This window comes from Manihot esculenta, chromosome 1, assembly GCF_001659605.2.
Source record: "Manihot esculenta cultivar AM560-2 chromosome 1, M.esculenta_v8, whole genome shotgun sequence".
Taxonomy (NCBI): Eukaryota; Viridiplantae; Streptophyta; class Magnoliopsida; order Malpighiales; family Euphorbiaceae; genus Manihot; species Manihot esculenta.
Genome location: NC_035161.2, coordinates 35,495,565 through 35,602,668, shown reverse-complemented (window position 1 = coordinate 35,602,668; position 107,104 = coordinate 35,495,565). Strand labels below are relative to the sequence as shown.

The window sequence follows — 107,104 nt, the reverse complement described above, 5'->3', positions numbered from 1 at the left end:
CCATCTACAGGTCAACCACAATCTTTTACATTAGCCTATTTAGTTTATAATATTATATCACATTTTATAGGAGACTTAGATCTGTATACAGAACGAAACAGTGAAATATTACAAAACCTTAAATGTAGAAAGTTAGAAAATTTTAGATGGTATAAGGACAATTTTCTAAAACGAGTATATGCACTTGCAGATCCAAACGCTTACCATTGGAAAGAAAAATTTTTAACAGGATTACCTAGGTTATTTTCAACCAAAGTTAAAGAAACAATTGAACAAAAATTTGGACACATATCATATGATGATCTAACCTATGGAGACCTAATAACATGTGTAAACTTAACAGGAATAAGATTATGCAGAGATATGAAATTACAACAGAAATTAAAAATGGAAAATAGACAATCTAAAAAAGAATTAGGCAATTGGTGTGAACAATTTGGTTTTGGAACAATAAAGAAACATAAACAAATGAAATATAAACCTTTTAGAACAGACAAAATATATAGAAAATACAGTTACAGACATAAATATGATAAACAAATAAATAAAAAACCTTTTAAAAGAAAACAATTTAAGAAAAATACTTATCAGAGAAAAAATAGTTTCAAAAAACCAAATAATAAGAATAATATAACATGCTATTTATGTAATAAAAAAGGACATTATGCAAAAGAGTGTCCTGCAATAAGAAAAATACATGAGTTACGACTAGAACTAAAAATAGATAACATAGACCAGTTATTAGATAGAATTGACCAGATTAAGTTATCTTCTTCAGAATTAGACGAAGATTATAGTAGTGACAATTCCTCAGATACATTAAGTAGTACTGATAGTAATCACAATTGTAAGGGAGAGATTTGTAATTGTAACGACAAAATAAATATTTTAACAGAATATAATCAAGTGTTATAACAAATAGAACAAGTACAGGATTCAAATATCAAAAAAAAAATTCTTTAAAAAATTAACAAAATTAATTAATGAATAAATAAAACAAGGAACAGAGGCACCAACAAACTTTGAAGAAATTGAACAAATGTTTAGGCATAAAAAACCAGTAACAACAATTTCTTCTATGGATTTACAATCAGAAATAAGACAATTAAAATTAGAAGTTAGACAACTCAAATTCAGGTGTGACCAGTTAGAACAAAACTAAAATTTAAAGAATAAGGAGAAAATTGTAGAACAAAAAGAAGAAATTATTTCAGAAAACGAAAGCGACAAAGAATTAAAATTCAATGATATTACTAGAATAAAATTTCAAAAATGGTATGTAAAAATCACTTTAACAATTAAAGATTTTAAATTAGAAACTATAACTATGTTAGACTCAGGTGCAGACATGAACTGTATAGACCAAGGAATAATATCTAGTAAATATTTTCATAAAACCAAATAAACTTTGTCAGCGGCAAATTCAACCAAGGTAAAAATAGATTATAAAATACCTAGTGCACACATTTGTAATAATGGTATTTATTTTAAAACAAGTTTCATGTTAATCAAAAACCTTAATACACAAATCATATTAGGAAATCTATTTTTACAAATGTTATACCCTTTTAAAGTAACACAATTGGGTTTAGAAACTAATGTATTAGGACAAGACATTATATTTAAATTTATATCACCAATTAATTACCATGATATAAATTTATTCCAACAAGAAAATATAAGTAAAATAAATAATTTAGAAAATCAAATTAAATTTCTAAAAGAAGATTTACAGTCAGTAAAAATAGAAGAACAATTGGAAAAACCAAATATTCAACAACAAAGAAAAGAAATCCAAGACAAGTTTGAAAAAAATTTATGTTCAGATTTACCAACTGCATTTTGGAATAGGAAATAACATATTGTCACTTTACCATATGAACCAGACTTTAAAGAGCAAGATATTCCTACAAAAGCCAGGCCTATTCAAATGAACCAAGAAATGCTAGAATTTTGTAAAAAAGAAATCCAAGATTTATTAACAAAAAATTTAATTAGACCGAGTAAATCACCATGGTCATGTGCAGCCTTTTATGTTATTAAAAATGCTGAAATAGAAAGAGGCGCACCAAGATTAGTAATTAATTATAAACCATTAAACAAAATTTTGAGATGGATTAGGTATCCAATACCAAATAAACAAGACTTATTAAATAGATTATACAAAGCACAAATTTTTTCAAAATTTGATATGAAATCAGGTTTCTGGCAAGTCCAAATAGATGAAAAAGACAAATATAAAACGGCATTTACTGTACCTTTTGGCCAATATGAATGAAATATTATGCCATTTGGATTAAAAAACGCACAAAGTGAATTTCATAAAATAATGAATGATATATTTACACCATATGATTTTATAATCACTTATATAGATGATGTATTAGTATTTAGTCAAGATATTAGTCAACACATTAGACATTTACAAATTTTCTATAAGACCATAAAAAGAAATGGATTAGTTTTGTCTAAACCAAAAATGAAAATTTTTCAAACAAAAATTAGATTTTTAGGACATGAGATATATCAGAATACAATAGTACCAATACAAAGAAGTATAGAGTTTGCAGACAAGTTTCCCGATGAAATTAAAGATAAAAACCAATTACAAAGATTTTTAGGATCATTAAATTACATCTCCGATTTTTATCCTAACTTAAGAATATTTTGCAAACCATTATATAATAGATTAAAAACAAATCCTAAACCATGGACAGAAGAACATACTAAGATTATTTAGGAAATTAAAAAGTATGTCAAAAGTTTACCATGTTTAAATATTTGTAATCCTAATTTTCCTAAAATAGTGGAAACAGATGCTTCTGATCAAGGATATGGAGGTATTCTTAAACAAAGAACAAATGAAAAAGATTGTATTATTATATATTATTCAGGATTTTGGAATCCTACTCAAGAAAAATATTCTACCATTAAAAAAGAAATTTTATCAATTGTTAAAAAATAATAAATTAATATTATATTTGAAAATTAGAAGAATAATTTAAAAAATATAACTTAAAAAATTAATTTATTATTTTAAATATTTTTAAATTGAATCATATTAAATATTATTTTAAATTATTTTTTAATATTTCATAATTAATATATTTAATAAAATTATTTTCTTAATAGTAATTTTAAAAATAATATTAAATAATAAATTTATTAAATAGATTAAAAAAATAATAAAAATAAAATATAAAAAATTTTAAAATTAATTTTAAATTTAATGTGGTGTGACAATATAAATAATTTTATTAGTTTTTTAACATACAATTAATAATATACAAACAACAATGCTATTTAATTTGATAATAAATATATTTAAATAAATTTAAAATTTAGTGTAATACAATTAAAATAATTTTAAAAATTAAATTTTAATTGATAAAAAATATAAAATATAATTACAATAATTTTTTTCACTTAACTTAAAATATTATTATATTTCTTTTTATTTTCATTAAATTCTATTTACATTACATATAGTAATATAATAAATATTTTTGCTATTTATAGGATAATTAATTGATACTAACATTAGCCTTTTTTTTTTTATTTTTGAATTAAGACTCAAGTACCAAATTGTTATTATTAATTAAAATATTAATTTTAAGCTAACTATGGTACGCCATTTTTTTTTCATTTTAATATATAAAAATAAATAAAATTTTAAATTTAAATATATTAATTAATTTTATAATGCTAAATAAAGTAAATTTATATGTATATGCACATACCTATGACAAGTGAATTTAAATAAATATAAAAAATTTTAATTTTATTTTTAAATTCTTAATTTTTAATTAAAAAAAATTATATTTCTATATATTGACCTGTTGTTTTTAAGGAAGTACACTAGAAATTATAATTTATTTAATCAAAGGGCTCTTTCTTTGTTTATATATATACTAAAAAAAGGCTATATCACCAATGATAACTTTTTTTTTAATCAAGATGCGAATTGGATTGATGCAAATAAATGCACAATAAAATAAAATAATAAAAATTAAAGTGACCCATAAATTTTGGTGTGTTCGTAAATTGACAGCTGGAGAATAAAAACAAATAATCAATTATTTCATAAAATATATTTACTTTTTATTTATATTAAAGTATGCGCGACTTCTTTCAAATTTTTTAGAAAACAGCATATGTGACTTTGATTTTGTCCCCCTACATTCTTAGGCAGATATATTAGTCTGGTAAATTAATATTTAGGCATTCATTAATGAATTTTATTATATTATAAAAATTAAATAATTATTTCTTTAAAAAAATAATATGTGTAATGCTCATAGTAAATGAAATTTTATATTTTATTAATGTTTTTATTTTATTTCTTATAATCTATTTGACAAGTTGATGTTGAGGAAAATAATTTCTAAAAATTATTATTTAAAAAATATTAAAAAATAATTAAAATTATTTTGACATATCAATATAAAAAACTTTTCTCAAACTGTTTTTTTAACAATATTTAAATTAATACTTTCTAAAAATGCATTTCCCCCCAAAATCTACAGCTTAAAATCATAATTCAGTATTTTAATATGTATTTTGCGGTTCTATCGATTAAGCTTTTAATGTAATTATACAGTTGCATAATGAAAATAGTTAAAATAAATATAAAATTTTTAAAAAATTCAGTATATTATTATAAAAAGTTTTATTTATTATTTTTGAAAAAAAATATATTTTTCAGTCTCTCAATAAAAAATATTTTAAAATAATCCGTTCATTTTTATCCTCTTAAATTATGTACTATTTTTCTTTTGTAGGTGATAATCTATTCCTTGGTCTTTCAATATTATACATTTTTTAAAATTTTAACATAATTTTGTAAGTGAAAAAATATGAAAAATATAATATAATATTATTTTATTTTATTTTAATTATATAACTTATATGTTTTTTAATTTATATTAAATGAATTTATTTTCTTTAGATGGACAAGGGTTTTTAAATATGTCTAATCAACGCATTTATAGTATTATTATTATAAATAGTTGTATTCACCTGCTGATCCACGTACCGCCGTTCGCTCGCGCCGCGTTGCCAGCACTTAATTTCCAACAACTAACCTCCGTTGGAGCCTAAACAGAGTGTAAAAACCCATTTTATAAATCGCGAGAAATAGTTGTGAAAAAACCTGATACCCTTGATCTCTGAGTCTGGGTATCAGAGACCCCCTCCCCCCTTCCCCTCCTAAAATCAAGATCCCTTCGACGTTGCTAGGGTTCTGCTGCCATCGCTGAGCCCATTCAACTCGCTGCTGCTTCTCCTTCTCTTACGAACCGAGGATCCCCGAAGCCGTCGCGCGATTGTCCTTCGCGATACCCTTGCCAGTGGACCAAGTGAATATTTTACGTCGTTTTTCACATTAACTCAATTTCCCTTCTCCAATTCTCTCTCTCACACGCACTCACGCCTTCGTATTGCTGCTGCATCTTTCGAGCTCAAGCAACCGACGCGACTGTCGTCAATCTCAATCCAGGTATCTATTCTTTACTCACTTTTCTTTTTTTTTTTCCCCCATTACGTTTTTCTCTCTTTCTTTCACCCTCTCTTGTTGTTATTGCTCATCTTGCTGTGATTTTATGTATATAGAGGTATTCATTTCGTTCTGCAAATTCTGGAAATGTAATTTTCTTGTCAAATTTGACATTTTCAACTGTATTGATGATTATAGCCTCTGGCTTTCTTGTAAATGCATGCCATTAACTGTCTTTACTCGGTGTATATTCTAATGGACAATTCCTTGAATTCTTATTATGTTGTCTTTTAACTTAATACTTTTAATTGATAATTTGTTGAACTTAATTTATGTTAGGTGTTTTAAGATCATAAGTTGCCGACCATTGATTATACCGTATGCGTTGAGAATTGTGAAAGTGGTGATGGAATTTCTCAACCTCTAGTAACCTTCCCAATTTCTGTTGTTTAAGTGGGATGGGTATTGGCCTTTCACAATTTGTGTACTTCTTAATTTTCGCAGACCATTACAGTTTTTCAATTTGTTTCTACGTTGCCTCTTCCCAAATCCTATTTCTGTGGTGAGTTTGATTATTCTATTCTTTGGATAGATTTGAGACACTTCAAAGCAAAGAGGATTCCTGCTACTACCCGGATGATTTAATAGATCGACTGCCCCATCCATTTCTTTCTGGGTGGTCGTAGATCTCATCATTTTCATATTTCTTTCCCTGTTTGTCTGGCCTTTCATTTTCACTTTGGATCTTGTTTTATTTTCTTTTGAATCACTCCTTTTTATTTTGTTTCTTTCTAATAGGTCCATATACCATATTATTATTATGGCTGAATTTACATGATTTAATAATGTTCTGGTTAAGAATAGTTAGAAAGTAGAATCTTCATCAATTTTGAAAAGTAACTTGATTATTACGTATATTTATGAATGATTCTCCTTAACTATTATCTTTCAGTAGTAGTAATAGAAGAAAAAAAAGAGCAAAAGGAATGGCAGAGGACAAAGGCATAGCAGATGAAGGAAAGAATGAACCAAGAGTAATTGACGAAAAGAAGCGCAAGGGTGTTATCTCTCGTATTTGGAATGGCATTTTCAGACTTCATGGAGACAATTTTGAGAAGAGACTGCAAAGCATTTCCAAGAAAGAAGCTGCTGTTTTATCAAGGATGAAAAGGAGATCCCTTACTTGGAGGAAGATGACTAGGCATCTCATTATTTTCTCGGTCATTTTTGAGGTTATGATCTTTTGCCTCATCTACTTTACAATGAATTCTCGGATCCAAGTGGCAATATATCACTAAAAAATGTTTATCTAAGAACAAGAACACCACTATATGTACTTGGTTTTTCTTTCCTTGTTCTCATGTCACTTAAGGATGCAGATTGGTTCTTGTCATTCTTTGTCTGTTAATCCAGTTTCTGTTAGCAGCTTCCAGCTACCTTCTGGGAATTTGCAGTTGCATAAATATGTGTTCCCAAAATCAGATGTTCTTTGATACCTTTTGTTTCTATATCTGCCAATTGCAGATATATAAAAACAACACTGGTAAACATCTGTATATTGATACCAGATGATAATAAATTGACCTTTGGTGTTTTCACCTAAACAATAGGTCTAAGAGCATCATTTGGTATACAGGCACGTGCCAATTCCTAGTTTGAATTCGAGAAAAGTAAAGTGTTGTGAAGTTGACATCTTGCCTTATTCATGGGTTTCCTTTGCAGAGTCTAATATTACCGGTAGTGAATTGCCTTCTTACAATCATTGTTCCATAAATCCAGGTAATTGCAGTAGGCTATGCTATTATGACAACAAGATCAATGGATTTGAATTGGAAGATGAGGGCATTTCGGGTTATGCCTATGTTTCTTTTGCCTGGTATATCATGCCTTGCATATTCAGCATTTGTGAGCTTCAGAACTATGTGTAAGTGTCTAAAACTTGCAACAACTTTGGTTTCTTGGAGATTTTCATGTTTATTCAAGGCTTCGTTTCCTTTTAGATTCTTAGAGTATCGAAACTACTTTTCTAATTGGTCTTAGTCTTTACCTGAAACAGAAGTCTAATTAAAAATAAATCTTTAACTTAATGCTGGAGTTGCTAGGCCCAATAGCATATGAAATGAAACAGAAATCCAGTCCAACAAATCAGAGTACTAAAATGAATTTGGCAGGTGGAAGTTATTTTTATTGGAAGAGAGGGCGCCAGTTCTCAGACTTGAGGCTATATGTCCAGCTGCCATCTTGATTTCCTAAATACAGTTTGACTCTTGTAAATTTATAGGCCATATTAATTATCCTTAATTCTTATGTTCATGAAGGTGATCGAAGGGATCAGAAAACTCTTGAAAGGCTGCGGGCTGAGAGGCAAGCTAAAATTGATGAACTTAAAGAGAAGACAAATTACTACACTACGCAGCAACTTATTCAGGTAATCGTAGTAAGATAGTTATGCTATTTGGTCCAATATTTGTGCTTCTCATAGAATATCTCTTTGGAGATCTTTTTTGTTTTTCCTTCTGTGCATGTTTTTGTCAAAGGTTTGTACTTGGGGCATTAGTCTGAATGCATTAAGCCAACATCATTTTATCTATTCATTGTTTTCGCAATTGGCAAATGATCTGTTAATTTGGGTGTGCGAGTGTGTATGTGTGTTGAATGAGATGAGGAACAATGTTTATGTATTTTTATTTAGACTTAGTTACCAAAGAAATCCTGTGAGCAGTATTTTCAGTGATAGTGCATTCTTTTTCTTTTATCAATTAACCATAAGAATTTTCAAAATTGTTCCTGTGAATCATGTAATGATAATGTAGCCAAATAAAACCAGGATACTTTAATCACTAACGGCAGCCTTGTAATACTCTTAACTTGTTTTATATGTATCATGGTCGAGCCTAACACCACTATCACCATCAACATGGCTCCACCATAGACAAGAACATAGCTATTAGCGCGTTTTTTTGAATCTAGTTGGCAACAGTCACCTATAAAATAAAACTACTGTTAATCGAGTTTGATGCATTAAAATATTTTATCCTATATGATATTTGCGCTACAATTTTTTTCTAGTTTTCTAGTAGAAAATGAAAACTGGGAATGAAAAATTGTATTTTTTGATGGAACCAGAAGTATTTCTGTGCAAGTAATATGTCACATAACCAGATTCTCCATCACAGAATAATAGAAATTAGAGAAGGAATAGAGAAAACAAGGGAGGAGTAGAAGAAAACAGAATTAAGAGAAAGATAATCTTTGATTGCTAATGATCTTGGATATCTTGATCTTTACAAGTTCGTTCCTATTTATACTACTTTGGGTGCCACAACTACTTTCTACAATTACAACTAAATATAGAGACTAATCTAATACTTCTTTATTCCTTACTCATAACATTCCCCACCCCTTGAAATCATTCTTGTCCTCAAGAATGAAAAAAATGCTGAAAATTGAAATGAATTTCTGTGGCTTCTTTCCTCAGACTTGGTCAAAAGGATGTGAAAATCCCACATAGCAGCTTTTGCTGGTCAGTAATCCCCTGAATTTAGAACCCAAATGCATGTTCACTTCCTGCACGTGCTTGAGCTGAAATGACCCATAAGGCTTGGCTGAAGATGCTAAACATTTTTTTATTTTTTCCTTCTCCAAATTTCCTATGCTTGTTCCTTCAAGATCGCAATAGAATTTGATGTCATAACCTTCTTTCTTTCTCTCCTTGCTATTTCCCATTTATCTTCCATAAGAATTCCAAGATGACAACAGCTGAACTCACCATATTGGCTCCCAAAATACTGCTACGTGTTTCCAATACCCACACTTTTTGTAACACATTTATCTTTCTTTTTTTCAAGAACATGTCCAAAAATAAAAAATTCATTTTTGGAAATGATTTGTGCAAACACTTCAGATTCAATGAATAGTGTCCTCATTTCAAACTCTAGTTGCCCGTCATCAGCATCTTTATCGTTCTTTTCCTCGTTAATCTCACTTACATTAGACATATCAACAAAAAGCTCCTGCTCCACCTCAATGGTCCTGTCTTTCTTATGCAAAATTTCACAAGAAACATCTTGTTCTTCACTAGGCTTTTCAAAAATTTGATTTTCATTGATCAAGACTGCAATCTTTTCCTCTGTCACTTGAATTGATTGCTCAAACCTTTCCATTTTCTGATCTAAATTTTCTATTTTTTGATATAAATTTTCTACTTTCTGAATCACTTTTTCGAATCTTTGTTCCAACCACTCCTGTTCTTTTAATCTTCTATCTAGAATCTCTTGAACTTCTTTAAGAAAAATTTGTGCCAAGTATTGCACTTCCATGATCCAAGAATTTTAAGAAAGAAAATCAATAAAGAGTAATTTGATTTTCAGAAGCAAAATGGTAATTCAAGGGAGAAATTTCTAGAAAAATCGATAAAATAGAAAGAAGAAGAATTTCAAGAAAGGGAGAACACGAAAAGAATGTGAATAAAGGAAGGAATGGAAATTTCAAGAATTTCAAGAAATAAGTCCTTGAAATGCTGGAAGTGAGGATTTAAAGAAAGAAAACATAAGAAACTAGAAAATAATAGAACAAGAAAGAATTTGGTTCAAGAATTTAAGAAAGAAAGGGGTTCCAAAGGGAAGAAAGAAGTTCAGAAACAAGGTTTTGCCAAGAAAATGAAGAAACAAAGCAAGAACAGAAGGAAGGAAATGGAAGAAATTTCTGCAAATGAGAGGAAGGAAATTCTGGAAAAGAAAGAAGGAAAGAATAGAGGAAGAAGGAGAAGAATTCTCAGGGACATAAGAAGAAAAATTCTATCAACAAGAAAGAAGAGAAGAAAAAACAGAAAGAAGAAAGAACGGTAAAGAAAGAAATTTTAGGAAGAAGAAAGAAGAATTAGAGGGAAGAAAGCAGAATAGATGAAGAAGAAGGGAGGGAAAGAAGGAAGAAATCTCAGAAAAGGAGGAGGAAGGAAGAAGAAAATCAGAGAGGAGAAGAAGAATAGAGAAATAATATAGGAAAGAACCTGGAATTTAGGCCTCTAAATCGTTGGCTCTGATACCACTTGTCACATAACCAGATTCTTCATCACAGAATAATAGAAATTAGAGAAGAAATAGAGAAAACAAGGGAGGAGTAGAAGAAAACAGAATTAAGAGAAAGATAATCTTTGATTGCTAATGATCTTGGATATCTTTATCTTTACAAGTAAGTTCATATTTATACTACTTTGGGTGCCACAACTACTTTCTACAATTACAACTGAATATAGAAACTAATCTAATACTTCTTTATTCCTTACTCATAACATTATATTATGGACATGATAGGTAAATTTGGCGAGCTGTGTTAGTGTCATGATGTCTACCTGCGCTGCCTTGAATAGAAAGGATTATGACTTGTGTTGGATAGCTTGCATGTGTTTCCAAAATGGGTATTTCTTATCTACTTATGAGTCTCAAAGGAAAAGAAATATAAACAAAGTATTTTATCTAGCAGATGCAACGCAACAATTGGTGCTATCCTTTTATAGGCTTGTAGCTTTATGGACCATGTTTCAAATGCATGATACCATGTTTGAGAATTCTTCAATTTTAGTTTAAGCCTGGGTCTATGCAGAGATATGATCCAGATCCAGCAGCAAAGGCAGCTGCTGCAACAGTCCTCGCATCTAAGTTGGGTGCAGATTCTGGCTTGAAAGTGTATGTGGGAGATGAAGATAAGCTCAATAGCGCAACAAGGATGAGTAATGATGTTGAGTTTGTGCAAGCTAGTGGCCTTAGGAATAGAAAGCCAGGGCACACTAGATCCAGTAGTGCAGGGAGTTCTCCAGTGCTTCATCGTGATGAAGGAATGCTATGTTCTGCACAAAGTGAAAGTCTTCAAACTGCTCAGGAAAAACCGCTTGTTGTTGAGCATCAGAATCCTCAAGGTTCTGCTTTGCAAGAGGGGGGATGGATTGCTCGATTAGCTGCATTACTTGTGGGTGAGGATCCTACGGAATCATATGCACTGATATGTGGAAACTGCCATATGCACAATGGTAAGTGGACACACTTCAATTTATCAACTCGTGTTCGGATGGATACTGTGCCATCCCATTATGATTTACTATTTGCAGCATCACCAGTGCATTTCGGTGAACAAGACATGCACCAATGCATGTATATCCACTTACCGTTGCAATTATTGTGTTCATTAATGAAGTTTATGGCTTGTTGTTTTGCTCAGGACTTGTCAGGAAGGAGGATTTTCCACACATTACTTACTACTGTCCACATTGTCGTGCCTTGAATCAGCCAAAACATTCAGAAGGGCATGTCTCTGGTTTTAATTCCCCCAATTTGGGCAATATGAAAGGTGAAGATAACGTTGATGTTGTGAACAGTGCCAGCAACCTCTTGGGTGAGAGCATTCTTACAGGCAGCAGCCCTACTAGAGATGATTCAGAAAAAGAGCAAGAAAGAGGAGACATAGGATCGGGGGAGTTGGCTAGTTAAGATTGCAGATACAGGTGATTGATTATACAGCGTTGAGCCTATTATCATATCTGTCGGGTGTGTTCCATTGATTGGTGGATTTGGAGTAGTGTCGGTTCACGTGTTTGTTAAACAGATATATACGCGAGTGCGGGTTTCAATCTAATCATCTCATGTCTAGTTTGTTATGGTTGCCAATGAGTGATGGAATTGCACAAGTAGAGGTGATGCAATTTGACAAAGTTCAGCCCATCACCTACTGTAGAGTATGGGTGCTATTGAGTGAGACGGATTTTCATGTAACAAAATATGTTGGGAGACTTGGTGGTGCATACCCTATTATCATATAAATGGATCATTACTCAGTTGCAGAATTTACACTCTTTTTAAGTTATTTTCATATTGCGGAGGTTAAGTTTGTTTATTTTATGATAATAAAATGATTTAGAACGAATTCCGTAATTGAGACTAAATGAGTAATGAGTGGAGCTCTTTTTAACAAGTATCACTAATCGTTATTTAAGTGAATCTTAGAAGATTATGGGGATTGACATGGATACGCTGTCTGGCCATTCCCCCGAAGGGCAACAGGATTAGACTGGAGGCTGAAAAAGAAAAAATATAGGGGGATTAGATTAGAGGAAATTTGTACTCGGGTTAAAGAAAATAAATGGAATTTTGACGTGTAAAATGAAATTCAATTCCGAATAAAAATTTGGGAATAAACTCATTTCAAAGTTCATTCAAAATTTGAAGAAATTTTTTAGTGATTAATTGAATCCCCTACTATATAATAATGATAATTTTCTTTACCATTTGTAAAGAACAAGAGAAAAAAAAAATTACAATCGTAAATTTGTTTTTCCAACGCAATTACAATTACCACAACTATTTCGAAGAGGGAAAACCATAATTACGATGAAAAAATAAAAAAGAAGAAAGAAACGAAAATCGGCTTTTTTACATATTGGAAGCCCGGCCCATAGTCCACCTCAATTCTACCACCAGCGTATCTTTCCTTTCCATCTGTCTTGAGATCGAAGAAAACTTGCGGTTGCGGAGCTCTATTTCTACTGAAGGACCTCACGCTAGTAATCACACAGAAGCGAAGCGAAAGGCTAAAAAGATGAGCAGCATAGGAACAGGTTACGATCTCTCAGTCACCACTTTCTCTCCAGATGGCCGCGTTTTCCAGATCGAGTACGCTGCCAAAGCCGTCGATAACAGCGGGTCTTTTTTCTTTTTCACTCTCTTTTATGTTTATGTTTGTTTTCAGAATAATTACTGTACCTGTCATTTATTTTTATCGTCCACAACTATTGTTTCCTTATTTTAACTTGTATGGTTAGTTTTGAAGTGGGCATGGTGTAAGCCGGGGAAGTGATGAGCTTCATTAGGTTTTTTTTATTTTTTTTTTATTTGCGGTTTTGATGTTGTTTACCGTTTTTGTTTTTGCAGTACTGTTATTGGAATCAAGTGCAAGGACGGGATTGTTATGGTGAATTGCATTTCTTCTTTGATTTCATCCTTTTCCTTCCGTTCATAGTTCAGCGTTCCTAGAAAAATATATGTGACTTTACAATTGGACTTGTATTTTCCCTTGTGGTGTTTAGGGTGTGGAGAAGCTCATTGCATCTAAGATGATGTTGCCGGGTTCCAATAGGAGAATTCACTCTGTTCATCGGCATTCTGGCATGGTACAAACTGTTTTTTTTTTTTTTAATTATTATTATTAATCTAGTGCCCTTTTACTATTTTTTTTATTATTTTTACTTTTATCATGGTGGGTAACAAAATGAAAGAAAAATTCTAACTTTACATTGTACTTCTAGGTCGCTCTTTATTGGGTTCATTGCAAATTTATGTTGTTTAGATTTTGTCTGTTTGTTATTCGGGGATATTTGTTGTTGTGATTTATCTTTTACAGTGAAAGTTGATAAATTGGTGTCTTTACTCTTTCACCGCATATCTTATGCGACTTGGCCACATTTTGTCCAACATATAGACACGGCCCCAGTGGATGTATTTCCATGTGCTTTTCGAGTTTACATGCTGATCAAATGAATGGAATTAGTTTTGCCTCTTTAGTTGGGATTAATTCTGACAGACATTGTGGAATATGTTTTATACTTACATTTGATCTATGTGTCTAATTGTCATTGGTAGGTTTGGAAGCAAAGATTTCATGTTAGCCAAAGGGAAGTATGGCTAACATGTTAGCCATAGTAAATGGTTCTGATCGTACAAAGACATTTTATATAATTAATGTATGTCTTGTGTTGCGTCTCTAATTGTGTTTCTCTATGTCTGTGCCAGACAAATTTGTTGAAGAATTTAAATAATGGCTTCATTGGAGCAACTCTTTAATGATGCCTGTTATGCAAATACTACTTAACACTGTACTTATTTCAATATGTGGCTGCTTGCATTACTTGCTTTTGGACTTGAATACCACTCTGGTTTTCTCCATTGTTCACAAAACAATTTGTGCAACAAAATGTTAAATTTTCTTCAATGCATCTTGGGTTGTAGGAATAGTACAAAATTGCCTTCTCCCTCATAATCTCAGTATAATATTCTCTCACTTATCTTATAATGTAAATGAGGTCAACATGCATTTTTTAATGGTTTTTCTATTCAAATGTGTGAATGTATGCTTCCATTCAAATAAGTGTAAATAAAAGGGTGTAAGTAGATTTTGTGGAACTCATATTTCATGAAAAAAATAAGGTGCTGGACAAAGTGTACAAGGACTTGCCACACACCAGTTGTTAATGTACTTCCACAGAGTATTAAATCTTTAAATATGAGGCTAGCCCATATGATGTTGCTCATCTATTTCTTGAACTTCTAAGTACACCACTTTTGTTATTTCTTCCATTTCAATTGGTGGAATTTGGAAATATGCTTTTTTTTAGTTATCTTATGTTTTTCCGTGTCTGACCATGCTGTTCAATTGGTCCTTATTAATATTTCTGCACTTGGTTTGGTCCTTTAAGTCCAAAAATTGGAGCATTAAAGTTGTATTGGTGTACATTTTTTAATATTCTAACTGTGCATTTGCATGTCTGTCTGTGGACACCATCTATATTCAAATATCAGGCAGTTGCTGGTTTAGCAGCTGATGGAAGACAGATTGTTGCACGAGCGAAGTCTGAGGCAACCAATTATGAAAGGTTGTTGTTTAACAATGCATTGTTTTTCATGCTAGAACCCACTTGAATATTTACAAGGAATCATTATATGGTAGGAAACTTTGACTAGTTTAGCAATTAACATGGATATGGGAGGCTGAAACCCTAATTTTCTTTCCTCAATGTGTTTGATTATCAGAGATTGAGCATGCTTTTTCAATTTTTATTGTGCCTCAAAAGGTCTCTAAGCTTGAGTTTATTTTTTCTGATCATTAGTGTTTATGGTGAACCCATTCCTGTGAAGGAACTTGCTGATCGGGTTGCTAGTTATGTGCATTTATGTACACTGTACTGGTGGCTTAGGTAAGGAAATTATTGATCCTTTCTTTTTTATTTCTGGCAAACAGCTGTCATCCCTTCAGAAAACAGTTAATCAAATTTGTCAATGCTACAGACCATTTGGTTGCGGGATAATTCTTGGTGGTTATGACAGAGATGGACCACAATTATACATGATTGAGCCATCTGGCATATCCTATGTGAGTTGAATTGCCTTTATTTTAGCTATATATTCACTAGCTCTTTTCCATATAATTTTTTCTATTGATTTGTTGATGATTGCCATTACTTGGTTTTTACTTGGTAACTATTTGATGGTTGTATTGTTTGGAGTTTCTTATAAATTAATTTCATGCTTCAAATGAAAACAAAATTTGGTACAGAGATATTTTGGTGCTGCAATTGGAAAGGGAAAGCAAGCTGCTAAAACGTAAGTTCTCACATTTTGCCGCAAATGGCGAATTTATCAAGCAATATATTCATGATATTCATTGCATAAAAACAATAACTCTGTGTTGTGGATATCTTTCTTTCTTTTTTTTTTGTTACACTTTTCTCATTAAATTTTTGAAGATAGCAATGTAACTGTGGTTATCAAATTAAGTAATTTTGGATGAAGTGAATAAATTTTGGTTGAAGGTTTCTATCAAAATAACATAGCAACCTGTTCTGATTGTGGAATTTATCATGCTAAATTATGATTTTATCTTTGATATCCCTTGTTTGTTTTGACTTTAAAGATATTGCGTGGTCATTATATTAACATTACATATATCAAGCTAATGTTTTGCATGCTTGTCCTTTTCATTTCTAATGATTGTATGAATGGTTTGGACAGAGAAATCGAAAAGTTGAAGCTTTCTGAAATGACATGCCGAGAAGGGGTTATTGAAGTAGCAAAAATGTGAGTATTGCCTCTTTCCCTCTGAATAAAATATGTTCTCTCTTTTTTGAATTACGGTGCATTCCATTAACCTTTTTCTTTGCTGATCTGTTAATTGTATCTGTTCTTTCCTCCCCTCCCTGTCTCCTCTCCTGTCCTGTCTCAAATTCCTTTTGCTACCTATGGCAAACCAAATAAAAATTGCCCGTCATAAAATGGGAACACCAAAAAAGTAAAACATAGTTTTAAATGCAAAATAATTTAAAAGATCATTGAAAGATATTGATAGGTCAGCCTTATTAGCTTGTTTATTTGTTAAACCATTCAGGCTGAGAAAATATGTATGATTGAAATATTTGATGAGCATTGTCTCTCACTATTTGGCTTTAGGTACAATTTTAGTAATTTATATTAATCGAAAGCAAGAGGTATGAACTTTAGAGGGGGTGGGATGTACTTGTGGGCTTTGTAGTTAGTAATTTGTGTGATTTATTTATTTATTTTCCATTTTTGTTTTGAGCAGCATTTACAAGGTGCATGACGAAGCAAAGGACAAGGCCTTTGAATTGGAGATGAGTTGGGTTTGTGATGAATCAAATAAACTGCATCAGAAGGTAATTTCTGGCCCTATTTTACTTCGGTGTTCAATTGCAGTAGAGAAGAAGCATTAAAATTGCAGAACTCCACATTTCTTTTTACCACTACCTCTTCCAAATTGAATACATACAAGTAAATAGCTCGGTTGGACATTTGAAAGCAATTTCTGGCAAGCTCTAGGATTTTTAGCCAAGCACTTGGATGCAGCGTGCACATAACTTTGAACAGAAAAAAAAGGGAATTAAGAAAGGTGATGCGTGGACCTGATTTCCTTATTTTTGAACGCATGAACTGTTGGTAATGTTGGTACAAGGATATTCAGGCATGTAGGTTTTGTATGTTTAGGAGCTGGTTGTCCCAATGCAGGCTGGTTTATATTTGAGCGGCTGGGTTATGTATTTATTATGAATTTGTGGGACTTTCAGGTTCCGGATGAACTCCTAGAGGAAGCCAAGGCAGCTGCCAGGACTGCACTTGAAGAAATGGATGCCGATTAAAGCTAATAATCTCATTTTCCCCGGAATTTCCCTAGTCAGAATCGGGTGGAATGGGTTTATTTTTGGTGAATCCCATATACAATTAATGTCCTGCAAATTGTTAACATGTGCTTGATCTGAGTTTTTTTTTTTTTTTTTTTTTTTTTTTTTTTTTTTTCAAGGGACAATCAATGAAATTATTTATTTCAAATAGAAGGGTTAATTAAAACAAAATTAATTGAGTTAATTTTTATCCCTTTTTTTTTAATTTAAAAAATTTTCATTTTAAAATAAGTAAAAATCTTAAAATATTTTACTAGAATTTGTTTGAATTTTTTCTTTTATAAAAGTGGTCGGTCTACGAGTCAAATATGATAAAATGTCTGATATTGAATTATTGATACTCATGTAAACGATTATGCTAGAGTATGAATATGATAAAATGTCATCCTCATGTATATCAATTTCAATCTATTACAATTTACAAATACAACCAATCTCCAGTTAACTAATCAATCATTCAGCTTTAGAAATTCATCTCCATCTCACTCGCTAGAAGTAATAAGTTTGCATTAATTAATTATATAAATAAATTTAAATAATTTAAAATATATTGAATTGATCCAAATTAGTCAGATTATTTATTTTTTAATAATCAATCTATCTCAATTTCAAACTCAATTATATGCTATTAAAAAGTTATTTTAGTATAATTTAATCCGATAGAATACTTAAAAAAATATTTTAATACATTGCTATCTAGTAGAGCAGTCCACGACCATTGATAATGAATTTACATTGATTTTAATTAATTTTATTTATTAGAGTAGATTTTTTTTTATTTTTCAATTAATTTAGTTTGATTTAATTATTTTTTTAAACCAATTCCATTTAATTATTAGTAACGAAGAATTTTAATTCTTATATTATTTTCATTAAGCGTAAAGACCTTCCTCTATTTACCAACCATTGTCCACCTATTCTCATCCCATTACTTCCTGGTCCAGCCCACTGATTCCTAATAAAGATATTTTTTGGCCACCTTAATTGGAGTCCATTGGACCATTTCTTCTTCTCTCGGCTGTTCTTCGCATTAGTTTGTTCTTCACTTTCTATTGTCGACTTCGCCGCAGAGCCATTCAATCTTGAGTTCTTAACGGCTATCTCTCTCTGCTCCACTGTCTGCCTCGATAATCTCGCCTTCATTCTCGACTTCTGGCCGTCATTATTTACAACCTCGTCATGGATTTTGCTGTGACGCGCTTCAATCTATTGGTTCTTCAATTGCTTGAGTTGTGATGCTGTGACGCTGCCTTCTCCATGTTCTCACTGTGACGCTAGTTATTGCTTGCCTCTGGTACGGTAGTATGATTGATTTTTTCACTGTTATGTTTTTGGGCTGCCTCTGGTCTGGTATACTTGGATACAATTTCGTGCCTTATGATATTTTATGATCATAATAAGTTTTCAATTTGCAAAATATTGGATTTTTTTTTGTTCCTAGACAGCTAGACTTGGTTTAGTTAATTAATCGATTAAAGGGTTTTGCTAATGAGTGAATCATTACACCAATTATAATTATACAGTTATTATAGGAGTGCAGAACAGATGAAGCTCACTTCTAGCGGATTAATGCAAACCAAAAAAGTAAAATTTCTCTAGTTTGTACTTATTACTTCGATTGGTCTATAAAAATAAGGAACTCAACTGATTGCACCAAGCCGCTGCCCTGCAACCTTCCCTCCATCTCTCCCCTCGACGATATTGCAGTCTCCTCGTTCTAGTGCTCAAACAATTGTCCTTCCCTTTCTCAATATCTTCTCTCGAACGACCACTTGTTCGGCCTCTGAACTCGACTACCTCCATCAACGACACAAGCAGCTCCAGTGTTCATATTTTCTGCCTGTGGCTCTCCAAGTTCAGTTGTTTCATCGATCATTTCCCTTTGTTGTTTCTGGTTTCACTCAATTCCTTTGTGGCATCTTTAAAATGACAACACTCTTTTCCTCATTTGCTTCACTTCTCTACCCAGATTTTCTTTCAATTTTCTGAATCATTTCTCAAGTTTTCTTTGAGCTTCGAGTCTTGTGTGCGATATTGAGCTGAGGTTCTGCTGTTTCGGTTTAGATTTTCGCTGTGTTTTGTTTGTTTTCCTTGTAAAAATTCAAATATCGTAATCAAAATGACAAGATGGATTGCTGTTTATGTGTACAACTATAGTATCTGACATGCTCTGTTCTGAGCTCAGTTAGAACTAGACATAGACAGTATTCTATGTTTAAGTTGAAAGCTGAAATTGCTGCTATTTTGTTGCTTGGATCTTCTCTAAGAGAGATTATTAACAGCTCCAGCTGCACAAGCACAATTATATAAGGCCACTTTTTTATTTTAGAAATAACTAATTTTTTATGAGGATGAGTACTAATTTTTAGTGTACAGGGAGTATTGTATAATTTTTTTCCTTTTCTAAAGGAAAATGGGTTCTGCAAATAGATAAGAAAAAGTAAAACAGATGAACCAAACCAAACTAAACCAGTTGAGATAATTTTTTCACTTTGTTAGGTTTGATTTTATTTTCTATTAGATTCAGCTTTTTACTCATTTTTAGTCTGGACTGAACTGAGCACTGCTTACCTGTATTGGCTATGGACTGACTCTTGAGTTCCGAGTGAAGATAATATGGCAAACACAATTACTGAAAGCAAACCATCTAAAACCCATTCTTGCTAATTCGCAATGAAATATCCACCTTTATAGTCATAAATCAAATACCCAATCTAGAATTGATTCACGGATGGAATTGAACTTGTTTACAATAATACGACAACATTCCTGTCTTTTGTGTGCTGCTCAGCTGCTAAAAGTCAAGCCAGAAGTATCTCTGAGTATTGTATCAACGTTGATAATTGTCTTTCAATCATCATGATGAATTCCTTTCCATCCCTTGGTTTCGAAGAAGGTGGAAGAACATTGTTGTGCCATTAAAAAAATGCTTGAATTTCAGTAGGTAACTATTAGCAAACCACCAATTCAACAGATTCTTCGTCACTGATGCAACAATGGGTAGTTTGCATCAGTAGATAGTTATTCAGTAGTGGGTAGTGGCGTAGATTATGGATTTATGCATTAGTAATAGGTAGTGGCTAAGAACACGGGTTTTCTGACGTTACCACTATGTTTTGTTTAGTTATTTTCAAATGCTGATTTGTAGGAGGTTAGTCTCCATTGTGCTATTTTAAGTTTCTATTTGTTAGAAGGTAGTTAAAACTCCAACTTGTATTTAAGTTGATAGCATATTAATAAACGTTAGTTAAGAAAAATTTTCAAAAAGTCTTTGAGAATAAACAGAAGAGGTTACAGGTTCTCTCAGACGAGCTTGACAACTTTTCAAAATAGATTGTAAAAAGAGAATCTATCCTTGCTTTCTCCTATCTTGCTAAAAGACTCATCATGCAAACCTATAACTAGATTCTACACATGCGATCCTAACAATTTGGTATCAGAGCTAGAGATTATGGGGACTCTATCCAGCAACAATTAGGCAGAATTCTCACCTTGTTCTTAGAAGAGCAAGCAGCCAATAAGGCCTGGCATGATGAATTAAATTAAAAATTAGAAGCTCTCACTTGTGATATTGTCAATTCAGCACAACTCACAAAAATTGGTAGTCACTCTCGCACCCAAAAGGCCAAAGGAGTAATAGGTTCTGAAAATTCAAGTAGAAGTACCATTGTTTCAAAATTTACCTGTTTCAATGGATGGGAGGATCCTTTAGGGTGGCTCAACAGATATGATCATTTTTTCCAACATTAACAAACTTCAGAAGAGAAGAAGGTTAATCTAGCTTCATTTCACTTGGAGGGTATAACACAACTATAGTTCCTACAATTGTTACAAGACTATCCGAACTTGACATGGGAATATTTCAAAAACGGGTGCAAAAAACTATTCTGGTTGGAGTTAGTTGGAGTTAGCAAATGATGACCAGGAGATGTCACAATGGACCAGCCACTGGCTAAATAGTTCCTAGAAATTTCCTAAGCTTGCACTTGAAGACAAGTGCATAGTGGAAGAGGGGACTAATGTTAGCAAACCACCATTTCAACTGATTCTTCGTCATTGATGCAATAATGGATAGTTATTCAACAATGGATAGTGGCATAGATTATGAGTTTATGCATAGTAATGGATAGTGGCTAAGATCATGGGTCTTATGATGTTATCATCATATTTTGTTTAGTTATTTAGTTCTTTGCATATTTTGTTTAGTTATTTTCAAATTCTGATTTGTAGGAAGTTAGCCTCTATTATGCTATTTTAAGTTCTTATTTTTTAGGGGGGTCCAACTTGTATTTAAGTTGACAGCAGGTTAATAAACGTTAGCTAAAAGAATTTCAAAAAAGTTTTTGAATACTTTAAATTCAAGAGATTATATGTTCTCCCTAATAAGCCTGACAGCTTTTCAAAATAGATCTCAAAAAGAAAATCCATCCTTATTTTCTCCTATCTTGCCAAAAGACTCGTTACACAACCCACAACTAGATCCTACACGGGATCCTAACAGTAACCATAAAATCTCTGGCTCCCTACGGCATTAGAATGGTTATTTCTTTCTTCCTTTTTTTTATGTTTCAAGCTGATTACCCTAATATCAAACCAAAGCTCATTGGTGGCATTAGAATGGTCATTAATGTTAGAACCATGGCCAAGGAGACTCCTTCCAAGGCCTGGTGTGGAATCCTATGAATGGGTTCAATTCTTTTAACAATGGACATTTTCCTTTGACCCCATTAGTTTTCATTATCACTAAACAATTTTTTTTTTCTGTAAACTGAAAGAAAGTTTTATTCAAGGGTTTTAGATGAATGTAAGTTCAATCAATTTGGTCTTTTAGTTTCTTTCATTTTGTGTTAAATACACCATATTAGCCTTCTCCACTCTCTGTTGTTAAAATTCAATTTCTTGTTGATTGTTGATTTGATGAATGTTTTGAATGTCTGTTTCCTTTAGATGCCTGTATGTGCTCATTCCTGATTATTTCATCTTTTATTTGGTTATCTCAAATTCCTTTCTAGCATATTGTTTCAATTGTTGGTCTGTTTATGGCACAAGTCGTTGGGCTTACTAAAGCTTTTACTTTGCTTGCAACTGACAATTTAGCAAATTTTGGTAAATGTGATTGTTAAAAGTGATGCTTATTGTGTTTTTATGATTATCTGGACATGTTATAATAAAGGAAGGCGGATTCTTTTTGTTGGAACTGGCTGTGAAGTGCTGTAAATATCAATTTCTTTAGTTATCTTGTATGGGTCATGTTCAGCATCTGCATTGTGGCATGGTTTGGTTTACAATTTTCCAGGAATGTCTCTGTTGCTGGTTCAGTATCTAAGATATTTCTTTCTATAGGTTGCTGAGATAAGCAAAAAATTGAATGCCAACTTTTTCCATTTGAGGAGGATTTGAAGGATATCTAGACAGGAAAGAGAGAATGATGTGGTTACGCGGCGCAAAATCCTTTTGCCACATAGATGCCTTGAGAAAATCTTCTAAATCTCCATGGATCTATTTGTCTTTGTTCTCTTGTTCAGACGCTACTCACACAAAAGCAAAGTGTGCCCCTTTGCAGGTCTGCCACTCTATTTGTTTCTTCCCTATTTCTCACATTTTTATAACCCTAATAGCTTCACATAATTCTGTGTAATCATTTCTTGATTTTTTTTACTACTTGTTCATCTTAGTAAAGGATTATTAGGGGGCTATTTGTAGGAAACCAGTATGAGAGATAGGTTTACACTACATGCTAAGGGAGGTGATGGTGGCAATGGTTGCTCCAGTTTTCGCCGAAGTCGACATGATCGCCGTGGCAGACCTGATGGTATGTTTATTAGATCAAGTTTTATAACAGCATTAAGTATGATAGATGTGATACTATAAACCAAGTGGATACAATATTATCATGGTTATTTTTCTTTGATCATAATTTATCTAGTTTCTCAATCTTCATACTGGGTTCAATTTTTTCCCTTTCATCGTAATTATTTCCGTTGAACTTCATAAATGTAGCTGATTATTGCATGGTGATTAAGAGCAAGTGCATTAAAATTTGTGAAACAGTCTTTATGGTAGCATTCTGGTTCATGTGGATTCAATAATACAGGTGGAAATGGTGGAAGAGGTGGTGATGTGATTTTAGAGTGTTCCCCTGCAATCTGGGACTTTAGTGGTTTACACCATCATGTTGTATGTAGTCCTTACCTTTCCAGTATTTTTTCAACACTACTAGTATTATTGCATGAGGACACTCAAGTTCTGCCTTTATTGTATAGAATGCAGTGAGAGGGGGGAATGGAGCTTCAAAGAGTATGATAGGAACTCGAGGGGAGGATAAGGTTACTATTTATAAGTTCTATAAACGGCAAGATTTTATGATGCCACCTGTTGTTTGGCAGTTTATCTAACCATGAGTACTCGTGTATAGTAGGTTGTGCAAGTACCTATCGGCACTGTAATTCATCTTTTGAAGGGTGAACTTCCATCTACAGTCCAAAACTGTTCCAAAACAGACTTGGACCCGTGGGAACTTCCAGGCACTCTCCATACCGATCAATCAGAATCTCACTGGCAGTCCATCTCTAAGAGCACAAACATGGAAAAAGAAGCTGAGCCATCGGATATTTCTGGTGGCTCATTAACACAAGCTAAAGGAACTTCAGAGGAATTTGCAAGCATACAAGCCATTCAAAGAGAGCCAGCAGATGTGGAACATATACACTATGATGTTGCAGAGTTAACAAATCTGGGTCAGCAAATAATTGTTGCTCGTGGAGGGGAGGGTGGTTTGGGTAATGTGTCTTCTCCTGATGTTTCAAAGAAGGCCAAGTTAAGTAAGCCTGGAGTCAATAGGGATATAGTCTTGGATCCTGATATGTCCAGTGAGGATCAATCCTGCCTTAGCAGTGGGTTGCCTGGCTCAGAGGCTGTTCTTTTGCTGGAACTGAAAAGCATTGCTGATGTGGGCCTCGTTGGAATGCCAAATGCTGGTAAAAGTACTCTTTTAGGAGCTTTATCCAGAGCAAAACCTAGGGTGGGTCATTATGCCTTCACGACTCTTAGGCCAAATTTAGGAAAACTGAAGTTTGATGACTTCTCAATCACAGTGGCTGACATTCCAGGACTCATAAAAGGTGCTCACGAGAATCGTGGACTTGGACATGCTTTCCTACGGCACATAGAACGTACTAAGGTTTTAGCTTATGTGCTAGACTTGGCTGCTGGATTAGATGGCAGAAAGGGATTTCCACCGTGGGAACAATTGAAAGATTTAGTTTTGGAGCTTGAGCATCATCAAGAGGGCCTGTCTGATCGGCCCTCCTTAGTTGTGGCGAATAAAATTGATGAGGCAGGAGCTGATGAAGTATATGAAGAATTGAAAAGAAGAGTTCAAGATGTTCCTATATATCCAGTTTGTGCTGTCTTGGAGGAAGGGGTACCAGAACTAAAAGCTGGTCTTAGGATGCTTATGGATAGTGTGAAATTGCAGAGACTTAGTTTAGATAAAATCGACTGTTCATGACAAATTTGATAGGAATACTAGTTCTGTTTATGATAGGTTTTACAAAAAATTTATGCCCATCATATCGAGTTTCATGTGGCACCTAGGGCATCTTGAAAACTAAGCTTGTGCAGGAATTGCCGGATAAGCAGTTGGCTATTGAAGGGGCCTCTGCAATGGGTGCCCCTTGTCAAGAATTTTAGAAATTTTAGATGTAACTGACATGTTTCTTTGTATGATTTATTTAACTGCAGGCCCCATAATATCTAATTGAGATCAATCCTATTGGAGTTACCTACTACCACCTCCAGATACTTGTTACACTGGTGGAAGTTCTTTGAATGCTGCGTGCATGCGTTGCCGACTTGCCGTGTCTTTTTTATTTCAACGAGAAAGGTGGAACGTCTCGGGACTGTTTTGGTTCATTTGACTTGAGCATTTGTACGTGCATTTACCTTATTTCTGTTGTTTTTAATCATATTTTTCTTGAAGTGGTGATAAATTAGCTGGTGCCTCACCGGTGGTACATTTCCACTAAACGCTCTGATCTGAGATTTGATGGACCATTTAAAATAGCTGTCATTTGTCTGAATGGGGCCATCTTCTCTTTTTTTTAGGGGGGTGGGCGGACCATATGAGCATCTGATTTTTCATTTGCGTTGAAAAGGACTCGACCACCGGTTGTCAGCATTTGAGTCCTGTGTCCTTTCAACCCATTACCTGCATCTCAATCATGGAAATCTGAAATGCACGTCAGCATAACATCTATCTAATCTTAAGCTCCTTACCGGCCAAACCTTCTCAGCAGCATCAGACCTGACATTAGATCGAATGTCCCAGTAATGCATGAAATGGGATTCAAATGTCTTCGAAAAAAAAGTGGGATTTTAATACCTTAGGACCTCAAGCATGAAGCTCATTCACTATTTTGTTGATTAAAGACAAACTCCCTCTCTCGTCACAATCGTTATATGTAGGTCATTCATAAATATTCACATGGGTGAGAGTGAAGACCCAATTCAATGGTGGCAGCTCTCTTGAGCTACCAGTCCTATCATGCACTTCTTTTTGTCCTGGTATGTGGTCCAAAATCAGATGGGCATGCATGATGCATGTGAATTGCATAAAACAAATGCGGCAGAGGAATCAACAATAGTGGGTTTCGTCATGAGTCCCTTATCTAAACGATGGAGCTTGTACCCAGATATGGAAGATCCTATCTTCTATCTTCATACTTCAATACAGGTACTTTTTGAATTTGAGGATCAAAATAATGATGAATTATGAAGCTAGTGGGAACACGCAATAAATATCTTGTAAATAAAATAATCCCTTCATTGACGAGGGGAAAAAAAAAGGAATGTAGACAAGATGTTGAAGTTAGGAAGAGAACAATTCACACATTCAAAGGACACAGGAAATTCAAGGCCCACCAAACTGGAGTTGTGCACTATCCATGAAAACTAGGCTCTAGCTCTACTAATAGTTGTAGTTTTAGCTTTTAAGCATGTCTTTAGCTCAGTTAAGACATTTTGGACCCCAGCAGCTGCAGCATCCACAAGTCGCAAATTGCCGAGACAGATCTTCTGAAAAGGAACTGAAGGTCCTAAATGTTAAACAAATAAAAGAAGATAAGAAAAGTGCATTGGGCTTGGGGTGAAAAAGGCAGATTTTTTGTAAAAAAATATATACATAGATATAGATATAAAGACAGGGTATCTGATTGAAGTAAATAGTACTGCAACTCAAGCACCAAAGCTATATCACATGCACCACTCTTTTTGCTACAAAAGTGAAGGATTCCCAAAGCAAAAGCCTCTTATTCTCTGCCCATTTCATTATGATTTTATCCTTCTTTCTCTGTAGCAGTAGGGTAGGGTAGGGTAACTCTCTCTCACTTTCCATGTCAAAAATTGTATTGTTTCATTCTAGTTTAGAACTGCATGCTTTCATTACATTCAAAAAAATTAAAACAACATAACATGATTAACTAGAAAAAAAAAGGTAATAATTTGCATTCTTTATATTTAATTAAAAAAAAAGATCTAGATTACAGAATTATAAAAAGCCAATGTTAAGGATGAAATGATACATTCAAGCGAGTGAATTGCTAATGTAAAAAGCTGCAAGATTATGCCTTAATATCTAGCTGACGTTTACATCATTCATACATATTTTTATTTTATTCTTATTTCAATTGAGAAATTATTTATTTAATTTAAAAATGGTTCGACGTTATCAAAAACAATAATATATTCTAATTGTCGGCTTCAATTTAACTTGTTCTCTTGATTTCTCCCATGAAAGTGATAATAATCCTTGTAGAAAATAATTGCATCCTTTTCTCTATGATTCAGACAACTTTGTCTACTGGAAAAAAGTAAGACTTCTTTTTTAATAAGCATTAATTCCTTGACCCTAAATTAATTTCTGTTTGCTGTTAATTTTATTTTATTTTTTTATTTTTTTTGAAATGGAATTTTATTTTTAAATGTTGGATTCGTTTTAACTATATTATATATTCAATTTGAAGCGTTGGCAAGCATATTAATATAAATTAAAAGTTATAAAAGAAATCATTTTTTTTATTTTGTTCAAACGCGAGAGGTGTTAAGATTTTGTTTAGAAGAAGCCAATTAATTGATTTTGTTAAGATAATTAATATATTTCAAATATTATGATTTGTGATGACAAAGAAAGAAAGGTTAGAGAGAGATAGAGAGAGATTTGTCGGTTCTTACCTAGGGGAGATAGAACCTGCCACACAGATGTTACTGACGTTAGATGTTTCCACGTGTATGGTGGATATGAAAGACTTTCAGCTCCAACTGCAGTATAAATTGGAGCTGAGGCAAGCGCCTTATGATTCATCCTATAGTTGAAGAAATCAATTGCCAAGTGATAAGCCTCTTCCAAATCCCTAAGAAAATGTCTTGCTGCGGAGGAAACTGTGGCTGTGGCTCTGGATGCAAGTGCGGCAGCGGCTGCAACGGGTAAGAGTTTCTTTTTCTTGGAAAATTGTTTCTCATACACCAAACAAACTTCCTAAGATTTTCTCTCCAATCTTTCTTTCCTCATCTTCTTGAATTCTTGCAGCTGTGGCATGTACCCTGACATCTCAGAGAACACCAGAACTGAGACTCTCATCGCAGGAGTTGCACCTCCTAAGATGTAAGACTCACAATCATTTTGGGTTTGAATTTGAGACCTTAATTGAGTTCGGAGAAATTCTATAATTCTATTTGCGCAGCTAAATCGAAGTTAGATTCTTGATTGTACAAAGAATTGAGAGCTAGTGTGGTTTTTGCAGGTCCTATGAGGGTACTGAGATGAACTTTGGTGCTGAGAGTGGAAATGGGTGCAAGTGTGGATCAAGCTGCAGCTGTGATCCATGCAACTGCAAATGAGAAAGCAGCATGGACATGGACCTAGCAAAGCCTGTACTTGATGTTTTTAATAAATCCCCAAAAAAACGGATGCAAAAGGGTTTGTTAATGAATATGTAAAATAGTTGTCGGCTTGCTGCTGTAAATAAAACAGCCATAGGTAATCAAAATCCTTGTATGAGGATTTAATTTCCTGAATGGCTTGTTTTATGTGTTAAGTGTTTCTGCTTTGCTGGTCTTAACTTGGTCTTCTGTGTACTTTTGGAAGGGGAACTCGATTAGTGTTGTTGTCTATGGTTATAACTCCTTTTAACTTAAATATGATCTACTTTTCCCACCTCCTCTTTCGTTCTTTTCTATAATTATCTGTTATAATCGACTTCAATTTGTTGAGTTTCATAACTACTTATGCTATTGATTTGATGATAAAGATTTTATTATGATTTCATCTAAACTAACTTGCCTACCACTGACCGGAAGAGTGCGTGGAATCCCCGATAATCAGGTTTCTATTTTCCTCCCTTCCCCATGTTAGGTTGAGTCCCAAAAAAAGCGCAAACCTCTGTTTATTTGTCAATCTTGAGTTTGAAACCCCGGAGGCAGGTGATGATGACGTCTCCCAAACACCTACTGAAAAACAATCTAGATTTGGTCTACCAACTCGTGAAGTAACAAATTAGTTTAGAAGATTTTATGATAGTCCAAAATTTTAAGATAATTAAAAATTTTATAATTGTTGAATATTTTATATTCATTAAAAATTTTATTATCATTAAATATTTTATTTATGAAATTTAAATATAATATTAAATATGACCGTTATGATTTTATTTTAAAATATTTATAATCATATATAGCGGTTAAATTTTCATAATAAATAATTTTCGTCTTTACAAATATATAAACTCTCAATTTTTTTTTATTATTTTTTTTTTCTGTGTTACCTGCTAGATTATAAATCAGATAAATTTTTGTTGTCTTGATTCTTGGAAAGTATATTTCAGAAAAACCTGTTTAATTTTGGGGATTACAAAATAAATTCTTAAGGACAGTGTTCAACACGACTCAGGTTTTATTGTTTTATCCAATATTTTCAACAATCTTAAGGATTTATCTTTACACAAATGGAATCAAATGTTGTCACTGCCTTTGCTTCTGCACTGCCTACTCCAATGACATTATAACTACCACTACTTCTGTTGTTCTTTCCGCCGCCACGCTTCTTACTTTTGCAAATGGTGGGTCTCTTCTGTCTACTGTCCTCACATCTCAAAAATTGAGAATCAAGACATGTACCTGCTGTTGATCCAAAATTGCATGAAATATGGGTCTATTCTAATAAGGTATGTAGGTATACAATTATCAGTACTCTTTTTAACCATTTCTTTGATAACTACTGTTCCTACAAGGAAGCCAAGAAAATATGAGATTCAATGAAATATGGGATTCAATGAAAAAATATGAGATTCAATGAACTTGAAATATACTGCTAAGGATGTTGGCTACAAGAGCAAATCTTGTACAAAGAAAAAGTGCACAAATCAAATAACAGGTATGAAAACAAGAAATCTGATTATAAACTCAAGTTTAATAATCTCATCTTTAAAAGGAAAAGAGTGATAAATGACAATCCTCCTAAACCAAAAATGAATTTAGTTGAAGGAGATGACATTGTTGCTGCGGTTATTTCTCAAACTTTTCTTGTAGCTAATGTGCTAGAATGGGTAGTAGATTTTGGTGCTACTAGGCATATTTGTACAAACAGAAATGCATTTACCTCCTACTTTATAGTGGGGGAAGGAAAAGAACATGTGTATTTGGGTGAGTCTAGGACTGCAAGTGTCCTTAGTAAAGGGAAAGTTTTTCTCAAACTCACATCTGACAAGACATTGGCACTTAATGAGGTACTTCATGTATCCAATATGAGAGCTAATTTAATTTCTGTAACACTATTGAGAAATGATGAGATTAAGGTGTCCTTTGAGTTAGACAAAATTATACTGACTAAAAATGATATTTTTATTGAAAAATGTTATTGTAATCAGAGACTCTTTATTCTCAATATTTTTGCAATAATAAATGGAAATACATCATCTTGTGCTTTTTTGCTTGATTCTTTTGATTTATGGCATGTTAGATTAGGACATGTTAGTGCTTCTTATATTAATAAAAAATATATATATATATTATGTAACTTTTATTGATGACTATTCTAGATATACTAAAGTATATTTGCTCAGAAACAAAGACGAAGCATTTGATATATTTCAATTGTGTAAAGTTGGAGTAGAGAATCAATTAAAGAGGAAAATTAAAATTTAAAAAAAAATCATATAGAGGTGGAGAATGTATCTTATTTAATGACTTTTGTGAAAAAAGAAGGAATAATTTATGAATTTATTCCACTCTATTCACTTGAATCCAATGGAGTAGCGGAAAGAAAAATTAGAATATTAAAAGAAATGATGAATGCTTTATTAATAAGTTATTCTTCACCTAATAACTTTTGGGGGAAGCTTTATTATCTGCTTGTTATCTACAAAATATGATACCCTATAAGAAAACCGATAAAATACCCTATGAACTTTAGAAAGGTTATACACCTAATTTAAAATATTTAAAAGTGTGAGGGTGTCTTGCTAAAGCAATTCTTCATGATCCTAAGAAATGAAAAATATGTTCAAAAACTTTTGATTGCATGTTTATAAGTTATGCTGAAACCTATAAACTCAAGTTCATAAGTTTGCTTTAGCTTCTATACATACACTTGTTTTAGCTTCCTGAAACATATATGAATTTATTCCACCCTATTCACTTGAATCCAATGGAGTAGTGGAAAGAAAAATTAGAATATTAAAAGAAATGATGAATGTTTTATTAATAAGTTATTCTTCACCTAATAACTTTTGGGGGAAGTTTTATTATCTGCTTGTTATCTACAAACTATGATACCCTATAAGAAAACCGATAAAATACCCTATGAACTTTAGAAAGGTTATACACCTAATTTAAAATATTTAAAAGTGTGGGGGTGTCTTGCTAAAGCAATTCTTCCTGATCCTAAGAAATGAAAAATATGTTCAAAAACTTTTGATTGCATGTTTATAAGTTATGCTGAAACCTATAAACTCAAGTTCATAAGTTTGCTTTAGCTTCTATACATACACTTGTTTTAACTTCCTGAAACATAATCTCTTCTATTAAAGTATTAATTGCTTTAGGTTTTAAGCATAAACTTGTTATTTATCAAATGGATGTTAAAACATTTTTAAATGGAGACTTGGAAGAAGAAATTTATATGGTTCAACCTAATGATTGTATTATTTTTTGTTAAGAAAATAAAGTCTGCAAACTTCTTAGATCATTATATGGTTTAAAACAAGTTTCCAAACAGTGGCATGAGAAATTTGATTAAGTTTTGTTGAATGATGGTTTTATCTCTGTTGAAGTTGATAAGTGTGTATATACAAAATGTATAAATGATTGATAAGTGCGTATATACAGAACGTATAAATTATGAATCTGTGATTATTTGTTCATATGCATTTACTTTTGGTACAAATTATGATATAGTTGTAAATCAAAAACTTTCATTGCCTCTAAATTTGATATGAAAGATGTGGGATAGACAAATGTGATTTTGAGAGTTAGAATCGTAAGGAAGAATGATAGTCCAATGCTATCATAAGAGCATTATGTTGAGAAGCTTCTAAGGAAGTTTGGACATTTCAATGTTAAACCAGTAACTACCCCTTATGATCCTAATTGTCAATTAAAGAAAATTGGAGTCTGAATATGCATAGATCATTGGGAGTTTGTTGCATTTAGTGAATTTTTTATCAACACCATCTATATCAATGCGTTGTGATTGTCAAGCGGCAATAGCCATTGCAAAGAATAAAACTTTCAATGGTAAGAATAAACATATTCGTCTGAGACATAATGTTGTTAAGCAGTTACTGAAAGATGGAACTATTTTCATTGATTATGTGAAGTCAGAAGTGAATTTGGCCAATTCTCTGACTAAATCTTTAGAGAGAAAACTAATAGATGAAACATCGAGAGGAATGGGACCTAAGCCAGTTTGAAATTAACAGTGATGGTAACCCAACCTTTGCGATTAGAGATCCCATGAAAAAGGTTCATATGGGTAATAACAAATCACCTTCTAATTCTGATAGCACTATTTATTGTTGTCCCTTTCTATGGTGTGAGAAGTACTAGACTGCATTAATGAGAGGATGAGATGAAATCTTTTAATGATATTCATATCCCTTGTGGGTGGTGTATAAATTGCAGTATACACTTGATGATATCACCTATATAAGTGTGGAGTGGGGCCGCTTCTATGAGATTGTGGCATAATCTCTAGAGCACTTATGAATTACCAGGCGCGCGCATGGCCTATTAGTGCAAAACGGCGTTGACAACAAGATCTGTGGAGTATTATGAGATTGATGAGAAATTAACATATAAAAAAGAGTTTTGGTACATAGAAACAAAAGTTTCACCAATTACTCTGTATATTAAGTATTATTAATTTAGGTCTGGTTCATAGTATAAAAGACACCAGATTCGAAACATACACTCTAAATTTCTAAATCCAGCAATGAAAATCTTTTGAAATCTGTGGGGGATTGTTGTAAAATTAGTTTAGATTTCAAAAAGATTTTATAGTTATTAAAGATTTTATAGTCATTAGAGATTTTATGGTAATTAAAGATTTTATGGTCGTTAAATATTTTATGGTAATTAAAGATTTTATGGTCATTAAATATTTTATTTATGAGATTTAAATATAATATTAAATATAACCGTTATGATTTTATTTCAAGATTCTTATAACCATATATAGCGGTCAAGTTTTCCACAATAAATAGTGTTCCTCTTTACAAAGATATAAACTCCCAATTTTCTTCTTTATTATTTATTTTCTCTATGTTACCTGCTGGGTTATAAATTCGAGATAAATTCTTGTTGTTCTAATCCTGAGAAGTATATTTCAGAAGAACTTGTTTAATCCTGGGGGATCATAAAATAAATCTTTAAAGACAGTGTTCAACACGATTCAGGTTTTATTGTTTTACCCAATATTTCAAACACTCCAAAATCAGTTAAGTTGGCACTGCATTTACTCCTATCTAGAGTTTAAATTTTGGAAGTAGTTCACAGGGATTTTTTTTTATTTGCAAGATATATATATTATCAAACTAGATAAACAAATCCAAATCATTGCCTACATATTAATTCACGATGATATATAGAGCCAGATATTAATGTTAACGGATAAATTCCTTTTTCCTTTCCTGATGAATGATCGATTATCACTTTCAATATCACTTTGTATTGAAGTTGAAACTTGAAATTAATTTATTTTCTTAATTTTTATATAAAGTTTATTAATAACATGCACACATAGCCACAGAATGTAATAACATAAAATTTCATGAAAAGTTAAATTCACAATTCGCACAGGCACAACATTACCCAAAAAACATACAAGTTAAAAAGTTTTTATTAAATTTTTTTATCAATAAATCCCATAAATGAAATTCTCAATTATAATTATTAAATAAAATGAGAAACGAAAAAAAATAGAGTATTAAAATAAATGAATGAAAAAAAGGGTGGATAAATAGAAATTTTAGGTTGAACTACAGGAGCAGAAAATTTTGGACTGAGTTGGGGAAAGGGGGCAACATGAACCTATAAAAAGAGCAATCATGAAGGACTACTACAGAAAGCTTTTTTGGCAAGGGTTCTTGATTTTTTTTTTTTTTTAAAAAAAAATTAGTTGGCCATTAATTAGATTTGACCTAAATTCTACTAATCCAATGTGGCCACTAATTCATTTTTCTTTGTCATTGTAATCTTGATTACAAAGCGATGCAATTTCTTTTCCACTTTACATTACATCAACCTACTTTTTTATATTTTTATTCTTTGGCTTTGTTCAGCAGAGGGCAATCTTGGAATTAATGATGACCTTTTTACCCATTAGTTTATCTTCCCTTGTTGAGTTGATTAATTACAAAACCAATCATGTATCCTACACACCACATTGTACAACTCCAAGCGTTTGCTCGGTGATAATTTTCAAAATAATATTTAATAATCAGTGATTAAGAAACTGAATTGTGAAAATTTATTTATTCTAATATTTGATTAACTATTATCTAAATAATTATATTGACAATAACAATTATTATATCAATTAGTATTGTCAAATAGAGTTTAATCAATGATGATAATTAAAATTTTAGAGTTTAAATTTCATTGATGATATTTTTCTAATTAATTACCTGAAATGTAATAAATAAAAGGACTTGGAGAAACAATATAAAAAATGATTTTCTGTGGTTTACGTCCATACAAAAAGGAAAAGATGGCATACGATTCTGTTTTGATTGCATTATTATTCTTCATCACTATCACAAAGAAAAAAAACAAGATAATTAGTGCTTATAGTATCTCAAATTTGATATTTAAATGTTAAGAAATTTGAGAATAAATATCAAACCCATTTGTGATTCATGGATAAATAAAAATTGTCTATCCACAATGAAATTTAGGGAGCAGAATGCAATTCCAAATTTCCATTGAACTTTGCATCCATATATTAATTTTCAATAATTTATATAAATATTAATGGCGTGGACAAAATATCCCAGAAAAGGACTTGGGCTGGATTGTAGGCAGCTAAGCTTCAATTTCGGTTTCTCTTCTGGGCTGGATTGTAGGCAGCTAAGCGTCAATTTTGGTTTCTCTTCTGGGCAAGACTTTGGGCTCTTAGCATTTGCATGTGGCGGCATCTTTTTTCAAATAAGATCTCTGGCTCTTTTGCGTAAGCGCGCTTTCAGGTCCCGAAAAGGACAAGAAGCATGCGTGCGCTGGCCGTTCTGGGCCGACGCTGGTTCTGTCAAGCAATTCATCGAACACTTTCTATCAGTTGTCCGCCTCTCTACCAAATTCCTCGCAATTTCGATTTTCTCTGTACCTACACTAGCAATTGTTCGCCCGAGAAGAAGATATTAGAACCAGAAGAACAAGAAGCACCCAAGAGCTTATCTTTGAGAATTGAGAAGCTTGCTAGAGGAGAATCGGTTGGTTTAGCCTATCAAAGCTGGATGCGCGAAGGCTTTCCAATTTATCGAGGTGACATTTTTCACGCCATTAACAGCTTGAGGAAGCTCAAATTGAACAAACGCGCGCTTGAGGTTTCTTTGTCTTTCTCTTCTTCTAAATATATTAGGGGTTTGTTTAATTGTTTAAGTGAATTAATTAGATGAGCCGGTTTCTGAGGATATGGAAATAAAACTGAGTTTTAGATGTCTATTTATGTTCCAATTACTTTCTCCAAAGAAAGGTACTTTTACTTTGATTTGCTTTGATAGATGATGAAACAAACTTACATTTCTATATACTGATAGTTTGTTTTTCTTGGTGACGAAGTGAGAATATATAATCAAACAATTCTCCTTCCCTTTCTCAATATCTTCTCTCGAAGGACCACTTGTACGGCCTCTGAACTCGACTACCTCCATCAACGACACAAGCAGCTCCAGTGTTCATATTTTCTGTCTGTGGCTCTCCAAGTTCAGTTGTTTCATCGATCATTACCCTTTGCTGTTCCTGGTTTCACTCAATTCCTTTGTAGCATCTTTAAAATGTCAACACTCTTTCCCTCATTTGCTTCACTTCTCTACCCAGATTTTCTTTCAATTTTCTGAATCATTTCTCAAGTTTTCTTTGCGCTTCGAGTCTTGTGTGCGATATTGAGCTGAGGTTCTGCTGTTTCGGTTTTGATTTTCGTTGTGTTTTGTTTGTTTTCCTTGTAAAAATTCAAATATCGTAATCAAAATGACAAGATGGATTGCCGTTTATGTGTACAACTATAGTATCTGACATGCTCTGTTTGTTAGAACTAGACATACACAATATTCTATGTTTAAGTTGAAAGCTGAAATTGCTGCTCTCTTGTTGCTTGGATCTTCTCTAAGAGAGATTATTAGCAGCTCCAGCTGCACAAGCACAATTGTATAAGGGCACTTTTTTTATTTTAGGAATAACTAATTTTTTATGAGGATGAGTACTAATTTTTAGTGTACAGGGAGTATTGTATAATTTTTTTCCTTTTCTAAAGGAAAATGGGTTCTGCAAATAGATAAGAAAAAGTAAAACAGATGAACCAAACCAAACTAAACCAGTTGAGATCATTTTTTCTCTTTGTTCGGTTTGATTTTATTTCCTATTAGATTCAGCTTTTTACTCATTTTTAGTCTGGACTGAACTGAGCACTGCTCACCTGTATTGGCTATGGATTGACTCTTGAGTTCCAAGTGAAGATAATATGGCAAACACAATTATCGAAAGCAAACCATCTAAAACCCATTCTTGCTAATTCGCAATGAAATATCCACCTTTCATAGTCATAAATCAAATACCCAATCTGGAATTGATTCAGGGACGGCATTGAACTTGTTTACAATAATACGACAACATTTCTGTCTCTTGTGTGCTGTTCAGCTGCTAAAAGTCAAGCCAGAAGTATCTCTCAGTATTGTATCAACGTTGATAATTGTCTTTCAATCATCCTGATGAATTCCTTTCCATCCCTTCGTTTCGAAGAAGGTGGAAGAATATTGTTGTGCCATTAAAAAAATGCTTGAATTTCAGTAGGTAACTATTAGCAAACCACCAATTCAACAGATTCTTCGTCACTGATGCAACAATGGGTAGTTTGCATCAGTGGATAGTTATTCAGTAGTGGGTAGTGGCGTAGATTATGTATTTATGCATTAGTAATATGTAGTGGCTAAGAACACGGGTTTTATGACGTTACCACTATGTTTTGTTTATTTATTTTCAAATGCTGATTTGTAGGAGGTTAGTCTCCATTGTGCTATTTTAAGTTTCTATTTGTTAGGATGTAGTTAAAACTCCAACTTGTATTGAAGTTGATAGCATATTAATAAACGTCAGTTAGAAAAATTTTCAAAAAGTCTTTTAGTACTTTAAACTGAAGAGGTTACAGGTTCTCTCAGACGAGCTTGACAACTTTTCAAAATAGATTGTAAAAAGAGAATCTATCCTTGCTTTCTCCTATCTTGCTAAAAGACTCATTATACAAACCTATAACTAGATTCTACACACGGGATCCTAACAATTTGGTATCAGAGCTAGAGATTATGGGGATTCTATCCAGCAACAATTTGGCAGAATTCTCACCTTGTTCTTAGAAGAGCAAGCCGCCAATAAGGCCTGGCATGATGAATTAAATTAAAAATTAGAAGCTCTCACTTGTGATATCGTCAATTCAGCACAACTCACAAAAATTGGTAGTCACTCTCGCACCCAAAAGGCCAAAGGAGTAATAGGTTCTGAAAATTCAAGTAGAAGTACCATTGTTTCAAAATTTACCCGTTTCAATGGACGGGAGGATCCTTTAGGGTGGCTCAACAGATATGATCAATTTTTCCAACATTAACAAACTTCAAAAGAGAAGAAGGTTAATCTAGCTTCATTTCACTTGGAGGGTATAACACAACTATAGTTCCTACAATTGTTACAAGACTATCCGAACTTGACATGGGAATATTTCAAAAACTGGTGCAAAAAACTATTCTGGTTGGAGTTAGTTGGAGTTAGCAGATGATGACCCAGGAGATGTCACAATAGACCAGCCACTGGCTAAATAGTTCCTAGAAATTTCCTAAGCTTGCGCTTGAAGACAAGTGCATAGTGGAAGAGGGGACTAATGTTAGCAAACCACCATTCCAATAGATTCTTCGTCATTGATGCAATAATGGATAGTTATTCAACAATGGATAGTGGCATAGATTATGAGTTTATGCATAGTAATGGATAGTGGCTAAGATCATGGGTCTTATGATGTTACCAGCATATTTTGTTTAGTTATTTAGTTATTTCCATATTTTTTTTAGTTATTTTCAAATTCTGATTTGTACGAGGTTAGCTTCTATTATGCTATTTTAAGTTCTTATTTTTTAGGAGAGAGTTAAAACTCCAACTTGTATTTAAATTGACAGCAGGTTAATAAACGTTAGCTAAAAAAATTTCAAAAAGGTCTTTGAGTACTTTAAACTCAAGAGGTTGCATGTTCTCCCTGATAAGCCTGACAGCTTTTCAAAATAGATCGCAAAAAGAAAATCCATCCTTGTTTTCTCCTATCTTGCCAAAAGACTCGTCACACAACCCACAACTACATCCTACACGGGATCCTAACAGTAACCATAAAATCCCTGGCCCCCTACAACATTAGAATGGTTATTTCTTTGTTCCTTTTTTTTAATGGTTCAAGCTGATGACCCTAATATCAAACCAAAGCTCATTGGTGGCATTAGAATGGTCATTAATGTTAGAACCATGGCCAAGGAGACTCCTTGCAAGGCCTGGTGAGGAATCCTATGAATGGGTTCAATTCTTTTAACAATGGACATTTTCCTTTGACTCCATTAGTTTTCATTATCACTAAACAATTTTTTTTTTCCGTAAACTGAAAGAAAGTTTTATTCAAGGGTCTTAGATGAATATAAGTTCAATCAATTTGGTCTTTTAGTTTCTTTCATTTTGTGTTAAATACACCATATTAGCCTTCTCCACTCTCTTTGTTGTTAAAATTCAATTTTCTTGTTGATTATTGATTTGATGAATGTTTTGAATGTCTGTTTCCTTTAGATGCCTGTATGTGCTCATTCCTGAATATTTCATCTTTTATTTGGTTATCTCAAATTCCTTTCTAGCATATTGTTTCAGTTGTTGGTCTGTTTATGGCACAAGTTGTTGGGCTTAATAAAGCTTTTACTTTGCTTGCAACTGACAATTTAGCAAATTTTGGTAAATGTGATTGTTAAAAGTGATACTTATTTTGTTTTTATGATTATCTGGACATGTTATAATAAAGGAAGGCGGATTCTTTTCGTTGGAACTGGCTGTGAAGTGCTGTAAATATCAATTTCTTTAGTTATCTTGTATGGGTCATGTTCAGCATCTGCATTGTGGCATGGTTTGGTTTACAATTTTCCAGGAATGTCTCTGTTGCTGTATCAGTATCTAAGATATTTCTTTCTATAGGTTGCAGAGATAAGCAAAAAATTGAATGCGAACTTTTTCCATTTGAGGAGGATTTGAAGGATATCTAGACAGGAAAAAGAGAGTTATGCGGTTACGCTGCGCAAAATCCTTTTGCCACATAGATGCCTTGAGAAAATCTTCTAAATCTCCATGGATCTATTTGTCTTTGTTCTCTTGTTCAGACGCTACTCACACAAAAGCAAAGTGTGCCCCTTTGCAGGTCTGCCAATCTATTTGTTTCTTCCCTATTTCTCACATTTTTATAACCCTAATAGCTTCACATAATTCTGTGTAATCATTTCTTGATTTTTTTACTACTTGTTCATCTTAGTAAAGGGTTATTAGGGTGCTATTTGTAGGAAACCAGAATGAGAGATAGGTTTACACTACATGCTAAGGGAGGTGATGGTGGAAAGGGTTGCTCCAGTTTTCGCCGAAGTCAACATGATCCCCGGCAGACCTGATGGTATGTTTATTAGATCAAGTTTTATAACAGCATTAAGTATGCTAGATGTGATACTAAAAACCAAGTGGATACAATATTATTATGGTTATTTTTCTTTAATCATAATTTATCTAGTTTCTCAATCTTCATACTGGGTTCAATTTTTTCCCTTTCATCGTCATTATTTCCGTTGAACTTCATAAATTTAGCTGATTATTGCATGGTGTTTACGAGCAAGTGCATTAAAATTTGTGAAATAGTCTTTCTGGTAGCATTCTGGTTCATGTGGATTCAATAATACAGGTGGAAGAGGTGGTGATGTGATTTTAGAGTGTTCCCCTGCAATCTGGGACTTGAGTGGTTTACACCATCATGTTGTATGTAGTCCTTACCTTTCCAGTATTTTTTCAACTCTACTAGTATTATTGCATGAGGACACTCAAGTTCTGCCTTTATTGTATAGAATGCAGCGAGAGGGGGGAATGGAGCTTCAAAGAGTATGATAGGAACTCGAGGGGAGGATAAGGTTACTATTTATAAGTTCTATAAACGGCAAGATTTTATGATGCCACCTGTTGTTTGGCAGTTTATCTAACCATGAGTACTCGTGTGTAGTAGGTTGTGCAAGTACCTATCGGGACTGTAATTCATCTTTTGAAGGGTGAACTTCCATCTACAGTCCAAAACTGTTCCAAAACAGACTTGGACCCGTGGGAACTTCCAGGCACTCTCCATACTGATCAATCAGAATCTCACTGGCAGTCTGTCTCTAAGAGCACAAACATGGAAAAAGAAGCTGAGCCATCGGATATTTCTGGTGGCTCATTAACACAAGCTAAAGGAACTTCAGAGGAATTTGCAAGCATACAAGCCATTCAAAGAGAGCCAGCAGGTGTGGAACATATACACTATGATGTTGCAGAGTTAACAAAACTGGGTCAGCAAATAATTGTTGCTCGTGGAGGGGAGGGTGGTTTGGGTAATGTGTCTTCTCCTGATGTTTCAAAGAAGGCCAAGTTAAGTAAGCCTGGAGTCAATAGGGATATGGTCTTGGATCCTGATATGTCAGTGAGGATCAATCCTGCCTTAGCATTGGGTTGCCTGGCTCAGAGGCTGTTCTTTTGCTGGAACTGAAAAGCATTGCTGATGTGGGCCTCGTTGGAATGCCAAATGCTGGTAAAAGTACTCTTTTAGGAGCTTTATCCAGAGCAAAACCTAGGGTGGGTCATTATGCCTTCACGACACTTAGGCCAAATTTAGGAAAACTGAATTTTGATGACTTCTCAATCACAGTGGCTGACATTCCAGGACTCATAAAAGGTGCTCACGAGAATCGTGGACTTGGACATGCTTTCCTACGGCACATTGAACGTACTAAGGTTTTAGCTTATGTGCTAGACTTGGCTGCTGGATTAGATGGCAGAAAGGGATTTCCACCGTGGGAACAATTGAAAGATTTAGTTTTGGAGCTTGAGCATCATCAAGAGGGCCTGTCTGATCGGCCCTCCTTAGTTGTGGCGAATAAAATTGATGAGGCAGGGGCTGATGAAGTATATGAAGAATTGAAAAGAAGAGTTCAAGATGTTCCTATATATCCAGTTTGTGCCGTCTTGGAGGAAGGGGTACCAGAACTAAAAGCTGGTCTTAGGATGCTTATGGATAGTGTGAAATTGCAGAGACTTGGTTTAGTTAAAATCGACTGTTCATGACAAATTTGATAGGAATACTAGTTCTGTTTATGATAGGTTTTACAAAAAATTTATGCCCAGCATATCGAGTTTCATATGGCACCTGGGGCACCTTGAAAACTAAGCTTGTGCAGGAATTGCAGGACAAGCAGTTGGCTATTGAAGGTGCCTCGGCAATGGGTGCTCCTTGTCAAGAATTTTAGAAATTTCAGATGTAACTGACATGTTTCTTTGTATGATTTATTTAACTGCTGGCCCCATAATATCTAATTGAGATCAATCTTGTTGGAGTTACCTACTACCACCGGTTGTCCGCATTTGAGTCCTGTGTCCTTTCAACCCATTTCCCGCATCTCAATCATGGAAATCTGATATGCACGTCAGCATAACATCTATCTAATCTTAAGCTTCTTACCGGCCAAACCTTCTCAGCAGCATCAGACCTGACAGTAGATAGAATGCCCCACTAATGCATGAAATGGGATTCAAATGTCTTAGAAAAAAAAAATCAGTGGGATTTTAATACCTTAGGACCTCAAGCATGAAGCTCATTCACTATTTTGTTGACTATCATGGTCCTATTTTAAAGATAAACTCCCTCTCTCGTCACAATCATTATATGTAGGTCATTCATAAATATTCCCATGGGTGAGAGTAAAGACCCAATTCAATGGTGGCAGCTCTCTTGAGCTACTATTCCTATCATGCACTTCTTTTTGTCCTGGTATGTGGTCCAAAATCAGATGGGCATGCATGATGCATGTGAATTGCATAAAACAAATGCGGCAGAAAAATCAACAATAGTGGGTTTTGTCATGAGTCCCTTATCTAAACGATGGAGCTTGTACCCAGATATGGAAGATCCTATCTTCTATCTTCATACTTCAATACAGGTACTTTTTGAATTTGAGGATCAAAATAATGATGAATTATGAAGCTAGTGGGAACACGCAATAAATAGCTAGTAAATAAAATAATCCCCTCATTGACGAGGGAAAAAAAAAGGAAGGTAGACAAGATGTTGAAGTTAGGAAGAGAAGAATTCACACATTCAAAGGATACAGGAAATTCAATGCCCACCAAAGTGGAGTTGTGTACTGTCCATGAAAATTAGGCTGTAGCTCTACTAATAGTTGTAGTTTTAGCTTCTAAGCATGTCTTTAGCTCATTTAAGACATTTAGGACCCCCGCAGCTGCAGCATGCACAAGTCGCAAAATGCCGAAACAGATCTTCTGAAAAGGAACTGAAGGTCCTAAATGTTAAACAAATAAAAGAAGATAAGAAAAGTGCATTGGGCTTGGGAAGAAAAAGGCAGTTTTTTTGTAAAAAAATATATACATAGACATAGATATAAAGACAGGGTATCTGATTGAAGAAAATAGCACTGCAACTGAAGCACCAAAGCTATATCACATGCACCACTCTTTTTGCTACAAAAGTGAAGGATTCCCAAAGCAAAAGCCTCTTATTCTCTGCCCATTTCATTATGATTTTATCCTTCTTTCTTTGTAGCAGTAGGGTAGGGTAACTCTCTCCCACTTTCCTTGTCAAAAATTCTATTGTTTCATTCTAGTTTAGAACTGCATGCTTTTCATTACATTCAAATAAATAAAAACAACATAACATGATTAACTAGAAAAAAAAGGTAATAATTTGCATTCTTTATATTTAATTTAAAAAAAAGGATCTATATCCCAGAATTATAAAAAGCCAATGTTAAAGATGAAATGATACATTCAAGCGAGTGAATTGCTAATGTACAAAGCTGCAAGATTCATGCCTTAATATCTAGCTGACGTTTACATCCTTCATACATATTTTTATTTTTTTCTTATTTCAATTGAAAAAGTATTTACTTATTTTTAAAATGGTTCTACGTTACCAAAAATAATAATATATTCTAATTGTCGGCTTCAATTTAACTTGTTCTCTTGATTTCTTCCATGAAAGTGATAATAATCCTTGTAGAAAATAATTGCATCCTTTTCTCTGTGATTCAGACAACTTTGTCTACTGGAAAAAAATAATACCCTTTTTTTTTTAAAACAAGTAATACTTCTTTTTTAGTAAGCATTAATTCCTTGACCCTAAATTAATTTCTATTTGTTGTTAATTTTATTTCTAAATGTTCGATTCGGTTTAATTATATTATCTATTCAATTTGAAGGGTTACCAAGCATATTAATATAAATTAAAAATTATAAAAGAAATCATTTTTTTTATTTTGTTCAAACACTAGAGGTGTTAAGATTTTGTTTAGAAGAAGCCAATTAATTGATTTAATAAAAAAACTAACCAATTATCGTACACGTCATAAGCAAGATAATTAATATATTTCAAATATTATGATTTGTGATGACAAAGAAAGAAAGGTTAGAGAGACAAAGAGAGAGAGATTTGTCGGTTCTTACCTAGGGGAGATAGAACCTGCCACACAGACGTTACTGACGTTAGATGTTTCCACGTGTATGGTGGATATGAAAGACTTTCAGCTCCAACCGCGCGATAAATTCGAGCTGAGGCAAGGGCCTTATGAATCATCCTATAGTTGAAGAATTCAATTGTCAAGTGATAAGCCTCTTCCAAATCCCTAAAGAAAATGTCTTGCTGCGGAGGAAACTGTGGCTGTGGCTCTGGATGCAAGTGCGGCAGCGGCTGCAACGGGTAAGAGTTTCTTTTTCTTGGAAAATTGTTTCTCATGCACCAAACAAACTTCCTAAGAGTTTCTCTTTAATCTTTCTTCCCTCATCTTCTTGAATTCTTGCAGCTGTGGCATGTACCCTGACATCTCAGAGAACACCAGAACTGAGACTCTCATCGCAGGAGTTGCACCTCCTAAGATGTAAGAATCACAATCATTTTGAGTTTGAATTTGAGACCCTAATCAAGTTCGGAGAAATTCTATTTACGCAGCCAAATCGAAGTTAGATTCTTGATTGTACAAAAAATTGAGAGCTGGTGTGGTTTTTGCAGGTCCTATGAGGGTACTGAGTTGAACTTTGGTGCTGAGAGTGGAAATGGGTGCAAGTGTGGATCAAGCTGCAGCTGTGATCCATGCAACTGCAAATGAGAAAGCAGCATGGACATGGACCTAGCAAAGCCTGTACTTGATGTTTTTAATAAATCCCCAAAAAAAAAAAGGATGCAAAAGGGTTTGTTAATGAATATGTAAAATAGTTGTCGGCTTGCTGCTGTAAATAAAACAGCCATAGGTAATCAAAATCCTTGTATGAGGATTTAATTTCCTGGAGTTTGATGGCTTGTTTTATGTGTTAAGTGTGTCTGCTTTGCTGGTCTTAACTTGGCCTTCTGTGTACTTTTGGAAGGGGAACTCGATTAGCGTTGGTGTCTATGGTTATAACTTCTTTCACTTAAATATGATCTACTTTTCCCACCTCCTCTTTCGTTCTTTTCTATAATTATCTGTTATAATCGACTTCAATTTGTTGAGTTTCATAACTACTTATGCTATTGATTTGATGATAAAGATTTTATTATGATTTCATCTAAACTAACTCGCCTACCACTCACTGCAAGAGTGCGTGGAATCCCCGATAATCAGGTTTCTATTTTCCTCCCTTCCCCATGTTAGGTTGAGTCCCAAAAAAAGCGCAAACCTCTGTTTAGTTGTCAATGTTGAGTTTGAAACCCCGGAGGAAGTTGATGATGACGTCTCCCAAACACCTACTGAAAAACAATCTAGACCAACTCGTGAAGCAACTACAAAATCAGTTAAGTTGGCACTGCATTTTCTCCTATCTAGAGTTTAAATTTTGGAAGTAGTTCACAGGGATTTTTTTTTATTTGTAAGATATATATATATTATCAAACTAGAGAAATAAATCCAAATCATTGCCTACATATTAATTCACAATGGTATATAGAGCCAGATATTAATGTTAACGGATAAATTCGTTTTTCCTTTCCTGAAGAATGATTGATTATCACTTTATATTGAAGTTGAAACTTGAAATTAGTTTTATTTTCTTAATTTTAATATAAAGTTTATTAAAAACATGTGCACATTAGCCACAGAATGTAATAGCATAAAATTTCTTGAAAAGTTAAATTCACAATTCGCACAGGCACAAAATTACCCCCAAAAAAATTACAAGTTAAAAAATTTTCATTAAATTGTTTAATCAATAAATCCTAAAAATGAAATTCTCAATTCTAATTATGAAATAAATTGAGAAAAGGAAAAAAAAATGAGAATAATAAAATAGATGAATGAAAAAAAGGGTGGATAAATAGAAAACTTAGGTTGAACTAAAGGAGCAGAAAATTTTGGACTGAGTTGGGGAAAGGGGGGCAACATGAAACTATAAAAAGAGCAATCATGAAGGACTACTAAAGAAAACTTTTTTGGCCAGGGTTCTTGATTTTTTTATTTTTTTTTAAATATTTAGTTGTCCATTAATTAGATTTGACCTAAATTCTACTAATCCAATGTGGCCACTAATTCACTTTTCTTTGTCATTGTAATCTTGATTACAAAGCGATGCAATTTCTTTTCCACTTTACATTACATCAACCTACTTTTTTATATTTTTTTTCTTTGGCTTTGATCAGCAGAGGGCAATCTTGGAATTAATAATGACCTTTTGACCCATTAGTTTATCTTCCCTTGCTGAGTTGAGTAATTACAAAACCAATCATGTATCATACACACAAAAAGAAGCATCTATTACCACATTGTATAACTCTAAGCGTTTGTTCGGTGATAATTTTCAAAATAATATTTAATAATCAGTGATTAAGAAACTGAATCGTGAAAAACTATTTGTTCTAATATTTGATTAAGAAACTATTATCTAAATAATTATATTGACAATTAACAATTATTATATTAATTAGTATTGTCAAATAGATTTTAATCAATGATGATAATTAAAATTTTAGAGTTTAAATTTCATTGATGATATTTTTCTAATTAAATACCTGAAAAGTAATAAATAAAAGGACTTGGAGAAACAATATAAAAAATGATTTTCTGTGTTTTAAGCACATACAAAAAGGAAAAGATGGCATACGATTCTATTTTGATTGCATTATTATTCTTCATCACTATCACAAACAAAAAAAACAAAGATAATTAGTGCTTATAGTATCTCAAATTTGATATTTAAATGTTAAGAAATTTGAGAATAAATATCAAACCCATTTTTTATTCATGATTATCTATCCACAATGAAATTTAGGGAGCAGAATGCAATTCCAAATTTCCATTGAACTTTGCATCCATATATTATTTTTCAATAATTTATATAAATATTAATGGCATGGACAAAATATCCCAGAAAAGGACTTAGGCTGGATTGTAGGCAGCTAAGCTTCAATTTCGGTTTCTCTTCTGGGCTGGACTTTGGGCTCTTAGCATTTGCATGTGGCGACATCTTTTTTCAAATAAGATCTCTGGCTCTTTTGCGTAAGCGCGCTTTCAGGTCCCGAAACGGACACGAAGCATGCGTGCGCTGGCCGTTTTGGGCCGACGCTGGTTCTCTCAAGCAATTCATCGAACACTTTCTATCAGTTGTCCGCCTCTCTACCAAATTCCTTGCAATTTCGATTTTCTCTGTACCTACACTAGCAATTGTTCGCCCGAGAAGAAGATATTAGAACCAGGAGAAGAACAAGAAGCACCCAAGAGCTTATCTTTGAGAATTGAGAAGCTTGCTAGAGGAGAATCGGTTGGTTTAGCCTTTCAAAGCTGGATGCGCGAAGGCTTTCCAATTCATCGAGGTGACATTTTTCACGCCATTAACCGCTTGAGGAAGCTCAAATTGAACAAACGCGCGCTGGAGGTTTCTTTATCTTTCTCATCTTCTAAATATTTTAGGGGTTTGTTTAATTGTTTAAGTGAATTAATTAGATGAGCAGGTTTCTGAGGATATGGAAATAAAACTGAGTTTCTAGATGTCTATTTATGTTCCAATTACTTTCTCCAAAGAAAGGTACTTTTACTTTGATTTGCTTTGATAGATGGTGAAACAAACTTACATTTCTATATACTGATATTTTGTTTTTCTTGGTGACGAAGTGAGAATATATAATCAAACGTAAACTATTAGATTGAGATGGTGGTGCAACAGTGCAATCATGATGACATTGTAGATTAGATCATTATTTGAGAATTTTGGGTGCAACAGTATTTTAACACTGCAGGGTCTACTGCTTTTGGCAGGTGATGGAATGGGTGGTCAGGGAGAGACCTTATAGGCCAAAAGAACTTGACTATTCTTACCTATTGGAGTTCACAACCAAACTTCATGGGATATGTCATGGGGAAAAGCTCTTCACTCGTATCCCTCCTGAGTTCCAGAATGAATTGCTGTATAATAACCTTGTAATTGCATGCTTGGAAAAGGGTGTCATAAGGCTTTCGCTTGACTACATGAAGAAAATGAGGGAATTGGGTCACCCCATATCACATTTGGTTTTCAACCGCCTTATAATCCTCCATTCTTCTCATGGTCGCAGGAAAATGATACCAAAGTTCCTGACTTTAATGAAGGCATATAAGACGGCTCCTCATGTCTCCACGTACAACATTCTAATGAAAATTGAAGCTAATGAACACAACATTGAAGGACTGGTGAAGGTATTTGATGAAATGAAGATGTCAAAAGTGGAGCCAAATGAGATATCTTTCTGCATATTAGCTACTGCACATGCTGTTGCAAGATTGTATACAGTGGCTGAGGCGTACGTTGAAGATGTAGAAAAGTCTCGTACAGGAGATAACTGGTCAACACTAGATGTTTTGATCATATTGTATGGGTATTTGGGGAAGGGGAAGGAATTGGAGAGAACATGGACCATGGTGCAAGAACTCTCACATGTTAGGTCTAAAAGTTACATGCTTGCAATTGAAGCATTTGGTAGAATTGGGCAGCTCAGTCGAGCGGAAGAGCTTTGGTTAGAGATGAAGTCAATAAAAGGGTTGAAATCAACAGAACCGTTCAATTCCATGTTGTCTGTTTATTGCAAATATGGGCTGATAAAAAAGGCAACTGCAGTTTTCAGGGAAATGGAGATAAATGGATGCAAACCAAATGCCATAACTTTTCGACATCTTGCTTTGGGTTGCTTGAAGGCTGAACTAGTGGAAGAAGCCTTGAAGACTCTAGAAATGGGGATGCACTTGAAAACAAGCAACAAAGTGAAGAATTCAACCCCATGGTTGGAAACGACACTTTCAATTATTGAAATTTTTGCAGAGAAGGGTGATATAGCTAATGCTGAGAAGTTCTTTGAAGAAATAGCGAAAGCAAAGTATACAAGGTATACTTTTGTGTACAATACATTAATAAAAGCTTATGTGAAGGCCAAAGTTTATTTTCCTAGCCTTTTGAGGAGGATGATTTTAGGGGGTGCTAAGCCAGATGCTGAAACTTATAGCCTGATAAAACTTATTGAGCAGTTCCAAACTTGATTCTGTAAAGAGTTGACATGTTATATAAATTTCATTCATTTTTCTCAATGGAAAATGATTTCTGGTGTGGTTGCAAGTTAAATTATTTGTGCAAGCTATTGGAAAAGTCACAAGGTGCTCGATATCAAATCCCACTTTTTCCTGATAAAGTTTTTAAGAGACTGCAGGTTTCGCTTCCAGAAGGGAAACCTGTAGAGAAGCCTGTACCTTCACAAATAGTATTTCAACCCATTCGGTTTCACTATTCCATTGCACCAACCATTATATCCTTAGATGAAATTTCTTAAATGAGATTTAGGCCTGATTGAGGTTTTGCCCTTTAAAGGCTTCAATGTTGTTGTACCATACGAGATTTAACATCTAAACAATAACTCTTCCCACTAGTTAGAATTTTGAACCCATAAACAATGCCTGGCTTTTCTACACTAATCTGATCAGTATCTCATTCCACGATTATCCGGAGCCCTTCATGGCTCTACAGGTATTTTGACTGGTTCCATCGTCTCGGAGAACATTTTTCCAAAGCGAGAAAGCCTGAATGGTTCTAAACTCTGTTACCGGCCAAAACCTTGAATGTCACATCGGATTCTTCATCCGAGGGTGTTAAGATGGTGAACCAAATGTGAAATAACAAAATTAGTCTGCCGTTTGATAACGACCACAGCAAGTAGTAAGCCCTAGACGACGGATAAGATGCTTTAGAAATCATAACCAAGAATAGTCTCATATGAAATTTAAGAACACAACTATAAGCCTTTTCAAGTCCAGCTTCCGGATAGAGGATACATAAAAACACTGCGAAGCTGATTATTCAAGGAAAAACAACAAATATAGAACAGTTTCATTCCACTAATATCAGTCTTGCAATTTCACAATCTGGCACATTTATGATTAGTTTGGCATTACATTTATGATGAAAAGTAACATGATGCCGGGACATCTAATGCCTTACAATTTGCTGAAGATATTAGGAAGAATTCAAGTTTCAGTGATTCAGGTGAGATAGTTAAGGAATGTTGCAGCAGTCGCAATGGCACCTCCCGTAAGGGCATCTGTCAAAATCTTGTCTTTGTTCTTGTTACAAGCAGCAGATATCAGAGCTCCAGTCAATGCACCCCCAAACATGGCATTCTTCTATAATACATCCAGAGGAAAATACGTGAAAAGAAGCAAGGGTTCATTAAAAATGAGAATACCAGAGCTTCACCAACAATTCCTCTCAAATAAAAAGGTGAACACTGACGCTAGCAGGGAAGTATTTTGAAGTCTTAACAGCATTGTCTAAGTTGTAGCTACACAGGCAATGACAAATACATGAACAGAAAGAGCATACCCAGTCTCGGGTGCCACGAACCCTCTCCATTCCATATTCCATTCCAACATAAACCCCAGCAACAGTTCCTGTAAGCAAAATAACACATTTCTAGATTTTCAATGGGGGTTTAGCAACACAAGGCTACTAGAGCATTTGCCAAAAAGAGAAGAAAAGAAAAAAGGTCTCTAACAAAAAAAGGGGAAAATAGTAGCCAATGCAATATAACAACATGCTTACCCCAATAAGCACCTTCTTTGCACATCTTTTTGAACTGCAATAACAGTATCTCTATTAGCAGAAAACTTATATTGCACCTACTCATCCATTATTACATATCAAATAAAACAATCATAAAAATTTTCAATAAATTAGTGTAATGTAAGCCCTTCAATAAGAAAATATTCCTTTTTCACTCAAATTTCAAAAATCAACAAAGTACCCATGGTTCAGAAGTCCGAAAATGGTGTTAAAGAAATCTTGAGAAAATTGCTCATACTGAAATAGAGCAACTGGCAATATGTAGTTTGTTTCAAATGGAGAACTAACAACTGGTAGAAGAACCTTATACAGTTCAGGAATTCCACGGCTATCATGTGGCTAGCATCACCGACAATATTTTCTTTAAAAAAAGCATGGGGATTGCTATCTCATTTCTTAGACACTTGCAGAAAAAAACAATAATTACCAAAGAATAGCAGATAAAAGGGCAAAAAGCATTTGAGAAGATCATGATTATCAAGGGTAACAAAAATATGAGAAATCAGTAGAAACTATAGGCTTTCTCTCTTCCCATATTGAACATTTACTAATTTGTATCATTCTTCAATCAAAGATAGTAATCAAAATTCTTGGAATCAAGCTATGGAGTAACTAATAGCATGTGAGATACAGAACACTAATGCATTATAAAAATGGAAATCCCACAGAGGATTTTCATGATTGCAGCAGCTATGAATAGGAAAAAAGAAAAAGAAAAATAAACTCACCGTTTGATCAAAATTGCGAGTGGAAATGTTCCCTGAAAAGAAAGATGGTGTATTAGTTGTGTTTGTCAGCATCAACTAAAATGACCCAAATACGTCATATGCAGTTGTTTCTTATAAACGAGAAAGAGAGATGACCTCTTTTAACCACATGATATGCATCCTCTGCGAGAACTCTAGTAGCTGCAACCTGCAAAAGTTGTATCAATCAAAACAGCGTCATTTTGATTCAAAAATAACTCATCCCATTTGCAGAAATTTCATTTTAAACAAGAAGATAAAAAAAGAATGATACAGTTCCAATCTTCAAGAAGCCATCAACGGTGAGATTGAGGAAGTGATTGCCCATGTCAATTGCCACGTCAACTTTTGGGGTTGATAAAGAACCCGCAAATCTGCTACTCGGCATTTCCGTTTCTTTTCTTTGCTTCTCTTCTTCACTTGCACACTCTTCAGTTCTCTCTCTGCTTCTGTGTGTATCTCCTTTTCTTTCAGTCTCTGCCACCTGATGGTTTGTTTTTAGCGCTTTATTGTATTGTTGTCACTTGTCAACTTCTTGGCGATATGTGTTGCATTCTCATTAGCCTTCGCCGGCGGTTGAGGAAGTGGGAAGCCTTCTTTGTCATGTGACTCTCCTCTTCAATCTTCCTTTATTTGATGGAAGATATGATTTGAAAGAAAGATCCACTCCAACTTTTTACGTTTGCAATTCCCATTCGACGAGGATCTCATATTTTTATCTCTAACGCAAATCCTAATCAAATGTAGATTATGAAACTTCAAATTAGAATCGTCCCTTTTTTTTATAATTACAAAAAATCCCAAATGGATATAATTATTATCGAGACTTTATTTATTTATTATTTTCAATCACAATTCACAATAAAAGGACGTGTGAAAATCGGATCGAGAGTTGAGGGTTGTTTTTGTTCGTCGGCAAAGAAGTGCTAGGCCTCAATATTTCTTCTCCGATCAATAGTGTATTTTATTTAGTTTTGTAGATCCATTTTTGGTAGTTGAGGCTTAATTGGATATGATTATATGTAGGTCTCTTTCATTGGTCGATTCTTTTATCTTTATATATCCAAATAAATTTTGATTATAAGATATGACAATTTTGAATTACGCTATTATATTTAATTATTTACGTTTTTTTTTTTAATTCTTTCGTGTGACTCTTCTTGTTTGGTATTCAATTTATCTTGAATTTCAGATTAATTTGTAGTGGTATTTATACTATAAGGATATTGTTGTATCTGATTATGGGGATGATGCTGTGGTGCTTTTTCCTGTGGTTGAGTTTGTGTGCTCACTGTAGAGAATCAGATGGGGATGATGCTGGTTGGTCTCCAAGTGATTTCAAGCCAAGGCTTTTTATAAATTTATGGGCTGTGGGCTGAATTTTATTTGATTTTTTTTTTTAATTTGTAGTTGTGGATTGGATATGGAAGTTTCTCTTCACATCCATTGAATTTAAAATGTAATTAATTTTATATAATAAAAAGACGTATAGTTTTTCAAATTAGCATGTTGAGTTTGGTGATTGTTTAATTTGACGATCCTTATTTAAGGTGAAAGAGTTATGATTTTAATCAAAATTTGAATATAAATTTGCACAGGTGAAAAAATAAATTTAAATTAAAATATATAAATATATAAAGATTATGCCTTTATTACCCTATTCACTTTTTTATTTTTTATTTACATAAAATATTTATAAATTTAATAGCCTTAATTTTTAAAAAATTTATAATAATTTGTCTAAAATATTTTTTCAATAATTACTTTTCTTTTATATAATATTAAAAAATTAAAAAATCAATAAAATTACATATATTAATATTTTCAAAACAAATTTATAGTAAAAAAAATATTTAAAACCACAGTCATTATAAAATCGACGTAATACTATATATTTATATAATGCATGTAAATTTAGCTTGTTTAAATTTGTTATAATTTATTGATTACAAATTTGCAATTAAAGTTTTCGATACAAGTTTCTCTCTGTGGTCCTTTATAACTAGATAATCTCGTCTTTTCTTTTTCCTTAAACCTAATTTTTTTTTTCTCTTTTTTCATGGAAGACGATCTGCGTTAATTGACTATCGAGAAAAAAGAAAATACTGTTGTCTTTATTAAGAATTTTAGAGATATTCCGATCGTCACTTATAATTTTTGTATGGTGGAGATATTTCTCACATACAATCTAATCAAATTTCATAATATGCAGACTTCATTAATAGATTTAAGCCATCCTTTAGAGGGGTTATCTATTATGAAATTAGAGATAAAAAAATATTTGTTTCGGTTTTTTAATAATGTTGATTTTGAAAATATAGTGAATGGGAGCTCATGGTTGTACAATCGATCCCTTCTTGTTTGGAACGAGGTACAAGGTAAAGAAAATCCTCTTCATATCCCTTTAACTTATTCTGATTTTTGAGTTCTGATTAAAGACTTCCCTTCTGGTTATTATAATGAGAGGTTGGCTAAATTGATTAGGGATTTTGTTGGCCACTATAAAGAGTATGATATGAAAAATGCTTCAGTTATATCGTCGGACCCTATGAAAGTTAAAATTTGTTTAGACATTCGGCAACCTTTGAAACAGCAGAAGAAGTTTGTTGGAAATGATGGTACTGTGTTTACTGTAAAGTTTCAATCCGAAAAACTGACCATTTTTTGTTATCTATGTGGGAAACTGAGTTATGTGGAGACTTTCTGTAACTTGCGGCTGAGGTTGAAGATATCAAGTTTGGTTGGGATGATTTTCTCATAGCACCTTTTCGTCGAAACCAGAGGCCGACAAGTATGTGGCTGTGTGATTCCGACAATTCTGCTCTACCGGGATTTGTAGCAAGATTGATATCAATTAGCAATTTTGAAAACACTAATTTGATAGCATATAACAGGCAATTCGCTTTATTTGGTAAAAGTCATAATACTATTTTAACTGCTTATATTTTGGCTAGAAAATTTATTAGATATAATCGTGTTTCTGTTTGAGATAATATCTCTCTTTATTTGATAAAATTTTATTAATACAATAAGTAATTTTGATTTAAAAAAAATTTTACAATTAGTGAAACCGAAAACTCAAGAGAATTGTAAAATTATTATTTACAAATTACTTTTATTTTTAATAAAATCAGCTATGAGAAAACTTTAGCAATCTAATAAAAAAAATCTACCAATAACTAACACAACATAAAAATTTGGTACAAAATAATAGCGCGGTTGAAAACTGACTAAGTGAAGCACGGAAAAAAAACTCGGTTCAGAGAACTCTTTCCATTTAGATCCTACACCAACTTTAAATATTTGAAGCTAATATAGTATTTGGATATCAAAACTTCTAATAAAAACAAGTTTTAACTTATTTCTTCCGTTTTTTTCATCCGTTAATTTTCCAACTTTCCAAAATAAATTGAAGCTAGTCAATGAAACGACGCCGTTCTGCAAGGCTGAAGGGCGCACGAACGTTAGGGTTGTCTTTGATATAAAACGGAAGATGAAGTCCATTCAAAACCGTCTCCCTGCTAAAAGAAAGCGACGAACAAGAGCAAAACCCTAAGGTTTAATTTATTGGAGGAGTCATGGATAAGAACATGCTACAAGGTCTTGACGGTCTACCTGAAGAAGACCAGAGGCGTATGGCAGCTGTGATCGAGCAGCTCCAAGTGCGAGACAGGTTTTAAATCTCTCCATTTATGGCCTCCTTTTTTGTGTTTTCTTTGCCATTTCATTTATTTTATTTTTTCTAGCCTGCCCTTTGGACTTCTTAGCTGATGAATTTATTGGGTTGATTATCCTTTAACATATTGTGGGTTATTGATTTCAGTTTGCTTCCAAAGTGATCTTTTTTTTTCGTTTTTGGCTTTTAGAGGATTATAAATGAGCTAATTTTATTTATCTGGTAATTTGAATGTGCCGTAGAATGAATGAAGCTTTGCATTCCTTTGCTATGATGGGTTCATTTCTGGAGGTGTAAATGAGTTTTTTCCTTTTTCTATTTATGACTTCACACTCACTTTTTAACAAGTTAGCGTTGCAACTTTGATTTGTGACATTGTTGATGTGGAGTTAAAACAATGTTCCTCTTAAAACCGGTGCAGCCAATGTTGTGCGTATGTTGCATCCGGACGTTTTGGGAACAACATTATTTTTTCTGATTAATCTAAGAATTTTACACATGCCCTCAATTATGTATCATAAATTTTCTTAGTGGTCAAATGTGGCATCAGTACTCTGTTGTGTATCTTGCCATTTGATAGAAAAGCTTAAAGCTACTGTTTCCTCTGATTTGACGCATAAAAACATCTTTTGCTGTGAATTTTGCTTCCTGATGTAGCTAATCTAGATCTATTATGATGCCGTAAAGGGGGTGCATAATTTGGAAGGTTAAGGCTTTAATTGACCATGGGCTTTTCACTTTTCTTCCTTATGTATATGGCTTCACATCCAGGCCTTGTATGCTGTTTTTCACATGATTAGTTGTGAAGGTTGCAATGTTTATTTGAAACTTATTAGAAGAATGTTCATGATTAGTTTGGTGTTGCAGTTTATAGGCACACAGACTCTCTGCTCAGAGAGTCCTAAACTCCTAATTTCAATTTATGGGCAAAGTTACTTCATAAGCTTCTTCCCTTTTGAAAATTGTCGCCAATACAGTCATGCTTTTATTCTTTTTAGTTATTCAGATAGTGAAGGAGGGTGGACCATAAGCAAAACAATTGGCAATCATGTTACTATGAAGTAATTTTACTGTATTATTTGTTTGAAAGGAAGCATGTATTGCAAAGTGGTTCTCTTGGTTTCTTTAATTTGGAAAAATCCTGGGATTTTAGATAAGTCTCTTCCCACACATGACATATACTTTTAGAGTTGAATTTTCTAATTTTGGTGAGCCTGCTGTATATCTGCAGTATGAGGATGTATAATTCAGTTGTGGAGAGATGCTTCAACGACTGTGTTGACAATTTTACACGCAAATCACTACAGAAGCAGGAGGAGACCTGTGTCATGAGATGTGCTGAGAAGTTCTTGAAGCATTCAATGCGAGTTGGTTTGAGATTTGCTGAGCTTAACAATCTCGCCGCCACACCAGACCAAAGCAACTAAACTACCATGGGTTGCACAAAATACCATTCCATTATTGTAGAATCTAATTTGGATAAATAGAGGATGTTCTTTCGTTGTCAATTTTCAGCTATTTTTCCCAAAATGGGGTTTATCTCTTAGATATATTGTTATTGGTTGATTTCAAGCATAAGCTCTCTTGAATGAGACATTGGATATTGATTGAGAGTCAATTTTATAAAATTTGCCATGTACTTTGCATCAGTGAAGGAGAAAATGATCAAGGAAATTGGAACATAATTATCAGAATGGAACTTTTGTTTTGGCCTCTACAGAAGTGAGCAACAATAGCTCAGCTATGAATGGCAACATGTGCTACTGGACATAAAAATAAATAAATAAAGCGGAAGTTAATACGACCTTGTGTGCATAGGACTTTAGCATTTGCTTTATATGGTAACATCTCAAATATCAGGGCTTTTTGCAAAATTAGGAGCGGAAGAAAACTTATTTGTGGATTTAGGGTTGGAAATAAATTATTTGCGGATTTTGGGTTGGATTGCCAGATGACACCCGAAAAGAAAATCTGCTGCGTTTAACAGGCGCCAGGCATTATTTCTTTTTTTTTTAAGAATGGCCTGGCGCCACTTAGAGTGGCGCCAGACCATTCTTTTCTTTTTTTTTTATTTTTTCTAATTTTTTTATAAAATTATAAAATAATATTATTATATAATTAAAAAATTATTGATATTATTTAATAATAATATTACTGTATTAATTTATTAAAATAATAAAAAATTTTATCATTAAATAAATATATATAACATTATTAAATTATTTTTATATATCTAAATTATAATCGAATTATTTTTATATATCTAATCGCAGTATAATATTAATTTTATAATTATGAAATTATAAATTACAGTAATTTTTATTTAAAAATTAATAATAAAATTTATTAATATTAATATATTAAAATTATAAAAAAAATTATTATTATAAAAATATCTAATATTATTTAATTACAACCAAAACTGCTTATATCGTTAGTACGAAAATGTCAGGACCCTTTTCACGTAGACGGTTATTTAATTATTTCAGTGCGCATGTAAGCAGAGTTGCGAATTGACTGGGTTTACTGTCCTTTTTCAAGTTACATCACAAGGCTGGACTCCTCGTACTGGATCCAGACTCGCAGGCAATCCGATCTGTCCCGTGTCTGGATCAGGACCGAATATGCTGGACCGGCTAAATAAAGTGGGTTTCTGAGATCTTAGACCTATTTCACTTTTTCGGATTTAGTTTCCCCTAAAGTGAGAAAAGTCCGGCAATTATCAAATTATATAATAATATATTTCATAACTCTCTAAAATATTAGGATATTAATATTATTCTGTATGACTGGATAATAGCAATTCAATAAAAATAAATTTAATTTTTATAATTTTAAATATTTATACTCATATATTAATTAATTAATATAATTATAATATTTTAATAAATAAAATAAATAATGGCCTGTCGCCACTTAGAATGGTATATTTCATAACTCTCTACAATATTAGGATATTAATATTATTCTGTACAACTGCATAATAACAGTCTAATAAAAATAAATTTAATTTTTATAATTTTAAATAGTTATACACTCATATATTAATTAATTAATATAATTATAATATTTTAAATAATATATAATATTATTGTTAAATAATATGAGTAATTTTTAATTATATAATAATATTATTTTATAATTTTATAAAAAAATAAAAAAAAGAAAAAAATGGCCTGGCGCCACTCTAAGCGGCGCCAGGCCATTCTTAAAAAAAAAAAATAATGTCTGGCGCCATTTTAAATGGCGCCAGGCTCTGGCACCTGTTTAACAGGCGACAGGTTTTCTTTTTGGGTGCCACCTGGCAGTCCAACCCCAAATTCGCAAATAATTTATATCCAACCCTAAATCCATAAATAAGTGTTCTCCCACCCCTAATTTTGCAAAAAGCCCCAAATATCATCGCTATTAGGCCGTCCTTAAGCGTCTCTTCGAGACAATCCGCACTGAGATAACACTGGCCCCTATGTTAAACGTCATGTCTGATTGCGCGCTTCAGCCGTATCAGAACCAATTGTTCAATCCAAGTGCAATGGTTCTCCAACCCTTTTGCTGGGCTTGACAACTGGTAGCTGCTTACCTTTTCTAACTCATTACCTTGTTATTGGCCATTAGACGTTCCTACTAGCCTAAAACGTGTATTCAGGATTCTGTTTAATTCTATGCGATTGCAGTTAAAAAAAATAAATAAATAAAGAGGCAACAGGTAGCTGCATGATGCAGAGGGGTGTAATACAGTGGTCTTTGGTACTTAAGTCTTAAAGAGACCTTTTACACCTTAAACATAATAATAATAAAAAGCTGAATTTTGTACTTTTTTCCATTTTAATAAAAATATACTCCTTGATTTTGAACAATAATTCAGCTTCTAAAATTTCAAAATCAATAGCTCATCTTCTGAAATTAAAAATTTTACAAGAATTCAATTCACAATATTTCTTTTTTAAAAGTTTAATTTTTTACCAGAATTAGTTTACTGAAATCTGAGATAATTTTACCAGAATTAGTTTACTGAAATCTGAGATAACTTCACCAGAATTAGTTTACATTCATTTCTTTTAAAATAAATCATACATTGTGCCGAGCGAAGAATAAACGATTTAATCTCTCATTTTATTTCGGTTACAATTTCAAGTCATTCAGCCCATTTTAATTCAACTTTCGACTGCTCTACTTTATTAGTCATCAATAGAAGCAGGGCAAGGGGGAAGCTCGAAACTGCTCCAAATACAACTAGCAAGGCCTAGCAACACCCAGTGTAAAGAGATGCCAATTGAAACCTTAAAACAGTTATCAAGAAACTGTAATTCTGGTAACCAGCATTACTCCTGCTTCCATACTATTCATTACCTTGCTTGACAATTGGCTACCTCTATTGCTGAACAAGACTGTGATTTGCATTTTGTCAAGCACTCCAACTTGCATTTCCTTGCCCTAAACCCAAGCTACACCTTTCCTTACTCGTGCTATTATACCATCGCGGACAACCTAATGCGCAAGCACTTCAACCTTTGATGGACTTTACCCAACCAAAAAATCACCTCATCCGCTGAATGGAGAGAATGACAAGTGTTCTTCACTATTACATCATTTACAATACGCTTGCCTAAGGGGAAAAAAAACACACAGCAGGAGAAATGGCCATGAAATCCACTCATAAAATGACTTCGATTAACCTAGAGCATTTGTTATAATCTAGCATAAAGGCAAATCTAGCTCACAACCATGTCTTTAAACGCCTTTGCTTCTACAATACAGCCGACAAGAACAACCAAGAACCCACACTTAAAAAAAAAAAAAAGAAAAAGGGAAAACAAAACAAAACAAAAATGAACCTGGAGATTCGAAGATAATAAATATAAGGATGCGCTATCTGCTTGAAGGCCAAACCAGCTTTTATGAAAAAGTATGGACAAAACTATGTCTCGAAACAGATTCTCAAATCCAAAGCCATGAGCATGCCTATTTGAACTTCAACAACAAAGGAATCAATTCACAAAATATATTAGCAGCAGGGAATCGTGCGCTTAGCCCTAGCTTTTGAAAGACTGAATGTTATCAGATATTAACTATCACACGACTACCGTTGCTTGATTTACTTTTTCTTTTTTCTTTTTTCTTTTCAGAAGAGTTTGAAGCAGGTAATATCTGTCTACATACATGCGCAAAATGATTCTCAAGGGGAAAGTCGGATAAGAAATTAAAAATTCGTGTAATTTTGAAGCGCCTTTTTATTCTTTTACTCAATATTAATGGCAAGTTAATTACTTAAAATAAGCGAAACTAAAAATTCAGATCAGAGAGAAATATGCTCAGCAGTAAACAAGAGTTTGATGCGAATCAAGCATAAGCTCCCTTATCCTGAGATATTTTCAATATATCATCTAAAAAGATAAAATCCTAGAAACAGAGGAGCGAGGTGAAAACAGGGCAGGACCCCCAAAACCAAGGGCGGAGAGGGAGATGAGCATAAGAAGTTGGTAATAATCAACTGGTGGCTGCTAATTCTAGATTTCGTGCGATGATGTTAGGCTGGAAGGCACGCCTTTAACAACTACGCAGAGAAAATCAAGGCATTTTCCCTTGCTACTAGAGAAAAGCTCAAGGCTTTCTCTCTCTCATATCTTCCACCAGTTAGAAGAAATTTTTTTTGAATAATAATGCATATAATTGAAAGCAATAGGAGTTTCATACAACAACACACGAAGAACGCAACTAAAATTATAGGGCTCTTTAAACACCTGACAATCTTTTTTTTCCTTTTTTTTAGCATCATTCTGACGAATTTTTTTTTTTTTAAAGAAATCTTATAGAAACAAGTTTTCAGACATGAATACACCACGATGAAACTTCAATTGCACCACTGGTCCACTGCTGGCTCCGTACTTGTGACTCGATCTGCATATTCACCTTTGGAACCCTGCGAAAAAAAAAAAAAAGGCTAACAGTTGTCAAGCAGCGATTGATTTCAAAAGCAGTCACCAATCTGATCATTTTTCGTTATACAACTATTTCAAATCATGAAAGCAAGGATAGTTCTCCAGTTACAGGAACATTCGATATGCAGCAAACAAGGAAAAACACCCAACATAATACATTTGAGGAAATAAAAAGCAATACTATCAAAATATGTGGCACCAGAAAAATTAATTCATAGGAAACTATGACTATACACAAATATTATTCACAGCCCGCCACAGGTAAGAAATTCACCAAAGAAATAGATTAATTACCATCACTGGCAAGAGGTCAGTTGTCCTCTTCATGGTGGGGCTTCTTGCTCCTCTTCTCAGATCGCTTCGTAACCCTTCCAACTCGTGAGTCATCAGAGGCACTCAAATCAGAATCAGATCGTGATGCTGGCTTCCTGCTCTTTCGCCTGTGCCTTTTACCAGAGTCATCAGATGCATCTGATTCAGAATCATCAGAATATCTATGACTTCTCCCCCTCCTCTTATCCTTCCTACTCTTCCTCTTGTGGCGCCGCCTGTCTTCTTCCTCAGAAGAAGACTCATCCCTCTTCCTCCTCTTCTCCCTCCTCCTCCTCTTCTTTTTGCCTTCATCCTCATCCTCTGAATCACCTGTCCTCCTCTTCTCCCTCCTCCTCTTCCTTTTGCCTTCATCCTCGTCCTCTGAATCACTAATCCCCCTCTTCTTACTCCTCCTTTTCTTTGACCTTCCTCTTTTCTTCCTTTCCCCAGAATCTGAATCTGAGCCTTCATCAGAATTCTCCTCCTTCCTAGATGAATTCCTCTTACTACTGCCCTTCTTACCATACCTTTCAGCAATAATCCTTTCAATCTCCGAATCCACCTCAGAATCTGAAGTCTCACTCTCTTCCTCTTCTTCCTCGCTTTCCTCCTTGCTGCCAACTCCAATTTTTCCATTTCCCTTAATCTTTTCCAATCCAGACAAAACTGCCGCCTGGAGTGCTTCTGGGTCTTTCTCCTTGTTATCATCCTTGATACTCAAAAAGTTTCTACACTGATATGAGAGATGCCCAACCCGACCACACCTTTTGCAAGCACCACGAGCCTCGTCAGCATTGGAACCAGTGATTCTGGCAAGAGCTAGAAGGCCCTGGAAGCTGGCGTATGCATTCTCCGCCTCAGGTTCAGCGTTTGAGGGCTTTTGCTGGGAAGACGTTTTGGAATCATCCTTGTTGGGTGCATAAGGGTCATACCCGATTGCACTCTGCCATATACCATGAGTCTGGAGGGCAGCACTACTGTGCACCCTATTGTTAGCAGGCATGCGAACTCTTCCAGCTGTAGCCGGCATCTTGAATTCTGGAGATCGAACTGGAGCAAGAATAGAGTATCAAATTGGGTTCCCAATCAAAATACCAACAACCAAAATAGGCTGAAGATTGAAATTTTCAAATCGATCAATCGAACGAGTAAATATCGAAAACTTGACCCTGACTCGAAAACAAACCTAGGGTTTCCAATTTGTAGATTCACGCAATAGCAAATTAAAATCTACGAAATAAACTTTGAATCAATCACCTAAACTTCAATTAAATCAGCTCAAAACAGGAATTGCAAGACAACGATCAAAGAGGCATCTTGAATTTTTTAGAATAAAGAGGACCGAACAAATTGATCAAGCAAAAGAGAGATTAACGGAAACTTTTAGACAAAGGGCTCGATTCACCTGCCGATGCAAATAATCTTTCAATCGACGAATGAAGAAAGGGAGATGAAGAAGTCCGGAGGAAAGGAAGAGAAGAGTGGTCTGTCGTGAATCTTTCAATCTCGATTCTCCACAGCGTTGGTTTTTTCGTCTATATATTCAATTGAAGATGTCGCTGGAAGGTCGGTGCGGCTCCTTTCGACGTCGTTTCATCCATTCTTTTGTTTATATTTTCTTTCTTTCTTTTTTGAAACGCGCTCTATCTATGGTGATTAATTGCATAGTTAAATTTTTTATTTTGATTTTAGGATTAAATAAGTTAAATTTAATTTTTTTAGTCAATTAAATTTATATACTTTTGTTAAATAGTCAAATCAATTTTAATATATTATAATATTAATTTTTGATAATAAAATATTAATTTCATAATAAAATATTATTTTTATAATTTTAAAAATCATTTTTATTTTATATATATTTTAATTTTTATGTTAATATTTTTAATATTTTAAATTAATAAAATAATATTTTATTATTAAAACAAACTATATTACGTTAAAACTTATTTTGATTTTTAATAAAATTACATAGGTTTAATTAACTATAATTTTTTAGTTAAAATTGTCACCGATTAAAATATTTATTTTTTATAAAATTTAAGATTTTAACTAAATATTGTCCCTCGAGAAAAATTCATGGTTCCACACCATACCATCAATTGTAAAGGCTAATTATTGTGATTTTAAAATTATAAAGATTGAATAGTTGTGGAGTTTTAAATTATATGATTGGATAATTATAATTAAAATTGTAGAGGCAAATTAGAAATAAAATTATTTTAATAATTTTATATTTCTTTCATTTTATAATTTTTATTCATTTTTTTAAAATTATAATAACATATAAATTAACTATTATAATTCTATTTAATTTTATTTTATTTTTAAAAATTCTTTACAAATATCTTTTAATATTTAATAAAAGTTAATATATTTAATATGAATATAATTAAAAAATTAATAAAAAATATATTTTCCAATACATATAAAAAATAAAATGAATAAAAACAAAAAGAGTATATTATTAATACCTTAATAAATTAAAAAAGACAAAAATTAAATAGTAAATAATTTGTAATTTAATATTGAGGGATTAAATTAATAAACAATATGAACTAATCAATAAAGTTCTCTTATTATTGTAACATTAATATAATGTGATGACCGCTGAATTTTACTATCCCGTTACGAGGTCGGACTCATGACGACAGTTTCCATTTTAAGGTCTTTAAGTCTTTTTAATAGGCCGGTCCAGTCCGTTCGGCCCTAAGATCAGACCTCCTTTAAACTTCAATTTTAATCTCATCTTCTAATTCAGTTCGGAGGAGAAGAAATAGCCAGTCTATCTGTCTAGTGGGTCCATCCACATACGTACCAGGAGAAAAATTAAATAGTCGTTACGCATGGAGTAGAGATCTGATATTCTCGTACGTATCCGTATGGCAAAGACATGTGACTCAATGGCAGTGAAGCCGCTACACGTCATTGATAGATAAAGAAAAATAATAAAAGGAGAGGCTGTAACACCCCTTATTCTATCCAAGTGTAGACAGAGCAAGGAATGCCACAAACTATGCCACTTTTGATATATCCAGACTAAAATAATTTTCTTTATCTGTAAATACCAAGTTTTTTTTAGGTAATGTATGTAAATTTCATCAAGTGATTAACATAAATGTGAGATTTTTAAAACAAAATTTTCGACAGAGTTTTCTCTGTTTCATTAGCACTTTAACCTGTAATACATATGAAAATCACACTTATAATTACATTAACAAGTGTCATTTGATATCTTACTATTCTTTGATTTCATAACCTTTACAACTCACTCTATTAAATATGTACATGCCAAAATATAACTGTACTATGACTCAGAGACTCAAAACTACCAGCTATGATAATGGCCTTGATATCTGATGTAGACCTCTGATAACTTCCGTTGCCCCTACTTTATCTACAACCTGCGTGAGGTAAAAACCAACACGCTGAGCGAATGCTCAGTGGGTGATCGCAACAAATAACAGAATAAAATAAACACGTCCACGTATACAGATAAACAGGTAAACAATTACAAGCTAGTAGATGCAAACATATTGACACTCACTAATAAGTTCACCAAAATCGAATATCAATCTTAATTAAGATCTTAGCCCTTATAAACACATAGTAGGATCGACTAGGTAGATAAGGAATTATAACGGTAGGCACTGAGTGCCGAACGGTAGGCTCAGAGGCCAAAACTGTGATAGCAGGGCTCTGTGGCCATGCTTATGAGGTACCAGATATGTAACCTCAAATATAGATCATGTATCGGTAGCAGTACTGCGAACTTTGTATGTTTATATGGCATGCCATACCCTTAAGCTAACCTCGACTCCTATATTACGTTTACCAGGGCCAAGTATCAGTAATTCAATATATCAATGTAAATGCATGTCATTTGAAGCTATTTGAATTCATTTTTTTCCAAAGTACATATATCATATGCCAAGGTTTACAATATGGAAAACTCATGGCAAATAGTGCAAAACTTTATTGACTTAGCATTCAATATAGAAAACTACATTCTGCCATATATTACCTAAACTTTTTAAGCAGTTTAGAGTTACAATTTGACTTCAGTTTCTTCATAAGAAATGTACATTCATGTCTTATCTTTCCAACAAGGTATGGTTCATGAAATTCTGATCATCCTAACTTAAGTTATGAATTTTTCTTTACAAGCTGCTCAATCAGGTCTTAATCAGTCCAGTATTGGTACCTGTTTATAGTATCACAAAACATATAAGATTCATGCATTTTCATACAAATTTAAGCTTAATTGTCTTCTACAAAGTTTTAGGTACACTTCTTAAGGTTCATTTGGCACTGGTATTAACAAATTTCACTGAGTAAAAAATTAGTTATGACATCATCAATAGACTCTGTTCCGGATGCACTACCACTGTGTCCAGTTTAGGTTCACTTGCAATTTTCATCATCTTACATACAGATTTAAAATTTAGTCAATTCATAAAAGTTTTAGATCTTTGTCTTAGCTTTCATTTGGTATATCTTAGGACTAATTTCAATAAAAACACAATAAGTTATGAACTTGTTAACACAAGCTGCCCTGATAAAACCTATTCTGCCAGATTTGCACTTTAAGCTCTCATGTTAAGTTTCTTTACTCTAAGCCTTTCAAACACCATTTTAACATACATATAACTTGTTTATACAATCAAAGCAACATTTCCAGCAAGTAAAATCAATCTCCAACTTCAAATGTCCATGTGAAAACTCAAGGAAAACAGAAAGTCAAAGAAACACCAAACCTTTCTTTAATTCCTCTTTCCTTTTTCCACTTCTACTCTCTAGCTATCTCCTTTCCCTTTGATGTTCCTTCACCTAGGTCAATTTATATCTTAGGGAAGGATTGAATAAACTATAAATTAAAGCTTTATAATTCAAATTCATGCATGAATAAATGAAAAGATGCCATTTCCTACACACTTCTAAGCTCACCTTTGATTTTCAAGGTTGATGTATATAGAACCCTAAACTTTTCTTCTTCAATTCCTTCAATATATGGCTGTTCCTTTAGCTCTTGGTCTTAGGGTAAATTTTGGTTAAAGGAAGAAGTTGATTGCGTGAGATTTAGCTTGGCTTTGGTGGAAGGAAGACAAAACAAAGCTTTGGTTTTCAATGGATGTGAGCTACGGCAATGAAATGGTGGAGAAGACAATCCCCTTTTTTTTTTTTATTTGCTTGGTCAATTCTTCTTTCCTTAGCTAGGTGACACATGTTGGGTACATTAAATTCTATCTTTTTAACTTTTCATATTTACACTTTAACCCACTAAACTCTTTACCATGTTTCAATTTAGTTTTCAAACTTTCACTAATCATAGATTGACCTACCAAAATATGCTTTTAGCCTTTAAAAGTCCTTTTCACTTAAGCTAGCATAACGGATTTAAACAAGCACCTCCCGAAAGTGTCTCGTTCCCGACTCGCTAATCACACTGTCTACTTTAATTCTGAATACGTCCGTTTATTTATTGGAGTTTTCTATGATTAAGTTATTAGCAGTTTAGAGTTATGCTAGCACATTCCCTAAGGCCACTTACTCTAGTAGTGAAGTAGCCTAGCCCTACCTAGTGATGACACTACTCTAGCTATGGGTTTGAGGATGTTACAACTCTTCCCCTCTTAAGAAATTTCGACCTCGAAATTTTACCTGCTTTGAATAGCTGTGGATATTGTTGCCTCATCACTTCTTCACTCTCCCATGTAGCTTCTTCTGCCTTGTGATTTCTCCACAACACTTTAACTAAGGGAATCTTCTTGTTTCGTAATTCTTTTATTTCTCTTGCTAAAATTTTCACTGGTTCTTCTTCATAAGTTAGGTCAGGTTGTACATCAATGTTTTCAGCTGAAATGACATGTGAAGGATCAGATCTATATCTTCTTAACATGGATACATGAAAGACATTGTGTATTTTATCTAACTCTGGAGGTAAAGCTAGCCTGTAGGCTACTGGACCCACACGCTCAATTATTTCATATGGACCAATAAACCGAGGGCTTAGCTTACCTTTCTTGCCAAATCTTAGCACTTTCTTCCATGGAGAAACTTTTAAAAACACTTTGTCTCCAACAGCAAATTCTATATCTTTTCTTCTCAAATCTGCATAGGATTTTTGCCTATCTGTTGCAGCTTTCAATCTTTCTTTGATAATCTTCACCTTCTCCTCAGTCTGTCTTACCAACTCTGGACCTACAAGTTTAGCTTCACTAAGTTCTGTCCAGCCTAATGGGGTTCTACATTTTCTGCCATACAATGCTTCATAAGGAGCCATTTTAATACTAGCCTGATAACTGTTGTTGTAAGCAAATTCCACTAGTGGGAGATATCTTTCCCAGCTTCCTTCAAATTCAATTACACAACTTCTGAGCATATCTTCCAAAACTTGAATTACTCTTTCTGAATGGCCATCTGTCTGAGGATGAAAAGCTGTACTAAAATTCAATCTTGTCCCTAGAGCTTCATGTAGTTTTTCCCAGATTCTGGATGTAAATCTTGGATCTCTGTCTGATATGATAGAGATAGGAACACCATGCAGTCTCACAATTTCATTAATGTACAATTCTGCATACTTTTCTACTGTATAATCCATTCTGATTGGCAAGAAATGCGCTGATTTAGTTAACTTGTCAACTATTACCCAGATGGCATCTTTCTTCCTTGGTGTGAGTGGCAATCCTGTTACAAAATCCATGGTAATTCTATCCCATTTCCATTCTGGTATAGCGATAGGCTGCAATAACCCTGATGGAACCTGATGCTCTGCTTTTACCCGTTGACATGTCAAACATTTTGTTACAAATTCAACTATATTTCTTTTCATACCCGGCCACCAATAATGCGCCTTCAGATCTTGATACATCTTAGTGCTACCTGGATGCATAACATATGGACTGTTGTGTGCCTCTATAAGAATACTCTGTTTCAGCTCTCCAATGGTAGGTACACATATTCTGTCACCATAGTACAAGTAGCCATCATCACTTATCACATGCTTCTGCTTCTTTCCCTCTTGTACTTGTCTAGTCCATGAAGCTATCTCTGTATCTTCTTTCTGTGCTTCTTTAATTTGTTGTAGCAGGCTGGGTCTAACTTTCAATTCTGCTATGATAGCTCCATCATCCGCTATAGTCAACCGCGCATTCATCGCTCTTAATGCACATAAGGATTTCCTGCTAAGTGCATCTGCTACCAGATTAGCTTTGCCTGGGTGATAATCTATAATGCAATCATAATCCTTCAGTAACTCCAGCCATCTTCTCTGTCTCAAGTTTAGCTCCTTCTGTGTGGGTAAGTATTTCAGACTTTTATGATCTGTATAGATGTAACATTTCTCACCATATAAGTAATGTCTCCATATCTTTAGTGCAAAAACTATGGCCGCCAACTCTAGATCATGGGTAGGATAATTCTTCTCATGTGGCTTCAATTGTCTGGAAGCATAGGCAATCACTTTACTTTCTTGCATCAAAACACATCCAAGTCCATTGTGAGAAGCATCACTGTATATCACAAATTCCTTGCCAGAAATAGGTTGTGTAAGTATTGGTGCTTCGGTGAGCATAGTCTTCAATTTGTCAAAGCTTGCCTGACATCTATCATCCCAAACATACTTAACATTCTTATGTAATAATTTTAGTCAATGGAGCTGCTATAAGTGAAAACCATTTCACAAACCGTCTGTAGTACCCAGCTAGACCCAAGAAACTCCTGATCTCTGCAACATTCTTTGGTGGCTTCCATTCTAGTACAGCTTTAATCTTTTGTGGATCTACCCTGATTCCCTCTGCTGATACAACATGTCCCAAAAATGTTATTTCATTGAGCCAAAAATCACATTTACTGAACTTAGCATAAAGTTGCTTTTCCCTCAGAGTCTGTAATACTATCCTCAAATGTCTGTCATGGTCTTCTCTAGTTTTAGAGTATACCAGAATATCATCAATGAATACTACAACAAACTGGTCTAAATATGGATGGAAGATACGGTTCATCAGATCCATGAATGATGCAGGTGCATTTGTTAACCCGAATGGCATAACTAGAAACTCATAATGTCCATATCGTGTCCTGAATGCAGTCTTAGGCACATCTGCCCCTTTAACTCTCAATTGATGGTAACCCGATCTCAAATCTATTTTAGAGAAAATACTGGCCCCTTTCAACTGATCAAACAAATCATCTATTCTGGGCAGTCGATATTTATTCTTTATAGTTACCTTATTCAACTGTCTGTAATCAATGCACAATCGAAGAGATCCATCTTTCTTTTTCACAAACAACACTGGTGCACCCCATGGTGAAACACTAGGTCGAATAAAGCCCTTATCAAGTAATTCTTGTAACTGTATTTTCAACTCTTTCAATTTCGTAGGAGCCATTCTGTACGGAGCAATTGAAATAGGTGCAGTCCCTGGCACAACTTCTATAGCAAAATTCACTTCCCTTTCTGGAGGTAACCCTGGCAACTCTTCAGGAAATACATCTGGAAAATGACATATTGTGGGTAGGTTTGACACACTAGGACCTTCCTTCTTAGTTTTAATCACACTAGCCAGATAGGTTGTACAGCCTTTTCTAATCAACCTCCTAGCTGTAGTGGCAGATATGACATTAGAGAGGTAATCTGACCTCTCACCCACAACTATAACCTCAGAACCCTCTAATGTTTTGAGTGTGACTCGCTTTAACTTACAATCAACTATGACATGATGTCTAGACAACCAATCCATGCCCAAAATCACATCAAACTCTCTAAAAGGTAACTCTATCTTGTTAAGACCAGTGCCAAATAAATCTTAAGATGTATACCTAAAACTTTGTAGAAGATACTTAAGCTTGAATTTGTATGTAAATGCATGAATCTGATAAGTTTTGTGATACTATAAACAAGTACCAATACTGGACTTATTAAGACCTTATTGAGCAGCTTGTAAAGAAAAATTCATAACTTAAGCTAGGATGATCAGATTTGTATGAACCATACCTTGTTGGAAAGATAAGACATAAATGTACATTTCTTATGAAGAAACTGAAGTCAAATTGTAACTCTAAACTACTTGAAAAGGTTATGCAATATATGGCAGATTGTAGTTTTCTAGATTGAAATGATAAGGCAATAAAGTTTTGCACTATTTGCCATGAGTTTTCCATATTGTAAACCTTGGCATATGATATATGTACTTTGAAAAATGAATTCAATTAGCTTCAAATGACATGCATTTACATTGATACATTGAATTAATGATACTTGGCCCTCGTAAACGTAATAGAAGTCGAGGTTAGCTTAAGGGTATGGCATGCCATATAAACATACAGAGTTCGCAGTACTGCTACCGATACATGATCTATATTTGAGGTTACATATCTGGAACCTCATAAGCATGGCCACAGAGCCCTGCTATCACAGTTTTGGCCTCTGAGCCTACCGTTCGGCACTCAGTGCCTACCGTTATAATTCCTTATCTACCTAGTCGATCCTACTATGTGTTTATAAGGGCTAAGATCTTAATTAAGATTGATATTCGATTTTGGTGAACTTATTAGTGAGTGTTAATATGTTTGCATCTACTAGCTTGTAATTGTTTACCTGTTTATCTGTATACGTGGACGTGTTTATTTTAATCTGTTATTTGTTGCGATCACCCACTGAGCATTCGCTCAGCGTGTTGGTTTTTACCTCACGCAGGTTGTAGATAAAGTAGGGGCAACGGAAGTTATCAGAGGTCTACATCAGATATCAAGGCCATTATCATAGCTGGTTGTTTTGAGTCTCTGAGTCATAGTGCAGTTATATTTTGGCATGTACATATTTAATAGAGTGAGTTGTAAAGGTTATGAAATCAAAGAATAGTAAGATATCAAATGACAGTTGTTAATGTAATTATAAGTGTGATTTTCATATGTATTACAGGTTAAAGTGCTAATGAAACAGAGAAAACTCTGTCGAAAATTTTGTTTTAAAAATCTCACATTTATGTTAATCACTTGATGAAATTTACATACAGTACCTAAAAACTTGGTATTTACAGATAAAGAAAATTATTTTAGTTTGGATATATCAAAAGTGGCATAGTTTGTGACATTCCTTGCTCTGTCTATACTTGGATAGAATAAGGGGTGTTACAATTAGTGGTATCAGAGCAAAGGTTTAGGCGATTCTAGGTCATAGTATGTATGTGTATATGTGTCATATATGTACATGCCAAAATGAGTTACAGCTATGATATGGTTCTGATGTAAATCTCTTCTTTGTGTCTTTAGGTCATATAAAAGATGTCATCTGAGTCACAGAGAGCAGCAGATGAAGAGGTAGAGAGTCATGCTCCCTCTGAGGCAGTTGCAGCTCATGCTGCTCCTGCACCTGCTGCTGCTCCTCCACCTGCTGCTGCTGGCGGACTAGGGCAGGATGCATTGTTTCAGCAAATACCTGAGTTGCTTAGGAGGGTTACACAAAATGTACCAGAGATACCACCACCACCTGTAGCAGTCCAGGTTCCCCCACCTGTTGTAGCCCAAGCACAATCTAGGCCTCCAATAGAAAAACTCAGGAAGTATGGTGCTACGGATTTTAGAGGTAAAAAGGAAGATGATCCTTCAGCTGCAGAATTCTGGTTAGAAAGTACAGAAAGGGTTCTACAACAGCTACAGTGTTTACCAGCAGAGAGCTTGATGTGTTCAGTATCATTGCTAAAAGATGAAGCCTATAGATGGTGGACAACATTAGCACAGATGATTCGACCAGAGCGGCAGACTTGGAAATTCTTTTTGGCAGAGTTTAAGAAGAAATATGTTGGGGCCTTATACACGGAGGAAAGAAGGAGGGAGTTTTTGTACCTCAGACAGGGCAGGCTTACAGTAACTGAGTATGAGCGAGAATTTATAAGACTTAGTAAGTATGCCACAGAGATAGTTCCTACAGAGGAAGAAAGATGTAAACGCTTTGAGCAAGGATTGCATGCTGATATCAGGATGTACCTCACAGCTATGCATATCAGGGAACTCTCAGTTTTAGTAGAGACGGCCCATAGCCTGGAGCGAATTAAAGAAGAAGAGCAAAGTAGAAAGCAGAAAGGGCAGCAGAAAAGGAGCCAGAGCCAGTATCAGGGACAATCCTCTGTATCTCAGACAAGTAGTAAGAGACAGAGGGAATTTCAGCAGACAGGGCAGAGAGGACCACCTAGGCAGAGTCAGAGACCTGGGTAGAGTTCAGTAGTGAGGTTTGGACAGCAGACTACCTCAGTATCCAGTACAGGAGGACCAGGCAGAGGGTTGCCACCAGTATGTGAGCATTGTGGCAGGAGACATGGTGGAGTATGTAGGAGATTGACTGGGGCTTGCTACTTATGTGGAAGCTCAGACCACTTTATGAGGGATTGTCCTAGAGGCCAGTCAGTGCAGCCTATACAGACAGAGAGATCTTTGCCGACAGGGTCTAGAGGCAGAGGTAGAGGTAGAGGTGAATCTAGTAATGCTCAGAGTCACAGAGTATCAGAGACAGTAGATAGTCCAGATACTAGAGCACCTGCCAGGGCATATGCTATCCGTGCAAGGGAAGACCAGGACAAACCAGATGTTATAGCTGGTAAATTTTCTATCTTTGGTAAATATGTTTATGCATTAATTGATCCTGGTTCCACACATTCATACATCAGCATACCCATCAATAATGAGAAGGGAATTGAAGTAGAACCTTTAGAGCATGACATCGCAGTGACCAATCCCTTAGGACATCTTGTGATTGTGAATAGAGTTTACAGAGATTGTCCTATATGTGTGCAAGGTCATACCTTTTTAGGTGACCTGATAGAGTTACCTTTTAGAGAGTTTGATGTGATTTTGGGCATGGATTGGTTGTCTAGACATCATGTCATAGTTGATTGTAAGTTAAAGCGAGTCACACTCAAAACATTAGAGGGTTCTGAGGTTATAGTTGTGGGTGAGAGGTCAGATTACCTCTCTAATGTCATATCTGCCACTACAGCTAGGAGGTTGATTAGAAAAGGCTGTACAACCTATCTGGCTAGTGTGATTGAAACTAAGAAGGAAGGTCCTAGTGTGTCAAACCTACCCACAATATGTCATTTTCCAGATGTATTTCCTGAAGAGTTGCCAGGGTTACCTCCAGAAAGGGAAGTGAATTTTGCTATAGAAGTTGTGCCAGGTACTGCACCTATTTCAATTGCTCCGTACAGAATGGCTCCTACGAAATTGAAAGAGTTGAAAATACAGTTACAAGAATTACTTGATAAGGGCTTTATTCGACCTAGTGTTTCACCATGGGGTGCACCAGTGTTGTTTGTGAAAAAGAAAGATGGATCTCTTCGATTGTGCATTGATTACAGACAGTTGAATAAGGTAACTATAAAGAATAAATATCGACTGCCCAGAATAGATGATTTGTTTGATCAGTTGAAAGGGGCCAGCATTTTCTCTAAAATAGATTTGAGATCAGGTTACCATCAGTTGAGAGTTAAAGGGGCAGATGTGCCTAAGACTGCATTCAGGACACGATATGGACATTATGAGTTTCTAGTTATGCCATTTGGGTTAACAAATGCACCTGCATCATTCATGGTCTGATGAACCGTATCTTCCATCCATATTTAGACCAGTTTGTTGTAGTATTCATTGATGATATTCTGGTATACTCTAAAACTAAAAAAGACCATGACAGACATTTGAGGATAGTATTACAGACTCTGAGGGAAAAGCAACTTTATGCTAAGTTCAGTAAATGTGATTTTTGGCTCAATGAAATAACATTTTTGGGACATGTTGTATCAGCAGAGGGAATCAGGGTAGATCCACAGAAGATTAAAGCTGTACTAGAATGGAAGCCACCAAAGAATGTTGCAGAGATCAGGAGTTTCTTGGGTCTAGCTGGGTACTACAGACGGTTTGTGAAAGGGTTTTCACTTATAGTAGCTCCATTGACTAAATTATTACATAAGAATGTTAAGTATGTTTGGGATGATAGATGTCAGGCAAGCTTTGACAAATTGAAGACTATGCTCACCGAAGCACCAATACTTACACAACCTATTTCTGGCAAGGAATTTGTGATATACAGCGATGCTTCTCACAATGGACTTGGATGTGTTTTGATGCAAGAAGGTAAAGTGATTGCCTATGCTTCCAGACAATTGAAGCCACATGAGAAGAACTATCCTACCCATGATCTAGAGTTGGCGGCCATAGTTTTTGCACTAAAGATATGGAGACATTACTTATATGGTGAGAAATGTTACATCTATACAGATCATAAAAGTCTGAAATACTTACCCACACAGAAGGAGCTAAACTTGAGACAGAGAAGATGGCTGGAGTTACTGAAGGATTATGATTGCATTATAGATTATCACCCAGGCAAAGCTAATCTGGTAGCAGATGCACTTAGCAGGAAATCCTTATGTGCATTAAGAGCGATGAATGCGCGGTTGACTATAGCGGATGATGAAGCTATCATAGCAGAATTTAAAGTTAGACCCAGCCTGCTACAACAAATTAAAGAAGCACAGAAAGAAGATACAGAGATAGCTTCATGGACTAGACAAGTACAAGAGGGAAAGAAGCAGAAGCATGTGATAAGTGATGATGGCTACTTGTACTATGGTGATAGAATATGTGTACCTAACATTGGAGAGCTGAAACAGAGTATTCTTACAGAGCACACAACAATCCATATGTTATGCATCCAGGTAGCACTAAGATGTATCAAGATCTGAAGGCGCATTATTGGTGGCCGGGTATGAAAAGAAATATAGTTGAATTTGTAACAAAATGTTTGACATGTCAACGGGTAAAAGCAGAGCATCAGGTTCCATCAGGGTTATTGCAGCCTATCGCTATACCAGAATGGAAATGGGATAGAATTACCATGGATTTTGTAACAGGATTGCCACTCACTCCAAGGAAGAAAGATGCCATCTGGGTAATAGTTGACAAGTTAACTAAATCAGCGCATTTCTTGCCAATCAGAATGGATTATACATTAGAAAAGTATGCAGAATTGTACATTAATGAAATTGTGAGACTGCATGGTGTTCCTATCTCTATCATATCAGACAGAGATCCAAGATTTACTTCTAGATTCTGGGAAAAACTACATGAAGCTCTAGGGACAAGATTGAATTTTAGTACAGCTTTTCATCCTCAGACAGATGGCCAGTCAGAAAGAGTAATTCAAGTTTTGGAAGATATGCTCAGAAGTTGTGTAATTGAATTTGAAGGAAGCTGGGAAAGATATCTCCCACTAGTGGAATTTGCTTAGAACAACAGTTATCAGGCTAGTATTAAAATGGCTCCTTATGAAGCATTGTATGGCAGAAAATGTAGAACCCCATTAGGCTGGACAGAACTTAGTGAAGCTAAACTTGTAGGTCTAGAGTTGGTAAGACAGACTGAGGAGAAGGTGAAGATTATCAAAGAAAGATTGAAAGCTGCAACAGATAGGCAAAAATCCTATGAAGATTTGAGAAGAAAAGATATAGAATTTGTTGTTGGAGACAAAGTGTTTTTAAAAGTTTCTCCGTGGAAGAAAGTGCTAAGATTTGGCAAGAAAGGTAAGCTAAGCCCTCGGTTTATTGGTCCATATGAAATAATTGAGCGTGTGGGTCCAGTAGCCTACAGGCTAGCTTTACCTCCAGAGTTAGATAAAATACACAATGTCTTTCATGTATCCATGTTAAGAAGATACAGATCTGATCCTTCACATGTCATTTCAGCTGAAAACATTGATGTACAACCTGACCTAACTTATGAAGAAGAACCAGTGAAAATTTTAGCAAGAGAAATAAAAGAATTACGAAACAAGAAGATTCCCTTAGTTAAAGTGTTGTGGAGAAATCACAAGGCAGAAGAAGCTACATGGGAGAGTGAAGAAGTGATGAGGCAACAATATCCACAGCTATTCAAAGCAGGTAAAATTTCGAGGTCGAAATTTCTTAAGAGGAGAAGAGTTGTAACATCCTCAAACCCATAACTAGAGTAGTGCCATCACTAGGTAGGGCTAGGCTATTTCACTACTAGAGTAAGTGGCCTTAGGGAATGTGCTAGCATAACTCTAAACTGCTAATAACTGAATCATAGAAAACTCAAATAAATAAACGGACGTATTCAGAATTAAAGTAGACAGTGTGATTAGCGAGTCGGGAATGAGACACTTTCGGGAGGTGCTTGTTTAAATTTGTTATGCTAGCTTAAATGAAAAGGACTTCTAAAGGCTAAAAGCATATTTTGGTAGGTCAATCTATGATTATTGAAAGTTTGAAAACTAAATTGAAACATGGTAAAGAGTTTAGTGGGTTAAAGTGTAAATATGAAAAGTTAAAAAGATAGAATTTAATGTACCCAACATGTGTCACCTAACTAAGGAAAGAAGAATTGACCAAGCAAATAAAAAAAAAAAAAATAGGGGATTGTCTTCTCCACCATTTCATTGCCGTAGCTCACATCAATTGAAAACCAAAGCTTTGTTTTGTCTTCCTTCCACCAAAGCCAAGCCAAATCTCACTCAATCAACTTCTTCCTTTAACCAAAATTTACCCTAAGACCAAGAGCTAAAGGAACAGCCATATATTGAAGGAATTGAAGAAGAAAAGTTTAGGGTTCCATATACATCAACCTTGAAAATCAAAGGTGAGCTTAGAAGTGTGTAGGAAATGGCATCTTTTCATTTATTCATGCATGAATTTGAATTATAAAGCTTTAATTTATAGTTTATTCAATCCTTCCCTAATATATAAATTGACCTAGGTGAAGGAACATCAAAGGGAAAGGAGATAGCTAGAGAGTAGAAGTGGAAAAAGGAAAGAGGAATTAAAGAAAGGTTTGGTGTTTCTTTGACTTTCTGTTTTTCTTGAGTTTTCACATGGACATATGAAGTTGGAGATTGATTTTACTTGCTGGAAATGTTGCTTTGATTGTATAAACAAGTTATATGTATGTTAAAAGGGTGTTTGAAAGGCTTAGAGTAAAGAAACTTAACATGAGAGCTTAAAGTGCAAATCTGGCAGAATAGGTTTTAACAGGGCAGCTTGTGTTAACAAGTTCATAACTTATTGTATTTTTATTGAAATTAGTCCTAAGATATACCAAATGAAAGCTAAGACAAAGAGCTAAAACTTTCATGAATTGACCAAATTCGGAATCTGTAAGTAAGATGATGAAAATGGCAAGTGAACCGAAACTGGACACAGTGGTAGTACATCCGGAACAGAGTCTATTGAGTATACCATAACTAGTTATATACTCAGTGAAATTTGTTAAGACCAGTGCCAAATAAATCTTAAGAAGTATACCTAAAACTTTGTAGAAGATACTTAAGCTTGAATTTGTATGTAAATGCATGAATCTGATAAGTTTTGTGATACTATAAACAAGTACCAATACTGGACTGATTAAGACCTTATTAAGCAGCTTGTAAAGAAAAATTCTTAACTTAAGCTAGGATGATCAGATTTGTATGAACCATACCTTGTTGGAAAGATAAGACATAAATGTACATTTCTTATGAAGAAACTGAAGTCAAATTATAACTCTAAACTGCTTGAAAAGGTTATGCAATATATGGCAGATTGTAGTTTTCTAGATTGAAATGATAAGTCAATAAAGTTTTGCACTTTTTGCCATGAGTTTTCCATATTGTAAACCTTGGCATATGATATATGTACTTTGAAAAATGAATTCAATTAGCTTCAAATGACATGCATTTACATTGATACATTGAATTAATGATACTTGGCCCTGGTAAACGTAATAAGAGTCGAGGTTAGCTTAAGGGTATGGCATGCCATATAAACATACAGAGTTCGCAGTACTGCTACCGATACATGATCTATATTTGAGGTTACATATCTGGTACCTCATAAGCATGGCCACAGAGCCCTGCTATCACAGTTTTGGCCTCTGAGCCTACCGTTCGACACTCAGTGCCTACCGTTATAATTCCTTATCTACCTAGTCGATCCTACTATGTGTTTATAAGGGCTAAGATCTTAATTAAGATTGATATTCGATTTTGGTGAACTTATTAGTGAGTGTTAATATGTTTGCATCTACTAGATTGTAATTGTTTACCTGTTTATCTGTATACGTGGACGTGTTTATTTTATTCTGTTATTTGTTGCGATCACCCACTGAGCATTCGCTCAGCGTGTTGGTTTTTACCTTACACAGGTTGTAGATAAAGTAGGGGCAACGGAAGTTATCAGAGGTCTATATCAGATATCAAGGCCATTATCATAGCTGGTTGTTTTGAGTCTCTGAGTCATAGTGCAGTTATATTTTGGCATGTACATATTTAATAGAGTGAGTTGTAAAGGTTATGAAATCAAAAAATAGTAAGATATCAAATGACAGTTGTTAATGTAATTATAAATGTGATTTTCATATGTATTACAGGTTAAAGTGCTAATGAAACAGAGAAAACTCTGTCGAAAATTTTGTTTTAAAAATCTCACATTTATGTTAATCACTTGATGAAATTTACATACAGTACCTAAAAACTTGGTATTTACAGATAAAGAAAATTATTTTAGTCTGGATATATCAAAAGTGGCATAGGTTGTGACATTCCTTGCTCTGTCTATACATTGCATAACCTTTTCAAGCAGTTTAGAGTCATAATTTGACTTCAGTTTCTTCATAAGAAATGTACATTTATGTCTTATCTTTCCAACAAGGTATGGTTCATATAAATCTGATCATCCTAACTTAAGTTATGAATTTTTCTTTAAAAGCTGCTCAATAAGGTCTTAATCAGTCCAGTATTGGTACTTGTTTATAGTATCACAAAACTTATCAGATTCATGCATTTACATACAAATTCAAGCTTAAGTATCTTCTACAAAGTTTTAGGTATACTTCTTAAGATTTATTTGGCACTGGTCTTAACAAATTTCACTGAGTATATAATTAGTTATGGTATACTCAATAGACTCTGTTCCGGATGTACTACCACTGTGTCCAGTTTCGGTTCACTTGCCATTTTCATCATCTTAATTACAGATTCCGAATTTGGTCAATTCATGAAAGTTTTATCTCTTTGTCTTAGCTTTCATTTGGTATATCTTAGGACTAATTTCAATAAAAAGACAATAAGTTATGAACTTGTTAACACAAGCTGCCCTGTTAAAACCTATTATGCCAGATTTGCACTTTAAGCTCTCATGTTAAGTTTCTTTACTCTAAGCCTTTCAAACACCCTTTTAACATACATATAACTTGTTTATACAATCAAAGCAACATTTCCAGCAAGTAAAATCAATCTCCAACTTCATATGTCCATGTGAAAACTCAAGGAAAACAGAAAGTCAAAGAAACGCCAAACCTTTCTTTAATTCCTCTTTCCTTTTTCCACTTCTACTCTCTAGCTATCTCCTTTCCCTTTGATGTTCCTTCACCTAGGTCAATTTATATCTTAGGGAAGGATTGAATAAACTATAAATTAAAGCTTTATAATTCAAATTCATGCATGAATAAATGAAAAGATGCCATTTCTTACACACTTCTAAGCTCACCTTTGATTTTCAAGGTTGATGTATATGGAACCCTAAACTTTTCTTCTTCAATTCCTTCAATATATGGCTGTTCCTTTAGCTCTTGGTCTTAGGGTAAATTTTGGTTAAAGGAAGAAGTTAATTGAGTGAGATTTGGCTTGGCTTTGGTGGAAGGAAGACAAAACAAAGCTTTGGTTTTCAATGGATGTGAGCTACGGCAATGAAATGGTGGAGAAGACAATCCCCTATTTTTTTTTTTTATTTGCTTGGTCAATTCTTCTTTCCTTAGCTAGGTGACACATGTTGGGTACATTAAATTCTATCTTTTTAACTTTTCATATTTACACTTTAACCCACTAAACTCTTTACCATGTTTCAATTTAATTTTCAAACTTTCACTAATCATAGATTGACCTACCAAAATATACTTTTAGCCTTTAAAAGTCCTTTTCACTTAAGCTAGCATAACGGATTTAAACAAGCACCTCCTGAAAGTGTCTCGTTCCCGACTCGCTAATCACACTGTCTACTTTAATTCTGAATACGTCCGTTTATTTATTGGAGTTTTCTATGATTAAGTTATTAGCAGTTTAGAGTTATGCTAGCACATTCTCTAAGGCCACTTACTCTAGTAGTGAAATAGCCTAGCCCTACCTAGTGATGGCACTACTCTAGCTATGGGTTTGAGGATGTTACAACTTTTGGCTCAATGAAATAACATTTTTGGGACATGTTGTATCAGCAGAGGGAATCAGGGTAGATCCACAGAAGATTAAAGTTGTACTAGAATGGAAGCCACCAAAGAATGTTGCAGAGATCAGGAGTTTCTTGGGTATTCACAATCACAAGATGTCCTAAGGGATTGGTCACTGCTATGTCATGCTCTAAAGGGTCTACTTCAATTCCCTTCTCATTATTGATGGGTATGCTGATGTATGAATGTGTGGAAACAGGATCAATTAATGCATAAATATATTTGCCAAAGATAGAAAATTTACCAGCTATAACATCTGGTTTGTCCTGGTCTTCCCTTGCACGAATAGCATATGCCCTGGCAGGTGCTCTAGTGTCTGGTCTATCTACTGTCTCTGATACTCTGTGACTCTGAGCACTGCTAGATTCACCTCTACCTCTACCTCTGCCTCTAGACCCTGTCGGCAAAGATCTCTCTGTCTGTATAGGCTGCACTGACTGGCCTCTAGGACAATCCCTCAAAAAGTGGTTTGAGCTTCCACATAAGTAGCAAGCCCCAGTCAATCTCCTACATACTCCACCATGTCTCCTGCCACAATGCTCACATACTGGTGGCAACCCTCTGCCTGGTCCTCCTGTACTGGATACTGAGGTAGTCTGCTGTCCAAACCTCACTACTGAACTCTGCCCAGGTCTCTGACTCTGCCTAGGTGGTCCTCTCTACCCTGTCTGCTGAAACTCCCTCTGTCTCTTACTACTTGTCTGAGATATAGAGGATTGTCCCTGATACTGGCTCTGGCTCCTCTTCTGCTACCCTTTCTGCTACCCTTTCTGCTTTCTACTTTGCTCTTCTTCTTTAATTCGCTCCAGACTGTGGGCCGTCTCTACTAAAACTGAGAGTTCCCTGATATGCATAGCTGTGAGGTACATCCTGATATCAGCATGCAATCCTTGCTCAAAGCGTTTACATCTTTCTTCCTCTGTAGGAACTATCTCTGTGGCATACTTACTAAGTCTTATAAATTCTCGCTCATACTCAGTTACTGTAAGCCTGCCCTGTCTGAGGTACAAAAACTCCCTCCTTCTTTCCTCCGTGTATAAGGCCCCAACATATTTCTTCTTAAACTCTGCCAAAAAGAATTCCCAAGTCTGCCGCTCTGGTCGAATCATCTGTGTTAATGTTGTCCACCATCTATAGGCTTCATCTTTTAGCAATGATATTGAACACATCAAGCTCTCTGCTGGTAAATACTGTAGCTGCTGTAGAACCCTTTCTGTACTTTCTAACCAGAATTCTGCAGCTGAAGGATCATCTTCCTTTTTACCTTTAAAATCCGTAGCACCATACTTCCTGAGTTTTTCTATTGGAGGCCTAGATTGTGCTTGGGCTACAACAGGTGGGGGAACCTGGACTGCTACAGGTGGTGGTGGTATCTCTGGTACATTTTGTGTAACCCTCCTAAGTAACTCAGCTATTTGCTGAAACAATGCATCCTGCCCTAGTCCACCAGCAGCAGAAGGTGGAGGAGCAGCAGCAGGTGCAGGAGCAGTAGGAGCTGCAGCTGCCTCAGAGGGAGCATGACTCTCTACCTCTTCATCTGCTGCTCTCTGTGACTCAGATGACATCTTTTATATAACCTAAAGACACAAAGAAGAGATTTACATCAGAACCATATCATAGCTGTAACTCATTTTGGCATGTACATATATGACACATATACACATACATACTATGACCTAGAATCGCCTAAACCCTTGCTCTGATATCACTAATTGTAACACCCCTTATTCTATCCAAGTGTAGACAGAGCAAGGAATGTCACAAACTATGCCACTTTTGATATATCCAGACTAAAATAATTTTCTTTATCTGTAAATACCAAGTTTTTTTTAGGTACTGTATGTGAATTTCATCAAGTGATTAACATAAATGTGAGATTTTTAAAACAAAATTTTCGACAGAGTTTTCTCTGTTTCATTAGCACTTTAACCTGTAATACATATGAAAATCACACTTATAATTACATTAACAAGTGTCATTTGATATCTTACTATTCTTTGATTTCATAACCTTTACAACTCACTCTATTAAATATGTACATGCCAAAATATAACTGTACTATGACTCAGAGACTCAAAACTACCAGTTATGATAATGGCCTTGATATCTGATGTAGACCTCTGATAACTTCCGTTGCCCCTACTTTATCTACAACCTGCGTGAGGTAAAAACCAACACGCTGAGCGAATGCTCAGTGGGTGATCGCAACAAATAACAGAATAAAATAAACACGTCCACGTATACAGATAAACAGGTAAACAATTACAAGCTAGTAGATGCAAACATATGAACACTCACTAATAAGTTCACCAAAATCGAATATCAATCTTAATTAAGATCTTAGCCCTTATAAACACATAGTAGGATCGACTAGGTAGATAAGGAATTATAACGGTAGGCACTGAGTGCCGAACGGTAGGCTCAGAGGCCAAAACTGTGATAGCAGGGCTCTGTGGCCATGCTTATGAGGTACCAGATATGTAACCTCAAATATAGATCATGTATCGGTAGCAGTACTGCGAACTCTGTATGTTTATATGGCATGCCATACCCTTAAGCTAACCTCGACTCTTATATTACGTTTACAAGGGCCAAGTATCAATAATTCAATATATCAATGTAAATGCATGTCATTTGAAGCTATTTGAATTCATTTTTTTCCAAAGTACATATATCATATGCCAAGGTTTACAATATGGAAAACTCATGGCAAATAGTGCAAAACTTTATTGACTTAGCATTCAATATAGAAAACTACATTCTGCCATATATTGCCTAAACTTTTCAAGCAGTTTAGAGTTACAATTTGACTTTAGTTTCTTCATAAGAAATGTACATTCATGTCTTATCTTTCCAACAAGGTATGGTTCATGAAATTATGATCATCCTAACTTAAGTTATGAATTTTTCTTTACAAGCTGCTCAATCAGGTCTTAATCAGTCCAGTATTGGTACCTGTTTATAGTATCACAAAACATATAAGATTCATGCATTTTCATACAAATTTAAGCTTAATTGTCTTCTACAAAGTTTTAGGTACACTTCTTAAGATTCATTTGGCACTGGTATTAACAAATTTCACTGAGTAAAAAATTAGTTATGATATCATCAATAGACTCTGTTCTGGATGCACTACCACTGTGTCCAGTTTAGGTTCACTTGCAATTTTCATCATCTTACATACAGATTTAAAATTTAGTCAATTCATAAAAGTTTTAGCTCTTTGTCTTAGCTTTCATTTGGTATATCTTAGGACTAATTTCAATAAAAACACAATAAGTTATGAACTTGTTAACACAAGCTGCCCTGATAAAACCTATTCTGCCAGATTTGCACTTTAAGCTCTCATGTTAAGTTTCTTTACTCTAAGCCTTTCAAACACCATTTTAACATACATATAACTTGTTTATACAATCAAAGCAACATTTCCAGCAAGTAAAATCAATCTCCAACTTCATATGTCCATGTGAAAACTCAAGGAAAACAGAAAGTCAAAGAAACACCAAACCTTTCTTTAATTCCTCTTTCCTTTTTCCACTTCTACTCTCTAGCTATCTCCTTTCCCTTTGATGTTCCTTCACCTAGGTCAATTTATATCTTAGGGAAGGATTGAATAAACTATAAATTAAAGCTTTATAATTCAAATTCATGCATGAATAAATGAAAAGATGCCATTTCCTACACACTTCTAAGCTCACCTTTGATTTTCAAGGTTGATGTATATGGAACCCTAAACTTTTCTTCTTCAATTCCTTCAATATATGGTTGTTCCTTTAGCTCTTGATCTTAGGGTAAATTTTGGTTAAAGGAAGAAGTTGATTGAGTGAGATTTGGCTTGGCTTTGGTGGAAGGAAGACAAAATAAAGCTTTGGTTTTCAATGGATGTGAGCTACGGCAATGAAATGGTGGAGAAGACAATCCCCTATTTTTTTTTTTTTATTTGCTTGGTCAATTCTTGTTTCCTTAGCTAGGTGACACATGTTGGGTACATTAAATTCTATCTTTTTAACTTTTCATATTTACACTTTAACCCACTAAACTCTTTACCATGTTTCAATTTAGTTTTCAAACTTTCACTAATCATAGATTGACCTACCAAAATATGCTTTTAGCCTTTAAAAGTCCTTTTCACTTAAGCTAGCATAACGGATTTAAACAAGCACCTCCCGAAAGTGTCTCGTTCCCGACTCGCTAATCACACTGTCTACTTTAATTCTGAATACGTTCGTTTATTTATTGGAGTTTTCTATGATTCAGTTATTAGCAGTTTAGAGTTATGCTAGCACATTCCCTAAGGCCACTTACTCTAGTAGTGAAGTAGCCTAGCCCTACCTAGTGATGACACTACTCTAGCTATGGGTTTGAGGATGTTACAGAGGCACCTCCTCTTAAAAGAAAAAAGCTTACTCAAAAATCTTATTTTTTGAATTTTAGATGATTATAATATATAAAAAATAAAAAAATAAAACAAAATGTACTAAAACATTTATCCTAATAAGATAAGATTATTGCTTTCCCTTATCAGATCTTTGACTCCTCATGACAGAACCTGCTCTTTAATTCTTTCGAGGGAAAAGTTATTTCCTTTTTGTGTTAGATTTTCTAGGCTTTCCCTCTGAGCAGCCATGGCTTTTGTTAATTGTTGTAGGAGATATCGTCGCTATTAGGACATGGGGTTTGTATCCAAAATCTTCCAAATTTGATTGTCGATTTTCTCATGTGCACTTCTGGAAAATGGACCTTAGTTGGATGCCTAGAGATCGGAACGTAGGAAATAAAGCATTCACATGGGCCTTTATATATACAAGCCTAAACGTCCTAAGCAGAAGCCATTCCTTTTACTACTAGTAGTCATTTATATCAACAAACAAATGGATCAGAATTCTCAAACCCCAATATTTATGTTTTTATTTTAATAAAATATTTATTATTTAAGTATCAATTTTTATATTTTTAAAAATCTATTAAAATATTTTTATTTTTTTATCAATAATAAAATAATTATTTCATTTAATTTCAATCATTTTTTTTATTAAAATTATAATAAATAGAGAAAAAAAATTTTAAAATTCTAAATTACCCTTATAATCACTAAACATTCTCACTCCACCTACACGACTGCATTAAATCAAAATCAGCATATTCTTCACTTTTTTTCTTTTATTAGGTATGTAGATTACTATAATTTTTATTCAATATAACCTATTAGCAAATTCATAGCAACAATCTTTACACAAGATTTTTCATTTTAAAATTAAAACAAAACCCATCACTTAGTCATAATAGAAACTCAATACTTCACTTATTACAACAAAAAATTAAATAGGATATCCAACGAAACTAAAAGATCTCCTATTTATAATAAAACAAAAAAATATTCAAAACTTTTAAATTGAAGCCTTGAATCAAGGCACATATCATTAACCTCAACAATATTATGCTCAAATCAAATTAACTATCTAAAATTAAAATTAAGTAAATCTAAAATATATTCAAAAATTAAAATTAAAAGTTAAATCTCAATAAAAAATCAAAGAATGTAAAAAAATGCCTGTCGATACTCTTTGTGAACGGATTACTAACGACGTTCGAAAGCCCTTTTGAACGCGACAACTCCATCCTCACTTAAATCCATTCAGATTCTACTCAAATTATACTCACACGATAATTTCATCTATTTCGAGATATTAACCTCCACTATACATAAAAAGTTATTTTTTGATTTGATATTCATATCAATTTCTAAAATTTTATCGATTTGATATTCATGTTAATCTCTAAAATTTTATCAATATTCATATAAATCACTAAAATTTTATCTGCATTAGTGTACACTAATTATTCATGCAGCTTACGGCGGCCGAAGAAGAGAAAAATAAAAATAAAGGTGATGAAAGAGTGAGAAATAGAGAGAGAAGAGTAATTGGAAAAGAGAAAGAAAACGATGGTAGCAATGAAAGAGAGGGAAATTAGAAAGGTTAAGAGTCCTTAAAGGGGAGGGGAAGAATTAATTTAGAAGACAAAGGCATTTTATTTTTTTTGTGAAAATAAATGCAAGGACTATTATTGATAGAAAGAAAATATAAACTCTATCAATATAAACACATTTTAATATATTTTTAAAAATATATAAACACTGTTCAGAAATTAAATAGTAAATTTATCTATTTTAAATAATAAAAAAATACATCACATGCGCATAGATCATATTTTGCTTCCCATTGATTCATTTTTTATTTTTTGATAAAGGCTTTAAATCACATATATACATTCGCCTTTCAGTGCTCTACAATTTCAAATTAAAAAGATAACCTATACCCAATTTAATTTCTATATTATATTTTTGAGGCTATCATTAAATCACATTCAATAGCTTTAATCAAAATTTTAGATTTTTTTTTATCTCCTGATTTAACATATTAAAATGATGTGATTCCTAACATTGTGCAAGTTCCTAATTATAATTTCCAAACCTACCCTAAACTACCAAAACTACTCTATGATGCTATTTTTTTTAAGAAAAAAAAAGCTGTTAAATGTTAATAGTAAAGGGACCTATATGAAATTTACCATAATTTAATTTTATAATAAAACAATTATACACATAAAGATTGTATTGTAAAACTTCTTTTAAACTAGATGCACAACCATGATGAATTGATAATAATTATAATACTAGATCAGTTCCAGGGTTAACAAGTACAATAGATGCAAGACCAGCACCCCAATAATACACAAAATTTGATTAAAATTAAAAGAAACAAAAAAGAAGGGCGAGGACCTACCCTAATCTAATCGTCCACCACAATTACATATAAAAAAGTTAAAATAATTAATAGAAAAATAAATTTACAAATACCAAGCACCCACCCACCAGTAGCAGCTCCTTTACGCTGCAGTACAATCTCATCGACTCTCCCGCCACCGACTTCTCTTCCATTTTTTGATCGCTAAACGGATAGCTACACGCCTCGTAACCTGCCAATTGCAATTGCCATTGCCATTTATCATTATACCTCATATCTTCATCTGAGACATACCAAATACTCTGTAAACAATCAACACACAAGGTAAGTTACGTACTTGGATCAGTGGTAGTCACCACTCCGGTGTGGTTAAAATCACAGTTGAAGTCCTGCCGCCCAAAGCTCTGATAGTACGCATTCATTGCATACGAAGCATGTGACCGCACTGTATTTGGGTCGAAGCACGGCCCACCTGCCTGTATGGGCCTGCAATTTATTCCACTGCTGCACGCGTAATCTATATTCTTCTGCAACGCCGCATCACTAGCGTCCGATCTTGGGACGCACCATTTACGGTCTGGACTTGAGGACGGTGCCACCGCTCTTGTTCCAGACGTGGGACCCTTTGCCTATCGATAAAAAATGGAATGGACGGCCGTGATTCAAACAATACAAAACTTCAGAATCTGGCTAGTAAAAGTAGTTAGATTTGGACCAGTTTCCTGTCGGGAACCTCCTTTTAACGCAAAACATAAAGGGCGGGAAAATGTTGAACAAATTAAGGGACAAACAGCATGTTGTGACAGAATCGCCCCTGCGTGAATCCCTAAATAGGCAAATTAATGTGTCTAATTTGGTCATTAAACATCTCAATATATTCTCTTCCACCAAGCGTGATGACTGCAAAAGGCGGCTAAGTGTGTCAGACCTCGAAAAAACAAACATAGAAAATATGTCTATGCTATAGACCCCCAGAGTTGGAAGGTCCAGACCCTTCAAGTACTCGAGCTTACGTGTTCTACTAGTGGTCTCGCAGCTATCGAATGAAAACCATTAACTATTATTTACTAAAACTAGACGCAAGAGCATTATATTTTTATTAGATTTAGATGTGCGTGTCCGCGTGTTATAATTCGGAAGTGACAATAAGTCCTTGTCGTTGAAACGAAATTAAACTTAAAACTTATAAAGCAAAAAAAAAATTCGAAAAATAAGTTAAAAAATAAAATAAAGAACCTGAGCATTGCGTAGAACGCCGACGTCGTAAACCGGGGTCAGATCCGGCTTGAACAACCCGAAATTCTGTTCCGAAATCCCTGGTTTCAGATTCTCATTAAACAGAGAGAAAATATATGTCTCGAAAGTCCTGTTAGGCATCAACGGCGTTCCTTTCCTAGAGTTGACGTGCTTCACGAGGTTCCCGTTGTACGACAGCGCGTTTTCCATGCTCACGCCTGGTTGATTCGGATCGCCCACTGAAGGCCAACCGGTCTCCGCCACCACGATGTCCACGTCCTCGTATCCCAACCTTTTCATAGCCGAATAAACCGCGTCGAGTTGGGCGTCAAACATGTTGGTGTAGTTCTTCCCTGTCGCCGGGTCAAAAACGCCGGCATTTGGTCTAAACAACGCGTAGTTCAACGTCTCTGGCCTGAAGCCAAAGTACGGGTATGGGTTAACCATGAAAGGAGACTTCGTTTTGCGGTGAAAGTCGAGAATCGGAGCGAATATTCTTTGATCGTAGCCTTTTCGAAACCGACCAGTACTCGGTGGCTCAGATGAGGATAATATACCTAAAGAGTGAGGCGTCGAGACTTGAATATTAGTGACGTTAGCAAGCTCAAGAGCTGATTTTAGAGCTTTCATGGCCGGTAAAGTGTGAGCTATTAGCGATTTATCAGAAGTAGCGAGGATCTCGTTGCCCACCGCAATGTATTTAATGATTGTTTTGGGGTGAAAGGGTAAAATGTTGTTGGCGATCCATGCCTGAGCAGCTGGAAGCTTAGCTAGGGAAGGGATATCGCCATTGCCGACGGTGACGGTTACCAAAATCCCGGTGTTGGCGAAGGCGCGGAGGATGTCAGGATTGGCATCGAAGATCTTAATGCGGTCGATGGTGGTTTGGGTTTTGAGGAAACTGGCAACTTGAGTGGGTGGAGGAAGGTTATTGGCAACGGTGCCATAATTTACGCCGACTGAATATGCGGCGGTGGAGAGGCGGTGGAGAAGGTGGAAAGTGAGAAATAGAAAGAGTTGGAGAAAAGGGTTAGATACAGAGATCGAAGGTTTTGCCATTTTCTGAATGAAAGTGGGAGACAGTGAAGAGCAAGTAAAGTGGAGCAGAATCCACAACGTGATGGGGCCGATGATATAAAAAAAAATCAAAGTTAACGTGGGGCCTACTATATGACTTTACATTAAACTGATGTAATGAGGTCTTGTTGAAGTGGATGTTGTGTCATATTTGTGCAAGAAAATTGCAAGTCCATTTTAAGGAAAATTTGCGAAAAATTTTATAACGGACAAAATATTAATAAAATAGGTGATTAATTATTTTCGAAATATTATAATAAAATAACAAACATACAAAATTTTACATTTAAGTTAACCATTAGAATTTCCAGATATGACATTTTTGTAAAGAAATTAAGATTAGTAAAATGGGATAATTCTTAGCCCTCTCCATTCTATAGCAGTGAAATTTGATATGTATGAAGCTTATAATTAGGTTAATTGACATTTTTTGCGCAAAATTCTCTTGAGTATATAGGTTTGTTGCATGTTGAATTCAATTAATCATGTAATATATTTTTGCTGTCAGTTTTTCTATTATAGTTAATGGTCAATCTACAATTCTCTTTCTTTTTTCTCGTGGGCATTGATAAGTAAATCTTTTATTTCTCTATCTGTTTCTTTTTTTCTCCTAAATACTCTTTTATTTATTGTCAGATGTGCATATTAAGGGTTTCCTTCAATAAATTAGAATTGCTCAGACGGCTCCATCCCTTTTTTATATTTGATTTATTGATGACACTCCCTTATTTGCTTAAGCATTTAAGGAGGAAGCTACCAACTTGCTTCATGCTCTTCACACATATGCCTTGATTTATGATCTGTCTATTAACCTTTCCAAGTCTCATATCCTTTTTAGTTGAAATGCCTCTTTCACTCTTAAGCGAGACATTTCAAATTTATTTCGTATGGACGAACTCACCGTGTCTGATAAATATTTGGACTTGCCTATACTACTCAGTCGTTCTTGTCAACAAGTTTTATTATTGGTTGAGTATAAAATCCATGTAAAGACACAATCATGGAAAAGTCAGCTATTGTCTCATGCTAGTTGGGCTACTATGGTTCAATGAGTATTTACTGTTGTTCCGGCATATTCCATGTATGTTTTTCTATATCCTAAATATTTCACTACCAAGCTCAATGGCTTGCTGTCTAGTTTTGATGGGTTGGCTTTGAGGATCATCGCAAGATCAGTTGGGTCAACTGGTGGAAGGTCTGTCTTTCCAAAGCTTGCGGTGGCTTAGGCTTTAAGGATTTTGCAGCTTTTAATATGGCCTTTCTCCTTTTGGGATGCTCGCAGCAACCAACAAACAACCACATTCTTGGATTTGGGCGAGTCTCTTAGCTGGACGGAAGGTGTTACGACGGGGAGTTCGTATAAATATTGGTGATGGTACTTCTACTCATATTTGGTCTAATCCATGGGCTCCCCATTTACCACTTCCTGATACCCCATCCTACACTATACCCGCCCAACATTGACATGGTGGCTAACTTATCAATCACTCGACCTTGGATTGGGATTATCGCCTGCTCTTTAATATCTTCCCTCGATCTTTAGCAACTACAATCTCCTTGGTTCCTGTTGCCCCTTCTAAGACTGTAGATACATTGGTGTGGCACTATACGAATGATGGACAATGTAGTGTTCGCTCAGGCTATCAATTTCTAATGACATCTTCCTTGGATAAAACGCCAACACCTTATAATGCTTCCTTCACTGTTGTTCACACATCTTGTTAGCGAAGTGTTTAGTCTTTGCAGGTTATGCCTAAGCTTAAGTTTTTTATCCGGAGATTTTTATATAATGCCTTATCGGTTATGTCTAATTTGGCTCATCGTGGTTGTGGCCATACTTCTATATGCCCTATTTGTCACTTAGCCTCTGAGACATTGGAGCATATGTTACTTTTTTTTTTTTCAATTTGCTTGTCTTATTTGGTTTTTCAGTCCTTGTACATATAAGCCTTTTCTTCATGATTTCCCTATTTTCCTTGTTTGGTGGAACTCTTTGCTCTGTAGTGCAACTTCTGGATATGATGAGCCTTTACTTCTTATCTTGACGGTCTTCACTATGTGGCATATTTGGAAGGTGCGAAATAGGTATATATTTGATCAGGTTTATCCAGATATTATCATTGTTGTTCATCTCATTTCGCTTGATTACTCGTACTTGCGTTAAAATGGTGTTTTTGCTTACCTTCCTGTGTTTGGATCTTCTTCACTTTTTGGTAACGGGGTTCTCTCCTCCTAGTGGAATGTTTAATATTCAGTGTGATGTTGCTTGGAATGACCAGTTTTCCATGTGATAGTTGTTGCGATGCTTATAAATGATAATGGCTTACTTATGTATGGTCTGGCCAAACAAGTATGATACTTATTAGCTTTTGCGGGTAAGGCTAGGGCTATATTGGAATGGTTGAAACTAACGGTGAGTGTTGATCTTTCATCACTTGTTTGCGAGACAGATTTTGCTCTTCTGATGAATGTTGTTCAATATCCATCTCTGTCCTGCCGTGGAAAATTCAGACACCATTATCTTCTATTTTAATGCTTGTTTTGTATTTTCAGTATGTTTCCTTTTGTTATATTTTTCGGGAGGCTAATCTCAAGACAAGTACAATAGCTAAGTTTTGTTCTAAAGGTCTTTTATCGCCCGATTGGTTGCTTTAGTCATTCTCTTCGCTCAAACAATTACGTTAAATGTTCGGTATTATTTGATAGTCTTATAATGCAATCTCATTGTAACTTAAAATGGATAATTCAAAAAGAAAATGAAAATTTGTGTTTGAATATAAAAAATAAAAAATTTATTGTTCTAAGTTATATAATTCTAGATAAACATTAAATAAATTAAATTTAGAGAATATTTTTTCAAATAAAATATTTTTTTTAAAAATAATTTTTTTACTATTTAATTTTAGATTAAATAAAAAATATATTAATGAATTTATATATACAATGGTTAATAAAATTTTTTAAATATATAAAATAATTTTTAAAAAATATTTTTTAAAAAATAATTTATTTTTTTATTTGAAAAAATATTTTTTATTAACTAATTATTAAAACGGCAAAAAATATGAAAAAAATATTTAATTGAAAATTACTTTTTATAAAAACAAATGGAATCTAGTAACACTTTTATTAAACAAAAGTATGTTGGAAGATAAAAATATAATTTGGTTATTATTTTCTTCAAATTTAAAAAATAAAAAATGTGAACTACGGCCATAGTTTATTTTCTTTCATTCAAAATTTCCTTTTACTTTTTATTATTTTTCAATTAAGAAAACCTAAGCATATAAATTACTACAGATAGTAACAGGAACTACATTTCTTAAAAGGCTTGTGATGAATGGTCTCTCGAGGCTTGGCGAAGCGGAGGAGTGAGAGCTATTAGAAAATAAATGGATTGTATTAATTTTTGTTCGTTGTTGCAGCGAAGAAAAGAGAAGAAATAAGAAGAAGATCAAAATGTGAGTGCGCAAAAAGCTATAAGGATAGTCTTGACCAACATCGGGATGAATTTTTGCAATTTTTGATTTGGTGGCTTTTGTGTTAGTTGTAGTGGGTGTCCTCTATAGAAATGGTTTGTTTTATTTGAGTCTTTTTGGATTTACGTTATCTTATTCCTCTATGGCTGATAATGTGGTGGTTTGGATTTTCTTTTGAGGTTTGATTTATTTTTTCTTATCATGTAGGTTATGTGGTTTCATCATGAGGGAGCTATTGTTTGTTGATGAATCTGGATTCAATGAGGGCTCCAATTGGCTTCTAAAAAGGGTATTCTTTGTAGTATATGGCATATAGAGATCATGCAACTATATTCTGTGAGTAACGCTTCAGTATGCCGTTGACAGACTGAGCTCGCCATGTCCTATTCTCATTTGGCCGATTAGACGATCGTTTATGATGGCCTTGTTCCATTTTGGTATTTTCATTGCATGTGCCTCTTTTATTTGTTTTCGTAACCTATTTTGTGTGTTCTGCTCATTTTTCAATCCCACTGCTCTTAATGATGATGTGTCGATGGAGATATCGATGTTGCAGTGGTGAAATCAGTTCTGATGCGAGCAGTGTTTCAATGAATTTAAATTTAATTGTGTTTTTTTCAATTTAGTTGATAATTACTTATGCTCACTTCGATTTTATCAAAATTTTTTTTCCTAATTTGATTTGTTTTAGTTGGATCAAACCTTTATATAATACATAACCCAATAAAATTTTAATAAAATACAATTTAATATACTCCATTCATAAAAAAAAATCTATTCTTTTTGCCGATTCCTATTTATCACTTATAAAAATTGTTTTATCTAAAAAATATGTATCACTTTAAGAATTTTACTGAACATTAGCTAACTTTTTAATTTTACTCTTATTTTGTCAAAATATAGTGTTTCTGAAATAAGAAACATATAAAGCTATTTTTTAAAAATTTCCAAAAATTATCTTATCAATATCGTTCTTTTTTTAATCATCTCCTCTTTTCAATATTATATTAATAAATAAAAATATTATTTTTAAAGTAGTTAAGTGATATAATAATAATTTTAATTTAATTAATAGCTATTTTATCATAAATTAAGTCTTTTGATTGCTTTTAAATATTATAAAGAATTTTAAATAACAAATACAAAATGATGATGGGTAAAATAATTTATTATTACAAAGAAATCGTTATACACTATGTTTTTTAGAAATTTTTAGCTGATTTTTAACGTCTGGATTTTTTTTTCCAACCTTAAAGATAGACACACAGGCTGAAGAATAACACTAAATCTCTTTCAAAACCATAACGATTTTGGAGTAATATGCTATGCTGTTCTAGGCATTAAGCTTTTTTTTTTTTTTGAAATGGCTAGGCATTAAGCTTGAACGTCCAATCATTAACTCTTTTTTTATATAAATAATTTTATAATAAAAAAATTTAAATAATTTTTTATAAAATTATATATAGTTAATTTTTTTATATATAATAAAAATATTTTAAATTAAAAAAGAAATTTTATTTTAAATAAAAAAATTATAAAAAAAATTCAATAAATTGAATTCATCCGAAATTCTTTATTCTAGACAGGTAATTTTGAAAATTCTTATGAACCAGGTGATATAATTGAAAATTCTGGACAGGTAAATGCAGTAAGCAATGCCTTTTACTACATGGGCGGAGAAAACTTGACTCTGGAATCTCAGAATAGACACATGATGCCATGACTAGAGGATGTTGGCAACGAGCCAGTTGTTCCTCCTTATTAATGAACTCTGTAACCGCATTTTCAGGAATGGATGGAACATTTTTTGGGAGCCAGTGACCAGTGATTCAATGCCAACAAAGTTAAGTGCGTAAAGATTCAGCTTGTTTATTAGTGTTTTTTTATTTTTTTCTCTCAATAAGTTATGAATGAATTGAACAGCTCTTTTTATTTCATTTTCTAAGACATTTAGGCTCCATTCATTTTCTAAGAATTCAATATCTCGAAAACTGAAGGATTCCTCCACTAGGTTATTTATGGAGAGTGAGCCAAAATTTAAGATCAGATTAAAAGGCGTAGATGATTATCAGTTTAAGTACGTATGACGTTAAGAAAGGGCTGAGAAAATTATTTGAACTAGTGTTGAAGTAATAAGCTCTGTGGTGTTGAAACGGCCCATTTCATATACCAGGACCTTCCATTGTTTAAAGGAATAAGACAACCTTGAAAAATGACGAAATTCTCGGTCGACAGAATCTTAAGAAGGTGCAGAGAAAAGCTTTTGCACTATTATTGTTAGGTTAAGATATTAATTAAAGAATCAAGGACCTTTTATCTTTTAATAAAAAATAAATATATAATTAAGCTTTCACAAAAAATATTTTTAAAAAATATATTTTATATTTTATAATATTTGAAGTATTAAAAAATATAATTAATAAAAAATATTTTTTTGAGTAAAATTTATAGTCAGGCTATTGGCTGCGAGAACGTCAAAAAGCATCAAATAATCAAGAAATTTCACGGACGCTTGAACAGTCAGCTACCCTCTCCATGTCAAGCCCAACAGCTCCGGGTCAAATTCCCGGTAAGAGTTCTTCCCTACCCGAAATGAATCGGTACGACCACCCAGGCCTCGCCGCCGATACGTTTTCTGATCATCTCCTTCGAAATGGCTCCTTTATCGACGGTAGCAATAAGTTCTCGACCAGCGGGCATACCACAGTCAAATCAAACGGAGATAGTTACCAAGCGGCTCCGCACTCTTCTAGTTCAGCAAATGCCGTGGAGACGGAGACGCCAACGCCGAAGCAGCCTAAATCGAGGAGAAAAGTACCGGTGACTATGTCGCCGGGCGCGTCTGAATCGGCGAATTGGTTGCCGCCGGGATGGTTAGTTGAAGATAGGGTTAGGACCTCCGGTGCAACGGCTGGCACAGTAGATAAGGTTAGTTTCCTTCCTAAATTAATGTTGCATTGAACTGGATTAATCCAAGTACTTGTTGTCTTACTTGTGCTCAATGCTTCAAATTCTGTCAAATAACTACTGATTAGTCAATCAAACATTTTAAAGCGGGGAATTTCTCAAATATCTTGTTTTTTTGTTTCCTTATTCTTTAGCTTAGTTTCAATCTTCCTCTTGAACATGAGAGCTTGCAATTTAGGCAAATAGTAAGAATTTCCTTTACGGAATAAAATCTTTTAGACAAGCTCATTAGAAAAAGGGAATAATTGCCTAAGTTGTATATGGAAAATCTCTTTGGTGTAGAATAGTGACTAGCTAGGTAAGTAGTTAATTGTTTTCTTTTCTTAAATTTTAGCTCTAGATTTGGATCACGTTGTTTGATATGACAACGTGTTGCATCATTTGCAGGCTTTCACCGTTCCTCTTGAAAACTAGTTCTTACAATTTGGATAGTGTCGCTCAGTTTTTTTATGAAGTTCACCATTTTTTCGATGTCTTCATTAGAAATGGAAATGAATAACTGTTCATATTGCTGGTGGACACATCCTTTCGTTCTGCGTAATGGACATCTAGATAAAAGTATGCTTCCATATGCATAGAACTTCCCAGATATATAGGGGCCTATCATCGCCTAAAAATATTTTGCAATGGAAATCATATATTGATGTGTACTTGGTATTAACATAGATAAATGGTGAAAAAAAGATCCATATAGCCGTTTCCAACTAGTTTGAGATTAAGGCTTTGTTTTATTGTTGTTGTTACAGTGCGATAAATTTTAATTATTTTGAATCCGTACCCTTCTAGCTTGATTTTTTTCCCCATTACATGTATATGATAAAGACACAATTTGATCACTTGTTATTCACTGTTGTAACTGCAACTCTATAACTGGTAGTTTCCAAATTATATTTGATATTCATGCTCCCTAAAGTCAAATTTAGATTTTCTCTTTTTAGGATTTATGTTGAGGTGTGTACAAGACCTAGCAAAAGTACGTGCTGGAGATGCGACTTGGTCCTTTGAGGAATTTAATGACTGTAAAAAATTAAATATTACAGATGGCATGGAGAAGAATGCCTTTTGCCAAGTTCCCCTATCATACAGAAGAACTAAGCTCTCTACGAGAATGTAATCCACAGGATCAATACAAAATGGATGAAATAGGGAGCGTTATGGGCGCATTATGAGTTGAATCATACAAACAATATCTTAATTTAATATATGTAATTGTGCGATACTTAAACTTTTAGTTTATAACATGAAATGCCCCATGATCTTCAATTTAGGCAATATAGAATGCTTATGATCATTACTAGCCATTTTTTTTCTAGGTTACTTTTGTTGACGGGGCAGTTGTCATGTTAAAAAGATACTCTCTTATTTGACACTTATTATACAAAAGAATGTAATTAATAAAAATAATATTTTTAGAATTGATTTTGCTCTCTCTCCCTCGTTCTCTCTCTTTCTCTTGTCCCTTTCCCTCAGGTTATTCTTATCCTCAACCTTCCTCAACATAACTCACCTCACCCAACTACCTCAATGCTCACCTTACAAGATCGGTTGAACGAAGCCCTTGGCACACCATGACAACACCTTTAACCTTCACTTACAGCCCAAACCCAGCTCCTGACCAAGCACTTGAACATTAGGGCTAACCATCATCCCCCCCTCCCTCTCTCTCTAATCATGCCCCATCAAGCTCACTTGATCCAACTCATCCTTCTCCCTCACTAGACTGCACTAGGCCTTACAGCTCCATCATTCCAAACACCTATTGTCCTCTTCCCCTACACAGCTTATGCTCACTCATTTGACTCATCCCATGATTTACAATCTGAAAAACCCAGCTTTCAAATAGGCATGTTGAAAGAGGAACTCCCTTGGCTTTAAAACATGAGCCATCATAGATCAACTATATGTTACATGGCAGACTTGCAATTCCCTTTGAAACAGAGAAATAGGGAGAGAAAGAGAGAGAAGTAGAATGGGCTGAGAAAAGAAATAGAAAGGGGAGAAGTAATAGAGAGAATTAGAAAAGAGGAAAGATATAGAGAGAAAGAGTTTATCTTTGATTGCTAATGATCTTGGATATCTTTATCTTTACAAGTAAGTTCCTATTTATACTACTTTGGATGCCACAACTACTTTCTACAATTACAACTGAATATAGAGACTAATCTAATACTTCTTTATTCCTTACTCATAACATTCCCCACCCCTTGAAATCATTCTTGTCCTCAAGAATGAAAAAAAATGCTGAAAATTGAAAGAATTTATGTGGCTTCTTTCCTCAGACTTGGTCAAAAGGATGTGAAAATCCCCATAGCAGCTTTTGCTGGTCAGTAATCCCCTGAATTTAGAACCCAAATGTATGTTCACTTCCTGCATGTACTTCAGCTGAAATGACCCATAAGGCTTGGCTGAAGATGCTAAACTCTTTTTTTTTTCTCCAAATTTCCCATGCATGTTCCTTCAAGATCGCAATAGAATTTAATGTCATACCCTTCTTCCTTTCTCTTCTTGCTATTTCCCGTTTATCTTCCATAAGAATTCCAGGATGACAACAGCCGAACTCACCATCTTGGCTCCCAAAATACTGCCACGTGTTTCCAATACCCACACTTTTTGTAACACATTTATCTTTCTTTTTTTAAAGAACATGTCCAAAAATAAAAAATTCATTTTTGGAAATGATTTGTGCAAATACTTCAGATTCAACTAATAGTGTCCTCATTTCAAACTCCAGTTGCCCGTCATCAGCATCGTTATCGTTCTTTTCCTCTTTAATCTCACTTACATTAGGCATATCAACAAAAAGCTCCTGCTCCACTTCAATGGCCCTGTCTTTCTTATTCAAAATTTCACAAGAGACATCTTGTTCTTCACTAGGCTTTTCAAAAATTTGATTTTCATTGATCAAGACTGCAATCTTTTCTTCTGTCACTTGAATTGATTGCTCAAACCTTTCCATTTTCTGATCTAAATTTTCTACTTTTTGATATAAATTTTCTACTTTCTGAATCACTTTTTCGAATCTTTGTTCCAACCATCTTCTATCTAGAATTTCTTGAACTTCTTTAAGAAATATTTGTGCCAAATATTGCACTTCCATGATCCAAGAATTTTAAGAAAGGGAGAACACGAAAAGAATGTGAATAAAGGAAAGAACAAAAATTTCAAGAATTCCAATAAACAAGTTCTTGAAATGCTGGAAGTGAGGAATTAAAGAAAGGAAAAGATAAGAAACCAGAAAACAATAGAACAAGAAAGAATTTGGTTCAAGAATTTAAGAAAGAAAGGGGTTCCAAAGGAAAGAAAGAAGCGCAGAAACAAGGTTTTGCCAAGAAGAAGAAACAAAGCAATAACAGAAGTATGGAAATGGAAGAAATTTCTGCAAATGAGAGGAAAGAAATTCTCGAAAAGAAAGAAGGAAAGAATAGAGGAAGAAGGAGAAAAACTTCTCAGGGACAGAAGAAGAAAAATTCTGTCAAGAAGAAAGAAGAGAGAAGAAAGAACAGAAAGAAGAAAGAACGGTAAAGAAAGAAATTTTAGGAAGAAGAAAGAAGAATTAGAGGGAAGAAGCAGAATAGAAGAAGAAGAAGGGAGGGAAAGAAGGGAGAAATCTCGGAAAAGGAGGAGGACGGAAGAAGAAAATCTGAGAGGAGAAGAAGAAGAATAGAGAAATAGTATAGGAAAGAACCTGGAATTTAGGCCTCTAAATTGTTGGCTCTGATACCACTTGTTACATGGCAGACTTGCAATTCCCTTTGAAACAGAGAAATAGGGAGAGAAAGAGAGAGAAGTAGAATGGGCTGAGAAAAGAAATAGAAAGGGGAGAAGTAATAGAGAGAATTAGAAAAGAGGAAAGATAAGAAGTAGAGAGAAAGAGTTTATCTTTGATTGCTAATGATCTTGGATATCTTTATCTTTACACGTTCCTATTTATACTACTTTGGGTGCCACAACTACTTTCTACAATTACAACTGAATATAGAGACTAATCTAATACTTCTTTATTCCTTACTCATAACACTATAGTAGATCCATCTCCAAAGACGTATTATGGCCATTGGTGAGAGGTTTTGTTTATTCACATGGCAAGGAAGATGCGTCTTGAAATGGTGGCATTGGGCTTTAGCATCATAGGAGTCTCAACAAGAGCAATCTAAGCAGAAGCGGATAGGATGCGATGCAGGAGTAAAATGTCAGCCGTTTGGCTTTGTCTCCTCTGCTTCATTGCCTCTACTAGACCATGCAACCCCATGATCACGAGATGAATGCAGTGCAAACCCTAGATGATTGTGTTTTAGATCTGAAATTGGTGAATTGGAAAATTTTAGATTAATAGAAACATAGGATTGGATTTAGTTTAATCAAGTGAAGATGGTTTTAACTATGGTGGTGATTAGAGTTCAGAGAATTGGTTCTAATGGCAGAAGAACAAATAGAAAAGTAGAGATGATAGGAGGAAAGTGAAGAGAGAGGTACATAAAAAGAGGAAGACTAATTAGACATTTATTTTTATTAAAGAAATTTAATAAAAAAGAAACATTAATTTAATATTTTTCTTGAAAAGTGTCAAGTTAATAGAGAGGGGAGAGAGAATATATAACTTTTTTAATATGACAAATGCCATGTTAGCAAAATTTACGTGAAAACCTGCTACAGAAAGTAAATAGGAAATTTTTTTTCTTAAAATAAAAATCAAGGGATTTGTATTGCTAATTAAAATTTAGGTATGATACAGTTGTATACCAATAAGTTTCTACCACATGTATAATTTACTGGTGTATCATGCGACTGTAAGACACCAAACAAGGGAAGTTATATAGACTTACTTTATATGGGAATGAATGATGTGTATCTAAGATACAACATAACTGCAAGATGAGTGGTGGAGATCAGATGTTAAGATGGATTTTTGATAGCTGGATAATGAATAGATAGGAATAACGACATTCATGAGAGAATGTATGTTGTAAATATGGAGAGTTGGAGACAATATGAGAGATGGGAATTTAAGATGGTTTAGTCAAATCTAACGTGCAACATCTGATGTTCCAATGTGTAAATGTCATATGTTGATAGAGGAAAGAGTGAGAAGAGGAAGGGAGAGAGTCAAGATGACATGGAAGGAAGTACAACAAAGGATTTCCAAGTCTTGGATATTAAATATAGACTTGGTTTCTAGCAGGGTTAATGGTGAATATGGATATATGTAGTTGACCGCAACTAGTTTGGGATTAAGACTTTGTTGTTGGTGGTGGTGGTGGTGTTGATTTCTTTGGTTGGTCTTCAATGTTGTGCAGTCTAAGTCATTGAATTAGAATTTAAAAGTTAATAATCATTTGAATATTGTGCACACCCTTGATAGTATCATTAATTTCCATCTTCATCACTTCTGCCAACCCTTGGTCCTGAACTTGCCATTTCATCATTTTGTTTCTGATTTACCACCTGAATTTATATTGTTTAATCCCCAGTACAGGTATTTATAGTTCGCCTAGTGATTATGTTATTGCCACATAATTCATATCTTTTCCACATTTGGAGGTTAAAATTTTGTATCATGCATTTATCGGTTGTTTGATGTAGGGTTAATTACATCATTATATAACTCGGAAAAAAAATTACGAAGTTATATTTGAATTTTTTTTCTAAATTTGCTATTTTAAGTATTCAAAAACTTTTTTTTTAACAATAAATTGTCTAAATGGACTTTTTTCTCTAATCAAATGCATTTGGTCGGTTTCCTTACTTGGGTTCTGAGATGGAAAAACTGGGCCCATCTTTTCATTAATGACCTTGCTGAGCTAGATTTTTAAGGTGAAAAATGCTCGTCATGCGAGGGAGCATAAAACTTGTAAAATTGGAGGACCGAAATAATCCTTCATCGAAATCACAATTTATTGGTACATGCTAGGTCAAGAAACATGTGCAGTAAATTCTGGGTTGCTTATGGATATGAGATCATTGTTTGTATTTTCATTTATTGTATTTTAAGTAACTCTTTTCGTATTTTTTTTAAGTAATTCTTTTTCATACAAATCTGGAAAGACTGGAATAGATATCTAATTCCTGCCTAGACTGGATGTTGGAATTTCAGTCTTCATGTCTAATATATCGATATAGCCGATACTTAGTCTGTGGTCTTATTCTTATGTAGGATTTTAAATTAAAGAAGTTCAAATTCTTATCCAAATAAAGAAGTGATTTTGTGTTTACTCTTCGAATAGTGTAATTGAACATGAGGAATGCACTCTACCTTTTGTAGTATTACATTGAGCCTGTAACAGGCCGCAAATTCAGGTCCAAGAAAGAGGTGCAGTATTATCTTGAAACAGGAACCTTGAAGAAGAAAAAAAGAGTAACAGAGAATTCTGAAGATGATGTCAACGTGAGAAACAGAACCCTATTTGTATGAGGGGCATTAGCTCCTCTATTTTTCCTTTTGCATTAATTTTTTTCTTTACATTAACTTGAATCACTTTTGTAGCCTCCAGAGGGTACCGGGAGTCACAAGAAGGCTAGCAAGAATGCAAAGCGTCCTGAAATTAAGTTTGATTATTTGAATGTGCCTGATAGGATTGAATGGGTTCTTACAGATGCAAATGGAGATGTCTGGACTCCCTTCGTTGGAGGGAAAAAGGTGGCTGAATATGAGAAGCAAAATTGGGAATTTGAGATGCTTCATTCACATCACTAACGGCTAAAGCTTTGTTGAAACAATGTTTTGAAGCCTTTCAAAATCCTGCCTCCTGAATCATCAAATGGCTGTCTCACACAGGCCAATCAAAGGTCTTATCTCTTTTTATTTTTTTAAACTTGTTCTATATTTTTGTGCTCAAAAAATGGATATGTACACCAATTCTAAATGACACCTACTGAATAACCATTTAGCATGTTGTCTCCTGAAATTTTGGCTGTAGGGCTTTTATTTCTTTTGTGTGTCTCTCAGGGATATACATAGGCATCGTCTTCCAGTGGATGTTTTCTAATTATGATTTTCGAAAGGAAATACAGATAATATGATGTTATACTGGACAGTATTGCTATATGGATGTTAAATTCTTGTTTGTAGTTCATTTTACACAGTTGGTGCATAATTTATCGACGAGTGAACTAAAGCTGTTTAATTGCATCAGTTGGGGCTAGCTTTTCAGGTCGTTGAAGATCTTCCCAAAAATTCACGATCTTCCCAAAAATTCACGATCTTCCCTCACCTCCACAGGGTGTTGTACAGTGTACACTTGCACTGTCAGGGGCAGGGCTTCCTCCCTGTCCAGCTATGCTTCTCCATCGCAGGGAGGCCCTGCGGGTGTGTTTGCCGGTTCCCTGCTGGCTGTATCTGTTGCTGCGTTGTATTAGGATATTGATTTTAGGAACAAATGAAGTTAGAATGGGATGCATTCCACTGTGCTGAGCAGGTGGTAGGGATGCGCTTTAGCATCCGGTCAAGTACGGGTGAGCAAGATTTTTTCAAACAAAAAAAATTGATTAAATTAATTTAGTTTGAATTTTTTATTCGATTCTCCATTCCATATATTTCATGAAAGATAAAGTGGAAATTTTCATAAAAAATATATTGTAACTTATTTTTCATTGTTAAATTATAATATTAAAAAATATCAAAATATAAATAAATTTATATATAAAAATATTTGTAATGTGAAAAAGATTATTAAAGTTAAAATAATAACTTCTTATTTGAAAAGATAAAGGTATTTTTCTTAAAAATAAATTACTTAAAATAGAATTGAATCAGATAATTTATTTTTAATCAATTGGTATTAAGTTTTAAATTAGAGTTGAGAAAAAAATGTGTGTGCACCGTGTGTATATAATTGGATTTGATATGAATTTAAAAAAAAAAATCTAAATAATAGTTTAAAATAAATAAATGAATAAATCAAATTGGTTGGAAAATTGTTATCCAAACTGATTCTTAAGTTGCTGTTCAGTTTCTTCAAAGTCAAGACAGTGGTGTTTATAGACTGTAGTGTTTAGTTATTAATTGCAGAGCTCTTATCCGGCGGAAATGGGAGGTTAAGGTTGTGAAAATATATAGGAAAGCTAATATGGTAGCGGATTATCTTGCGAATAGTACGTATGGTGGAGTTTTTGGTATGAGTCTTATTGATTTGCCTTCATCTAATATTAAGCTCCTCTTGGATGCTGGACTAATATGAATATTTTTCATGATCGTATAATAAATTAAAGGGTTCTATCCCTCATTTTCAATAAATTAAAGGGTTCTATTCCTCTTTTTCAAAAAAAAAAAAATTGGTCAGAGTTGACGTGGTATTATTCTTATGCAAACTTCAACATTTTTTAAGGAAAAAATGACAACATTTTTCTTTATAAATTTTAATACAAATTTCAAAAAAAAAAAAACTCAATTGTTTAAATTAATAGATATTATAAACTTTTAATAAATTCATATCGTTTAAAATATCACCTCCATGGATTCTTATTTTGTTTAAAAAAAATCAACGATAAAATTATTTATTTATTTAATATATATGGAGAACTTCCCATCCAAAAAAAGAACACCCAAGTAGAAACTAAAAATTAGAAACTTTTCTGTACAAACATAAAAAAATTTTTCAATTAAAAAAAATTTGTGTTTAGTAAATTAATAATTTTTTTTTTTTGAAATGAGAATTAGAAGAGTAAGATATGAGAACTCTCAGATTTATTGAGATACATTTACCACCAAATTAAATCTATAAGTGTAATAGATTAATAATTATATTTAGCAGCTTGGGAGATCCTTGTATTATTGTATTAGTATACATATATATTCAGTGGCTTTAAATTTAATCTTTTATGGACTCAGTTAATAGCACAAATTAAAAGAGATTCACCATAAAGAATATTAGGCTTGAAAATGAAACTTTCATAATTTGTCAGATTCGTATAGAATTGGAAACTATTCATAATAAACAGATTCAAATATCACGTATATACAATATTAACCAACTTTCACTTAACATCCACTAAAATAAATATTAGAAAGAAAATAACATTTTCTCCCATTATCCCTCACTTCCCTCAATGGTGACCGATAGCTTTTCCTATTCCAAATTCTGTTTTTTCTCACACGACAGTTGGTCTTCCTCTTCCCATCATTAGATGAGATATACATATACATATTATCATTATTATTATTATTATATCTCTAAACATATCCTTGGTTTTAGGATAAATAGTTGATATTTTTTTAGGTCGCTCACGACATTCAGTCTCAAAATGGTATGATTTCTTATAAGCTTTATTATACCACCAAAAGGCTCGTTTGATGGCTCCTTGAGACTTTAGATGTTTTCATATTTTGCCTCCTTTAACAGACCACATCTTTGGTCTCTTACCAATAATTCAACGATGGTTTGACCTCTCTTGAGCTCTGGACGATGGCATATCTGGAAGTAAAGAAATAAAAATATTTTTGAGTTTGTTCGACTTGATCTTGTTATTACATGAGTTCGTATTTCTATTGATTTCAACTTATTTTAGTATAGCAGTATTTTTGTTGATTCTCTCTCGCACCTGTGTAGGCCTTGTTCATGTAATGGTCTGGGGACCGGACCGCTACTAGAGTTTAGATCGACTTAAGGTTGCCGGAACCCATAGCAAGCCTACAATATATCCTGTTACACTTGATAAAATCCTATACATGATCACACGAACTAACAAAAACCTAATCATTACATGAATCACGGCTCGACCTGTGCATGCATCATAACTGAAATCATATAAACCCATGTTAGAGCTCTCATTAAATACTCCAATATAATCAACATAACATGTCTCAAACTCGGTTCAAACATACAAATACTTAAAACTTTTACATATAAGGGATCATAAAAATAGGGATTACAAGGACAAATACTAGGGCAAAACACAATTCTAATTCATAAAATAATACATGTCCACAACTATATTATTACAAAAAACTACACCAGCAACTTAGTTGACTTTCCGAACCAACTCTGGTCTTGCAAACCTAGAGTTAGGAAAAAGGGGATAAGCTATAAGAGCCTAGTGAGCAGAACATAAAAACAATTCAATAAACATATGATCGTATGAATGCGTCACAACACAAACAATTTACATCAAAATAGATTTGTCACCGGTAGTCCTCTAGAAATTTCAATAGTGCCCGACCCACGACAGGTGATCCTCAGGACTTCCTCTTAAATATATCATAACATATCCATAATGTCAGAAGCGTAGAATGGGCAGCCCTGGTATTTCTCTTATATAGTGTCAAGGGCGTAGAATGGACAGCCCTGATCTTTTCATATCAGTCATAACATATTATAATATACTAGAGAGCTAGTGGGTCATCCAACATCCATATACAATAACAGTAAATTATGCAATGCATCATATTCGTGAATTTTAATGCAAACAACCTAATTAATATTTATGACATTCATGATGCATAAGCATGCTTAAAAAGTTTGATTTCTTTTGAAATAATAGTTTAGTTCAGTTCTACTCACCTCTGGCTGACGCTCGCCTAAAACTGAAGTAGTTAACTCACTACATGCCTCTACGATCTCCCAAAATACATACAAGTACATACATAGAAAAAAGCTGGGCAGGGGAGTCTCGATGGCTGATTCGGCGGTTGAAGGTCCCTCATAGATCCGAAGGTCAAAACCTTCAGGGGCAGGTTCGGAGGCCTAAAGCCCATCACAGATCCGAAGGCTGAAACCTTCGTGGGCAGGTTAGGTAGCCAAATGGCTGCCTCCACAAGCAGGTTCGACGGCCGAACTTAGGTTCTTCAGCAAGGCAGAACCCGATTCTGCCCTAAACATGCAGCCTCCAAAACACTTTCAAACGCACATACAAAAGCCTAACAACTACCAAACATACTTAACACACATGAGGGATCTTAAAAACTTGCTTTAACTTAACATGCATCAACAGAAACCCAAGAGAAAAACATCCCACATCAAAACTAATATAAACTTTAAAACTTTAGAATAATCAAACATGCATGCCCTAATGATTTGTAATACTGGTTTAAAGCCTCCAGAAAACATAAGAGAAGCAAGGATTGAACTCACCTCTTGAAGAATATGAAAAACACAATAACCAAAACTTGAAAG

At 34.1% G+C, this 107,104-nt stretch overlaps 12 protein-coding genes and 1 pseudogene across 19 annotated transcripts; 9 read left to right on the top strand and 4 right to left on the bottom strand.

The window, feature by feature from the left end:
• Positions 1-5,128: 5,128 nt before the first annotated feature.
• On the top strand, positions 5,129-12,329 carry LOC110625736 (uncharacterized protein At2g24330). Of its 2 annotated transcripts, none has more exons than XM_021771473.2 (6): positions 5,129-5,497; positions 6,450-6,726; positions 7,274-7,418; positions 7,813-7,922; positions 11,096-11,519; positions 11,708-12,329. In XM_021771473.2, exons 2-6 carry the CDS (start codon positions 6,481-6,483, stop codon positions 11,974-11,976), a joined length of 1,194 nt encoding a protein of 397 aa, XP_021627165.1. In that variant the 5' UTR covers positions 5,129-5,497; positions 6,450-6,480; the 3' UTR covers positions 11,977-12,329. The 2 variants fall into 2 exon arrangements, with proteins under 2 accessions (XP_021627165.1, XP_021627089.1); XM_021771397.2 differs by having other exon boundaries at positions 5,130-5,497; positions 6,447-6,726.
• Positions 12,330-12,965: 636 nt separating this feature from the next.
• LOC110610455 (proteasome subunit alpha type-3) lies at positions 12,966-17,558 on the top strand. Its single transcript, XM_021750384.2, has 10 exons — positions 12,966-13,185; positions 13,414-13,453; positions 13,569-13,652; positions 15,058-15,131; positions 15,366-15,452; positions 15,544-15,628; positions 15,812-15,858; positions 16,267-16,332; positions 16,835-16,925; positions 17,334-17,558. Exons 1-10 carry the CDS (start codon positions 13,082-13,084, stop codon positions 17,403-17,405), a joined length of 750 nt encoding a protein of 249 aa, XP_021606076.2. The 5' UTR covers positions 12,966-13,081; the 3' UTR covers positions 17,406-17,558.
• Positions 17,559-18,437: 879 nt separating this feature from the next.
• On the top strand, positions 18,438-25,230 carry LOC110625051 (probable GTP-binding protein OBGM, mitochondrial). The gene is made up of 6 exons (XM_021770666.2): positions 18,438-18,741; positions 22,791-23,010; positions 23,151-23,259; positions 23,542-23,624; positions 23,711-23,773; positions 23,866-25,230. The coding sequence occupies exons 2-6, from the start codon at positions 22,873-22,875 to the stop codon at positions 24,955-24,957; spliced, it is 1,485 nt and encodes a 494-aa protein (XP_021626358.1). The 5' UTR covers positions 18,438-18,741; positions 22,791-22,872; the 3' UTR covers positions 24,958-25,230.
• Positions 25,231-27,768: 2,538 nt separating this feature from the next.
• Positions 27,769-28,659, top strand: LOC110625223 (metallothionein-like protein type 2). The gene is made up of 3 exons (XM_021770857.2): positions 27,769-27,929; positions 28,033-28,107; positions 28,247-28,659. Exons 1-3 carry the CDS (start codon positions 27,799-27,801, stop codon positions 28,341-28,343), a joined length of 303 nt encoding a protein of 100 aa, XP_021626549.1. The 5' UTR covers positions 27,769-27,798; the 3' UTR covers positions 28,344-28,659.
• A 6,505-nt stretch (positions 28,660-35,164) lies between these two features.
• LOC110625420 lies at positions 35,165-41,850 on the top strand (annotated as a pseudogene).
• Positions 41,851-44,053: 2,203 nt separating this feature from the next.
• On the top strand, positions 44,054-44,944 carry LOC110625316 (metallothionein-like protein type 2). The gene is made up of 3 exons (XM_021770969.2): positions 44,054-44,214; positions 44,318-44,392; positions 44,524-44,944. Exons 1-3 carry the CDS (start codon positions 44,150-44,152, stop codon positions 44,618-44,620), a joined length of 237 nt encoding a protein of 78 aa, XP_021626661.1. The 5' UTR covers positions 44,054-44,149; the 3' UTR covers positions 44,621-44,944.
• A 1,854-nt stretch (positions 44,945-46,798) lies between these two features.
• LOC122724512 (pentatricopeptide repeat-containing protein At1g07590, mitochondrial-like) lies at positions 46,799-49,658 on the top strand. The gene is made up of 2 exons (XM_043959675.1): positions 46,799-47,354; positions 47,735-49,658. The coding sequence occupies exons 1-2, from the start codon at positions 47,016-47,018 to the stop codon at positions 48,983-48,985; spliced, it is 1,590 nt and encodes a 529-aa protein (XP_043815610.1). The 5' UTR covers positions 46,799-47,015; the 3' UTR covers positions 48,986-49,658.
• A 134-nt stretch (positions 49,659-49,792) lies between these two features.
• On the bottom strand, positions 49,793-51,939 carry LOC110624798 (outer envelope pore protein 16, chloroplastic). Its single transcript, XM_021770162.2, has 6 exons — positions 51,579-51,939; positions 51,422-51,473; positions 51,287-51,318; positions 50,538-50,571; positions 50,319-50,386; positions 49,793-50,119 (listed from the first exon to the last, which is right to left on the bottom strand). The coding sequence occupies exons 1-6, from the start codon at positions 51,690-51,692 to the stop codon at positions 49,979-49,981; spliced, it is 441 nt and encodes a 146-aa protein (XP_021625854.1). The 5' UTR covers positions 51,693-51,939; the 3' UTR covers positions 49,793-49,978.
• A 2,866-nt stretch (positions 51,940-54,805) lies between these two features.
• On the top strand, positions 54,806-56,629 carry LOC110624900 (mitochondrial import inner membrane translocase subunit TIM9). The gene is made up of 2 exons (XM_021770376.2): positions 54,806-54,977; positions 56,212-56,629. Exons 1-2 carry the CDS (start codon positions 54,883-54,885, stop codon positions 56,405-56,407), a joined length of 291 nt encoding a protein of 96 aa, XP_021626068.1. The 5' UTR covers positions 54,806-54,882; the 3' UTR covers positions 56,408-56,629.
• Positions 56,630-60,779: 4,150 nt separating this feature from the next.
• LOC110624731 (CAX-interacting protein 4) lies at positions 60,780-62,794 on the bottom strand. The gene is made up of 3 exons (XM_021770041.2): positions 62,637-62,794; positions 61,214-62,281; positions 60,780-60,900 (listed from the first exon to the last, which is right to left on the bottom strand). Exon 2 carries the CDS (start codon positions 62,259-62,261, stop codon positions 61,230-61,232), a length of 1,032 nt encoding a protein of 343 aa, XP_021625733.1. The 5' UTR covers positions 62,262-62,281; positions 62,637-62,794; the 3' UTR covers positions 60,780-60,900; positions 61,214-61,229.
• A 1,784-nt stretch (positions 62,795-64,578) lies between these two features.
• Positions 64,579-82,942, bottom strand: LOC110622956. Of its 6 annotated transcripts, none has more exons than XR_006351958.1 (4): positions 82,578-82,942; positions 80,739-82,071; positions 79,572-79,644; positions 64,582-64,635 (listed from the first exon to the last, which is right to left on the bottom strand). XR_006351958.1 is itself a non-coding variant. In XM_043959656.1 (2 exons), the coding sequence occupies exon 2, from the start codon at positions 82,057-82,059 to the stop codon at positions 81,256-81,258; it is 804 nt and encodes a 267-aa protein (XP_043815591.1). In that variant the 5' UTR covers positions 82,060-82,071; positions 82,578-82,942; the 3' UTR covers positions 79,046-81,255. The 6 variants fall into 6 exon arrangements, 1 of the variants encoding a protein (XP_043815591.1); XR_006351956.1 differs by having other exon boundaries at positions 64,593-64,635; positions 79,762-82,071; XR_006351953.1 differs by having other exon boundaries at positions 64,579-64,635; positions 79,572-82,071.
• A 4,190-nt stretch (positions 82,943-87,132) lies between these two features.
• On the bottom strand, positions 87,133-89,584 carry LOC110609014 (glucan endo-1,3-beta-glucosidase). 2 transcript variants are annotated; one of them, XM_021748322.2, is made up of 3 exons: positions 88,477-89,584; positions 87,578-87,869; positions 87,133-87,472 (listed from the first exon to the last, which is right to left on the bottom strand). In XM_021748322.2, exons 1-3 carry the CDS (start codon positions 89,533-89,535, stop codon positions 87,327-87,329), a joined length of 1,497 nt encoding a protein of 498 aa, XP_021604014.1. In that variant the 5' UTR covers positions 89,536-89,584; the 3' UTR covers positions 87,133-87,326. The 2 variants fall into 2 exon arrangements, with proteins under 2 accessions (XP_021604014.1, XP_043815590.1); XM_043959655.1 differs by lacking the exons at positions 87,133-87,472; positions 87,578-87,869 and adding an exon at positions 87,876-88,140.
• Positions 89,585-90,632: 1,048 nt separating this feature from the next.
• Positions 90,633-103,021, top strand: LOC110610421. Its single transcript, XM_021750338.2, has 8 exons — positions 90,633-90,748; positions 91,486-91,704; positions 92,979-93,014; positions 93,240-93,321; positions 94,615-94,671; positions 95,484-95,960; positions 102,259-102,381; positions 102,481-103,021. Exons 1-8 carry the CDS (start codon positions 90,633-90,635, stop codon positions 102,688-102,690), a joined length of 1,320 nt encoding a protein of 439 aa, XP_021606030.1. The 3' UTR covers positions 102,691-103,021.
• The last annotated feature ends 4,083 nt before the right edge of the window (positions 103,022-107,104 follow it).

Bases quoted from the DNA above. Each gene is read 5' to 3' on its own strand.
- LOC110622956 (XM_043959656.1), bottom strand. From the start codon at position 82,059: ATGTCATCTGAGTCACAGAGAGCAGCAGATGAAGAGGTAGAGAGTCAT.
- LOC110625316 (XM_021770969.2), top strand. From the start codon at position 44,150: ATGTCTTGCTGCGGAGGAAACTGTGGCTGTGGCTCTGGATGCAAGTGC. The intron at 44,215-44,317 runs GTAAGAGTTTCT...GAATTCTTGCAG, and splicing joins TGCGGCAGCGGCTGCAACGG to CTGTGGCATGTACCCTGACA. The intron at 44,393-44,523 runs GTAAGAATCACA...TGGTTTTTGCAG, and splicing joins GGAGTTGCACCTCCTAAGAT to GTCCTATGAGGGTACTGAGT.
- LOC110625223 (XM_021770857.2), top strand. From the start codon at position 27,799: ATGATTCATCCTATAGTTGAAGAAATCAATTGCCAAGTGATAAGCCTC. The intron at 27,930-28,032 runs GTAAGAGTTTCT...GAATTCTTGCAG, and splicing joins TGCGGCAGCGGCTGCAACGG to CTGTGGCATGTACCCTGACA. The intron at 28,108-28,246 runs GTAAGACTCACA...TGGTTTTTGCAG, and splicing joins GGAGTTGCACCTCCTAAGAT to GTCCTATGAGGGTACTGAGA.
- LOC110625736 (XM_021771473.2), top strand. From the start codon at position 6,481: ATGGCAGAGGACAAAGGCATAGCAGATGAAGGAAAGAATGAACCAAGA. The intron at 7,419-7,812 runs GTAAGTGTCTAA...ATGTTCATGAAG, and splicing joins TGTGAGCTTCAGAACTATGT to GTGATCGAAGGGATCAGAAA. The intron at 7,923-11,095 runs GTAATCGTAGTA...GGGTCTATGCAG, and splicing joins CTACGCAGCAACTTATTCAG to AGATATGATCCAGATCCAGC.
- LOC110625051 (XM_021770666.2), top strand. From the start codon at position 22,873: ATGATGTGGTTACGCGGCGCAAAATCCTTTTGCCACATAGATGCCTTG. The intron at 23,011-23,150 runs GTCTGCCACTCT...GGCTATTTGTAG, and splicing joins CAAAGTGTGCCCCTTTGCAG to GAAACCAGTATGAGAGATAG. The intron at 23,260-23,541 runs GTATGTTTATTA...TCAATAATACAG, and splicing joins TCGCCGTGGCAGACCTGATG to GTGGAAATGGTGGAAGAGGT.
- LOC110610421 (XM_021750338.2), top strand. From the start codon at position 90,633: ATGTATGTTTTTCTATATCCTAAATATTTCACTACCAAGCTCAATGGC. The intron at 93,322-94,614 runs GTATTCTTTGTA...TCTTTATTCTAG, and splicing joins CCAATTGGCTTCTAAAAAGG to ACAGGTAATTTTGAAAATTC. The intron at 95,961-102,258 runs GTTAGTTTCCTT...TACCTTTTGTAG, and splicing joins CGGCTGGCACAGTAGATAAG to TATTACATTGAGCCTGTAAC.
- LOC110610455 (XM_021750384.2), top strand. From the start codon at position 13,082: ATGAGCAGCATAGGAACAGGTTACGATCTCTCAGTCACCACTTTCTCT. The intron at 15,132-15,365 runs GTTGTTGTTTAA...TCTGATCATTAG, and splicing joins GAGGCAACCAATTATGAAAG to TGTTTATGGTGAACCCATTC. The intron at 15,629-15,811 runs GTGAGTTGAATT...AATTTGGTACAG, and splicing joins AGCCATCTGGCATATCCTAT to AGATATTTTGGTGCTGCAAT.
- LOC110609014 (XM_021748322.2), bottom strand. From the start codon at position 89,535: ATGGCAAAACCTTCGATCTCTGTATCTAACCCTTTTCTCCAACTCTTT. The intron at 87,870-88,476 runs GTTCTTTATTTT...TTTTATCGATAG, and splicing joins GCGTTCTACGCAATGCTCAG to GCAAAGGGTCCCACGTCTGG. The intron at 87,473-87,577 runs GTACGTAACTTA...TGCAATTGGCAG, and splicing joins GGTGACTACCACTGATCCAA to GTTACGAGGCGTGTAGCTAT.
- LOC110624798 (XM_021770162.2), bottom strand. From the start codon at position 51,692: ATGCCGAGTAGCAGATTTGCGGGTTCTTTATCAACCCCAAAAGTTGAC. The intron at 50,572-51,286 runs GTGAGTTTATTT...CTGTTATTGCAG, and splicing joins CTCGCAATTTTGATCAAACG to TTCAAAAAGATGTGCAAAGA. The intron at 50,387-50,537 runs GTAAGCATGTTG...TTTTGCTTACAG, and splicing joins CAAAGAAGGTGCTTATTGGG to GAACTGTTGCTGGGGTTTAT.
- LOC110624731 (XM_021770041.2), bottom strand. From the start codon at position 62,261: ATGCCGGCTACAGCTGGAAGAGTTCGCATGCCTGCTAACAATAGGGTG.
- LOC122724512 (XM_043959675.1), top strand. From the start codon at position 47,016: ATGCGTGCGCTGGCCGTTTTGGGCCGACGCTGGTTCTCTCAAGCAATT. The intron at 47,355-47,734 runs GTTTCTTTATCT...TGCTTTTGGCAG, and splicing joins TGAACAAACGCGCGCTGGAG to GTGATGGAATGGGTGGTCAG.
- LOC110624900 (XM_021770376.2), top strand. From the start codon at position 54,883: ATGGATAAGAACATGCTACAAGGTCTTGACGGTCTACCTGAAGAAGAC. The intron at 54,978-56,211 runs GTTTTAAATCTC...GTATATCTGCAG, and splicing joins CAGCTCCAAGTGCGAGACAG to TATGAGGATGTATAATTCAG.